The following is a 144,179-nucleotide window of genomic DNA, read 5'->3' on the forward strand; positions in this document are numbered from 1 at the left end:
ATTTGGATGGGTACACCAACTCTATGCAGCCTGTGCATTGTGGTCGATGGAGAAGTTGATCCGCAAATTGCCTTCATCTTCTAATGAAGCATAGTTGTATTTATTTATTTAGCATGTGAACTAGAATTTCAATTGCATGCTCTTGATTTGTCCTACACATTATTGTTGTCAGAAATGCAATGGCAGTCTGCACCCCTGCATAAAATAACCACTGGTCTTATTGATAATTCCCTAAAAGGGAAGTTCAGAGAGCTACAAAAAGATCTGTCCAATAATTTGTGTTGCTGAAATTACAACCATACTCATTTCCATCATTCACAGTATCTTTATGTACCTGACAAGTATGTAGGGTGTTATGGAAGTTCACGTTTTCAATCAATGGAGTGACACTTTATCAAAAAGAAAGAGCATTTCACAACCAACCTTCCCATCATACGCAAACTGCAATCGTCAGCTAAAATACTGAGCTCTAGCTACAGTATCTGAATTAACCAGCTGATGCACGGCTCTATGAAGTTTCAGTTGGAGCAGGTACTCCTGACACTTGCCAAATGGTGCAACAATTTGTTTATTTCTTCTCTCTCTGTATTTCTTTCAAGGCTGCTCCTAATTCATTTAGCTTATTCTATGTTCAAGTCAAAGTGCCAACTGTCACACTGCCCAACCAATGGGCCATTGCACCATACAATGGCTGCAAGCAGCCTATGTGGTTATCTATTACCGCAAAATACCCTGTACTTTTGTAAGATAGTGTGAGTGATTTAAATTGTTCAATTATATATTGGATTGCAAGTATGCTTTTATTCTGTTAATTCCTATGTCACTCATCACAGTAAAAGTTAATGTATGGCCATTTGGAACTACAGCATCTGCTAACTTCTGCATAAACCAGCAACTACATTTTATTTGTTGCACCACATTTCAAGTATTTATGAAACTATTTCAGCTTCCAGTACACAAACTGTAGAAGCAATTGTCTCTGTGTTAGCAAGAAATGTCGCATTGGTATTTTTGCTCTGCCCACCATTTGAGCTTATCCTTTCATTATCCATATTACCTTTAGTGGTAATTCAAATATGCACACTTCTAAGAACTAGTAGGCTGATGGCTTACCCAATTCAGAGAATTGTCATCAGTTTCTACGAATCCCATCTGTACAGTTGATATGTGCAGTCAAAATAACTAACACTGCATCCTTTTGTGCTTTAAGGCCAGAAAACTTATTCTCCTTGTGAAACAAATAGCTATGCAGCTCCACTTTCTTTGAAGTCTCCAATATTCCAAACCCAATGCGCAACTATGAATTCTAATCAAATACCTTTTTCTCGTTATTTACATGATCTGACAACATAACACTATCAAAGGAGTCTATTTAGTTCCTGTAAGTTGTTCGCATTGACAAACTGCTGAAATGTGAGTGCATCTCACTTCAGTGATTACAAAACTTCCCTATTGATCACTGAAATAACTTCTTAAAACACTATGAACATCTTTACTGGAGGGGGCTGCTTAATGATTCAGGTAAAATGGAACGTCTACGTTTGTGCACAAAAAGACTTCCTGATTAGGAAAACAAAGAACAGTGTACTACATGATATATCATATGACATAGGGAAAAAATGTATCTAGCACACAATGTGATACAACTTTGATTTTGCCAAGCAATGAACAGAGCTTAATGATATGGTCTCCATAAGAAAACTATTTTAAAACTCACTGACACACAGTTGTTACAGGCTGAGCACATATCCAGACAGGACAAAGATGTGTTGACATTTGCATGTAGTCTCAACTGGCTACATTCACGTAAATGCCACAATCGAAATTAGGAAACCAAGAAAAAAGTCAATGATCACCTCACAGTTATCACAATCCATACTAAACATACTCCAAACACTGCAGAGTAGGAAAAGCAACTTCGGCCATCATTTGTGTGTCTAATGCAAGAAATACTAAATTAAAATAGAACAAGTTTCTGTACTTGCTGGGACAAGTTTCAAGCTATATTTCAAATGTTTGCCCGTTTTCCAAACTTCACACTATCTCTTTCTAAGGTAATAAAATTTAAATCTTTCCTTGTTCAATGAGTACACATTCCGCCTTTCATTCACATATTTTCAGCCTGAATAAGTCTATGACATATAAAGATACTATTCCTCAAATCAAAGTTCAAAATACATGTTTCATGGATGTAAGATTCACATTGAAATGAATTGCTTATCTGAATGTATCAAGTGAACGCCACCAAAAACAAAATTAAAGAAACCTTTGAAAAATGAGACACAGCTGTATGGACATAAGGGATTTTGTGGCAAGTCACTATTAAATCAAATAACGAGAAAGTGAAAGGAATATGTATGGTGGGTATTTAAAGAAAAACTTGACAATGTTGGGGAGTGAGATGAAGTAGAACTGTGACGAAAAATCATGAGAAAAATGTAGCAAAACCCTGTAGATCTGAATAAGAGAAAGGCACCTGGTGCGGTTGACATTCCCTTGGACTTATGGTTTCTGTAGTGTCAGCTGAAACCAGTAATTTAATTTGAAATGGAGTGGTTGCACACGACAAATTATGTTCTCAGTCACTGTGCCTCTCTCACTGACAAATATTCTTTCCAAAAAACATTATGTGATAAAAGCCTGGGATGTGGCCATATGTGAAAGGTAAAGAGTATTGCCAATTACAGAATAAAAGTTTTTGAAATTATTTGTTACTGAAGAATAGATGGGCATAGCTGAAGAAGGGCAGAGTATATTCAGAGCATTTGTATATCTTAAAGCATTTGACAATGTCGACTGGAATGTATCATTCAGTATTGCTCACCAAACAGGAATCAGTTTTAATAACTACACACATGAAACAGGAGTAGTTCTCTATGGTAATAAGAATCAAGCTAGCGTTCAAGAAGAGGGTATGGCTCCTTATCCCCATACTTACCTAATCTGCACATACAGAAGTAAACCAACACAGCAAGAGAAGTAGTAAACAAATGAGTAACATTTCATGGGGTTAAGGTGAACATGTTGAGATTTTGCCAATGATGTAGTGTTAGTCACAGAAAGAAAAGCAGACCTGCATAAAAACTCCTGAACACAATGGATAGCATAATGGAGGAGGAATTCCACATGACAGTAAACACACACAAAAAAAAATTCTAGTCTGCTGTAGACACAAGGAAAGTAAGACAGCAGTACAGTCACAAGTGATGGAAGAAGCTACAAGGAGAGAGTGTACAAGAACACCAAGAATGGTTTTAATAAGAAGAAAAGCATTCACTACAAAGAATATAAGCCTTGATGCAAGAAAACAAATAATGTAGATCTACATGTGGAGCACTGCAACACATGCCAGTTAAATTTGGACGATATAGGTGAGAAAGGAGAAGGGGCTCGCTGCATTTGAAACACAGTGCTACAGAAGAAGCATGAAAATCAATTGGAGAGAAATGATCCCAAATGAGGAAGTTTTCATTAGAGCAAGCGACAAAAGAAGCCTCATGAAACACAAAACGAAGGGCTCAGCCGATAGGCCATAGACCTCAACATGACAATCTATTGAAAAGAACGTTTGGTGAGCAGCAGTAGATAGAAATTACAAAGTAAGACTCAGACCGGAGTACATTAAACAAATAATGGAGGAAATTAGTTGTTCTTCATACTACAAGCTAAAACGGAAGTCTGACAAGCAAGAAGAATGGGGAGCTCCTACCACACATGTTCACAGCTGCTGACAGATACAGAGAGGGAAAGAGAGAGAGATATATAAGAATAGTGACGTCAAGAGGACACAAAGTTGCAACAGAAACCATGGATCTTGTATGAAAAATCAGCAGTTATATTGCACAAAAAGAGCGTGACACGAAAATGTATACAATTCGTAAATTAAGTAACAGTGCAATGGCTAACATGTGACCAGATGAGAGAGGAAACTCAGATTTAAGATGGTGAAATTAGCAACTGTAAGCAGGGATTTATTAATGCAAAAAAATTGTGATGGCGCGTTTTCTAAACTGCAAGTATCACATACAAAAAAAGGAACTGGATTAATTACTTTTGAATACATTATGGGAGTGACAGATCAATGTGTTATCAAGATTTATTTATTAAAGTGACCAGTTTCAACCACTACTGTTGTCATCTTCAGACCATTTAGTAGAAACCTCTTTCTGCTGGAGAATCACTACTCCAGCAGAAAGAGGTTTCTACACAATGGTCTGAATATGACCACAATAGTGGTCGAAACAGGTCACCTTAATAAATAAATTGTGATTAAAGACTTTTTAATAGTAAATAAAGACACTGGATTACTCCAATTTAAATCCACTACAAGACACCTTAATGTAATTTACATAATGCATCTGCTACATAAATATTAAATGCAGGCAGAAACATGCATCTCAATTTATAAAATGAATATTTTTATACTTGCAGTGGATAAAAGCCACACAAACCTGTTACATACAATCTGCTGATATATATCAGAATAAAGATGACAATGACAGCCTCTGTAATGAAATATAAGAACAGATCCAAAACTGAAATGCACTGATATACACTATGGGTCTCTGTTACATAAATGTAACCTCTTAGGACAATGTGTTCTCAATACCACACACACACACACACACACACACACACACACACACACACACACACACAGAGAGAGAGAGAGAGAGAGAGAGAGAGAGAGAGAGAGAGAGAGAGAGAGAGAGAGAGAGAGAGAGGGGGGGGGGGATGTCTATATTTGGAGGAAGGGGTGGGAGTCAGGTAAAAAAATGTGTACACTGATTTCATTGTTTCCAGATTATATCCCATCCACTCCTTCAAATCTTCCATATACTTTGCTTGTTTGACATAATGGCTCCTACAAGACCTATAATTTTATTTTTTGTTACAATTGGTCACTCAGACTTATCTCCACTTGTTAAAGTACACATTTTAATTTCATGCTATTAGATCCTAACAATACACACTTCCTTGAGTGCAATGAACTAAAGATTATAATAGTCAAAGGTCAGTGGCCTGTGAATATATCTTGACAGTGTTTAAACAGAAGAGAATAAGCAGGAGTTCCAAGATAGCCATTTTTCAGAAATTATAGACATAAGTTTTTATTATATAAATATGTTAAAATTTACACAACAAGCAACAAAAATTTGCTAATGAATAGTGCCGATATATGTTCAAATATTCCACATTAGACACACATCTCTACAAAAACAGTGACGACTGCTTACAAATAAATGTAAATCAGTTCACAACTTAATCACATGTTTTTCAACATTTACAAATTCCACATGTGCATTTTAAACACTTAACAAAATGTACAGAAATCTCAACAATGCATTCCAATTAAGTTTGGAAAATTTATAAGGACCATAAATAAAATTCTGAAAACAAATTAACAGTACATATATGTACACAATGCAACAGTTCTTCATAAGTTAAGAATTACCATCTATGTACACGATTCAGAAGACCCACGAACAGCACATACAAGAATATTTCATAGTAAAATCATCTACGTTGCATCAACATTTATTCCGTTTTTCTGATCAAGCTTATTGCTGTTGGTTTTCACCATGTAAATGAAGAAAGTCAATATCTCCTTCTCTTTAACAGGTATGGATTTAAAGTGCTTCATCAGTGTCTGAAAATAAAAACCAACAAATGCAATAGAACTAAATAATATTATTTCAAAGTATAAAGAATTTAATGGCCTTAAAACAACTGCCACATCCATCAATGACACAAAACATATTAGTGTAATGAAACTATCCAATAAAAGATGCTTTATCAATCAATACAGTTTTACGATGTAGTTCTGCATTGCGACAAACAGTACGCAATATATATATATATATATATTAAAAAAAAAAAAAGGCTCTGAGCACTATGGGACTTAACATATGTGGTCATCAGTCCCCTAGAACTTAGAACTACTTAAACCTAACTAACCTAAGGACATCACACACATTCATGCCCGAGGCAGGATTCGAACCTGTGACCGTAGCAGTCGCGCGGTTCCGGACTGAGCGCCTAGAACCGCGAGAGTATGCAATATCAGACAGTACTAGGCCATATTATTGCACTTGTTATTGAGCTCTTGCCTTTAAAGTATAAACAGAAGAAAGGAAGGAAAACCAATTGTGATTAATATACAATAGAAAGATGTAAAACCACTAAAAACTCTTACAGAAAAGAGAAATAATATTCTGATTCACTAAAGCTCTGACCAGGCATAAAGGCCAGTACCTACCAGTGCCTGATGATGCACTTTTGCCTAGTTATTAGCGCTCTCTCTCTCTCTCTCTAACATTTGAGACTGACAATACCGTGCGTCTGGAGTTACCCAGTTCAAGCACCAGTAGAACACTGGCAAGTCAGTATGTAGATTTTCACAAAATTCTATTTTCATTCCTTGTTGAGTTATTAGTTTTGACAATTCGACTAAGTTTGTTTTATGGTATTATTTGTGCAATTTATTGATTTAATTATTGAGTGGAAGTGTTTTTACAAGCTGAAAATGAAGAAAGCTGGAAGAGAGAGATTTCCTATATGCCACGTGCGTTATATTTACAAACAACTCCCAACATGACACTGACAGCAAGAATGATGCACTGAAAAAGGCAACAATTTGGTGGCAATGCGAACCCATAATCCAAAAATCTTAAATATTTAAAACATGTTGTTGACAATGATGGTGAACTGTTAGCATCTACATGCACGCACATTAGGAAAGAATGCACAAGTCGACATAATCAATAATAATGATATCAAGAAATTTACGACAATGGTAAGTATCCAACACCAGAAAAATTGAGAAAAAAGTTAATTAAAAAATAAATTTTATAGGATCTGGTAGATCTGTGAGACATATTAAACTAAATAGGTTTTAAATACAAGCATCAGAAAGATTGTAGATAATTTTTACCTTACCGCAATGACTTAGTGGCCTAGATAATTAAACTGTTGTGGACAATGAATCCACCATGCACTTCAGGTACATCACCTACATTCTATTTGGATGAACTTTGTTTATCATACCCAAAAACCATTCACTTAAGAACATCTGGCAGAATTTGATCCAAAGTGGGGTCCTTAAGGTACCTGTTTGGAACAAGGCCATGCTAACTGTTGTGCATAGGGGATGAGTTAAGACTAATTTTGTTAAAGTAAGTCAATTAGTTTACAAATGTATCAAAACAAACGAGTTAGAAAATTATACTTCGGAAATAAAATCAGCTGAGTTTAAAAATTGTTTTATACCAGTTTCTTGAATTTACTGGGTAAAGATTCTATCACCACCAACAACGTCACGTATCATTCTGTAGTCATGAAATTAGCTCCAACACAGAAAACATTGTAGGCCGACATAGCCACTTGAGCAGCTGCAAAAAATACTGCCTTTTCAACTGCACACACAAGAGCTGGGGTGTTGGATAAGAAAGATGAACCTCTAGATGTACTGACAAATGAAAGAGGGTACCAAGTAGTACCAATTAATTGCCAGTATAACCAGACTGCTCCTTTGGGTCAATAGAAGAGAGAAGCAGCCAAGAAAAACAACATTCTTAAAATCTTAGATGTTGAGCACTTACTTCACAAGCTAACAATGTAGAAACGCATTTAGCATGGACAAAATCCACATGAAGATTTTGAGGCAGAAGTAGCCTGAGACACTACACCCGAGCCTAAAATCAACCACAATGATGCCTTACAAGTGTAAACGATGAGAGCACCAAAGAAGACAAATGAGGAAAATGAAATGAGGAGGATGACAAGTCAAAACTGAGATGGACAACAGACATTTTATGATTTGCTCAAATTGATGTGCAGAAGTAACATTTATAATTTAATAGAATACTTTAATGTAAACAAAATGTACTGTTACTGTTTAGTGTTTTTCATAACCAAAACCCACAAATATGAAACTGGATTCCATGGGGAACTGGTGTGCTCAGCTACATACACTTCAGAAAACTATGATAGTATTCATAGGAATCAGTCACCTAGTAATCTGGTTTTACTGCAGATCTAGATTTCAGTTACCTTATAGGTAACATCAGTGCATTTAATATGTTGTACAGACCAATTACGCATTTTCATTAGCCTGGTATTTTGCTTGAAATTCCAGCAGTTATATTTATTGCCCAGATACGCATTTTTGTCAGTGATTTACATACATGCCCACCTCTGATAATACCTAACTGCCCATAATTTTACAAACTGTAGACTGCAAGTAAAGAATCAAAGGACAAGGCTTTTACAATGTTTTTAAATTCCAACACTTACATAGCGTAAACTAACATTTCACTGCAAAAAGTTAATTAGTGAACTCCAAATCACACATGTGTGGATTCCTCAGTTAGCAAACTAATCGTGCATAAAAAAGCAATATTCTTCTCTAACAAACAGCAACAAACAACCTGCGACGTGACTAAGTGCCATTTTCGTTGTTTAAAGAACTGTTGTACGACGAGAGTACTTATTTCCATTGTTATCGACAAACCTCTTCCATGTAAATTAAAAGCTAACTGTTTTCTGATGTTAGGTGCCCCACAGAATTTTTGATGCCTGGCAGAAATTCAAGGCACATACATTAGCTTTGTCATGCTGGAAAATCCTTCGAGATATAGAAGAAAGCGATTTTCGAGGTTTCAGTGTCAATGAAATCACTGCACAAATAATGAATCTGGAAAAGGGTTTAAATGAGCTTGAATATGTCTAAGAAGGATCGAATTAGTGGCTGAAGATTGAAGCACGTGAACCTGGCTTCCAGTACATGAGTGACACCAAATTGTGACTGCTGTTTCAAGATACAACAAAGAATGGAACACTGAATGTTAAAGTGGGGATGAAGATAGCGACCTTGTTAGTAATTGTACCTTACTGCAATGTGTTGATGCTCTTCTGGAATATATGGGACAGAAGATGTTTCAGCACATTGAAATTTTTGCTGCAAGGAAAATTAAATGCTATGCAAAAATGTCAACTCCTTTCACACGTAGACCAATATCACAAACTAATTTAAGAAATGAACAGACCTACGGTACCTATGCACAGAACTTTAATAAACTTTCAAACAAAGCATGTGTTTGTAAATAAATATTATTTGCATTTTTCAATTATTCATCCATGTTCTCCCCACATTACACCAATAATCAGGGACATACTGTACAATGATTTTAATCACTCCAGGAACTACTACAAGCAACAGACATGCATGTGGCTACCATGTACACACAACTTAAGGTCTGGCAACAGTGCTGTTACAGCCACCCGCCAGTACACCTTGACCAAAGCTATATTATAACTGAGGATGACAAATTACAAAAATTGTTAACAAACTGCACTACAAGTTAAACATCTATCTCCCAACGTGCCACACTCTTGCATATTTTAAGAATAAGAGATGGAAAATGAAGGTAGGGACATACGAAAGAATGATTTGTAAGAAATAAAATATTTTCTCCCCCACAAGTCAACTTCAGTTGCAATCTTGGGCGATAAATTGAAATTTTAAAAATGAAATGTCTTGTGTTGGACAAAGACGGCCAATTCTGTCAACTGTACAATACACCATATCATAGTCACCATCATTTTGATCTTGACTTAGCCTAGTTTTTCTTCTTTTAAAAATAGTAACAGTATAAGCATGGCACAAGCTGACTGCAGCAGAACAGCAGCTCTCTGCGTGGCAACAAAATGAAATTTGTTTTTGCAACAAGTACTTACATCAGCTAATTGAGCTTTGTTTATGCCTGGCCTCGTTGCCACTTTGTAATGGCGTTTGTACCTTCGTAACGTATTCACCTGCAGCTGAAACAAGTCCACTTCAGGAACATCTGTATCAGTTTCATTTGAGTCATCTTCTGAATCCTTCCTTCGTCTTTGTTTTGTTCGTGCACACTGTATGACAGTCTTATGATAATCACATATGTATATGTGCCTCGCCTGGAAACACGTAAACATTATACATACACTCTCATAACAAACAATGTGGTATTTATTTAGTTACTCAAGCATATTTTGCCATTAAACAGCTTTATGCTAACAGCTGACAGCAACAATATGGAATGGTCTCACTATCAACATGCAATGTGTAATTTCCTGTTAAGTCGATTATAAGAAGTCCTACAACCGACAGCAGACAGCAATTCAAACGAGGGTGGTTGGGGGGGCAGGGGGAGGGAGGGTGAGTGAGCTAGATTGAAAGGGCTAGTAGCTCTTTTGCTAAACTGAGGAGGAAAATAAATAAGCAGAAACGAAACAGAAAAATTACACCGCAACCTTAAATTGCTTATAAGTGCAACATATGCAAAAAGTCTTTTTTAGCATATTAAATTTACTCAGTCATAATTTCCCGGTGTCTCAACCTACATAAATCAAATGTCCAATGCAGTAATTGCAGGTTTACTGTAGAAACACTAGTACCTAATAAATCTTCCAGAAGATACAACAAAATACTAAAAGTGAGGAACATCACGGTGTCGCACCATGTTGCTGATCAAGAATGGTGTGGGATTTGAAAAAAAAAAATCAACACTGAAATTACTACCACAAACAACTGTGTCACTTCTAGTTTGGTGCCAATGCTCCTTAAGGAAGACAGAACACACAATACCAGGACTGTGGAAGGGATTAAGAGGTGATACATCACTTCCCTTTCCCTTCCAAAATTAGACATGGCTGGCACAATCACATAACGGGCCACTACTAGTCACTAAGACATCTGCGGATATGGAGCGTATGATGCCAACAAAGAACATGGAACTCAGATCAATCTGTTATCACAATTCTCCCCCCACACTTTCTTCTTATCCACTATCATTGGCTTTTGTAACTCAGACTGTTACCTTCCAACAAAACCTATGCTAACGATAAGTGTAAACACAAACAATAGGGGGGAAAAAAGGAGGGGGAGGGGGGACAAGAATACCACAGATCAGCCCTTTTACCTTCTACCATAGAGGACTCTGATCACAGCAAACTACATTAACATGCACAGCATAATATTAATACAGTGTGAAGTACCACTGAAATAATAATAAAAAAATCTAAAAATGGGAGGCGATCATACCCAAAGAAGTGGATCAGTCAGACGGCAAACATAACAGCACTCTTCAATAAAGAACCACTCACTTTAATAAGAAATATTACGCATACAAAAAGTTGTGGCGTACATACTCAAATATCTGAGTTTTGAGATACATAGTGTTTACAGTGAATGTTAAATGACTTATCCCTGGTAGTTTGTCAACTAATGAATCGACGTTAATTTACTACTCTTTAAACTGCGAAAAACACTAGTACTTTCTCAGTAGATTATGTGACATCATTAGTCTGATGCAATACGTTGGAACGTCTATGTGATAGATTTCGTACTGTGTTATTTCGTGCGAACCCGGGGCATTCTTTCCTGATGGTATCACTTGTTTTAGAATTTTAAATATGCCACCACCATCCAATGTGTGTTTTACACGTTCAGCACCGTCGGACTCACTTGCTGTGAACGAACGTCAAACTGACGGCGTTTCACTAAAGCTCCGCAATATTATGAATATAACGCATAAAGCTTTGCTTTGTTGGGTGGAGTACTAACGTTTTAATGTTAACGAAATACCGAGTAAAGCAATTAGTGAATAAAAATAGACGTTGAGATTACCACACGGTCTATGTGCAGTTTTAATCTTCTTTGAGTGACGATCTTTTGTATTCGTTTGCTGTATGACGCGTTACCAGCTGGTCGCATACATCTCTCTCCATCATCCACTAGACAGCACACTTGGTCTGGTGGGCCCCTTGAATCTTCTTCGCCAGTGCTGAATCCGTTCATCCTCGCAGAAACATTTGTCTTAACTGCAATTAACACAGATCTAAAAGAAAATGATATTCAGCAAAACAGTACAAAGCACAGTCAAGTTGTCACCGGTGACAACAGATTCAAGTGGCTCTAAGACCAACTACTACGGAAGATTATCGTTTAAAACAAGCATCATTCACTCCATAAAAACTATCTCGGGCTATTATTTTAAACTTACACATTTACTACGACGCTCTGTCTCACTTCGTCCAACTCCAAGCAATGGCGAAAGTTTGTTGTCATGGCTGGAGAGTCAATACACAAGCGTTGTGATTGGATGGTTCAAACAGTCCACGCCCACAATATGCAGTGAATAATTTTGTGAGGATTTCTTCAAACTGGATGAATAGAGACAGAAGAGTTTGAATTTATAGAATACTTACAGTGATATCATACCAATCATACTTCCAATTCTCTTTTATAAAACCATGAAATAGTGAAATAACGTAATTTGAAATGACAACCCTCTACAAAAGAAACCTCCCGCTAGAACTTCTATTCATATTCTGATTGGCGGATGCTGATCTCTTTGATATTGTAAAAGAGACCGTACGATTGGTGTGGTTTTCGCGGCCTATCTAAAATCAGCCAATGAAAAACATCCTGATTCTCCTATGTTGCGTCCATGTACCGCAGAAGTGGCGTGGGGTCGCGATATTCGTAGTAGGCTTTCGTTTGGCGTTTGAAGCTTGTTGAGGTAAGAATTTTATATCTGTTGTGCCTGAGTGTGTCAGAGGAAGAAAAAAATTCTGTGAATCCGTTTCAATATATTGCATATGTTTCTTTTGTTTGATGACCTCTGTTGTGTTTCGTATTAGTTAAACGCTATTTTAGAAATCGGCATTCTGTTATGCTGTACAACCGTCAATGAAATGGCTGCCATAAGCTTAACTTCAATACATCTTGACAAGTGAAATATTTTTTCCCCAATTATTTTCGTCCTTAAAGTCAGTAACGTAGTAAATTTATGCAAAGACACATTGGTAATGATAAAAATCTAATTAGCTTTACTGGAGCCCAGTATCTTGTGTACAAACAGCGCCTCCTGGCGGATTACATGCACGATGGTTTTATTGAGACACTCAAGGCCAAATTATGGAATCCTTTCACGACTTTCATAAATAAGGGAATGTTGTATTTTTTTAGTTCCTTTGGTGTTGTGCGTATGTAGAATACGCATCTTTATGAGCACTTGGTTTTTCGAATGGTTGGAAAAAAAAAGAGGGAAGGTTAAGAGTTAGTTTCATTTTAATTACCGTTTCAGCACAGTGAAACTTCGAAAAATATGTCGTTACGGGTTCATATATAGTGAAGCCTGCTACGTATTGGTCTGTAGAGCGAATATGAAAAATATATAATTGTGTTAGGATATATTTAATTTTTTAAGCAAAATGGCGTGGTTTATTTAAAATGGCGGGAAGGAGAAGTGAAGGTCAAATTATAAGGAAAAACAATTTTTTCTGGGAGATTTTAGTATCTCTTTTTAATGTGTTTGTTTCGTTAAATAACGTACACTGGGACAATATGGTTGGAATTCGCAGCGGTAAAGTTGTTGGGAGCACAGGCGGTTAATCCCCTCTCGCTTTGTAAGGTAAGCACAGTTTGATCAGCCAGTGTAATTAGTGTACGCTGGTTATAAAGCTGTGCGAAAGTAATTGACGTTCCCAAAGGAAGTACTTTTCAGTTACTTCCAAACGAATGTCTTACAGTGTCGTTAAATGTTTGCATTTTTTGTTTACCATTATTGTACAAAGCCCTCATTAAAAGAGAAAGTTTATTGTTTTTGTATTTGATGCAGGACTCTGTATATATGAAAGTTTTGCGTAGTATGTTGAAATAGCCCTGGTACACTATTCTTACATTGGCGACAATGAGTTATAATGAGTACCTGCGATTGCCTGGAAGCATTGATTGTTGGACTGTTTTCGTTGGGTTCTTATGTGTGTGCACACAATGAATATTTTAGACAATCAGTGAAACTTTACGCGAATTTGGCGAAAATGAACGTAGCTAAAGCTGTTTTTTTTAGTCTGAATTCATGTCAAGGCATGGTCTCACATATGCACTTTTAAACTTAAATACAAAATTTGTTACCTTTTTAAAATGCTGCAGCTTCACATTTCAGAAAAAAACGCTATAATTCTACGCTAATCACTTTATATTTTTTGGGTTTTAAGTGCTTAAATAGTCTTCACCAAGTGTCTGTTATGTGAAGACTGTCTCAAAAGCCTATAAACACCCAGCCATGGTTTGCACCTTTAAAGGATATTTAGTGTGTTTGATTTTGTTAGTGCCCTACAATGCTAAAGATAATTTGATGTAACAACCAGAACATCATGTCTTTCCTAGAATAAATATTTGACCAGGTGCAGATGTTACTCTCAATAATGCACATCAGTGAATTGATTTCCTACTAGTTATCAAGAGTTCTGCATGGTCAGATGTCCTTGTATGGTTTGAGATTACAGAAGGGATTGTTTTGATGCATCAGAGAAAGAACTCTCCAAATTTTGTTTCACATATTTTTCCATATGCAATATAGTGAAATTCACACCTGTGTTTGTGACAGTACTGTGCAGAATTTAAATGCTTTATTCATACTGACACTACATGACTGATATTCAGTGTACATGTATTAGGCAGGCCTGAATGGTGTATAAGTTGCCCAGATTCATTTTAAAAGTAAGTTAATGGAATATTTTGGTTTAAAAGTACTTTTTGTTTAAAAAGAAAAAAATGTGCAACATACCATTACCAAGGTGAAGGAAGTTAAATGTCATAGCTGAAAAACTTATTTGTAGTCAAATGAGTTAAACATAACACGGATGTTGTCTCCGTCACCTGGAAATAAAACTTCTGCAGGTAGACTCCGAAGTTGCATTTACTCTGATAGTAACAGGTGACGAATTTTGACAGAATAAAATGGAGTTAAGCATGTTAACACATAGGCCTAGTTTGAAATGTTTTGTTTAAGTTGTTAACAGCATTGTTGGCAGGTGTGGTGGGATTAGCAATGTTTGCTCCATATTGCATGCATCAACTATCAGTGGCTATATCCCTCCAGATCAAAGGAAAAAATTTCTTGCCTGCTTCTGCTAGATGCAGCTGTATAACATTAGTTTATGGCATGTTTCAAGTAGCTGAGTGTACCCTCAGCCAGAGTGATCGACCCTTTGTGGGTTAGCATTCATGTTTTTCTTTCCATTTGTAGATAAGCTTGTAAGTCTTGTTGAAAATAAAAATTGATATAATAAACGGTGTCCACAATGAGACTTCAAAGATCTGAGAGGAAACACAATTTATTGATGAAGAAATACAGGGAACTCATACAGCAGCTCATCAAGTTTCACACACAGGTGGACTGTTCAGTACACTTGAACATGGGCGCCACGGGTAGCGGGAAGAATATCTAGTCTATAATCGATTTTGTGCCATGTGTTGTGGAGCATCTGTTCTGTGACAGTTGATGACAATTCTTATGCGCTGTTTAAAGTCTTGCAGGTCCTGTACTGGTGTTTTCTATACCCGATCTTTCACATAACCTCACAAGAAAAAATTGAGGGGGCTATGTCGGGCGGACGTGGCGGCCAAGGAATTGGACCTCCACGGCCAATCCATTGTTGCGGGAATGTGTCATTTAAAAATTTTCTGGCAGCAAGGCTCCAATGGGGAGGTGCACTGTCTTGTTGAAACATCACATTTGGCTGCAGGTCTATTACCTGTGGCACGGCAAATTGTTCAAACATGTCCAGGTAGATGGCTCCATCCACAGTCGGCTCCTGAAAGAGAAACGGCCCAGCAATGCGATTTATCGTCAAACTACACCACACATTAACTTTCAGACTGTCGAGCATGTGTTACCTAGGTGCATGTGGATTTTCGGACCCCCAGATGCGCACATTGACGCCTGACACGTGAAAAGTTGCCTCGTCAGTAATCATCACGTGTGATAAAAATGTCTCGTCCGTGGCAGTGCGATGTAACATGACACATGTAAATTCTTCTCGCTTTGGTCATTCATCGCGCTTGATTTCTTGCACAACCTGCACTATATATGTGTACAAACGTAATCGCTGATGAAGCACTTTGTGCACTGTTGAACGTTTCATACGAAGTTCTTGTGCTGACTGCTGCACTTGTTCCACATGATGTTCGCTGATCCCAGGCTTACCACCACCATGCTCTTTCGCAACACTCCCAATAAAAAAAAACTGATCACACCACTTCTTTATAGTCTTGAACGATGGGATTGCTTTGTTGTAAACTCGATGAAAGTTTCTTTGCACATGGGTCGCAGATTTTCTCTCTCCATACCACCAGACTACTTGTGCACACTCCTTCATATCCTCCATTTTGGTAAAACAATTGATTGCGGTTCCACTGCGGCTACTTAGTGTATCAAATTTTGCACACTACAAACTTGTTGAGTTGCTGTCTGCCCCTTCAGGATTCACAGGTCCACCATCTGAAATGAGAAAGATATAGGATATTAAAATGTTGGAGTCTAATTGTGGACACCCTGTATAATGAAATTTGTTGATATGAGAGTTGACACTGTAACATAAAACTTTTAAAAAAATGTTATGTTTTGTGAGTGCCTACATACCTGCTTATAAGTGCAATTGGGAACTTTCTTGTCCCAGAATAAACGTTAATCCTATCATCAGGTTCTTACATGTTCGAATTCACATATTTTAATGAAGTTGTCAGACCTTGTCAACAGTAAAAGTTTAAAAATTGGCTTTTTTTAAAAGGGTAACATTGAAGAGTAACTTGTTTCCTTCAGTGGTAATATCGACCTCCTAAATATTGTCAGTGTTTCCATTAATCCATATGCATTTGCCTAAAGAAGATATAGGTCTAATTTATAATCATTGCTTATAGGGGTAACAACGAATTTAAATTCATAGTCAGTCTTGGACAGTCACTGTTAAGTGTTCAGTTTATTGCAGAAGATTTGGATTGAGATTCGTATTTTAACTATAAAGAATGGACACAGTAGGCTATTACATTTATTAGATAGTAAAATTAAAGAATAGTGTCAGTTTGAATAGATAAAATGAAACCATAACTACATAAAAAATTGAACTGCAGTGCCTAGACAGTAATAAAGGTCTCCATTTGCAAGATGGTATGTAGATGTTAATGAAACCTTAGTAGTAAATTTGTTAATGAAAAATATGTACTCTCTAAATTGACTAGGATACAGGATATGGAATAACAAAGAGAAGCTGCAGCTGAATCTCTGGTTTCTTGTTTATTCTCTTTGCAAAGAGAGAAACTAATAACAAATAGACCTTTCAGGTACAAAAAGAAAATTGCTGTGAGCCCTGGTAAAGCTGCTTCAGCTGTTCATGCATTGAACATTGGTCCAAAATCATTCAAAAGGTCATCAAATCAAAATATCTGCACTTCATAAAAAGTTCACATTGTCTGCCAGTACAAATAATACAAACTATCCTCAGCCTAGTTGTTCAAAATCCTTGATGCAATGAAATTGCTAGACACTCTGGAAACTGACTAAAGTGATTTTGATTCTTCTGACAATCCTATTATTGAAGATTTGCATCTCATTGTAGGTTTATATTCTTCAAAAAGTTGATACAAAGGAAAAGGTACTGCTGACACAGTAAAGATGGGTCTGGTACTACAAGGTGTTAAACTGAATTTGTGCAAGAGCAGAACTGTCAAGGAGAGTGAATACTGTTGGCAGAGATAGCAGTAGAAGTGCATTCAGGTGTTAGTAGCTTGTCCGTAATGTGCTGCAGTTGGTAACTGTGCTGTGAATGAGGGGAAGTGATCATGATAGGCAAGTATGTTGATGGGTGAGATGGTGGAACCAATGAGAAATTGGTAATAATAATAATAGCTTTATTCAACATCGAATGGTACACTGCACATGTACAAGGAAACAGTAATGACTAAAGTTATTTGTACAAAACACATTCTTCTGAATACGTCATTAATTTACAACAAAATTACAATAAGATGTTTACTGATTTCTATTCACATAACTTCACAAAGCATTTGTTGTTCTTCATACAAGTATGGTACTCTTCTAATATGTAGAAAGGGTTGTACTAAAAATTTCTTAAGCTGATGTTTCAGTTTAATTGTAGGAAGAGCCATGACTGCACTAGGCAGTGCATTAACTAATTTTATACCTGCATACTGAGGCCCCTTTTCGTAAAGTGCTGTTCTATGGCTGCCAATGTAAAATCTTTTTTTGTTTCTAGTATTGTGCTGGTGGAATTCTGAACAAGTGTTTGGGTGCAGTCTTTTCACAAGCAATATGGCTTTTAGAATGTATGTGTTTATAACAGTTAACACCCCTGTTTTTGGAAACAAGTTGCAACAAGATTCCCTATATTTGGCTCCACAGATTCTCACACCCTGTTTTTGAAGAATGAGTAACTTATCTAGATTAGCTTGGTTGTTGCTGCTGCCCCCCCCCCCCCCCCCCAATTTCAATACTGTAATTCAAGTGGGAGGAGAAAACTGCTTGGTATGAAGTCTTTAGGACTACAGTGTCTTTACAGAACTTGCTAATAGTACTGATTGCATATATATTTTTTGACATCTTAAGTTGCTAGGGAGTCAATATGTGTGTCCCATTGCAGGTTGCTTTGGATTGTTACGCCAAGGAATTTTTTCACGTGATGTGAAGTGTACGAAGTGGCGGTGTGATGGAATATATTGCTCACAATGCTGTCAGATAAAAGAGAATATACTATAAATTTTAAATTCTACCCTTAGATCCTGCAAAACCACCACCTCAGAAATTGTGACCCCACAACCTCTTTGAAATTATCACTGGGCTATGCTACAGCCAGTTTCCCTCCAATCACATTAGTTGGCGTTCCCGGCTCAAAACAAAGAACAACATTTTTAATTTGAATATCCCAAGAAATTGTTGTATTCTGATAAACATATAAGAAATTCTCACAAAAATCGGTAAACAATGTAATAACCAGATAATCGTCACCCGTGCACTATCTGTCAATAATGAAGGTAATAAATCTTATCTTCCTCCAAAACAAATCATTGATTGGTGATTCTGGTTTGCTACTGTATACTACTACCTGATAGGCTATGACTCAACTGAAACAAGTTGCGAGCAGCATGCAGCTGAAGAATTGCAGACACCATAACGCACTTCAATCAGTTTCTTAGTACTGTGTTTGTGTACAAGAGGTGGTAAGTGTTGATGATTTTTAGTTTTTTTATGCTAATTTATTAAAAGTATTTCAATGTACAATAAAACTTCTACTTCAGTGGTATTTATGTAATTGAATCGTCTTTGCATAATCATTAAACGAATTATTCACGTGCATGAACTATTTGATACATAGTTGGCTTTGAAGTAATGAAAGTGCAAGTCTTGGAGGGAAATTTTTGTCAAAAACTGAAGTCTGTCACATGAATTGCTTTTTTATTTTTTAAATAAATTGCTATGTAATAATCAGTGCAATTTTGAAATAGGGTGTTGACACCCTAGTGGAGTTAGAAATGCAGTATTTTCCACATTCATCTTGCTCACCATATCATCCCTACCATGTCTGCTCTAGCATATTTTTTTATTGAACATGCCACCTTTCTCTAAATCTGTTGTCCTGTATTACTGATGCTATACCACATCATTACATCATTCCCTTTGCTGGGCATAGGGTAGTACTTAATTTGAATACACAGCTGAAATCTTTCCTGTCTAAGTAATGGGTGATTTGGACACACATACAAGAATGGTTCAGTATTAACAGGCATATGAACAGCTTAAATAGTCGGAAAGAACTTTGTGGACAGGCTTGTATTCGGAAAGAACTTTGTGGACAGGCTTGTATTTTTGAAATGAGTTAAACATGACCTTAGGAGTGGTGATGGAAAGCAATCCAGCAACTGTTCTATCATCTCCAAACCATAATGTCAGACAAGTGAAGAACCACCTTCTTTCGGGTAATTAACATAAAGACCTAAAATCCTGTCTGTTACAGGCTGTAGTTTACACTCAGTGACATTACATGGTGGGTTTGATCTTTTTTAGGTGATTGAAACCTAACTGTGGTGGTGTTGGTTATTGAATGAAATACACAATTCCTGCACCACACATATGTAAATGGCTTTCAGACATATGGTCAGTCTACAAAAATTATTCCATTCTTTTTTTTTTATTTTCTTATTAATAGTTGACTAAATTTCTTTTGAAGACTGTTTGGAAAGTTTCGTGATGATCAGATTGTAAGTGACCGTGAAGACTTCTGTAGATAATGCTGGTTGTGCGATAGGTTTCATGTGATTGTTTGGAAAGTGGCTGTGCTGCCTATGTTTGGCATTGAAATTTGAACCTATTTTAGTGCATATCACAGATTGTAAACAAATCTTGCTTCTTTTAGTTTATTGGACTTCAGTTTTTCTATTATACTTTCTGTGCTCAGTTTTTCTATTATACTTTCTGTGCTAAAAATATTAGGTTGGTGCATAAGTTTGCTCAGTAGAGGGGTGGCAGCTGCAGAAGCAGCCAGAAATATGCTGTGTGTGGGGATTACATCATTGGACAGAGCATGGCAAGAAAATGTTTCTCATTTTAAGGAAGATAGTTTTAACATTTACTCCATGTTCAGGGAGACCTGTGTGTTTTGATGATGATTGTTTAAACACAATAATCCACATCTTACTAATGAATGGCAAATGTGATGGGCTGTGATCACATGCAACATTTTCATTCGGTGGGAAAGGTTTAAAAATCAGATGTGTGGGCGTCTGTGGGTATCTCGTGCTGTAAAGCAAAATCACAAAAATAAACAGGTGGCCATATGTGCCTTTCTACTTGCTAGTTCATCAGTTGGCTTGTAGAGAACACCGACCATTCTTACCCTGTATGATTACTGATGACGAGAAAGTATCTTTATGCTAAAATAAAGAAAAGGAAGGGATGGCTGAGCCCAGACAAAGCAGCATCAAGCAGCATCTCTATGTTCAAAGACCTGCACCTGGTGCAGCCGTGACAGTGTTGTATACAGTACTACAAATAGCTTCCCTGAGGTGTAACCATCACTGCTGACAGTCATCAACAACTGAGGCAGCTTGCAGATGAAATCAAAGAGAAATGAGGACTGTGTGAAGTGATGCTACTCCACGTTAACACCTGCTCGCTGTCTAGTAGATTGACAAAAAGCGCTGTACAGGAGTTGAGTTGGAAAATCATTCCGACCACCTTATTAACCTGTTAATGTGCTCTGATATTTTTGCAGTTTTCACTCTTTATTGAACGACCTTCAACAAACTTTCTTTCCAGATGAAAATTAGCTCCAAAAGTAGCTTGATGAACTTTTCACCTCAAAACCACATGATTTCTACAGTTACAGAGTCAAAAAGTTACCAAAGCATTGGCATACTGTTGTAAGTAATGGAGAATATATTTTTTACTAAAATCTGTTATGGGTATCTGTTTATTAAACTTATAAAAACTCGCCGAACCTAAGCACCAACCCAATACTTACTGGTATGTGTGCAATAACATTTTTATGTGATTAGTTGTAATAAAACATAAATGAAACTGTATATTTGGTTAGGCTTTACAAGGCTTACCAACCACAAAGTCTTATTCACTCGTCATTAAAGTGATTTCTGTTTAGCTAATGTTTGGCAAGACAGTTTTATGGAAGAAGCTTTTGTCTCTAAAGTAATAGAATTCTTTGAGGAAGCTTGTAGAAAAATGAACAGGCAGAATCGGTAGCAAGGTACATATTTCTGTGTGGTGTAAAGTTAAAGTGACCCACTTCAATAAACTTCAGTCATTCTTATGGAGTGTATGTAAATTTCCTTTCGTTACTGCTGATTAGTTTTGCTCTTTGGTGTAGCAAGACTTAGAGGAGAGGTCCCCAAGGGTTGGATCAAACTTGAAACCATCTGTAGGGTGTAGGTTATGATCACACCCTGTAGCTGTTAGTAATAGTGGTCCTTGTTTGCAAGTACTTTGTGATAAAGTATTTAGAGTGATGTTCTGGCGCCTTGAAAGTAGTGTTAGGCAGTGTAGCAGTACAGCATAATGATGTACAGGTACGTTTGTGTCACATAGGAAGTTGTAGGTTCAAATTAAATTGGGTGCATTCATATTTTTTATTTTAAACCTTTACTGAAATAACTTCAAACATTTTTATTCACTTAATGGTTCAAGTGTAATTTTTTATTTGTAATTGTCGCCATTTTAATAATTGTGTTAGGTTTTTCATGTGCTCTGTGTTCTTCTTTCATGTGTTCTTTTTCCAATTGGAATCATTTTGTTAATTTAATAGCTTTTGTGTATTGTCAAAACTTTAATTTTTTTCAGTTATCTTTTACATTTTGTCCATCTTCTTGCATTCATTATTTTTAGTCCACATTTGGTTTGAATTTTGTTTCGTTTGAAGCCTTTTGTTTAAATCTTCATTTGTAATAATTTTGTCCATAGTGCAACAAGAATGCTTTAAAAATTTGTGTGATTACCACCATCAAAAAAATGTTCATTTTGTAACAAAAATGTTTTTAGCACCTTCACACAGATTATAACTCTGTTTTGTAAGCAACAGACTGGCATTTTCAGATGTTCAAATAATGTCTAAATAAAAATAACTAATACGTGCATGAAGATACCAAATGAAAAAAAATGAGGGAAGAAAATGAGAGCAAATTACGTTGCAAAGGATTAGAAGTAAAAACAATTAAACTTAAATAATTGATTTAGAATAGTGATCAGTCATTTTGATTAAATTCAGGCCACCTGACGTAATTCAAACCCAACCAAATGGGTCAAGGATGAACCTGCTACATCACACTAGGGAAGAGTCAATCTAACATTTGAGACACTGGCATCCTACAAATTTAAGGCTCACAAATGGTGGCCCAGAAAAGGTCACAATTGCTGAAGAATGTGTAGGTGAAAGAAAACCATTTTTGCAGAATTCTGATTTATAAGAACCAAATTTGTTCACCATGTAGGCAATAGAAAAAAAGCTTTAGTGTTTAATTTCACCACTTAATTCATGTCCTTCGTGAATCGAACTAGTGTCTGGCCTGACGAAACAGACAAGTTTAAGGTCGTTTGAAAAAAGGACATGTAACGGATATTTGCTAGTATCAAATTTGTCATACACTGTGAAACTTGGATGCCTCCAGGTCCAGAGTACTTAGCTGCTCACAAGATGGTCGCAAGTGTAGAAGTGTGCAATTCTAACTTGAGAAATATAGTCACATGGTCAAAAAGGGATCTTGGAGAAATATAGATATGTGGTCAGAAAGGGATCTTGTAAGAATTGTAACGCTGAAATAACAACGCTAAAAGAATGAATTGCAAGCTTACAATTTATAGTCAGTGCCTTAAGAAACAATTGAAGCAAAAATCAAGTGAAGTTATAAGTCGAAAGTAATAAATAGTCTGAATAGATGATCGTGAACTTGTAAAAATCAGTGAATCGAAAATGAATAGTTTTTTTTTGCAAAAAATGTCAACAAACACAGATCGTTCGTGGAAAAAATGTAATGTACTATTTCTAACAGACAGTCATGGCAGAAATCTATCCAGGTTGTTCTGTGAGAAAAATTGCAACATAGCAGTGACTAGTGTAATGAAACCACGAGTGGGATGTATAAATGTTGTAGGCACTAACTCTCAGATGAAATTAATGCAAGAAAATGACTTTATTGTCTGTATATTGGGCTCAAATGATGTGGCAAAAAATGAACCAAAGGTTTGCGTGAAAATGCTGCAGAACTGTTTACAAGTTACCAAATGCAGAAACATACTAGTTGCCACACTACCTCATAGGCACAATCTGATTCATAGTTTGTGTGTAAATATAGAAATTCTGAAAACAAACATTAAAATAAGGAAACTGTGTTCTCAATACGCTAAGTGCGATGTACTGGATATAAGCAAGCTGCATTGAAATCTTCACGCAAAACATGGAATGCGTTTGAACTACAAAGGGAAAACATTTGTTTGTGATCGTGTTAGTGAAATAGACACATTTCTAAGGAATAGAACAATCTATCAGCTTCCTGTACATCCTTCCAACAGGGAGGGAAACGAAATGAACAAAAAAGAACAACGAAAATACAACACTGCTGACATTCCTGATTTAAACTAAAGGTATGTGATGCTCTAAATCTGATTCCCAATTACCAAATTGTGGATGCGCCCGATCAAAAAATTTATCACCATGTGCAATCCCTGCATAGTAAGAGTGGTGAAATTAACACATTGTTAACAGGTGAACTAAAAAAAGGTATCAGTGTTATGCATTTCTGAGCACTGGCTTAAACCAGAATTAATCCAGAACATGAAAATAAACAAATTCATTTTGGCTGCTTACTACTGCAGGAAAAATAGCAAGCAGGGTGGGGTAGCAATCTACACAAAGGAAGATGTAGATTTTATTACTCTACTGTACTTAACTAGAACACATGTCGAAAAGGATTATGAAACTGCAGCTATAAAAATTATTCAGTTCAACCTGGTTATTGCTACAGTTTACTGATCTCCAACTGGAAATTTGAACTTTTCGTAAACAAAATGGAGTCATTGCTAAATAAAGTAACTAAAATGGATTGTGAGCTGATAATCTGTGGCGACTTCCATATTTATTTCCTCACAAATGGTGGAAATAAGGAGACCCTTTTGAACCTTGTTACATCCTATAATTTAAAGGCTGAAGTAAACGCCACTACCTGAGTAGCAGAAACTCGTCAAACGGCTCTAGATCAGTTTCTAGTCATGAAGAATTTACACAAAACCAGACTAAAATTTTTCAATGCAGATTTTAGTGACCATCTTGCTCAAATATTAAGCATAAAAGGAAAAGCCAATATTAATAACATGTCTTTCAGAACCGTGTGTAGAAGTTATAATCAGGATAATCTAAAGTACTTCAACAATTTGTTACTTAAAGAAAGACAGTCAGAAGTGTAAAAGATGAACGGCATAAATGAACAATCCAACTCTTTCATTGACACATTAACTCATTTCTTTGAAATTGCATTCCCACGAAAAACATTAACCATGCGGGGGAACTCTAGAACAAACAGCTGGATCACAAGGGAATAAGGGTTTCTTGCCAAAAGAAAAGACAACCTCATGAAATATGCAGCTAAAATTCCTAACCTGAAGTATGCACATATTATAAAAATACTCCAAAATATTAAGAAAAGTAATAAAAGCAGCAAAAAAGCCATAATGATGAATAAGTTTATAATTCAGCTAATAAATCAAAGGCTATGTGAGTGTTCAAAAAAAAATCTGGTGAATAGACAATCTTGCAAAAATATAACACTGTCACATAAAAATAAAAAAGTAACCCCTTAGAAGTAGCCAACACATGTAACAACTTTTTCACAGTTGTTGTTGATAACATTACAATCAAACTGTAAGAGCACCCAGGCAAGTGAATATAAATAACTACAGATCCATCTCAATTTCCTCCTGCATCTCTAAAGTATTAGAAAAAGTTATGTATGACAAACTTATGAAATTTATAAATAAAAACAGCATCCTATGTAATGAAAAACATGGATTCAGAAATGAGAGGTCAACAACTGTTGTTTACGAGTGCATAAATTTCATCCTAATCCTGGTTGCCAAAAATCAGGAATAAGTAGTATTTATTGACTTGTCAAAAGCTTATGACAAGGTGGATCATAAAATTCTGCTATCAAAGCTTGAAAGATACGGTATTAGAGAACTGTCCAACAAATGGATCAGTTCCCTCCTGACTAATCGTAAGCAGGCAGTGTGCATCAAGCATACAAATGTTGAAGTAAAAACTGTATCTGAACACTTACATGACTATAAGCAAACTAAATGTGGTGTACCCCAAGGATCAGTAATGGGACCCCTTCTCTGCCTTCTGTACATAAATCATGTAAACTTAAATGTTGATGAACAGCCAATAAACATGGTCACAAAACAACTTAGCTCCTGGGCACAAAATAATCAGCTTGTAATAAACAATAAAAAAATCATTGCACCGAAATTCCACAATGCTCCTATCAAGGACATGTTTATTTCATTGACGAACCAGTTGGTAAGAGTACTGAAATCAAATTCTTAGAACTTTGGCTGCAGAGCAATGTCAAATGGAATAAGCATATTGAATACCTCAATGCAGAACTGAGCAAAACCGGTTACCTTCTTTGCTCATTAAAATCCTGCTGTAGTGAGGAAACAGTAATGAATGGATATCATGCCTACTTTCATTCTTGTCTTAGGTATGGGGTCACCTTCTGGAGAAACTCTAAAACACCTTGTAACACTTTTAAACTCCATAAAAGGGCCATTAGAATATTGTTTGGGTGCAAGCCTAGATACTCTTGTAAATCTCTGTTTAAGAAATCTGGTATTCCTCCATTACCATGTGTATACATTGTGGAAACCCTTTTGTTCTTTAAAATAAATGTAATAGGTAAGGACTGCAAAAAAGAAAGAAAAAGGTAATATACATTATCACTTTACCAGACAAAACTGTAAATTACATGTAACTCAAATCAGCACAGCTCTGCCAAAAATGTACTTTTCACATGGGAGTTAAACTTTATAGCAAACATGAAAACATAAGCTATTACTGAGGTCAATACCATTGGTAAATCTCTTAAAGTCATATATACAGCAGCACTGCTTTTACTCCATTGAAGAATATTTAAATTTATGAAGAAGGGTTATATAAACACCTATGTATAAAGTGTATTATTGTAACTGTAAATACGTAAGACTTTCAGCTGTTTATTTATAACTTGGCTAATTTCTTAAGTGTAAGCTGCTTTGTAGGCAACAGGACCAATAAATACAAATACACTTTGGTCAGATACAACATTTGTACGCTTTATTTGCCATGATTTAAAGTCTTTAATGTCTAAGACTACACACCATTGCCATCTCTTAAAATTCGCAGATTATTCTCATAAGTTAATTATACTTCAAACTGTGTGTCACAATTTTGTTGCAACACATAAGGGTTGCTCTGTATATACACATTACAGTAGAAAACAGCAACTTGAATTACAATGATATCTTGACCAGTTTCAGCTCCATACATGAATTTTGTGTGGAGTGTCATGACCAGAATTATATATTAATCATGACTCTATAAAAATTTGTTAGACTGGACTGGGAAGAAACCAATGACAGAATTGAATAGCACGTGGCTTACCCAGCATTGTGTAAACACTGTACAAACTTCATGTAGATGCTTCATCTATAGGTTTTGCTGAGTGAGTCTCAAAATATGTGACATAAATTGCCATAGCTTTTGATAGCATTGACTTAGCTTAACCCTCCACCAGCAGCACATTGTGTACGGTACAACAGCCAGGCACGTACTGACTAAATTGTTTGTGCACTTGCAACAAAGGGGCGAGTAGTTGGGGGAAGGGGGTGGTGGCAGGTGCCAGAAGTATTGTCACAACAAATAACTGATATCAGTATTCTAAGAAGCTGACAGTGAACCATAGGCAGTTAAAATTAGCCAGTGGGGTGGTAGATTTACACCACCAAAAGACTGTAGATCTTAGTATTAGGTAAGAATTTAAACTAGATACCTATACCTGCTCCAGAGACAAGGGGTCTTAACAGACGCACAGCATAGTAATATTATAATACTTTGGTTATTACAGACTGAGGTATCAAGAATTCTATGAAAATATCCAGTACAGTAATTGGTGGTGGGGTGAGAGATGTGACTACTTCATATATGCACTTAAGCAACTTATACAGGATGTGGACGGATAGCTTAGAAAATATCAAGGGAACTGTTTCTGATAAATTTAGAGAAATCACAAATGCAGCGGAGGAATTAGCTGTAGTGAACCATTGCACATTCCATGTGTGGATGAAGAGAGTTTAGTTCTGTTTTTGTCACAGGCTAGAATCAGCTAGGGTCTTAGACAGATAATTATTGCAGTTGGAATGAAAATACAAAGTTTTTGAATGGCTGCCAGATTTAGCAGCATGTTGGTTCTTGGTGTATTAAATCACCAATTTTGAGTGATGCTTTTGGCTGTATGGAAATAGCTGTAGGGGCTTTGTTACATATGATTGTAACATGTAAACCAGACGGAATTATATATCCCTTGTCACAAGACATATTTCTAAGATATTTTTTGTGTCATTTCCTTCCTTTTTTTGTGTCCTTTCCTTCCACTTCGAGTAATTGCATAATACCTCAGTTCGAGATGTAACATCTGTTGTTGTTGTAGTTGCGTGTGACAAGTTACTTTTATGCCTTCGTTGTAGCTTTCTTAAGGGTGGTTATCACAACCAACTAATAACACCACAGCGTATATGCTGCAGTGGCACCGTATGCCGCAAATTGTATGTAAGGGTTTAGTTTTCAATATGGCATCAGCTGAGTCACACAGCAATTAATACGGTAGCACAGTTATGTCATAAGAGCTGAATCAAGAGGTAAAAGGGAATGAACACCAAATTTTAGGGCTTGTAATGGATTTTCCACAGGAATAAAATGTGGCAAGAAATAGATATAAAAGAAATCACACTTGAAAATGGTGTCAAAAATCTCATTCTGGAAAATGGTGTTGTCTGTGGTAAAGCAGCAAACAGATGGCTTGCAAATGTATGTACTCCTCCTCAGTATCATATTGTGTTCATTACCATTATTATTGTGAAGGAAACTAATTTTTTACTGCGGTTGCTGTGTTTCCTCCATGCAATCCAATTTCTACAGTGCTTCAACTCTGAACCTGCGATTTTTATAAAACATGTTTTTTTTGTTCTATGCTTGTTATTTATTAACCTAAAAATATTTCCTGTTGTGAAATACCTCATTTTATAAAATTGTATATGAATGGGAGGAAACCCTGAAGTTAGATCAAAGTATCAATTATAATTTAAAAACTGAAACCGAATTTGTGTGTTAAAATAAAGCATCAACAGTCAAATTATGCTACTCAGTATTGGATGAAGACTAGAAGATCAGAATTAAACTTTTAATATCGTGAAAAGCAGCATCAATGCAGTGACATGACTGAAACCTTGGTGTCAACCTAAACAAATGTAGTTTCTTGTCACATGCATAAACATTGCTTTACTCTTTAAAAAAATTATTACTCTTGGTATATACTGCAACCCCCCTACATATAGCTCATGTATGGGTTGTGAGGATAAGACCAGAATAATTACTGTAGGCACAGAGGTGTTCAAACAAATCATTGTTGCTGCACTCCATATGTGAATGGAACAGGAAGAAACCCTAATAACTGGTAAAATCGGGTGTACTCTCTGCCCTGCACCTCATGGTGGTTTGCAGAATATAGATGTAGATTTAGATGATTCAGGTATAGGTAGCCGTATCATTGATTTTGTTGACAGGAGCCGCAAGAGTACTTCTCTAGTTATGTAGGCCTAGCATCATAGAATTTTTAACTTTCACATTAACTTAAGTTGTATCAAATTTCTTTAGCATCCTAATTTGGGGGAATCGTTTTTACAGATTGGTTGCACGGTACTATCATTGAGGATATTTTGCTCTAGGGATAACACTAGTTGATATCTAGTATAGAAGTTACCTATGAGTAATATATGCCCCCTTATTTAGAAATATTTGTGACAGTTAACTGCAAGCTGCTTTTGCAATAATCTGGTATTGCCATGTGTTTAAGATCTTCCAAGTAAATTTTAATGTTGTATGTATATCCTTCTTCAGTAGAGTATTTTCTGTATCTGTGTGTGTGTGTGTGTGTGTGTGTGTGTGTGTGTGTGTGTGTGTGTGTGTGTGTGTGTGTGTTTTTTTTGGTCTGTGTGTGTGTGTGTGTGTGTGTGTGTGTGTGTGTGTGTGTGTGTGTGTGTGTGGTTTTTTTTTTTTTTTGGGATTACATTGATGGGATAGAAATTTGAGGGTTAGGTGTTCGTCAGTCTGTTTTTTCTACTAGATAACTCACTTTGGAACCACTGGTGCAACATTTTTCTGGTGAGATAACTTGCCCCAAGTAAGTCACTTTCTTTAAAAATTTTGTTGTACACAAGCAGAAAAGGCATCAAATGGGGACCTTGTTTTTAGACTAGACTTTAATGTGAATGCAAATGACTGCTCGGTCCTATGTATGCCATGCATATTCCACAATTCAGATTTCAACTTCTTTCTCTTTAGTTAACAAATGTCATCCTCTGCTTCCATTAGCTGTAGTAAACCAGCTAGTGCCCCTCTTCATTCGGCTTTTCATCTGTGACCTTACAGGCACTAAAGAAATGAAACTAAACTGAAATTTTCTGAATGAATCTGCTGCCCTGCATGGGTTAAAATACCCTTTCAGATTGCCCACTGCTACACAGCGTAGGCTGTGTAGTCTTTCTCAGTGTTTCTTTACACTTTTGTGTGTGAACTGTGCCATCTCAAATTTGTGACCCGTTACTAGAATGCTGGACCCCTATGTTGCTCTGAACAGAAAGGTATCTTACAGAGAATCAGACTCCCATCTGATTCTATCAAAATTAACCTGTTATAGTACTAACAGCAGCAAACATAAACCACCTTATGTCAACCACAAACGACATTGCAATTAAAATAAATAAAAAAAGCTTAAGTGCTGAACTTCATTGTTTGTGAGGCTATGCTCCGTGATCAATCAATTTCAAACTTTCAAAACATGTAGGTAATATGTGCCTACCATGGTGCTGTGACATACATAAACATGTCCATGCAGTGACAAGATGACAATTTAATACCATGTCAACTGCATGTGATGGGCATGTTGCGTTACTAGTATATAGCGTTCTGAGATCATTGGTGAAAGTCATGTATGACTGATGTGCCAAGCAAAGAGTTAGTGTTCTAATTTTATTTAGATGCAGGGATGTTGCAACTTGTCCAGAGGTAAGTGCTCATACATATTAATGACAGCACTATGACAATATTATGAACACGATAGGTGACTGCTTTTCATAATGTTGTTATGCCAATCTGGACTTCCCATTGCTGGATTTGGCAGCAAAATTAGACAGCTGAGATGTGCCCTATTAATGAATTATATTCATGTAAAAGGGTTACATAAAAATGTTGTATTGGCTGTTGACTCATTTGCACTCTAGTCTTATTAAAATGACTAATGAAATTGTATGACAGTGCTTTATCGAGGAATTGTACTAGAAGTAGAAATTCATTTGCTTTCTGCTTGCTTTCATAAATGAGCAAACAGTAAAAAAGATAATTTAGAGATGCTACAAATGTGAACTTCTTGCTTAACATTTGTTGTGACTTACTGACATGAAATGAAACAAGGTTACTGTTTGCAGTCACATATTTATTTCCACAGGGTTAAACCTCCATCTGGTGGGTTTATGTGGGCTTATACAGTATATATGTTTGGGTGTAGACGTCAGGGTAACGTGTGGCAGCAGTGCCTCCAGTGGTCACGGACTCTGTCAACGTCTTATACAGAATTGCCCTTTGTAAACACTGAAGGGAGAAGAGGTAGTGTAATACTTCAGTTTGGCCAAATTTAATCACAGATTTATGTTAACCATTTCCCACTCTTGTATGTTGTGATTTCTTACTGCTATCTGTGACAAACTACAGAACATTGTGCACGAAGTTATCTCCAGTTTGTTTCCAAACAATATAGTAAACTTAGACTGTGCACATATTTGGACTTTACCTCTATAGGCTGCATTACTCCAAAAGTTTGCTTAAAATTATAATGTCTGATGGTTCAGTTGTATCAAAGTTTATAGCAGTACAGTTTCCAAGTGATATTTTACATTTTTGTTGTTTTCTGACTAGTGCTATTTGTAATATTTAAAAAAAGAAAGTGTCTAGTGAGGAGATACGTCAAGCATTCACAGCTACTGTAATTGGAAGTTCAGGAGCTACTGAAAGGGAGGGTATGTTACCACAAGTGCAGAATTTTAGTGAGTAGCTAGTTTGCAGTACATGAAAAGAATTGCATACAGTTTTGTGTTTAATGATTTTGATGAAATGCAGAAAGTGATGGCAAATCATAAGCCTCCCTATCAAGTCTATTCTGAAAGCTTACTTAATTCATCCTTGGTCTGTGCTACTGCCATTAGTTGTTCCTTAAGTTCATTGGTATCTCCAGTCCATTTCATTATTGCTTCTGTGGTAATTTTATTGTGTGTACTGAGGTTTATAATACCCATGTCAGCATTTATAGTGTGTACACATTGTGTGATTCTCACTTAATGTACCAGTTTCTCAAATATCCATAAGTGTCAACCTCTATATCCAGACATTTTGAATGAGGCCAGTTTCAACTCGCACAGCAAAAAGTTGTGCTTAAAGTGGGTTACTCGCACATAAATTCTTTGTTGTAATACACAAATGCTAACAAGTGGGTTAACTAAATATCAAACGAAACATAAACCATATATTTCAATGAATTTTTTATAGTTCTGACTTATTTTTGAAACAGAAATAACAATGAAATCATTCAGGCTATGCTATACCTTAGGTTGCTTAATTGTTTGAACATTCTTCCAAATGAAGGTTTGAATAATAGTGCTGTCAGGGTTAGATATATTTGTGGATTAATTGTTGGAAAAAACCTAAAATGTAGAAATAGAAAGCAGTTTGCCAAATTCTTCATAACCACAGACAAAAAGTTTATGCTTCCAAATAAAATATTAAGTAGAGCATGCTGTCATTTCTAGGCAACATATATTTTCAAACTTGCCAACATACTAAACTGTGATTATAAAGGTAAATGTGATGATTGCTCATTTGTTATGGTAAATCGACCATATCTTTGTAACATGAAAATTGCCAGTTAACATTAATTTAGTTGCTGTTGTGGTCTTCAGTCCAGTTTGTTTGATGCAGCTCTCTTTGCTATTCTATTCTGTGCAAGCATATTCATCTCAGAGTAACTACTGTAATACTGTAACCTACATCCTTTTGAATATGTTTAATGTATTCATGCCTCGTTCTCCCTTTTTTTTTTTTTTTTTTTTAACCCTCTGCACTTCCCTCCAGTACTGACTTGATGTTCCCTTGATGCTGCAGAATGTGTCCTACCAACAGATCCCATCTTCTAGTAAAGTTGTGCCACAAATTTTTTCTTCTCCCAACTGCATGCAGTACCTCCTCATTAGTTGTGTGATATACCCATTTAACCTTCCCCAATTCTATTCAATACACCTCATTTATTATGTGATCTACCATCTTATCTTCAGCATTCTTCTGTAGCACCACATTTTGAAAGCTTCAACAAAACCTATCTACTACTTTGTGTCTCATTTCCTGATCTATTTCCCTCAGCATCACCTAAGTTAAGTCGACTACATTCCATTATCCTCATTTTGCTTTTTTTGGTGTTCCTTACATCCTCCTTTCAAGACATGGTCCATTCTGTTCAGCTGCTCTTCAGGTCCTATGCTGTCTCCAACAGAATTACATTGTCATTGGCAAACGTCAAAGCTTCTATTTCTTCTCCATGGGTTTTAATTCCTACTACAAATTTTTCTTTTTTTTCCTTTGCTGTTTGCTCCATATACAGATTGAACAACATCAGAGATTGGTAACAACCCTGTCTCACACCCTTCCCAACCACTGCTTCCCATTGACCTGTTATAACTTCCATCTGGTTTTTGTACAAATTGTAAATAGCCTTTTGCTCCATGTATTTTACCCTTGCCACCTTCAAAATTTGAGTGGGAGTATTCCAGTCCACATTGTCAAAAACTTTCTCTGAGTCTGCAGATGCTGGGAACATAGGTTTGCATTTTCTTAACGTACCTTCTATGGTAAGTTGTAGGCTCAGTATTGCCTCGCGTTCTATGGAATCCAAACCAATTTTCCCAGAGTTCGGCTTCTACAATTTTTCCATTCGCTTGTAAAGAATTTTGTGTTAATATTTTGCATCCGTGACTTATTAAACTGATTTTTTGGTAATTTTTACGCGTGTCAAAACTTGGTTTCTTTGGGTTTGGAATTATTATATTCTTCTTGAAGGCTGTGGGGTATTTTGCATGACTAATAAATATTGCTCACCAGATGGTACACTTTTGTCTGGGCTGGCTCTCCCAAGGCTATCAGTAGTTCTAATGGGATGTTGTCTACTCCCAGGGAATTGTTTCAACTTAGGTCTTCCATTGCTCTGTCAAACTCACCACTGCAGTATCATGTCTCCCATGTCATCTTCCATTTCCATAATATTGCCCTCAACTACAATTAATTTAGTAATAGGGCCTAATTTTATACGTTAAACAGAAACCATGAGAGAATTTTTACAGATCCAGCTGCTGAGCTATTTATTGAAAGTGAACGATAGTAGCATACAGCCTTCATAACGCTATATATGGTCAATAAAATAAAATTTCAAATCGCATGCAACTTAATCAGTGAGCAACAGCTATTTATATGTGAATGTTTATATGTGACATATGTAGCCACTGATTACTTATGTGGTGTCAATAGAAATAATTCCACCATTTATGTGGAATGTTAGCACACTATTCAATCTTTCCCAAGCCATGTAGTCTCTCTTTCATAGTTATTTTTACTTTTCACATACACATGTGATAATTGTCTACTGTGCGAAAGAAATAAAAGCTTGAGGTTTGTAATAATGAATAGGAAGACACAGGTGTCAAGTCATAGGTTAAATTTCCATTAAAAATGAGCATTGGTTGTTTTTCATAAATGCTGTATGCTTGTCCCTATTGCATCATGAAACACAAGGGTATGTACTTAACATATGAGGGCCGAAAAGTCACTATCCGTCATAACGTAATTGAATTCAAAACAATCTGTTTGGATTCTGAAATAACTTACTACTAAATTGAATCTACAGGATTGTTTGACATTCTTTCGTGATTTGTTTTTGATTGTTGTTGACAAATTGCCAAACAACCTGGGACCCTTGTAGAGTGTTGTTTTGTCATTTTTTGATGGCCCACTTGACATGTGGTAATCCACTGCAAATCCAATTTCCTCAATGTTCCTGTAAGTTGTAGATAGCCTTCCTTGTAAATGGAATAGTGTTAAAATTATTGTTACTCATTTATTGTTAAATTATAACCACATTTTAAGGCAAAAACACTTTTCTTCATTAAAAAGTTCCTCACAACTGGCTAGTATCAACAGTGAACACTGGAAGAAGTGATTGATTTAATAGCAGCACACTTCGTTGTTTGTAAATAATTAACTATAAAAAACATCACTGCACTCCAGTGTTAGTTTTAGTTAACTCTCTCTCTCTCTCTCTCTCTCTCTCTCTCTCTCTCTCTCTCTCTCTGCCCCCCCCCCCCCTCCCTCTCCCTCTCCCTCTGAATGATTATGGGAATTCACAAGTCAAATTGTATAACAAAAGTTGTGTGCAAATCATTTAATCCAGTTTCTCCCACCAGCCAAATACTTCCACCATTACACAGCTCATCCTGGTACAGTTGTGAAATAGTGATTTTTACTGTGTACAGTTATGTTCTAGTTTAGTGCAAACATTTTTATTTGCTATTGTGTGGCATTTTAGCAAAACAAATTTTGTATACTAATTTAAATTATTTGAACTGTTCAGGCTAATCAGTGTAAATTGTTGACATGGATACAGTCAGAGTGAACTGGTTATTTATTCAGTCTCCAAACTGGTTGTTAATATGAGGGTACTCTGACGTATTATATCCAAATGTGGGCAAAAAATTGTGTAGTTACAGCATACAAAATACTCTTAAGAACAGAGTACTTCTTGGAGTAACTTATCACTAGTTTTGTGCTTCTTATTACATTTTGAACAAAAAGTCTGTTTGTAATTGGTATACCTCAAATAAAGTTGTTCATTCACATCCATAGCTACCCTGATATAGAATATTTTCTAATATAGTACCAAAAAATGAGGTTGTGCAATATACAAGGCTCCATATCTGTATCTGTGAAGTTTGACATTTTTCTAAAAGGGTAGTCTGGGTTGGCTCTTTGGAAGGCTGCACTGTCATGCATTTTACCAATCAGTTAATGCTAATTGACTTTCTAGTCTGTTCTTTCTTCAGTTTCTCACCCCTTTTTAGTAGCACTGACTAATGCCCATTCTTGGTGTATCTTTCAATAACTGGCTACAATGTTCAGCTGCCTGGGTTTTATCTTACATTTTATTACTCAAGCTTCTGTCATGCAAATTTTCAAGCATGACAGCTAGGTCTCAGACTGGAGCTGATCAATTTATTTTCTTGTTTCTCGTTTTACATGAAGTTCCGGTCCAATGAAAGACAGATAACGATATTATTCCCTTTAAACCCATAAATCGTCATAACATAAACATGTATGCACCTGTTTGTTCTTGCAAAGCATTTATTAGCCGTTTTGTTAACGATTCTGTTACATGCCCACTTGAATCCTATGGAAAGATTGAATGGCTAGTCAGTTTTGCTGGTAACAGGGCTTGTAGGTGACATAGGTGGGATATCTGTATTCTTTTTTGCTGAGATTTGTTTGTGGTGAAATAGTCACTGAATTGAAAGTTATACAGCAATTTAATGTGAAAAATAAGTTACACTGAGGTTTGAAGTGCACAGTAAACTACATGTCTTTTCCCTGTCTGAACCTTTTCTTCTCTTCATTAATTTTGCCTGCATTAAAGTTATGGGCAGTTACAATGATTCTCTCTCTCTCTCTCTCTCTCTCTCTCTCTCTCATGGTCTTGACATCTAGCCTTGTAGGCCTAGAAACAAGTGTTGTGTGGTTTAATGTTGTAATAGTATCGTAATGATTATTTAACATTCCAGTGCTATTCCAGCTTCTGAGATTTAGTGGCAAAGGAAAATTGTGAACAATTATTTTTCACATTGTTTGCTAAGGACACTAGTAGAAAAACTATCATTTTCCTGAAATACTGAAACTCACTCATCTCATCGATTTGCGTAATAAGTTTGACTTTATAAATGGCGAAAGCGTCTATTCATTTTACGCGGTAGTTATTTAACACAATTTTTTTAAAAAAAAAGTCACGAGCAACAAGGGCGCTGGAGTAAAAGAATGATGCTTGGTAAGGAAAACCGGATTCCAACTAACTTCCAGAAGTTAATTGAATTGATGCTACATTAATAAAACTGGTTTTAGTTTTAAGGTGGCTTGATGGAATGTGCTTAGAGTTTTGTATACATGTAACGTGTAGCCGTGGTTCGTAATTTTAAGGTAATATCGTGAATCCGTACGTCGCGTTATCATTTTTATTCCAGTTTTACTAACGTTCGGAACGTGATAAGAAAGTTGATGTGAACTGAAGTGTAAAACTAATAATTTTCTCTAAGTAGACCACTTGAGCTACTGTGTAAGAAAAGACGTCAAGCAGCTATGAACTGAAATGAGCTATGAACATAATTATTTTGTAGGAAATGTGTCTAAGCCTTGTAAACGTTAATACTGCTTAAGGTAGTGATTGGTTAACTTGAACTTCGCGTTTTGTTTATCCAGAGAAGTTTTCGCAGAAATTCTACCTCTTAGCAATGACAACGTGCATCTGCCTGTTATCGCCGCCTATTTCCATCGGCAAAGAAGTCGCCATTATTAAGACTAATCGTTCTTCTTGCACTCTCCTTCCAACAAAAAGGTTCACAGTGTATCATGTTTATGTAAAATGTTTCTTCGTTAAATTAAGGAAGTGTGTGTGTGTGTGTGTGTGTGTGTGTGTGTGTGTGTGTGTGTGTGTAGGTGTAGTCAAAGGACCGAAGCGCTTGGCGGCCGATACGGGTGAGAAGGGGTTGCATACACGTTGAGAACGGTACACAGCAGCTACCCTGCTAGACCGCGAATTGCGCTATGCTCGTGTCCTCCCCTCCACATCTCCCTTTTATGCATGTAAAGACCGAACCGGCGTCCGGGTTGCTGTGCTGTCGGCCGGCTCGGCACGGCCCGGCTACCCCCAGGCAAGCCTCAGCCCTGGGAATGCGTTCGCCTCTCCGTCCGTCTTATTGACCGAGCAGCCGCACTCGTCACGGCACGGCTATGCCGGTTTGCGCGGGGCGAAGCGGGGTTTCCTAATTCCGGTCCGATCCGCTGCGTTGTGGAGGGCGCACGGCGCTGCCGATCGTCGTCCGTAGACTCGGATGCCGTATTCGGCGTTGCCACGTCGAAGCTTATTAACTTAGAAGAATTTTTTTGCCACCCCTTCTTTCCCCTCCATTCTAATGTTTCGTGCTTTCCAGTGCGCTCCCGCGCCAATTTATGCGCTCTTCCTCTGTGCAGGTGGCGGTCCTGTATTGATTTTTAAGACGCCTCGCGCAGCTTTAGCCATTACTATTGGCTTTCCTCAGACTTGGAAGCAGCGGACTGAGCAGAAATAATTTTCCCCCCTTCCGTTTAATTCGTCAATGCGCACTTTTTTGTGTGGTTTGTTACTACAGGATGCCGGCTCTTAGTGTATTAAGTAATCTAGAATGTAGACGTTATCGAAAATGTATGAAGTGTGAATTTTGCGAAAAGATACTGATCATTTGCTCGTATATGTTCTCCTCAAATTGGAAACAGCATCCGTCGCGATATAAAATTTGAATATACATGGGTGGTAGACTGATCATTAGTATATCTTTCTGTTGCTTGAATGCAGTCTCATGACACAACACTTCGATTACATGGGATAGTGTGCACGGCCGGTCAGATAGTGTACGTCATCACAGGTCTTTGCTGGCGTCGAAGCGTATTACCCGATGTAATTTCTGTAGGTTTTGTTTAAACTGCTGAAGTTGCCGCACACTACATGACGCGATCTTATGGTTATCATACATCCTTTCTTCGCTGATGCTTGCCCCGTTGTAGCGTCTTGAAGACACCGCCACTGTCGTAAGACTGACCTTCGGTCTCCTCCGGGGGTGTTTGGTCGGTTGTCAGCGGAGTGGTGAAGAGGGCGGAGACGGCAGGCGCGGATCACGCCCCTCCCCGCTCTTGGAGCCAACCGCCCCACCTGCCCCGCGCGCCCGGGCCTCTTCTTTGTTGGCCGTCGGCGCCGCCACCGCTACCGCTTGGCAACGTCGCCCCCACGTTGGAGGCGCGCGCGCAAGAGAGAGAAAGCAAGTCCGCGCCGAGCTGCGTTCGGCCCCCTCCCGTACCACCCCGCCCCCTCTACTCCTCCACACACTTGCGCCGGTGTCCGGGAACCCCGCGCACCTCTCTTGTGCGCCACAGGCCCGGCCCCTGGACCCCTCAAGCTCTTGGGGCAATACCGCGCGGTAGTAGTGAAGCCATGTCCGAGCACCACCGTGGTGCCTGGGGATCGCGCGACGACGCGGCGGCAGTGTGGTGGCCAGGCGCACTCGAGTACCAGCACCATCAGCATCTGCTGCAACAGCAGCTGCAAGCCGCGGCGCAGCAACAGCAGGCCCAGCAGCAGCAGGATGTCGCTCGCAGCACGGCTGCGGCCGCCGCGGCCGCACAGCACCAACTCTTCTCTTACAAGATGGCCAGTAGCTTCCAGAACCCTACGACGACCACCGCAAGTGTGTCGTCGCCAGTGGCCTCCTGCGTACGCGGGCCTACTGCCCCCTATGATTACAGTAGCGGAGGTGGCCGGACGGAAGCCGCTGCTGCGGCTTCTCTCGTGGGTGGCGCTGCCCAGTGGTGGTACTCTAGTGGCATGGGCAATCCTATGCATGGAATTTCCACACCCACTCCGCCCACTTTGGTACGTACCCTAATAGAATCCATTTTTCTTTCAGTCCATCCCCGCCTCGTCTAACAGCGCCAATTACTAGCACTTTCTCGCTTTGCGATTAAAAGAATGCCAGACGACGACGCTATGTGCGTTTCTCCGATCACAAGAATTTGGAATGGTAACCGCCTAAAGAATTCTCCCGCACAACCTTAACTCTGGCCTTTGGCGGGAAGCGTAGCGTCGCTACGTCATGTCACCCACGTGCTACCAGGGCGCCTTCGCTTTTTTCTCTGCCGTCGTGGGGAGCAGGTGGCGGTCTTAAGGTGCGCCGTGATGGCCACTTCGGCGAGAGGAGTGGGAGACGGAGAAGGGGAGGTAGTGGCCTCTGCCAGAGTACTCCTCACATGGCGACCTTCTTCTTAGAACAGTCTTAGGCGATATAATAGAAGTACGAATTTCTATAACTGTATGCCAACAAGAATTGATTCATTGTTAAAAATTTCTTTAGGAACACGTACTACAGATTTATTTCAATTTTCAAAGTGAATGTCCTAACATACTGGGAAGTTATCTCAAATGTTTCAGTATTTTCGAGAATAACTTTACAGTTACAAAAAAATATTTACCTGCTGGTTCGTTTGAATTGTGCCAATTCGTTCCCCATACACTGAAGTGGATTGTAGCGCTCTGTATGAAACTTTGTTTACAGAGCAATATTTTTAAATTGCTGTGATGATGCTGGAGGAGTGACATGGACTAACTTCCCGTGACTTGAAATAAATCGTAAAGACGTAAATGCAATCCAAGGAACGTAATTGGTTGGTGTTTCATTATTTAGTATAAAGCGGCGTGAAAATTACGCTCACGGTGCCGAGTGTCGCTTCCGTTTTGATAAAAGATGGATTGCAGCACATTTTCATCGCATAGCTACCGATGTTCTTGCTTCCGAAGCCTGCGCGGTTCTACCTCTTTTCGGGTTCGCTCCGTGCAGTGTGTACGGACACCTATCACGTGACTGAACGTGTAATAGAAAATACTTGGAAACTGTTTATTGAGCATGCCCTGCCAATAAATTGCCAGCCAATACTAAAACTTACGGTAGACTTGACCGTTTCCTTACGAGCATATTGCGCATGTGTGGCCATATCAAGTCATTACGTAGTTCGATAGAAGCAACTGCAAGGAACCGTGATGCACTTGCAGACTACTTGGCTTCTCATCTTAATCATATATACCAGGGAAGACAGAGAATTGCTCTTTTTGTTGAGACCATATTTTTATTGCCACAATGGATTAGTTAACTACATAATTCACGTACAAGCTATCTTCAACATTTTATATACCTCTATGTACATTTTTGTGGCTGGTCCTGCATGTTGAGCTAGTAAAATTATGGTGCATGTTTTAAGATAAAAAGTTCTGATTACCGCCTTTGACCGTATACTCAGTTCGTTGATTCATCAAAAAGTTCTGAGCATGATGTGGAAGCAATGATCTACATCTGCCCATACTCCGCAAGCCACTGATACAGTGCATGGCAGAGTGCGTTCCACTATTATCGATAGTCTTTCCTACTCAGTTCGCGTAGTGAACGAGGGAAAAATGACGGTATTCACCAGCACGTGTCCTATTATACTACGATGGCAACATAGTGGTCTGTTTTCCTTCCTTTTTTTTTCAGAACAGGTCCACTAAATTTATCCTACAAGGTTTCCCAAGAATTAAGTGAATATGAGTAATTCCTTCTTTCGTCAGTTAAAAATTCATTATTTTTGTGTATAGCGCGAAAAATTGTTTGAAGGAAATACAGAGAAGTGTGAAAAAATTTTCCGTTCATATTAAACCAATCGCGCTCACTACAGGACGTCGAGCTGTTTGTTTTCTTAAATCGAATACGTGAACAATTTACGAATGGCATTCACGCACCCGGCCCGATTAGCGATTTGTTCAAACCACAGATATGATTTCCTACAAGGGCAGTTGACGAAATAGTTCAAATTGGTAGGTCCCCAATGTCGAAGCACACACACCTTCCATTACACAGGAACCAGGATTTTTTCAACCTTTTCTCAAGAAGAAATGAGCCTATCAGCGAGTGCGCGGATGCGCGCTCGCGTTTGTGTGTGTGTGTGTGTGTGTGTGTGTGTGTGTGTGTGTGTGTGTGTTTCGTATCTAGAGGCACCCATTTCGAAAAAAACATGTGCAGTGAAGGCGGATGGATGTTTCCAAGGGACAAACACCAGCGCTCCTCAAACTCACTTGGGCGTTTTGCACTGGGTGGGCTAAGTGTCATAGCTGTGATCTGTGTTTGTCAGTATGATTGATGAGAGGGGCTTTTGAGTGCTTAGCCAAGCAATTTGTTCCATTTTCTGCCTTATATTTGGACAGCTGGCGGTCGTCAGAATATCGGGCAGAAAAATAAAATCAACAACTCGGCAGAAACTCACAAGCGCGCCAGTAATCATCTTCAAGCGTATTTTACCGCGTTGTACCATCGGTACAGTATGCATGTATAGACAATCTCAAAAGTTAGTTACTGGCTACTATAAAAATGGTCACCATGGCTAACCTGTTAAGAGCTGCTGTACAAAGGTTACTCATAAATTCAGTTACGAGCGAAATACTGGAGCAACCACACCCATCAAACCAATTATCTTTGTGTATGGGAGACGTAAGCACCCAACTATTAGGCATTTTCATGCTCATTGGTTTGAATTAGTGACACCACAGGTGTCTTCAGTCATGCAGTACATTAGTCATTAGATCTACAGTGTACACTGAGAGGGGTTCTGTGTCCGCTTCAAAAAGTGCCGTATCAAAAGTGATGGGGCGCACTGAAGAGTAATGCTTTAGAATTTCTGGTGTGAAAATTTTTAATTCCTATTTACGTAATTATTTTTCAACATACTCACCCTGGCGACGAATAAATTTCTTCAAACGACAGACCGGTTTATTGATACCGTCACTGCAGAATGTTTAACTTTGTTGACGGAGCCACTATCTCGCCTCTGCTTGTACCGCTTCGTCACTACCAAAGTGAAGGTGTTCTTAGGTTTTGAAAACAGGCGAAAATCGGATAGACGTCGGATTGTTGCAAATGTCGCAGCGCTCGTGTGGTCTTCCATTGTCATGCTGAAGCAGACTGCTCCACTACGTGGACGATCTTATCGTACACGAAACTAGAGTACAGCACGCTGTCTGACACATTGTTAATGTTGCAAATGGCTGTTATGCGCCACAATTGGGAGCCCTGTAGCAGCAGAGGATTGCAAATATGCCGAAATAATAGACATGTAGAGTGGTAATAAACCTTATTTTACTTCAAAAGCTTCTAGAGATTTAACATTAATCCCGGGGGCGACCTCTTAGACAGGGCATGAAAACATTGTAAGAGTTCTGCAATGGATCACAGATAAAGCAGCATTTTAGTCATCAGGGGTAGTAGAAGTTTTGAAAACTGTTTCTCACCTCCCACTCACTTCGCATATGACAAGGTTAAAATCTGTTTTGAAACTTCTCCAGTGCAATCCATATTGGCCATTTTGTAGGAATAGTAAACAAATATCGTATTGTGTATTAAGATTTCCATATATCACTTCACGTACGCTAAAGCTTTTCCCTTAAGGCAAGACTACGGAAGCAAAGACAGGGTCTTAAAAATAGACCGTAACATATTATGCACAATGTGAGATAACCTGTAGCACCGAACTGACAACCGTCATTGGTGTCTCCAAGTAACTACGCGATGTTGACTGCTTTAATTACTAGCTTTTGCTGAATGATATTTTTTTCTGTACCTGTTGGCTATTTTGTCACGTACGTGGAAGGCGTGCATTTTAAACTACACGAATTTATCTTCTATGGACTACTCATTATCGTAACCGTAACAGAACTTTATCGCACCGTATTAACTACCACAGAGCAATCTGACTCACCATCATGTAATGTAAAACTAATATGTTGATACGAATTGGAACTACACTTAGTCAGTGTTCGTTGGAAATAACATGGTATAGCAAGTTAAGGAAATTTTTATGTAACAATGCAGACTTGTGGAAGCAGGAAATCTTAGGCAACTGGAAATAGTAAAGTGTTGCAAACGAATAATACGGAATTCCGCTTGGTAATGTAGTGTACTGCTAGAACACTTTCACAGGCGCAGATTACTATGAAAAATATATGGTATGTACTACAGTTATCTGCGGTATTGAAATATGTTTATACTGCGTAGAGCACGAAATTTTAGTCGCTCACGTGATGCAAGAACAAAATAAATTGTATATGACATATTATTAGGTAAAAGATCTTCCCATTAGGTGATAAAATTACTCGCAATTTTCACGGAACGCCATTGCAGTGTTGTGCAAAATATAGTACATGGAATCACATTTAAGTGGTGCCAATTCTGTGCTTATATTTCGCAGTTCGGGTAATAGTTCGCCACGCCATTCAACGAATGAATCCCACTCTTACACAGTCAAACTCAGTTCACTTGATCACCACCAAAAAGTAAATCAGCCTGAATTGCCTGTAGTGTTGAGTCACAGCTACTTTAGCCTGTTACGGAACACTTCGTTCCACATTTATTGTTTCTTTTACACTTTGGTTAGGGATGCAGGCAAAAATTGTCTAGTGGCCAGAGCAGTGCCTTTGTTTGACAGTAGACACATCACTCAATCAAATGTATCATCGATGGATGTTGTATAAAGGCTTGTACTGGCTAGTCAACAAGTTTTTAAGGTGTATTCTGTTTGAAACTAAGAAACATGGCGTATGGGACAGTTACAGAATACCACAAACTATTTGTTTTGATAATGTGAAGGAAGCTTTGTTTTTTCTTGCCAATCTTAGCTGTTAGATGACGGCGATCGAAACCACTTCAGTTAACATGAGTGAGCGTAAGGTAAACGTAGCGCCTAGTGCTATAATCAGGAATTTTACACTGTTTCACCCGCTTTCGTCTCATCTAGAGTGAAATTGCTTATTACGGGTACCACATGGAACAGCTTGTTACAGTACAATTAGCTATTACTTCTTTGCAGCGGGCGGTGAACATGTCTTTGAAAGAAGTCACAACAGTAATTTGTTTCAGGAATGATTGCGTCTTTGACATAGATGACGTGGAACAAAACACTCATAGAACTATCGGTTACCGAAATTTACTTCAGGTATAATAACTCATTAATGTGGTTTCGAAAAGTCTGTTTCCAGTTACTTTGTCACTTACGTCTAAATTCTATGCGTATGGGTAGAGGAGTTGAAGGAGTTGTAACTTACTACTCGCAGAGTTCTTAACCACTCATTTAACTAACGACATTCAGGACCTACCAGCCAGCCGAAGTGTCAAGTGTAAGAACTCAGCTCTGACGTACAACGAGAACATCAGTTGCGAAAAACAAAGGATCGAAATTGTTACCACTCAAATGGGATGATTTTGTATCGATCAATCAATACACCTAACCAGCGAGAGATTAAACACGAGTGAATAGATCATTCAATTATGATCGTTACAAGCTTCACTGTCACTTATTTGTAGATGACCCGTAATGGCCGACAGATTTGGCAGTGGAGGGAACCGGAGTTGTTTCGACAACCTTGATGGAAACGGGTGTATCAGACTACTTCGTCGTATGTTTTAGGATCGATTTGCACATGATCCACCAAGCCGTTTTAAAACAATGCTTGGAAGTAATCAAGTTTGTCGAAGTTGGATCAGTAGCAAGCAGCTCCAATTTTTGCCGCAGTGAAAACCCGCTTGACAATTGAGAACGTGAACTCGGCAAATAATCAAAGGAAGTTACCGTCCTCTGCTGCAGCTTTAGCACTACAGGAAGCTTTATTTTACCGTCCTGTCTGCTGTTGATGGTGACAGTTGTTTGAGCGATTCAGTGGACCGAAGAGAATGTAATGTTGTTAATAAAAGAACCTTTACGTCGTAGTTGCTTCTGGGGCCCAAAAGATACACAGCAAAAAGCCCAAACAAAAGAAAGTGATGGGTAGAAAACTGCCAAAATATTCAAAGGACTAACCGGGCACTTGCGAATCGATGAAAAAAATTAAATGCTTACGTCAGACTGACATTGGCACAAGTTGTATTTCTATTAAAAATCAAAAGCGCAATAAATTTCTTTGAAATTAAACGAATATGTGTCTTTTATGCCCGTTAAAATTTAAACAATACGGAAGACCTGATAATTCTCGATGCTTTCATTCATGGTAGCTGTACATGACTGATGCCTCAGTCGTTTATGTATAGTTTGGGTTGGGGCACGCTACTGCCCTCCGACTAATTATCACATTTTAGGAATAACTTATGTGATAGGTCGTATGTTGTATCTCACATCTCTTTAATTATATTTTATTGACATTATAATCGTTAAACCTATTTTTTTAATTATTGATGTGCTTCGCATGTATATACATAAGTAATTAGCTGCGAGATAGCACCTATTGGAATGCGAAACAGTCACCAACGTAAATTTTTCCAGTTGCCAATAACAAAGTGTAAATACAAATCTTTTCTTTAGATTGGTTGTTAAGTAGCGTTTCGCATTAATGAGAAGCCATCAGTGATAAGCATCAACAAACATACATGCAGCTGAGTGAATTTCACTCATACGTACAAAGTCAGACGCGTAAATTCCTTTTCCATATTTCGTAAAAAACAGTGCGCTCGTTACACGAATCGATATCTCGGAATATGAGTTTTGCTCAGTGTTACGTACTCAGTACCGAAAAACAACGCAACCTTCGTAAGCGATACCCGTTATTTATCTCCCACCATATGTTAAATTGTCTTTCTCATTAGCATAACCGCTATTTCAGATCATGCAAATGCTAGTTCACTTGTGTCCGCTCCAGCATAAACCAGGCGTAAGGTGAACAATGGGTGCGCATAGGACCGTATTACTCAGCCAGCCTTAATATTAATGCAATGTTGCTGAAGAATTCGACGCGTAGGTCTCTACCAACAAGATGGCGCACCATTACACCACACGGATAACTAATCCTGCGTATGTTGATCTAATATTTCCCAACGGATGGATCGGTTTATTTGTTTTGTGGAATGGACAAGGATCGTGTGTAAAATAAATATAATCAGTGATCTAAAGGATCGAATGCAAAAAGGTGTTTTCCATTCCCGTGAAATTTGTGTGCGGGCTTTACATGCTACCATTAATCATTGGTCTCTAGTTGTTAAACTTGGAGAAAAGTTGAGCCTACAGTATAATTTACGTAATCGTGGCAACTTTAATTCAAATGATCATATCTACCATTTGAGTGATGATATTATTTTGAACCATTCTGTATGTACCGTACCTTACGAAAATGATAGCATTGTCTGTATAGTCCATAAGTATCGATAATGCTATCGATAACTTTTTAAGACAGGTAAAGTGCTTTAGGAGTTCCTTGAGGAACGCGACTGGGAGGTGCCATGTGTCACTACCAAGCTTGCATAAGTTAAAGAACAAACAGTTATTTGAACATCAGCCCATCATCTGTTCCAATGCACTCTTGTACTTTGCCTAGGCTGTTGTCCATCAACGGACAGAAGGGATCATGAACAGCCTCTAGTTCACACCTCGAAAACTTGTTGCAGTCTTAGAGGTAGGCGACGCAATTGAGATCTTCCGTTTGCAGTAGGGGATTCTGTGGCTCTCGTAATTTTTGCAAGCACTGTGAAAGAGCTTCACATTTTGACCTCAGAATGTTGCCGAACGTGTTGACTTCCTCGGTCTTAGTATTATTATCAGTGATAGTGAAAGGAATTTTTTAAAAATTCAACAACGGCAATATTGTCAACATCAGCAGAGAATTTTAGGATTGTGAAACGCAAAGAATTTCCGTTTATGCCAAATGTCAGCTACTGAAAAATCTGCAACTGCCAACTTCCCTGAAATGCATATGCCCTCGTTAAGAAAAATCGCGTAAAGATCCTAAAGTTGCGTCATTGTTTAAAATCGGTAGGGTCTAATTTTCCATTTATCAGCCATTAATGAGGTGAATCTACGTGGATGGTTTTGGTGAGGTCTTAATTATTCAACATTGCAGGAATAAAGTTGTGGAGATATGGTAGGAAAAACTGACGAAGTGCTAGAAACAATGGACGCGGGAGACTAATTCCTGGTTCCTGCTGCCAAGGAGTGAAGATGTTATCGTAACGATAGTGGTAATTGCGTATTTAATTTTCCTCGTCAGGCCTCAGATATGCCTGCACGTGTAGTAGCTCGAAAGCTTTCTTCCGTTAACATTTGGTCTAAGGAGGAATGGGGAAACGTTAGATAAATAGCATATGTAGCAATTTTCAGAACTAAGTACCCGTTACAAGTTTTCCGTTGTTAGTTTGGCACACGAAAGCAGCATATTTGCGTTACTAATATTTGTTTTTCACTTTGTATACTGTAACCGCGGTTCTACAGACAGAAGTCTTACGTTGTGACAAAGTTCTTACACTTCAGTTCATTTGCGGCTACTTTAATTTGCAGATAGTTTGTTTTTGGTTGCAGCCACCGCAGCAGCAAAACAAAAAGATGCCCCGTGGGAAAGCTGATGCTAAACCTAGAGGCCGGATGACGGCTTACGCTTGCTTCGTACAGACATGCCGCGAAGAGCACAAGAAGAAACATCCGGATGAAAATGTGATATTTGCAGAATTCTCAAAGAAATGTGCAGAGAGGTGGAAGGTAAGTTTTCAATTTATGCCATGGAAATTATTCATTTCATGCAGAACAGCGGTATGATACAACGTAAATAGTGTATTGTTGTATCCTGGTTGTTAATGTCATGAGACGGGATCACATTAAAGGCTTTAGCGTGCCTTTTGGATGATTGAGTTTAATCGAAATTGCTTATATCTGCAATCGCATTCACAACGTAGCATCACTTGTAAGGCGAATAGATATACGAAACAAGCTTCGCTGCAAGCAAGAGAGAAAGGAATTTGGTATCGTATCGCAGCATCAGCGTAGCATGCGAGCATTATTATCCCGGCTTTCAAACTGAAGGCAAACGGGTTTTCGGCAGGAGCGTCCAGTCGCGTAGCTCTCTCTTTGAGCAACGTTGCCAACTCGGAGCACAGAAGCAGAAGTAACGAAAATAATTGAAAACGTTTGGATTTTTCCGACAGTTGTGTTGAGATGCACTGAGAATGTTGCGTACGAAACACGATTTGCGTTTCCGAGTGTACTAAATATAAATTTAGAACTCGCTTTTTTTACATCGTTCGGGAATCTGAAACTATATGAAGTAATAAAAAATGTGATCTTGCAATTTTATTCATTATGCAGTTCCAAAATCATGTTGGAAGCTCATCTTGTTCCCTGTAGTTATAAGCAGTACGTTGTCATATGCAGTGCTATTTTGCCGTAACTTGCCCCTGCCTTCGCGGTTGCAAAGCTCCACTGGCGCTATTTGCCGCAGCAGCTGTATTGATGTTTCCATTGGTTACTGTTTGCTCCGGGAAATCTCTGCGATGCAGGAGTAAGCCCCCCTTTGCCCGTTAGCGCGTCTGGTCGATACGGTTTCCCGCGTTCGTTATCATTGCGCGTCACCGTTTCGCGACCTCCCCGCCTTTGAATTTAATATTAGAAGGAAATGCCATGAAGATTCAGAATTTTGAGGTCTACTTATGACAATACCATCACAGTCTTCAGCGTCTATCAGTAAATTACGAACAAAAATATTTCAGCATTGCATAAGGGGAGAAAAAAATGCTGTAATTAAGTTTCTGCAACAATAGCTTTTTCTTACATGGATTGCTGAGAATGAATGTGTATCTCTTTCATACAAATTACTTCAAAGTGTATGTTATACAAAGAATCCACTTGATGACTAAATTTCATCAGTAATTCAGTTTGTATTCACGTGGATAATTTGTCTGTTGTTAAAGCATATTAACAAGTTCAGTGGTTATTTAGTGTACTTTGCTGTTGACTCATTCAATAGCTTGATGCCAAAAGTCTGCCTTTGCATTCACCAATGGTATTAAGATAAAGTAGTTGCAGCATATGATGTTGATGGGAGTAAATGTAGCTGTCATTTGTTTATGATTACATTTGTTGCCTTATTTCTTTAATTTTTGTTTGTTCAAATTGCCCTAGGGTATTAAAGTTTTCTTTTGGCGCCTGGTGTATCATATTTATAGAACAAACTTTATTCCCAGCAAGATTTTACATAGTCTTTCATCTTGCCAACTAGATTACAACTGTGGGAACGAATTTGTTGGACAAAAAATATGGTTAATTTTGGTATTGAAGATAACACATAACTGGTGGCAAAGTACTATAGTTAATTTTGTATAGAGTTTCGAGGCGGATAGTAAACAGTCACTCATTTTCAAGACTCCATCTGCTAAATATCCTATTTTACTATGATTGAGCTTTTTAAAAAAGAAGCTGGTGCTTTTTTGACACAATGATAAATTTGTGTGGTGTAACTACAAAGCCAAATGTAAAATACTGCTGCAAACCAACAGATTCTCCTTGACTATAGAAATAAATGAAAGTGAATAAAATATTGAAAACAATAAATTACCATAAAAATTTGGTTCACCATGTTTTCATGCCAGAATATTGAAGAGAAAAGGGCAGTGCAGTAATATGATCATGAAAACTGTCAGAGTGTTCAGTTGGTTTAAAATTCCATCGATTTTTCTGCCTAGCCAAGCGTCAGAATCACAGTAATACTGTCTTAAACAGTTTCCATGTAATTATGTAAATTTAATCTTCTGTACCTTGTAAAAAAAATTTTCTTACAGACCATGGTTGATAAGGAAAAGAAACGTTTTCATGAAATGGCAGAAAAAGATAAGGAACGTTATGATGCTGAAATGGAAACCTACACACCCCCTAAAGGAGAAAAGGCGCATGGCAGGAAGAGGAAACATGCCAAGGACCCAAATGCACCAAAAAGGGCATTGTATGTAATAGTATCCTATAGTAACCTGCATTTATTATGTAAATTATTACTTTAAATATTGACAAGTATTCTCTCTCTCTCTCTCTCTCTCTCTCTCTCTCTCTCTCTCTCTCTCTCTCTCTCTCTCTCATCTCTCTCTCTCCCCCCCCCCCTCTCCCCCCCTCCTCCCTTTGTGTGTGTGTGTGTGTGTGTGTGTGTGTGTGTGTGTGTGTGTGTTTCATATATATATCTTTCAAGTAGTGTTTACTGTGGGATGTGGATAATAGCATCAATATAGTGCACCATGCAACAACCATAGTTCTTATCCACAGATCGGCATTCTTCTGGTTTTGCCATGATGAGCGCAGTAAAGTAAAGGCACAGAATCCAGAATTTGGTGTTGGGGACATTGCTAAGGAGCTGGGCCGGAGATGGTCAGAAGTCGATCCGGAGCTGAAAGCCAAGTATGAAGCAATGGCAAAGAAAGACAAAGCACGATATGATAGGGTAAGTGTTTCGAAACCGGATTCATTATATTTTGTACTGAGTAATTATATCAGAATTTAATTTCATGCTTACTTTTTATAGAGAAATATTTCCAGGAATATTCATTGTATTTCTGTTTTATAGGAAATGACAGCATATAAGAAAAGGCCAAAGCAAGGAGGGCAGGGAGCTGCAACAGTGAAGAAAGGAAGTGAAGATGAAGACGAAGATGAGGATGAGGATGATGATGTTGAAGATGGTGACGAATAGTTTGGCTCCAGTATTTCATTGCCATGTCATCTTTATTAAGGAACTTTTGAAAGGACATCATATCTCATAAATTCATCCGTACCCTTTACCAGTTTTTCACTCACCATAATTTGAGTTCAAAGAATGAAAGTGAGTTTTCAGGAAGAGCATACTTCAGGATGCAGGAGAAGTGAGCGAGCGTGTGTGTGTGTGTGTGTGTGTGTGTGTGTGTGTGTAAATAAATTTTTCAGTAACAGTAACTCACAAATATTTTAATTTGTCTTAATGCAGCAAAATTACTTAATGTGAACTTTACCAGTGAGTCACTGATGCATTTCTGCAGGTTTTGTTTGGTAAGTGTTTCAGAAATGCATCACACTGCTCAAATGTCCTCCCATTTTAGTTACATCACCTGTATGTGTTTCTGATTCTGTTAAAATACTGGCCACCACCAAAGTTCTTTCTATTGAATTTCAAGAATGACCTGCAACACATACCTCTTTACAGTCTTTCACCATCTGTGCAGTGGTTTTGTGCCATTTCAGATCAGGGTTTTACTGCCTCTTTGTTAATGTGTGAAAAAAAATATGTAGTTAGTCTTTGGTGTGTGCCAGTGTGTTGTCATTGTAATCTAGAGTATTTCTGAAGTTGCAGATGATCTTAGCCAATTCTTTGCAACTTGAAGGACTTCCCCCTTCTCTCAAAAACTTACGTAAGGGTTTAAAATAGTTGCGTCGTGTTTTCTCTTGTCATGATTGGGAGTGCTGTTGTGTGTTCTCTTAAGCCATCAGTGTGTGCAAACAAGCGGACAATATTTTTCAGTGTTTTGAACTCTATGGCATAGCCAAAAGAGTGCAAATCTTAAAACTTCTTCATATTAATGAAGAAGTCATTGTATTAAGACGGTTTTAATAGCCTGTTCTCTTTTTGAGGAAGAGGTTTCATTTGATGGAACTAGCAGTAAAGAAGAGAATTTTTTCAGGTTCTGTTTCCATGTCTCTAAGTGTAACATTCCCAAATTGAAAATCAGGAAAATTTGTACTTTGTGACATGGGTATTCAAATACAAATAGCAGTACCTCTGATTTTGTGTGTACAACTGTATTAAAAATTGTCAAAATATTTTTATTGATTTGGAGATTTAATGAAAACCTGACTTAGAGTTCGAAAAGAACAAGAGTTGCGGTTATTTTTAGGAAATTTCAAATAGAGAAAGGCACTGTTTGTTTTGTATCTAATAGTAATTAATAAACTTTTAAGAAAAGTGATTGTCAACTTTAATTCCATTGCTTTACAAAAGGCAAGAAATAAATCTGGCAGACATTGTTTTTATTGGACCGTTGATTTGCCCACAGTAACATGTTAATGAGAGAAATTTGTTTCCTAAGAAAGACTGATTATGCAGTGTTATTAGTTATATTAACTTCACTGGCATTTGAACACAAAGTAATTTATATTCACTAGTGTTGGCACCAGCAGTGCTGCTTGCGTGTTGTGGATGTAACTGTGGCTCGTGTAGATGTTATCCACAGGAAACTGAGAGTTCAAGAGATTTGTTTTTGTCAATTCACTGAGATTGATTTTAGTAAAAATTTAGCCACAGCTGTAGTTATGTTATTGTCTGTGTAGTTCCATATTTTAGGATTGACATTAGAATGTAATAATAACTTGTTAAATGAATTTTTGAAGAGCCCTTTTAATTTCTATTTTTTCCTCAAGGCTTAAGTGAAGTGTTAAATGTTGTCAAAAAATTCACCTCCAAATCGTTCCCAAACACAAGTCACTAAACTTCAATATTGATGCAGATGTGAATAGCCTGACAACTTGTAAAATAAACTGCAGTAATGAAGTGACACTTTGAGACCTAAGCATGTTCATAAAAATTCTCATTTGCAGAGTTGTCATTGTGAAAGGCATATTGTCCTAAATCAGCTACTCACTCCTAACTTGGCTTGTCACAGTTTGTGTGTTCAGGTTTTACTGCTTTCTGCCTCTTAATTGATGCTGCTCGCTGCTACCATATACTTACAGCTGTCATCCGTCCACTTGATCCCAACTTTTGCACAGTGGAAAAAAAGCTGTGCAATAGCTTGTTTAGAATGGGGTATTACAGAAGTCCTAGCATGTTAAAAACTTATTTCTGCTGTCTTTTGGCAACTGGAATGTTGCTCCTTTTTTATGGTAAATGATGAATTTGATAGAAATAACATACGGTGTCTACTGATAAACATGACTAATTATTTTCCATGTTGTCTGCCTACAATTAGTTTGGGGTATATAATTACTTTTTGATCCTATCAGATACCTTGGGGTTTCTGAAGAGATCATTGCTTCTTTACTTGCTTGCAGGGTGTATACGACCTGGGAAAAACCTGGGAATTTTTCATTGTTTTAATTACCAGTTAAATTTTTGTGATTTTGACTGGTAAGAACCAATACTCTAACGAAGGATATTACTGTATCCCGCTTCTGCAGAATAATACTGCAGCAACAAAATATGAAGGAAAGGGGGGGGGGGGGAACAAACTAAAACCGAAAACGCCATATACAACAAAACACAGTGCTCATACAAGCGTCTGCCAACCAAAGTGTGTCAAAGGCTCTAGGAAGAATTTGCAGTGCTTCCTAACAACAAATTGCACCCGAAGAGCGTGGCGTGACAGCTGTTTACATTAAATTCATTTGAGCAATTCCGGGCAGGCTGTTGTACATATACAGTTGAGTCGCTTATGAGTAGTACCTTCTCCCGCTTCTGGCTACAGATGTGTGGTTGGGCGCCACTATCTAAATTTCTACTGTTCAGAAATATCGTAGATCTGGGGCTGATGCACAGAGCAGTCTGATTTGTAGTGGGGAGGTGGGCAGTCTCCACATGACCTGTGTTTACATTTAGTGATTTTGCTGTTTCCTCTTCGTTTATTGCTCACATTAAATGTAAACAAAATGGATTTCTGTGACCTGGAGCTACCAAATTAATTAAAAGATGTTCGCATAATTACGGAAGGCTAAAATATGTTGTTAGTTCCAGGTTTTATTTCCAGCTTTCCGACAGTCAAGCATTAATCGCCTTGCAGAACAGTGAAGTTATTTTTGTCGGTTTGCTAAAGAGATTTGGCTTTTATTAATCTTTTTGCGCAGAGGCAGTCAATTTATTTGAAACGAAGTGTTTAATTTCACACTATTGGCTAGTTTCAACTGTTCGCTGCATTTCAAGTGCACATTTTCAGTCTTCTAGCTCGCATGGCATTATGCCATAATAAAGAACAAAACATGAGATTATACAGTACTAGTACTCAAGAAAATTTACGTCCGAATCTGAGCATAACGATTGTGCACTTTAAGCCAAATTATGCATTTTAGTATGGTTCACGAAATTCCGATGCTCTTGAAGTATCCTTTGACGTGTTGTTTCTTTCATGACATAATGCAAGATCTTTTAACGTTTTACATGTACGAACATGCGAGCTTCTTGCATCATAATAACTGCGCAGGCGCAGTGACGCCTGTTATCTGGCACTCTCTGGCAACTGCTGAAAAGAACAAATTTCCAACAGGTCACGGGAAAATATTGCGTATGGTGGTTTGAAAAGTGCTACTTTCAAAGTAAATTTCCTTTTACGCAAAATGAACTACCATATGTGCGAGAATGTACGATGATTTTCTTAAATCACAGAGCGTTTGACTCTCATTCAAAAATCAACTCTTTGAGGACGACCATCTAGAAGAATTTTGAGCCCAGAGGATCAAACATTTACATCGTTATTAAAAATTTAACTGGCACATTTGTGTGATGTATCTTAAAGTGTAACATACACAAAAAGATCCACATTATATGTGGAAGCAGCATTTGGAAGCTTAGCTCCTCTTGCAGCTTATTAATCTTAAAGACCAATATTATTTGTGAAAGCTTTGTTTTTCTTGTAGCAACACTGTGTATATTAATTTAAACCATTAACTTTTCTTTTTTGTATGTTCACACTACTTAAGAGTGATCTTGCTATTGGTTGACTACATCACGTGTCCTATGCTGTCATCAGCTGGCGAGATCACGTGACATGAGCTATGACTGGCTTACAAAAGCACATCACAATCTCGATTTCATTGCTTCGGAAAGTAATGTGCAGTGTTTGGTGGAATTTGAATTTATACCTCCGTAACACGAAAAATGGAGCATACATGTTGTTGCGCATCAAAGATCTTTCCAAAATGTTTTTTCCCTCCCTGGGTTTCGTTTTCTAAAGCGCCAGCAAATTCTACATCCGTGTAGAAAATCATAAACATCCTAAGGATTGATCAGTTTTACAGTGCCGAGGAAAAGTATACTGTCACTTAAAACAGAGCAAGTGTATTTTCAACCGGGAAATCCGGGGATTTTTTTTTCCTTGTCCATGTATACACCCTGTACTTGACAACAAGTGCTTAAAGAATTTTGTGGTAACTTTTGTCAGTGTTCTCACCTTTGCTTAAGACATTTTGTCATTCCTTTAGTTCATTCTCTTGTGTGGTAGCTTCCCCACTGTGCTCTTACTCGGACTAAATTTCTGCCAAGCGAATGTAGTAATATCCACTTCATTCATTCTGTGTGGTTTAGGTTTGTTTTCTCTGTTGCTTGTTAGTTTTCCCTCCTGCTTGAGGTGGTTTCTACTCCGTCAGTTGTATCATTGTGTATGGAAATCACACTGCTACAGTGTTAACAATGCACTTGTGGATTTAGGAGTTGACTATGACATACTTAGTACATTAGAAGTTTGTCGTATATAATGCTTTCTTTTTCAGATCCGTTTTGAAGAATAAAAATTACATGTTCTTCAACATAGTCATGAACACTTACAAATTATTGGCCAGTATATTAACTGTTTAAACAAATGCACTATATGTACAGTTTAACTTGGCACCTTACACGGGTGAATGGAAATGTTTCCTGCCGTGCAGTCACTACATAACAAAACGTGTACCTGTGCTGCCTCGAAATATTTGAGGTACCAATTGTTTAAGATATTCCATACAGTTGAACCTGTAATATTGTTGGTAAAAATACCATTATATTGCCAGTCACTGCTACTGTGAACAATATTGTTTGCTGTGTAACTTTGGCACCAGGTGGAGCCTAGAATGTACTGGCAGACTTCGATTTTTATGTTGCCAGAACCCCAGACTGAAATGAAATGCCATATTATATTTAACTTACAGTAGTGTATGATTTCACAAAATAAAAATCAGCAATAAACATCAAATAAAGGAGTGTGCAAAACCAGTTTCAAAATAAGCTGCTTTGTGCTACTAGTGTATTTAATGCATTGATAGTGTTGAGGGGATGTTTTCTGTTTCTGTTCTTCAGTGTTGGCATTGAGATTCTGCAATCTAAAACTATATTTCATTGAGCATTGTATTAGTTGTTAAATTAGAAATCACTTATTATATCTAGCAAGGGTACCATCCGTGTCAATCATGAACTGTGATGAGTCATTGGTATGTTGTAGAGTGACCTGTCCTGAGTACGTGGCAAGTGGCTTTTTACATGCAACAGCCCCTAGTTCCTGAGAAAATTGATGTTTGTTTTATATGGATCTTGTAAAATTTTAATGTTGGTAGTGTTCTGACCAAGTGAGTCTAATGCAGCAGCTAACATGTAGGCTTGCCGTACTGGTGGCACAGGTTCAGATCCAGGCGCTGTAATTTATTTTCTTTTTTCTTCCATATAGAGTATTGTTAAATAGTATGTCATGCTAAGTTCAAAAATAATAATTTTTGCCGTAGTAGTTCAATTAATAGATTGGTCTTCAAACTTTCTTCGGATGTGTATTCATTTTGTTGCACAATAGATCAAGGAATTGCCTCTTTTGCTACTGCAAGTATTACTGTACTCAAGTAAAATTCTGGATGACATTTGTTTTTGGAGGAGCCTTAACACACATTCGAATATACTATGCACATTTAATGGAAACTGTCTCTTCAAGTGTGTAGATTTTTCAGAAGCAGTACTAAAACACAGCTGATTTGAATTTGAAAAGATTGTTCGTTCTTTGGTCAGTTTCATTGCGAACTAGGGATGGCTTAACATTCCTGTGTAAGCAAGTGCACTAAATGGATGCTGAATTAAAGAATATATTTTTAAGAAATCTTCCCTGGAAGACCTTTGTCTTAAGCAAGTTGGTAACATCTGAATTTTTTGTGACCATTTTAACCTGCCCATAAAAATAAACATTGCAAGCTGGGTAAACTGGCGTATATTGGGGTGGTATTACTTCAATGATTTTTCATTACATGCCATACTGACAGGCATGAAAAACACTACATGCAAAAAATATTATATAATCATTGTGTAATTATCTATTTAATCAAAGTTAAGCACTTCAACCAATTTTTTGAGAAGGGGTATGTTATTGGTGTTACTTCGTGTGCAAACAATGAAGTGTTGATTGTTAATTGCACTAGCTTCAATTGTTTCCTGCGCAACCTGGAAAACACAACATTGAATGTGAGCGAATGATGTATTCCTGCTCTTGCAGCGCTTATTGTTGTACCCTGAATCGTTCCTCTTTCAATCACACCTGTTTTTAGGATCTTCCTGCAATTTTCATTATCAGCTGTATGGAGTAAACATGCTGTTAAGCCCTGAAGAAGCAGTGAAAGCTGTTGCTTTAGTGGAAGATGGCTGCAGCATGCATTACATTGCAGAAGTATTGAAGACTACACCTCCCATGATTTCCAGAATGTAGGCAACGGAGAAACTGCAGGCTTGGCAAGATCAGGAACAGGCCGTAGAAGACCAACATCGGAGCAAGATGACCGCTTCTTGCCACTAAAAGTTCTCCAGAACCGTCACACCACCGTTACTGAAGTGTGAAATTGGCTCGCCTAATTTAGAGGAGTAATGGTAGCGAGAGAACCATTCAAAGACTGGAAGAAGCCAAGCTTTAGTCTGGAAGACCTGCTACAGGTCTGGAACTCACCAGAGAGCATTACACAGCTTGACTACGTTTTGCAATGGAACACCTTGGCTGGACAGTACAACATTGGGCTCAAGTGTTCACTGATGAGTTGCAATTTGGCCTCCGATCACCCGACAGAGGAAAGAGGGGTATGGAGAAGGCCAGGAGAAAGGTATTAATCTTACTGCTCATTGGTATGTGGAAGAAATCCTTCTGGAGCATGTTATGCATTTCAATCCATTTATTCGTTGTGGTTTTACACTAATGCATGCCCACATGTTGTGAGAATTATGCAAGAGTTCTTGGATGAAACAGGGATTCATGCTATGGGTTGGCCTGCACAAAGCCCTGATTTGAATACTATTGAGTATGTTTGGGACCGGCTGAGGAGAAGAGTCCATCAGCACTTTAGAGAGACCCTACAGGACTTGCGGAATGCCCTTCTGGAAGAATGGAACATGATCATCAACAGGACATTACCGCATCGATCAGGAGTATGTCTGAAAGGTTGAATGCTGTCAGTGGTGTAATAGGTGGCAATACACGCTTTTTGAAGAGTCAGATGTCTGCAAAGTAAAGTGTGAAGTGTAGAACATCAAAACAGACGTGCAGTACCCTTGAGGTTATTCAAAATTTCCTTGAAGTGTGCATCTCTTGCTTAATTTGTTAAATTTGTATATAATCTTCTTTCTTTTTTCATTGTTGGACCTGTCGATGGGACCGTGCCACAATATTCCATCAAAGATAGTGGATTGGTCTGTTTATTTAATAGTAGTCTGTATGACAGAATTCAAACACAAGTACGCAGGAATCATTTGAACTGGTATTGTCATTGTGGTAGTCCTGAAAGTTAGCTGCTGTTGCGCTTGGCTAACTTGATCGAAACGTGGCGAACATTACTGGAACAGGTGATGTGTGTAAAACTGCAACATCAATTTTCTAGGAAATTAGGGACCAGCACATGAAAAACAGCCAGATACTAAGGACAGGTCCCTCCACAACATACAGAAAGCCCATCTCGCATGGAATAAGGATCTCAGCAAGTCCGCTAGAGGGCGTGCATGGCTGGTGGCAAGTAGATTGGGTGACTGCCACCTCGCACGCTGAACCTCCCACATGGTGCGGGATCCGGCACAGAAGTTAGCTGGCCGGCTTGACACATGAACATTAGGGCGCATGTGCCAGCCGAACTGCAATCTTTCTCAAATGATTGTAAAGAAATTATTTGGTAAAAGAAATTAGGTTTTTCATACACCTTATAGCTCCATTCATGGGCTTCATGATGAACTATCATTTCATTAATGGTAATATTTATTGTGATATTTTGGATTAAGTAAACTACTGCAAGAAGGTCGGGAAGCATGCAGTGTGAAAAATAGTTGTAATGAATTTGCACCTGGTGCATGTTAGCTCATATGTTGCTTTGTATCAAATGTAGCTAGCATATTGAATTGTTCTTTAAACTTCGAAGGTTGTTGCTGTCTTACCGATATGAAGAAAATTGATTGTATATAAAGAGCTTTGTCCTGTACTCGTGCACCAGCAAAACAGCCAGAATAAAATCATTACAAAAATTCCTAATATCTCGTATATGGTTTCAGATATCAAAACAAGACATTGGCAAATGTTAACATGCAAAGAGGAAAGTATTTAGTCATACGATTAATCTGCAAAACTTATGTATACACTGCAATATTCAAGTGACTGCGGATTGTTTCAATAAAATTGTATAATATTTTAGTGTCATCAGTAGCTGTTGAAACAAGAACACACATGTGAGGAAGTTTTACTTTATTTTCGTACTGATAATAGGCATATTCTTAAACTATTGGCATGTCTTTTCATAGGTCGCTGTTTTATTATTCTGTCGCAATTTCAACTGCATTAGAATGTTAGTGACATGAATATTTGCAAACGCTGCTGGATTTTGAAGCAGATTTGAACGTGGTAACGAGAGATCTTAGGTAGTACTCATAACGTCTCTCTGAAGAAGTTGTAAGGTAATAAGAAATCTGAAGAAAATTAATCTATGTTTCTGTTGAAATTTTAAGGGGGCAAAAGAATTTCATTTCTGTATCTGATTTGAGAAATATGAAAACATTTAAATATGTGAAATCCAGTCAACTACCTATCAAGGTCCAACAGACAGCAGACTACCAATATTTTTGACAAGTTGAAAGAGGTTTGCGTCAAAAAGCACAATCCTTCATTCTGTATAGAGATAGAAAAGGGGAAAAAAGGTATGCTACATACTGTTAGTAGTTTCCGTACTACTTAATTATTGAGATACAGAAATAAAGTCCATTGCCCGTTTCAGTCCACATCATTTGTTATTAAAAATACATTGGGGTATAGGATTTTGCCGAGATTTCAACAAAAGTTGTCATTTATTTTTTCTTGTACTTATCACTTTTTTCTTCAGGGATGTTATCAGTGGAAAGTTGTGAGCAATACGTTAAGTTCCCTTGTTACTGCGTTCAAATCTGCTTCTTTCGCTAAAACACAGCAGAGTTTGTAAATCTATGTCATTAACATTCTAACGCAGTTGAAATTGCGACAGAATCATAAAACAGCAACTGATGGTAAGACAAGTCCACAGTTTATGAAAATACCAAGTATTGGTATGAAAACAATCTAAAACTTCCGCACATACGTTGTTCCAAATCTGCAGTAATTCTTGTTTCAACAGCTATTGGTGGTACTTCATCAGTTCATTGAAAAATTTGTAGTTGCTTGACTGCTTTGGTAAATATGGAAGTTTTGCATATAATTTGTATGATGAAATACTCTCCTCTTTGTGTGATAACATTTGCCAAAATCTTTTTTTGATATGTGAAACCATTTACGAAATAAGAGGAATTTTGTGAACACTTTATTCTGGCTGCTTGCTTGTGAATTATTACTCATGACAAATGTGATGCAGTTAGTAAAGTGGAGGAATAAAATTTAATTTTCATCAGGTTACCTTCCATTCGGAAAGTGGGTGCATTCAGCGACTGTTCTGGCTTATAAATTAGTGTTCAGCAATCAGTTGTCCTTTTTTAGATTTTATTGTGCAAATCCAGATTTTGGTTAGTGGTTAGCCATTCTCAATGCACTATTTCCTATTTTCAGTGCATGTCCCCGTTGTTTGCGTATCAGTCACATTTCTTGGAATACTACTGCCGAACAACGGACTTAAATCCATCGAGAATAGAAAATCGTGCGTTGAGAATGGCTAGCCACTAGCTGAAATCTGGATTTGTGTAATAAAATCCAAAATAGGATGACTGATTGCTGCACTCTATAATTTATAAAACAATGTAATTTGTTGTTCCTTCACATTATTTAACACAACTGGTTGTCCTACTGATTGCAGTACTTTTTCATTTCTCCTGAAGTGGTAGGTCAGTTCATAAGATTTTTGAAGTATCGCTCTTAAGCACAATTATATACTCTTCAGAATGCTACATCACAGTTTTGTTCGTAAGTGTCTTGTTAGTAGTGGCCACAGTACTGTACAAAGTTGTACCTAGCCCAGAAACAAAATAGCTTTTGAATTCTCAAACTTGAAGAAGAGTACCCTAGTTTGTGTTTTATAGCTGGAGGTCTCTCGATGGAGAGAAATTGGTGAGGTACAAACATTCGCTGAGGACCATACCTGCAAAAATTACTATTGGTTTGGTTCAACATGCAACTGGATAAATGTAATAAAGTGGCGTGACTGATGTATTCATCTGCATATACATAGGTACTTCGCTAGCCACCAGTTGTAGTGTGTGGTGGAGGGTACCCTGTACAATCTGTGATATACAGAGCAGTGTGGTAGTGTAGTGGTTAAAATAGTTCTGACAAGCTGAAGGTTGAGAGTTTGAAATCCTAGTAGTTGCTTTTCAAATATTTATCAGTATTTTTTTTTTCCCCCCAGTGGCCTGCTTGCTTTCTCACATACTTTGTGCACATGGTATTTCTAGTAGGGCTAAAAGTTCGTCATCATGTTTGCATCTGTTGTTAATTTGAATAAACCTCTATTCTGCAAACTTTGAATGCAGAAAAAGCACACACTAATATTATTGTAACCACATAAAAAAGGCTCATGCTGATGTGAGTGAGCACTACTGGATGAGACATGCAAAATTACTCAAGTAGATTTTCATTTTAGTAATGAAGTATCTTCAGTTGTTTTATGTTGGCTGTTCTCTCTGTAGAGTTTCTCTCTCTTCTGGCTTTCCTCTTGGAAAATTGGGATTATGAAAAGTTGTTACAAATTCGGTTGCATAATGTGCAAAGCCATATGCCAAAATCAGTGTGGGTTTAATATAATTAACTACTAGTATGACAAATATTCTTCAGAGGAGTATGAAATTGCAGGAGACATGGGATGTTGTTAACTGCCTGATTTGAGAAACAAATTCTGTCCTCATAGACAGTTTTACTTAATTTTATTTACTGGTCCGTCAATGTGTGCCTTGGAACCAGTTTATTATTATCCCATTCCTTATTAGATTGAGGATGTAGCCAAAAGTTCCTAAAATTTTAATCTTGCTCATTAATGGTTCGGAATACATGGGATTACGTGTTGGTGTGTCTCCAGATAATGCTACTTGAATCAAAATAGCACGTTGGCTATGAACTGAATGGTTAATGGCCATATTTATGAGAGATGGTTGGATTGGCTGGTGTGAAAGAGATGCTTTTATATGTAAAGTTTCGTTATAAACTTGTGAAAACTACTACAGAAACATAGCAAGCCTATAGACACACAGATTTAGGGCACACAGTCTTAAAACTTGTGTAGGTTTTTCAAAAACAGGTGAACAGGGCTGCTGTGTTTGTTAGTTGGTATCATACCAGAATATGTTCAGAAAGCAAGTGATCTGATTGTGCAAGACTGATACTGTCACAATACCTCTCCAACATTGTACAAATTCTGTTGTGTTGTCAGAATAATCTATATGACTAGGACTGTGGTTAAGTTTGAGTAACAACTGCTTTGAGACCATCAGAAGCAACATAGTGTGGAACTAAACATACTACGTAAAAATGCTTTGAACTTTGTAATGTTTGTCACTAGTGACAAAAGCTAGCCAAAAACCCTATGACTTTGGAACAAGCAGCAATTGTCATAACAGATGGGATCCTTATTTCAGAATTGCTTGCAGCATTTATTTTATTTGTTGGAGAGAAGCAAGAATTTAGGTAATTGTAGAACAAATCTAGAGTATGTGCTGTCATGTTGTTATAATATTTAAATCTGCCTATTACATTTAAGAGTGGGCAGGTTTTGCTCCTCTTCTCCCCCCCCCCCCCCCCCCCCCTCCTATCCCCTTCATATTGGTGACACAACTTTCTCATTAAAATATGTGGCAGAAAGAAATGCAGTTTCTGACTGTTGGTACTGCTGTATTGTGTTGCCATTGTTGTTTCGAAATAAACCTCCATTGTTTGAGCAGTTGTAAATTACTCAGTTCTAATAATAGTCTCATCTGTATGAGGTTTCTCACAGATTAAGAGGTGTCTGCTATAATAAATGAAGGTGATGAAAGTGATCCAGAAGAAAATAAAATTGTGATGTAAGATAGTGACACAGCAGTTGAAAATGAATCAGGTTTATGGAGTTCATCCCCTGGTGAACATCATGCAGCTGCTTCCAGCACCATTGTTACAGCAAAATGCAGGCATATGGATTAGGATGTTACCAGATTGCACACAACTGGTATGTTCTAAAAATGGAGGTGTACTCAGGGATGGATGGACGACCTGCTGAGGAACGGAGTGCAAAGGCAGTTGTTAGACCCCTAGTGAATCCGCTGGAAGGAAGTGGAAGAATATAACAGATCGTTATTATACATCCATAGCCCTAGTCGAGGAGCTTTACAATGATAAGTTAACATTGCTGGGAACATGAAGAGCAAGAGAAAACGCGTACCAGAACAGCTAAAGACGACACGGGGTCGAGAGCTGTATTCCTCTAAGTTCTTATTCACAGATCCGAAAACAGGCAACGCACTAGTTACCATGGTTGCAAACATCTTCAAACTGAAGCCTTAAGAATCTCTTTCCACACAGCACAGTAACAAGGTGGAAGAGTCGACATGGAAAAAAAGACAAACATTAATCTCTACTACAATGAAACCAAAGGAGGCATGTAAAACGAGGTAAGAGGTGGCCATTATCTCTGGTTTTCACCTTGATAGATTCGATGCGCAAGTCGCCGAAGTGGCATCAAATCGAAAAACTTGCACCCGGCGAACGGTCTACCCAATGGGAGGCCATAGTCACACGTCGTTTACATTTACCTTAATAGCTATTGCTTGTCTCGATAGTGGAACAATTTTTATGATAAACAACCCAAATTGGAATAAGAATCAGAATAATGTAAGAAGGCTGTATCTGCTAGAATCAGGTAAACAGTGCATTAGGCCAGCTGTGGAAGAGAACAAAGAATATCATGGGTTTACAAAAGTCTATCATCTCTGCAATGGAAAGTGTTCTAGATGGTGCCCAGCATTACTGCAACTGTTCAAGCTGTTGAATTTTATTCAAGAGGAAGATGTCACAAATGTTTGAAGAGTGAAAACTCTAAAGAGGAAAAAGACAATATGACAAAAGTGTCTATAGTTTGTTACAGATGTTCTGAGTATGTATGTTCCATTCATTCTGCAAAAATAATCATATGCTCCAAAGGTTGTGAAAGTGAGCAGGAAGAAAAAAACTCAATTGTAATTTCTGAGTTCGATCTTTTTTGATTTCTTAATATGTCTGATGTATATGAAAGTGTTAGTTTCATGATAAAAATATAATAATCTCATTCATTACTTTATTGTATTTGTATGTTTTAATGTTCCTGATAAGTATAGAAAGTGTGTTGCAACCTAGTAAAGAAATTATTATTTCCGAATGAAATGTTAATCAAATAGGCACCCTAGCTGCAAACAGGCATTGATGTACTTCATTGGGGACATGTTTAAAATTTGTGCCCCAACCAGGACTCGAACCCAGGATCTGCTGCTTACATACACTCTGAGCCACCGAGGGCACAGAGGATAGTGCACCTGCAGGGACTTACCCCTTGCACGCTCCCTGTGAGAGCCACATTCCCAACATGTCCACACCACTACATTCGTAGTGCGCCTGATGTTTGCCCATCATGGCATCTACGGTAACTGTTCTTTTGGGAACAGATACTACTCTCATATATATAACTCCTAGTTCATTAATTGATCAAAACAAAACAAAAGTGATGTTAAAAAGTGTATGGAATCTGAGGGCAATTTTTGCCTTCCTCCCTGACATCCATGTGACAGATCCGAGCTTAGTGGTGATAGGATTAATGTTTTTCATAAATTTACAGAAAGAAATGGCTTTGATGTTTTTCTGGGGTCTGTATTTGATACAGCAGATACACAAGTACACACTGCACACGTATAGCAGAATCAGTTTAATTTGAAATATCTGTATCTTGTGATTGTAAAATTCATCATTTTTATGAATAATGCACATCATCTTGTTTCTAATTACATATTGCATGCGAAATTCCTGTTTTCATATCAAATATAACTTCTTAATTATTGATTCTGAAGGCTGCTTAAATTATGAAACAATATTTAATTTTTTAAGGCAAAAATGAAAAATACTCTTCATTAGGACTATAACCATTGGTATATACCTATAGTCTCACACAAACCAGAGTGCTAAGTGTTAATGAAACAGGAAAACAAATAATTTTCACAGCATTGTGCACACCACACAAATGCTGCATTTTTACATTTGCCACTGTACCATTACAATGTGAACCTAACAGAACTGTTCTGGAGCGAAGTTAAGGAATTTGTCGTGAGTAATAACAAGGATGTTAATCTGCTATAACTAACGCATGCAGCTTTCTCACATGTCACTGCTGAATATTGGCAAGATATTAAAGGCCCCACCGTAAAAGAGGGGGGGGGGGGGGGGGGAGAAATGCAGTGCCTGGGGGTGGCTTTGTGCATTCTGTTGTTGACTGGTTATCAATAAAGCAGATGACAATTCCAGAACTGAAATGTATTTCTCAGATTGAGGTAATTAAGGAGCCGAGAGATTACCAGACAACTGACTGTAATTAATACCTCCAGTGGCTTCAGTATTTAGGAATACGGTGGAATACCTACAGTAAACCTTTGCATCACACACAGCTTGCTCAGAAAAATTACCGTGTTTGTTACAAATGTTCATCACTCCTATTTGTAATTAGAATACTGTTTTAGGTGAGAACAGAGCATTTTACGCTAACAATCTGGTCACCTGCGTGTGCTAGCGCTGGAGTTTTGCCGTACATTATTTCATTCTCTTTAAAAAATTAAATTACCTTCGAAGCTATATTATTTCTCTGCTCGTCTCTTTCTATGTATGAACTGAAACTGCTCAAATCATTTCAGGTTAGCTGGACTGGCTGGGTGGCCAGTGCTGTCAAAGTTGAATGTGCTGGTAAATCAGTTGTCCCGCATTATTGCTCAGTCTGTGTGTGAAACACACCCTTATTATCATGCTTGACCATACTGGACAACAGCTTTGCTTCATATCCATGTGAAAAAAAATCCAGTGAGATCCAAGCAAAGGTGAAAGAATATACGGTGTAATGTTTACATAAGATTTGTCATGAAACTGTATAGTCTTGGGTATATTCTTAATGGCGTTTCATTCCACCAAGAGACAATATTTGATGAGATTTCAATACTAGTTCAGTTAACTGATGTGCTACAGTACTAATTCAGAAAAAGCTTTCCCATCTCACTCCTGGTAAAGTTTGAGTTGTTGGACCAGATAACGAACAGTAGTAAAAAAACAAAAGCAAAGCTCTGTGAGTAGCAGTGTGGTGGTTCACCAGCAAACATGTGGTGCTTGTAGCATGGTTACGACTTAAGTAACCATGAAGTGGACCTCTTGGTAATTTGAATAAACCAGACATCTACATCTATACTCTGCAAACCACTGTGAGGTGCATGGCAGAGTGTAAGTTCCATTGTACCAGTCACTAAGGTTTCTTTCTGCTCCATTCCCGTATGGAATGTGGGAAGAATGATTGTTTTGACTACCTCTGTGTGTGCAGTAATTATACTAATCATATCTTCACGATACCTGTGTGAGCGATACTTACGGGGTTGCAGTAGGTACCTAGAGTAATGATTAAAAGCTGGTTCTTGAAAGGTTGTTAATAGACCTTCTCAGGAAGTTCATCTGTCTTAAAAGAGTTTGCCATTTCAGGTTCTTCAGTATCTTTGTGACATTCTCCCATGCATTAAACAAACCTCTGACCATTTGTACTGTCCTTCTCTGTATACGTTCGCCTTCTCTGTATACGTTCGCCTTCTCTGTATACGTTCGCCTTCTCTGTATACGTTCGCCTTCTCTGTATACGTTCGCCTTCTCTGTATACGTTCGCCTTCTCTGTATACGTTCGCCTTCTCTGTATACGTTCGCCTTCTCTGTATACGTTCGCCTTCTCTGTATACGTTCGCCTTCTCTGTATACGTTCGCCTTCTCTGTATACGTTCGCCTTCTCTGTATACGTTCGCCTTCTCTGTATACGTTCGCCTTCTCTGTATACGTTCGCCTTCTCTGTATACGTTCGCCTTCTCTGTATACGTTCGCCTTCTCTGTATACGTTCGCCTTCTCTGTATACGTTCGCCTTCTCTGTATACGTTCGCCTTCTCTGTATACGTTCGCCTTCTCTGTATACGTTCGCCTTCTCTGTATACGTTCGCCTTCTCTGTATACGTTCGCCTTCTCTGTATACGTTCGCCTTCTCTGTATACGTTCGCCTTCTCTGTATACGTTCGCCTTCTCTGTATACGTTCGCCTTCTCTGTATACGTTCGCCTTCTCTGTATACGTTCGCCTTCTCTGTATACGTTCGCCTTCTCTGTATACGTTCGCCTTCTCTGTATACGTTCGCCTTCTCTGTATACGTTCGCCTTCTCTGTATACGTTCGCCTTCTCTGTATACGTTCGCCTTCTCTGTATACGTTCGCCTTCTCTGTATACGTTCGCCTTCTCTGTATACGTTCGCCTTCTCTGTATACGTTCGCCTTCTCTGTATACGTTCGCCTTCTCTGTATACGTTCGCCTTCTCTGTATACGTTCGCCTTCTCTGTATACGTTCAGTATCCCCTGTTAGTCCTATCTGGTAAGGGTCCCACACACTTGAGCAATATTTGAGGATGGGTCGCGCAAATGATTGTAAGCAATCACTTTTGTAGACTGATTTGTCATATGATACTTTTTTGTAAAGTGCAATACTTTTTACATTTCTGAACATTTCCTGTTGAAATCGTAATACGATCTGACTGAATATTTGTGCAGCTTCTCTCATATAGTACTTACTATATGCATCATCTGCAAAAAGCCCGATTTTTACTATTAATGTTCTCTGCAAGGTCATCAAATGTACATCATGAACATTAATGGTCCCAACACAATTGCCTGGAGCACACCTGAAGTTACTTCTACATCTGACTTATATTCTCCATCCAAGGTAACATACTGCAGCCTTCCTACCAAAACGTCCTCAATCCAATCAAAAATTTCACTTGATAACCCACATGATTGTACTTTTGACAATAAACATAGGTGTGGTACTGATCATTTGCTTTTTGGAAATAAAGGAACACTGCACGTACCTGGTTACCTTGATCCAAAGCTTTCGGTATGTCATGTGAGAAAAGTGCAAGTTGGGTTTCATGAGATCGATGTTTTTGAAAACCATGCTGGTTGGCTCAGAGGTGGTCAGTCTGTTAAAGATACCTCATTATGTTTGAGGTCAGAATATGTTCTGTCTGTGTACAACAAATCGATGTCGAGGATATTTGACAGTAGTTCTGTGGATCACTTCTACTACCCTTCTTGTAGGTGAATAAGACCTGTACCTTTTTCCAGGAACTAGACACGATTTTTTGTTTGAGGGATCTAAGGTACATTATAGTTAGAAGAGGGGTGTGACTCAGCTGTGCCTTCAGTAATTTTCCCAATTAATTGTCGCATGATTAAAGTCTCCACCAATGATAAAGTGTGATTGGGAATTGTACTACTGAACTGAGATTTTCTTCAAAGTTTTTGGTTACATCAGGAGATGAGTCTGGTAGGCAATAGGATCCAGTTATCAATTTCGCCAACTCCTGATAATTAATCTTGCCGCCCAATAAATCTCTTCATGCAGCCTCAATTTCTGTCTCGGTGAATCCAAGTTATTTGTCTACTGTGACAAATACACGACCTCCATTTCCCATGTGCCTATCCTTTCGATATATGCTACAATTTTCACCAAGAATCTCACTTCCATCAATTTCAGGTTTCAACTAGCTGACTTCAAATGACTGTAAAGCTGTCTTGCAACATGTACTGGTTTAAAGTGTGCTAAATTTGTGTGTGTTGTTTTCAAGAGGAATGTTGGGTATTACCTTTGTAGTGACGTAACAAGACTGTTACGCCACACGGTAGTAGCCGATTGAAAGGCACGCGTACACACACGCCGACGGGCGTCAAGTCTGGAACAGGATAACTATTGAATGGTAGCAAGAAAAGTACGTAGCTGCTTTATACTTAACTTTACTGATCCTTGTGATACATCTCTCTTGACTATACAAATGCGACTCGTAAGATACATGCACTGTTACAATTGGTGCCTTGCTAGGTCGTAGCCATGGACTTAGCAGAAGGCGATTCTAACTGTCTCTCGGCAAATGAGAGGAAGGCTTCGTCCGTATTGTTGCTAGCAATGTCGTCCGTACAACTGGGCGAGTGCTTGTTCGTATCACGAGACCTGCCTTGTGGTGGCGCTAGGTCTGCGATCACACAGTGGCGACACGCGGGTCCGACATGTACTAAATGGACCGCGGCCGATTTAAGCTACCACCTAGCAAGTGTGGTGTCTGGCGGTGACACCACAACCTTCACATGTAACTTAGTGGATGTGATATGTTAAAATGAATTGGCCTAGGTAGCCTCACTTCACTTAGTCCTCTGAGTACGTGTGTTCACTTGTACTGATTGGAAGAGAATCCATAAAATGTTTAACAAGGTACTTACTAATAGCTAGTTTTGGAGTTGAATTTCCTTATTTATGCATTTGTGAGGAGCATACACACACAAGTCTGTAAATTTTTGTTTCTTCTCCAGTGTATCTGTCTTGAGACAAGTTTCAACAGGAGGCCCTCCATTGTCTGGAGCACCTTCCTCCATCTGTTGCATGCTCATCCTCTTCTGTCACCCATCATTCCCACTCCAATTATCTTCTCATTCCTTCTATTTTTCCTGCTACAGTTTTTTTTTTTTTTTTTTGTAGACAATTCCTATGCAGTATATATGTCACAGCTCAAAGATATTTTCCTCTTTGTGATCACTTCAAATCTTCTTTCTTTTCTCCTGTTTTCTTCATTCCTAAGTATGTTACAACATAACATTGAGCAAATCTTCTCAGCTCCATTGAAATTCTTCTACCACCAATCGCACACGCATAAACTGAAATTGGCCTTTACTCAGAAACAAGCAACTTCTACATTGTTTTCTTGTACTTTGAACACCCCGTCACAAAGATCATGGTAGCAAAAGTCTTGGACACTGATGTTTCATTGTCTGTACACCCCAAATTCAGTGTTGGGCCACGTAAGTATCCTCATTCCAACAGCTTTTGTAAGATGTTCAGCGATTTCCATGTGTTGCAATCAAAGTTGTCTGATGGTAAGCTTAATGCTGCCTTTGCCCCTATTTGGACATTATTTTGGCTCCCCAGTTTTTCTTGGCTGATGTATTTAGTGCAGATGTTGACTTCAAAAAGCTGTCCCTAGACTTCAGCCTAAGTCTTGGTGGAGTAAGTCCATGCTGTAGCTGTAACTCATTTTCTTAGACTTTCATCATCCTTTTGGCTACTTTCCGCGTGTTACGAGGAGTGCTACCTGCCATACAGTAACATGAAACAGGGTTTTGTTTTGAGCATTCAGTAATTAGCTTTGCAATTTCGTTAAAGGCTACATCTATTTTCTTGTGGGCAGATTCATTACACACTGGGCAGACATATTCACCAGCTGAGAAACAGTGCTACAGCAGAAGTTTGGCCTATCCAGGTACTGTCAAACAAGTGGTGAGATGACACCTTATACTTGGTCCCAGGGCAGTGCTATTGTTGAAAGAGTAATCTAAGATAACCAAAGGTTTTTGCATATAGTACAGTCTCCAGCTCAATGTGTTCCAAAATCACTTTTTCTTCTCTGTCTGATGGGTGGAAAGAGGAACTGAGTTTTTTCTGGATTTGATGTCAGGTGGTTCTTCTCATACTAGTCAGAAAATGTTCTTGGAGCTCTCACCAGCATACATGTAACTGTTGTTTGGATTTGGTTTAGGCTGATCATTTGTGTGAATGTTGAGCACCAGTGACTACTCTCTCTCCCATGGGGTAGATCACTTATTTGGATCCTCAAACAGCTGTATGTTCCCTCAAGTTAAACATAGAATCTTCAGTTGTACAGTGACATAACAGTTATTCTAGTGGAACCATAATCCTGGGTCAGCGTGTAGATGTTGCAAATCAAACACATCCTAAATGTGTCGCATCTGTGTGAATAATGGGCACCACAACTTCTTTGATATTATTCTCATCCAATAAAGTGATATTTTCTTGTGCAGTAGACAAACCCTATCCATGTGTCCATTAAGAGATGTGGCATCATAACAAATATTTCCTTTTCTTTTGATCGTTAGTATTTTTTAACATCACTCAAAGCATCTCTTATTGTTGTGACAGCTTTTATTTTCTTTCTCAGTGTGAACTGTGTGTCAACATTGGTGAAAAATTTGTCAAAGAAAGCTTGTGATTTGTATAGTCTAATTCTGGAATATGCAGATTAGCTCATTTACTACTCTTATACCTAAAGGCTCCTCTTCGTTGTCTGTCTTGTCACAGTATGGTAAAAAATTATAAAGAAAGCCATTTGAACTTGCAGAATACTGAATTTTATATCCAAACATGATAAGAAAGTCTATCAAGACTTTCCCCTTTGAAACATCTTACCTGAATCTTTGTCATAATATACCGTAATTTCATCAGTTGAGAGCTCTGAATGAAATACACCAAATTCCTTAAGTATTTCAAAGTACTTCTGTCTGCACTTCTATCTGTTTTGAAGTTATCATTCAGATGAAAAAATTTCTTTGGTGTCAGAAGTCTGTTCCCAGTACATAGTTCCGTGGGTGAAGCTTACGATACCCACAAAGTAGTAATATGCCAGTAAGAGAGTTCAGTTCTTCTGTGTGATTGGAAGATTTCTTTTGTTGGCAAGCACATGCTTTGATTTGTTTTAGAATAGTATTCACTAGTTTTTCAGAAAGAATTCCTCAACACCTGAGGCACTATATTATTTACTAGACAGTCTGCAATAGAATTTTAATTGCTCTTACCTACTTCATAAGTATTTAAGTGTGTAGATTTGGATTTATACCACTTAATTTATGTTCATTGTGAATATGCACAACTTTGCACTCAACATCCTGATACTTTTCTTGCCTAACATCTCGAGTAACACCGAGCGAGGTGACGCAGTGCTTAGACACTGGACTCTCATTCGGGAGGATGATGGTTCAATCCCGCATCCGGCCATCCTGATTAAGGTTTTCCGTAAATCGCTCCAGGCAAATGCCAGGATGGTCCCTTTGAAAGGGCACGGCCGACTTCCTTCCCTAATCGAATGAGACTGATGACCTCGCTGTCTGGTCTCCTCCAAAACAACCCCCAAATCTCGAGTAACATTAGTTTCACCCCAGTTTATTACTGAGTTCTAAAATACGTCCTACATCTTGTACAGTAGTCATTGTTCAGTGCATTGTCTTTGCTCTCTGCAAGTATACGTTGGCTAGAACAATCATCAATTCTAAATCATCAGCCTTCATCACTCACTACATAGCTCTCCACTTATGCTAGAACTTCAAATACTAAGTCTATGCATCATATTTTTATCCTATTGAAATTGTAAAATGTGAAAGGGAATAGGCCACTCTACTACATAACATGGGATAAAATATCTTAAAATTGAAAGAAAGCAGATCTCAACGTTAATAAATATAAAATGTAATGTACGTGTACATAAACAGACGTAATCACTGCGTAGACATTTAGTCTTCATCATACAGCTTAGATTTCACAAAGTTCTGTGAATGTAGTGTGTAGATCAATTTGTTTAGTGTTGAGCAAGAAGAGCATCACAACTGAAGTGTGTTATACCGTGTGCTTAGTTCCATTGTATAGCCTTTGTGTATGATAATTAGCAGTCAACTGGAGAGAAAACATCATATTAATCAAACTATGATCCCATATTTTGAAGAGTTTTCTGGTGAATTTTTAAAACTAATTGATAGTGCTCAAAATAATTAACTGTTTTACTGATATAAAAGTATAAGAAAAGCCAAAAAAGTTAACTTTGCATGTTGTTAACATCTGATTATCAACATTTTAGAAATAACAGGAGTAAAATAATCCACAATGGTTTACATACATTTGTACTATAAAGGTTTGTTTTTACTACTTCAGTCAGCAGTCTGTGATCCCAACCTTTTTTATTCATCATTTATAAGATTACTGCCATGCTTCCTTCTTGTCGCTCCTTACATGTTATTTCATCTTGTTTGCTTTGGATGGCCAGTGGCCATTAACCACAGCTCAGTCAGCTGAAGATATTTATGGGCAATCAGTGGCCTGTAGAGTGCTTCTGCAGAGTCTATCAGCAGTGGAGAAGATAGTGTGATTCAGGGGATCTCTCACGTCTTGCTTGTTTAGTCTATGCACTCTGCTGTTGGGGCATATTTCAGCATACCCGACGCAGGGGATCCACACTCATTGCAGGGTGAGTGGTGAGTTATTCTGTGATTGCATTGCTTGAGGTGGAGATTCAATGTGGAGGCTGACTGTGTAGTCTTGCCTACTCACTCTGGGCAGGCATGATGGCGGGGAAGGGAGGGGGGGGGGGGGGGGGCGGCTATTGGGCCAACAAGTGTCCCCATCTTTGTTTGCTGACAATTTTTTTATCTAAGTCGCTTCCACTGTCATGGACCCTGCAGAACGCTGTCTACAGGGTGCAAACTACTGGACATAATCTTGGGCTTTCTCCCATGGCTTTCAGTTTTCAGTGGCAAAGTCGTGTGTCATGCATTTCCGCCGTTGCCGTACAGTCCATCCCCATCCGGACCTGTTCCTCGATGGCCAATCTCTTGGGTCTGGTTTTCGATATCCGGTTGATATCGCACCCTCATTTTCGGCAGCCGAAGAGGACGTGCTGGTTACTTCTCAGTGTTCTTAGATATCTGTGCAGTACCACCTGGGGTGCAGACGATTATTCTCCTGCGATTGTACAAAGCGATGGTCCAGTCTCATTTAGACTACAGGAGTCGTCCTGTCTATGGTTCTGCGTCACCTTCGACATTGCAGATACTAGACCCCATCCACCATTGTGGGGTACGACTTGCGACTGGTGCCTTCCGGACTAACCTCGTGATTAGCCTTCTCACAGAGGTGGGGATTACGTAGCTTTGAGTTTTGTGCCAACAACAGCTGATATCTTATGCACTCCACATTCGCTGCACCACAAAGCACCCTAATTATGGTCGTCTTTATCCAGACACGTATATAGCAACCTCCAGCAGCGGTGGCCATAATGTGGGTTTTCCATAGCTGCCCGCATTCACGCACTCTTTTCTGAGCTCCAGCACTTCCCTTTACTACCTCTTTTCTCCGCTCACGCACGTACCCCTCCGTGGTGTGTCCCTCGGCCACAGCTCTGTCTTAATCTCCATCAATTCAAAGGATTCTGTCCCTCCGGAGGCCCTTCGCCACCAATTCTACTATCTCCTCAGTTCATTCCAGGGTTCAGAAGTGATTTATACTGATCGCTCCATGGTTGCTGGTCACACTGGTTATGCTTACACCTATGCGAGACACATGGAACTTCGTTCCTTGCTATGGCTGTAGTGTTTTTACTGCAGAATTGATAGGCATCTTGCACACACTGGACCATGTCTGCTTCTGCTCAGGACTGTCCTTCACTATCTGTAGTGATTCCTTGAACGGTTTGCAAGCTATCAGCCAGTGCTTCCCTCGCCACCCGTTGGTCATAGCTATCAAGGACTCCCTTTCTCTCCTTGATCAACGTGGATGCTCAGTGGTTTTCATTTGGATCCCAGGCCATGTTGGGATCCCTGGCAATGAACTTGTCAATCGACTGGCTAAATTGGCTACTAATGGGCCATCTCTTGCTGTTGGAATTCTGGAAATAGGCCTTCGCTCAGCGTTACATCGTCAGGTTTTGGAACTTTGGAATGCAGAATGGCTCACTCTTTCTTTGCCGAACAAGCGCAGGGTGATAAAGGATTCTACAACTGTGGCGGTCCTCCTTACAGGCCTCTCGTAAAGCCTCTGTCATCCTTTGCTGGCTCTGCATCGGCCATACTTAGCTGACTCTCTCTGTCGTTGTGTATCACTGTTGGCTATGGTTCACCTCTTACTGGACTGTCCCGACTTAGCTGCCCTGCGATGGACTTTTAGCTTTCCTGACTCGCTACCCCGGCTTTAGCTGACAACGCCACCATGCACTATGCAGTGTCGCTTTTTGCATTGAGGATGACCATGGAATGCTCTGCTGCTGCCTGTGCTGTTAACTTCTCGTGTATGCCAAAGGGTAGATGCCCATCCCCATAGGGTATCGGGACTCCCGGCAATGGCCATCCTGCGGCTGGGTGGCGCCCGTGGGGAGGGCTCCTGGTCAGTGGGGAGATGACATGTGTTGAAGCGTAGTCCATCATCTCTTGGGTGATGAAACACCAGCAGTCTCTAAGCAATCACGAGCTCAATTCAATGCACAGAAGTACAACCCAAAATCGTTCACATCCATGGGAGGAACGTCAGGCTAAGGAAGGCAGCGGATCTTATTTGCCCTGGTACCTTGTATGTTCAAGAGCTGATCAGGAATCTTTCATGACGATGAGGCCTCAGTTTTTTGTTGAGCATTTAGATAAGTTTGGGGAGGTGGAGGGCTTGTCCAAAATGAGATCTGGGTCAGTCTTGATCAAAACAGCATCCTCTGCACAGTCACGGATGTTACTAGCTTGTGACAAGCTGGAAGATGTTTCTGTAACTATCACGCCCCTTAAGAGCTTAAATGTGATCCAGGATATTGTATTTCACATGGACCTTTTTATGCAGTCTGATGATGAGCTGCGTGCCAATTTAATCAGTGAGGTGTAAATTTCGTGTGGCGTGTCCACTGGGGTCTGAGAGATAATCAGGTCGCCACCGGTGCCTTCATCTTGGCCTTCGAGGATGACACATTGCCCAAGAAGGTCAAGGTGATGATCTACCACTGTGATGTACAGCCCTAAATCCCTCCCCTGATGCAATGCTTTAAGTGCTGGAAGTTCGGCCATATGTCTTCCTGCTGTACTTCCAGCATCACGTGTCAAGATTGTGGACGCCAATCACATCCCAATACTCCATGTGCCCCGCCTCCCATCTGTGTCAACTGCAGAGAGTACTATTTGTCTTGCTCGCCAGGCTGCAGCATTCTCCAGAAAGAAAGGAAAGTCTTGGAGTACAAGACCCTAGACCGACTGACTTACACTGAGGCTAAGAGAAAATTTGAACGCCTGCATCATGTGGCTATGACCTCCTCCTTACCCTTTTGCATCCTGTATGTATGAAATCGTCTTACGCCGCCAACACCAGTCATCTCTCAGAGCCAGAAGGCTACACCTGCCTCCTTGATGGTGTGGGGAATTTCCCTCCCTGTTGCTCTCGCACCACCTACTTCGGGAGCAACACCCCCACCCCCGCCAACCATCGAGGATGTCCGTCCCCACGTCTAAACTGGAGAAGAGTAAGTCTTCTTCGGCTCCTCTCGCCAGGAAGGGATTCCTTGGGTCACTCCCTTCCCAGGTTTCTGCTGGTGGGAAAGATGTCATCTGCCAGTGGCTGAAGAGCTAAAAAGGAACTGGTTGTAGGGCTTCACACTCATCCTCAGTCCTGAAGGCAGTCAGTGGAGTTCTCCTAGCCAGGGAAACCCAAGGAGCAGTCAGAGAAATCCTAAAAGAAGACCTGTAAGACCAAGGAAATTGCGGTGGCTCCACACCACCGCTACCTACAAGCTCTGCGTCTGAGGATGGGGTGGAAATTCTGGCGTCCACTGAGGACCTAGATCTCACCAAACCCACAAGACACAATGGATATAGACTGCTCAGGCAATAAGTCAGTGGCAGCAGGTGACTCCGAGGCGTAAACCGCCTCGTTGAATGTTCCGTGCCTTCTCAGTCTCTCAATCGTCATCCTCCAGTGGAATTGCGGTGGTTTTTTCCACCACCTGGCTGAGCTACGGCAACTGTTAAGCTTTACACCTGCTATCTGCATTGCCCTCCAGGAAACCTGGTTCCTGGCAATGTGGAACCCTGCCCTCCGTGGCTACAAGGGATATTACAGGAACCATAGCGACTATAAGAGAGTCAGGTGGAGTTTGCATTTATGTCCTAAACTCAGTCTGTAGTGATCATGTTCCCCTTAAAACTCTCTTGAAGCTGTGGTTGTCAGAATGACAACAGGGCAGGAAATAACTGTCTGCAATATATATCTTCCTCCAGATGGTGCAGTACCTCTGAATGTATTAGCTGCACTGATTGATCAACTCCCTAAACCTTTCCTAGTTTTGGGAGATTTTAACGCCCATAACCCCCTTGTGGGGTGGCACCGTTATTACTGACAGAGGCAGAGATGTCGAAACTCTACTGTCTCAGTTCGACCTGTGCCTCTGAAATACTGGGACCGCCGCCACACATTTCAGTGTGGCTCATGGTAGTTAACTCTACCATTGATTTAGCAATTTGCAGCCCAGGTGTTCTCCCATCTATCCACTGGAGAGCACATGACGACCTGTGTGGTAGTGACCACTTACCCATCTTCCTTTCACTGCCTTGGCTTCAGGCCCACAGACGGCTGCCCAGGTGGGCTTTAAACAAGGCGGATTGGGAAACTTTCACCTCTGCTGTCACCGTTGAATCTTCCCCACACGGTATCATCAATGTGATGGTTAAGCAGGTGACTACAACAATTGTTTCTGTGGCAGAAAATTCGATTCCTCGCTCTTAAGGGTGGCCCTGGCATAAGTCGGTCCCTTGGTGGTCACCGGAAATCGCGGAAGCAATTAAGGAGTGCCAGCGAGCTCTACAGCAGCATAAGTGGCACCCTTCCCTGGAGCACCTCATAACCTTTAAACGCTTCTGTTCCCACGTTCACCAACTTATCAAATGATGGAAGCTGGAGTGTTGAGAGAGATACGTCTTGACCATTGGGTGCCAGACCCCAAAAGGTCGTCACGGTGTTACCATAAATGGCGTATTACCTACCAATGCAAACGCGATTCCAGAGCGCTTTGCTCAAGCATCTGCGTTGGAAAATTATCCCTAGCCTTTCGTACTCTCAAATGGCGACTGGAGGGGAAAGTCCACTCATTCACTTCAATCTATAACGCCCTATTTACAGAGTGGGAGCTCCTCAGTGCCCTTGCACATTGTCCCAACACAGCTCCTGGGCCAGATTGGATCCATATCCAGATGATTAAACATCTCTCATCTGACTACAAGCGACATATCCTCATCGTCTTCAACCAGATCTGGTGCGATGGTGCCTTTCCATTGCAATGGCCGGAGAACACCATTATTCCAGTGCTGAAACCCGGTAAAAACCCACATGATGTGGGTAGCTATTGGCCCATCAGCCTAACCAACATTCTTTGTAAGCTGCTGGAACATATGGTGTGTCGGCAATTGGGTTGGGTCTTGGAGTCACGTGGCCTACTGGCTCCATGTCAGGGTGGCTTCCGCCAGGGGCATTCTACCACTGATAATCTTGTGTCCCTCGAATCTGCCATCTGAACAGCCTCTGCCAGGTGCCAACACGTGGTTGCCATCTTTCTTGTCTTACATAAAGCATATGACACGACCTGGTGACATCGTATCCTTGCCACATGGTATGAGTCGGGTCTCCGGGGTGACCAAGTTGGTGCCTCCCATAGTTCCATCCATATCCAGTAGAATGGAGTCCTACATGGCTCTGTATTGAGTGTCTCTCTATTGTGGCCATTAAAAGTCTAGCAGAAGCTGTTGGGCCCGCCGTCTCACCTTCTCTGTATGCAGACGGCTTCTGAATTTCGTTCTGCTGCTCCAGTACTGGTGTTGCTGTGAATCGTCTACAGGGAGCCATCCCCATGGCTTGTAGTTTTCCACCATGAAGACGTGTGTCAAGCATTTCTGTCAGCACCATACTTTTCATCTGGAACCAGCTCTTCACCTTAATAACAATCCACTCACTGTAGTGGAGACATATCGATTCTTAGGTCTGGTTATCGACACTCATTTGACTTAGCTTCCTCATCTTCGTCAGATTAAACGGAAGTTGGCAGCACCTCAGTGCCCTCCGCTGCCTGAGCAACACCAGCTGGGGTGCAGATCACTCTTTGCCGCTGCAGCTGTACAGAGCCCTTGTTCAATCCCACCTTTACTATGGAAGTGTGATTTATGAGTGTACTCGACCCATTGCGGAGTTCGACTAGCGACAGGAGCTTTTAGAAAGAGCCTGGTGACCCGCGTACTGGTGGAAGCTGGAGTCCCTCCATTGAAAATCAGACGTGCACAACTGCTCGCCAGTTACGTTGCACGTGTTCATAGCTCTCCTGAACATCCCAATTACCGTCTTCTTTTACCAACCACGGCAGTTCACTTCCCACATAGGTGGCCCAGGTCAGGGCTAACAATAGTGGTTCGCGTGTGATTTTGTCTGAACTGGAGTCCTTCTCTTCACCACCTCTCCTCGAGGTCCATTCACGTACACCTCTGTGGTGTAGCTGTAGGCCAAAGCTTCGCCTGGACCTTTCGCATGGCCGTAAGGACTCCGTTAAACCTGCACCTCTCCGCTGTCACTTCCTCTTGATTCTTGAAGTGGTTTACACAGATGGCTCAATGGCTGATGGTAATGTTGGCTTCGCCTTTGTCCACGGAGGCCATATTGAACAGCATTCCTTGCCTGATGGCTGCAGTGTATTCACTGCAGAGCTGGTGGCCATATCTTGTGCACTTCAGTATATCCACTCATGCCCCGAGGAATTGCTTCTTCTGTGTACTGACTCCTTGAGCAGCTGTTGACCAGTGTTACCCTCCTTTGGTGGCATCCATCCAGGAGGCCATCTATGCCCTGGAACAGTCCCATCGTTCAGTGGTGTTTGTGTGGACCCCAGGACACGTCGGCATCCCAGGCAACGAACTTGCCAAGAGGCTACGCGGAAACAGCTTCTGGAGATGGGCATCTGTGAACCTGACCTGCGTTCCGACTTACGGGTTTGGGAGACGGAATGGCATAACAGTACGCACAACAAACTGTGTGTCATTAAGGGGACTATGAATGTGTGGAAGTCTTCCATGCGAGCCCCTCGCAGGGAATCAGTTGTCCTCTGCCGGCTCCACACTGGCCACGTTTGGGCTACCCACAGTTACCTCTGGCACCGTGAAGACCCGCCTCAGTGTCTGTGCGGTGCCCGGTTGACAGTGGCCCATATTCTGGTGCATTGTCCCACTTTGACTGCCCAGTGACGAAATCTTGGGTTACCGGACTCATAGCCGCTCGTTTTATCTGTCAACACCTCATTGGCTGATTCAGTTTTACGCTTTATTAATGAGGGTGGGTTTTATCTTTTGATATAAGTTTTAGCACGTCCTTTGTCCCTCTGTGTCATCCACTCTAGTGCTCTAGGGTGGAGGTTTTAACGTGTTGCAGAGCGGCTGGCTTTTCCTTTTTATTCTCGTGGTCAGCCAGCTGCTGTAATCTGCTTTCCTGTTTTATTCTCTTCTGTTTCTAGCATTTCTCTGTTGTTTTTTCTTGTCTTATTTTGCTCCTTTTAGTGTTCATTGCCTTTCCTTCATTCTTGTTTTTTCTCCTTTCTTTCCGTTTTGTTTTATGTGTCTCGTCTGTTTTATTCTCACACTTGTGGCATTGTTTTATTAGGAACAAGGGACCAATGACCTCCTAGTTTGGTCCCTTCCCCCTCTTTTAAACCAACCAACCACGGGATGCGTGATCATGATTGTAGACATCAGAACATGCACATTATTGTGGAGCATCTGCATCCCTTAATGCTTCAGTTTTTCCACATTGGCAGTATATTTTCCATTAGTTAACTGTCAGTGTTAAAAGGCCAGAATCATACTACAGTTGTTCAAGAAACTTGGTGGTGAGTTCACGTTATTATGGTCACCAAATTTGCCTGATCTTGAAGTCAGTGCAACACATTTACACATTTGAGATACTATTAGGCACCAGCTCTGTTCGCACAAACCACAGGCCTGTATTTTATGAGAATTGTGACAGAACTTGTCACATCTATGCCACGCAGAGTTGTCTATTGGAGTCCAGAAATGGACCAACATGCTTTTATTACGGGTGCTTATGTTTTTGCTTATAAGATACAATTTGAATAAACTATTGTCTTAGACATGTTGAAGAGATTTCAGTGACGATGAAGACAAAGCATACACTCCTGCTACTTCGTTAGTGCTTAAGTCATTCTGTATGCTATCAAATCCTGATCATATTACTAGATTTTCCATATATTTTTTCGATTTCCTGTTTTATCTTATTTTGGACAGTTTTCTTCATTGTACAAGCTTTTGATGTGTCCTTTCTCACACATTTAATAGTTTTTCCATGTGTATTTTGGGGGCGAAGGGATTTGCCATTTCTGCAGTGCTCACTTTTCTTAAAACATCTTCCTCATTATCTCTTCCATTCTGATTTAGCCTGGTTGTCCACATCTTGTTAATTTAATTCCTAAACCACCTATATTGCTGCTTATGTACTTCAGTCATAACTTTTACATTAATCCCCCCCTCTACCCCAGCACCAACTCAGTTGAGCTGAACACTCTGTTAACATGAACAAAAATATCTCTCTCTCTCTCTCTCTCTCTCTCTCTCTCTCTCTCTCTCTCTCTCTCTCTCTCTCTCTGATATGCCAACACACTGCCCATTTATACTCTTACTTTGTGTACACAATACTACTGCCATCGGTGATGGGAAGTATGAGGGTAAGTCAATTATTATCTGCAAAGTAGTTATAAAATTTTATTGTAATCAAATAGGAAACTTACAAGAACATGATTTTTTGACATAGCCTCCTTGTGTTTCAACACACTTGGTCCATCATTGTACCAGCTTCCTGATGCCTCATAAAAGGTTCTCTGTTGAGCTGCAAGCGAGGAATGGACCACTTCTTTCACTGCTTCACTGTTTGAGTGGACCAAACAAATGATAGTCAGAAGGAGCAAGATCGGGACTATATAGAGGATGATCCAGTTCTTCAAATTTGAGTGTCTGGAGTGTTTCAGCAGTGTGGGCAGCAGTATGCGGGCGGGCATTGTCATGCAACAACACAATACCTTTTGACAGTAATCCTCGGCATTTGCTTCGAATTGCAGGCTTTACCCTGGCAATAACTATCTCGCTGTAACGTACACTGTTTATTGTTGTGCCCCTTTCCCCATAATGTTCCAGTACTGGACATTGTGTGTCCCAAAAAACTGTAAGCATCGGTTTTCCTGCAGATGGTTGGGTCTTGAACTTTTTCTTGCGCAGCGAATGTGGATGTTCCCATTCTATACTCCGCTGTTTACTCTCCGGCTCTTAATGATGGATCCATGTTTCATCACCAGTAATGATCCTGTCTAAGGAGTTGTCCCCTTCGTTACCATAGTGATCCAAATGTTTTTTTTGCAGATGTCCAAGCGCATTTGTTTGCAACTGTGTGAGTTGTTTTGGGACCCATCTTGCACAAACTTTATGAAACCCAAGTCTGCTGTGGATGATTTCATAGGCAGAACCATGACTAATTTGCAGACAGTATGCCACTTTGTCAATAGTTAATCGTGCGTAACACTTGTACAACCATTTCGGAATTTTTCAATCCATTCGTAGACACTCCGTTGTGGCAAAACACTGTTCCCGTACAGTACCGAAGGTCTTCGATGAATTTTGGCCCCTGACATGCCTCCCGACCACCAAAAAAAAAAAAAAAAACCAGATCACTGAACATTGCTCTTCTTTGGTGCAAGGAGACAGTGGAGCAACCATGATTAACAGCACGGCAGCGATAACGAAATTAACGTAGCAGCTTGAAAATTGCAAAGATATAACAACAAATAAACAAAGCATGCATCATCAATGTAAAACAACAGTACTACCAAAATAAACAAAAATACAACTACATTGCGGATAATAATTGACTTACCCTGGTGTATAAAGGGACAGTGTGTTGGCGGAGCTTTCATTTGTATCCACGTGATTGTTGTGAAGAGGTTTCCGACATGATTATGGTCACAGTACAGGAATTTAACGGACTTTAACCATGGAATGGTAGTTGGAGCTACACATATGGGACATTCCATTTCAGAAATCATTAGGGAATTAACACATTCTGCAATCAATGGGGTCAAAAGTGTGCCAAGAATACTGAATTTGTCATTGTTCATCACGGCCAATGCAGTGGCCAACAGCCTTGGCTTAACGACCGAGAGCAGTGGTGTTTGCATAGAGTTGTCAGTGCTAACAGACAAGGCTGGAATAACCATAGAAATCAATATGGGACATACAGCACATATATCCATTAGGACAACGCTGAGAAATTTGCTGTTAATGGCAATGGCAGCAAACATCTAATGCAAGTGCAGCGTAATATTGCGTACAGTGCCTCTTCTTGGCTTGTGACCATGTCAGTTGGACTCTCTAGACGACTGGAACTGTGGCCTGTTCAGGCGATTTCTGATTTCAGTCGGTAAGAGCTGATGGTAGGGTTAGTGTGGCACAAAGCCATTGAACCAAGTAGTCAACTAGGTACTGTAAAAGCTGGTGGTCACTTCATAGCGGTGTGGGCTGTGTTTACATTTTACGTGCAGTGGATTGGGTCCTCTGGATGTTAAGCTGCTTTGAGACAATTTGCAGCCATTTGTGGATGTCATGTTCCCAAATAATGATAGAATTTTTGTGGGTGACAATGCGCCATGTCATCGGGCCACAATTGTTCGCCATTGGTTTGCGGAACATTCTAGACAGTTTGAATGAATGGTTTGGCCATCCAGATCACCAGACATGAATATTGTCAAACATTTATGGGACATACTTCAGAGGTCAGTTAGTGCACAAAACCCTGCACCAACAACTTGTTGAGTCCGCACCGTGTCGAGTTGCTGTGCTACGCAGGGAAAAAGGTGGTCTGATGCAATAGTAGGTCACCTCAGTGTATAGTGCCTCATAGGACTTTGTCATATTGATAAACATTGAGTTGAAGTGTGGTTTTATCCATGTTCAGGTAATGCAAATGTGGTTATGAAGTTGTAATTACAATAAATATTTTGATTGCAATTTACTTGAGTTGTCATTCAGTTGGTGTAGGTTGAGCTTACTAAATGCAATACTAACAGTACATATAATGAAGACGAAATCGCAGATCTGGGAATGTTCACCAAGTACCCTGGAAAATGAAAGGAAAAGGAGATTGTATTTGTTTACAATACTTAGTATGGAAATGCAATGGGCATGATTCAGTTAGAAGGAACATTAAAAATTTGAAGTTGAGCACTAGTTAGTTACTGCTGTCACCGTGATAATGATATGCCAACCTTCAAACAGATGAGACTTCTCTGATCTTGATATCCCCAGTTTCTCTCTGAGATGTTGTACTACTTCATTCATCATTGACTTAATTGAGCACACTGAAAGTGTGAACCTCCTGTTGTCATATAATGGTACATTGTTGCTGTAAAGTTTCACCAACTCAACATGAGTTGTTGCAGTGTTGCTCTCCTGCACAGAAAACAATTACTGGGCGATAATATACTCCGTGAGCTGTGCTATTATGTCTTCCCTAGAAGCATGCTGCGGTATTTTCATTGTGTAAAGGACGCAGATGTGCACTTCCGATCAAGCTAAACGAAGGTGGTTAAAACTTTGATGATACCTCATAGTGTAAAAGTCTCTATTCCACAAATTTTCAGCGTACTACAATCAAGAGGGTGTGGGGTATTTTCAGCTGTTTCGTAGTGTTGCACAGGAAATACAATAGTATTCGTTTTTTTCCATCTACATCAGTATGCACATGCAAACATTGTCATAACCTGTGTATTGTGGTTGGAATTAGTATGCGTGTTTGACTTGCAGCTCCATATGGTCTTTACGTAAAGAGAAAAGTATGACAAAATCAGTGAACTAAATATCATCTCTGATATGGATATGATGATTTCATTAAGAGCTGAATAAACTACATTTATTTTGTTGACCACATAGCAAAAACTTTCTCAGTGTTTTTAATTCAGAATCTGGAACAAAAAAATCATTGGCTAATACAGCAGAAGAGCAAATACTTTGTTCAATGAAATACATATTATTTCTGAAGATGACATAAATGGGGATTTACTTTGTGCAAATAAATTGTATCTATATTAACATATAACAGATAAACAAAGTATAATGATCATATCAGAGTAATGACTGTGCGCGACTTTTGTGTACACAGCAAGTAAAACAACTGTACCCGTATTCAGTGTGTGGCTTTAGGGTGTAGTTTTTACACTATCAAGATGTTGATTTGTGAACTTTTGTCAGTGTGTGCAGTACCATTCAACACTTCTTGAGATGCTTTGAGACTCAAAAATTTGCCTATTTATTCCTTGAGGAAAGTGAGAAAAGTTCTCACGCCTTGTTCCACTGTAATGTTCATACGGATACTCCTGAGTAACTGCTGTGGAGCAACATGTGACAATACAACTGACTTAGCCACAGTTTCAGAAACACGTTTAATGCACTTCAGAGGTATATCAAAGTCACCAATAAAACTACTATGACTGGAAAAAAATAAATAAATGTTGAAAAGAGAGAGCCACAAGTAACAGGAGAAAGTGTAATCAATGAAGAAACAAGTGTCAAGAAATGTGATCAATAAATAAATGTAAAGGTAGAACAATTAGAGAGCAGAGGATTGTCATGTGATCCATAGTAAATCAAAATGGGGTAATGTATAGGCTGCACACAAACCAATTAAAACAAACAAATGCACACAAATGGCTCTGTGCACTATGGGACTTAACATCTGAGGTCATCAGTCCCCTATAACTTAGAACTACTAAAACCTAACCAACCTAAGGACATCACACACATCCATGCCCGATGCAGGATTCGAACCTGCAACCGTAGCAGTCTCGCAGTTCCAGGCTGAAGCACCTAGAACCGCTCAGCCACACCGGGCGGCACGGGCGCTCTCTCTCTCTCTCTCTCTCTCTCTCTCTCTCTCTCTCTCTCTCTCTCTCTCTCTCTCTCTCTGGAGAGCATAGAATAAAGAGCACAATAATTAGGGGTGGAGACTGGGTAATAGGAACAGAAAAGTAGGCACAATGAAAATTTGGAGAAGCTTTATAGTTTCCCAGAAGAAATTAGACAATTAAAAGTAACAGTGCATACAAATAAATGAAATTCAATACTTGCTTGCTTCCTAAAAAAGCAAGAGAAGATTAATTTGAACACTAACCCCTTCCTGCTGGATGGAACTTAAAAGTCCTATCAATACTCTGCAGGGGGGAAAAAAGCATGGAGTTGAATTTATGCACTGGAATCCTGTTGGAATGTCTGTGTACCACTGTTGTAGTGCAGGAAACTCTTTGTGATGGAGAGGGGGGAAAAGTGTCGTACCATTGTGTTAGTTTTGTCATAAAGAGTTTACATGCCTGCTGATGTGAAGTGACACTGTGTATTTTGGTGTTTATAATCTGGTTTCGTATTGTTAATGTTAACAAGTGTTAACACTGCAACAAGTAAATAACCCAGTTGGGTATGATGAATGTTATCTTGACAGGATTAGAAGGTCCAACTTGTGCTTTGTACATGAGTTAAAACAAATATATGTATTACAATTTGTAGAGGGCTGTGATAATGTTGAATAGAATAGTTTTCCATTAATAGGGAATTAGTATCAACTGCAGGAATAGGATAAGCCAGTCTCTTTCTAGGAAGGAGATTGTATTAGATGCCTCAGGCAGAATGATGTATGACTGCAAAATTAGGAAATGTCTGAGGCATGATCACTCATTTTCACCCCATTTATTTAATTCATATATTACTGAGAGAAGTGAAACAATCCACAAGAGAGTTGGTTATCAAGGACAGAAAAATCAATGTGTTAAAATTTGCTGATGCTGTAGGTGTTGCCAAAAGAGAACAAGAATCGAGTTGAGGACTTAACGAAACGAAATGTGCTATGTGATGGCTACAATACACCCGTAAATGAAAGGAATGTTATGTGGGGGTTTGCAACTGTTGGAAGGTTAAATGTTAAAACTTGGCCAAGAAGGATTTTGCTATTCAGGGAGTCAGATGGATATGGAAGCTGCAAGAAATGCACAGTAATTAAAGATGGCCAGGAAAAGAAATGGCTGGTTTCTTCCAAAAATATCAACCTTAAGACAAAAGATCATGGAAGGCTATGTTTGGTGTGTAGCTGCCTATTGATGTGAACTGTGGTCACTGGAAAGAGTAGAAATGAAACAATGAGTGTGTTACAGGAGGCTCTTGTGTATCAGATGGTTTGATTAAGGAATGATGTCAGCCAAAGGCAAAGATTCCAAATAAAGGATGCAGTGAGCCTGAGATGGAATGATGGTAGATGTGCTATTCGTTGCTGAGAAGTGTAATTGAATAGGTTGTGGAAGGAAACAATCACAAGGGCAAGGCTAGATATGAGTGTATTGTCAGTGCACAATTTTTGGGCTTAGTGTCCATTGTCCTTGTGGATCAGAACAGCATGTCTCCAACAAGTGCTTTCCTTCCTAACTGTCACAGCTGATGTATTTGCCTGCTTCTTAATATAACTTGGTAGTGGCTTAACCCTAGCATTACCAACGTATTTTTTGTTACATGTAATACCAACGGGGGGGCCTCAAAGGCCCATAAAGAATACCACAATTTATTTTATCATAAATAAAGTTTATTTACTTCTGATACCTCTAATAACAATTCAAAATGCTTAGACATTGTTTTTGTATACTGGATAATAAAAGATGTTATTATAATAGGAATAAAATGAACAAATCACGAGATTCAGTTTATATATTTTTTGGAATAATGTTTCAAAATAGTGTTTTCTTATAAAAACGACTTTTTTAATTCGATACACTACATGAAGCAAACAAAATTTACTGTCTCATTCTGCAACGCATTTTTCACACAACACTGTCTTCCTGCAGTGTTTCCCACAGACGTGTTTGTGGCACTGAGAGCAGGTAACAGTTGACTTTCCCAGCTTGTTGTACTTGATCTTTTTAGATGCAGCTTCTTGCCAGCATAGGTGGCACCGTCCACGTGTTCCTGGTTCTGCTGTTGAGGATGATGGTTCTACAGAGCAGCTGAGCTTCCGTTGTGTGATGCTTTCCATTGCCATTATTACTGGCTTCTGAAGTCCATACAAATTTTGTGCCCGTTTATCTACTTGAGATCTTATTAGTTCGAGACCTAAGTTAGTGATAAAAACTCTTCTGCGGTTTAGCAAATTCTTTTTCCAATTCGGAAAGTTGAGGAGGAAGAGTGAATATGCATTTATTGCTGCTATGTCAATGAGTGTGTAGAAGAGGGACAAAGGCCATCTTCTTGTTCCTCTCTTTGTGCTGTAGTGTCTTGCCATCTGGTCTATGGTGTCCACGCCTCCCTTTGTAGAATTATAAAAAAGATTTATGTTAGTCTTTTTTGAGTCTTCATTCAACACCCCTTCTGAGTGATAAGTTGAAAGCATCAACAGCAGTCGTTTTGGCTTCTCGCGGACTAGCGTTGATGCAAGAGTAACTGGTGGCCTCTGTGTCTGAGGGTCAGTATAAGCAAAGATGGAAGAGTGTAAACTGCGGCCAGTTGTAGTCTTCAGCTCTTCAGGTATGTGTCGTCTGTTAGACTGTTGGGTGCCAACAAGTGTGAGGTGAAAATCATTCCATAGAGTCTCAGCAAGCTCCACTGAAGTATAGTACCGATCTGTGGTAACATTACGGCCTGATTTTTCAATAGGTTTTATTAGTCTCTTTACAATTTCCATCGGTCCATTTGAATGCTGTGTATTTCCTGACTTGCCTGTATAGATGTCCATGCTGATCACATATCTAGTCTCAGAATCGGACAGCATTCGAATTAGAATGCCGTATTTGCCAGGTTTTTCTTTTAGAAACACCTTGAATGGACAGCGACCACGGAACAAAGACAACATCTCGTCCACTGTTGTATGTAGACCAGGAATGAAATACAATGGAAGTGAAGAATTGAAGCTTTCAAAAATTTCTCTCGTTGGAGCAAACTTGTCAGTCTGGCGACGAATTTCTCGTGTTCTTATCATCAAACCTCAATATTTTAGTCAATTCGAAAAATCTAGTCCGACTCATTGATCCATAGTACACTTGTCGGCCCTGAAGCAAAGACCATAAATCTTGGACAGGTATGTTATTGTCATGATTTGAACCCATGATTAGCAAGAGTCCTATATAACAAAATAACTCATCTTCATCTGTGTGCTGAATACCTAGTCGAGAAGCCTCTTCATTTGAGTGTAGTTTTATTAGATTCATAATTTGAGGTGTAAAAAAGAGCTCTATAGCCTCTTTCGGAGACGCAATTCTTCCTTGTTGTCCTAGCCCCATTCTTTCTCGCACTATATTTTGTACAGAACGCCGATATTGTCGAGATGGCTTCGTAATATACTCTCGTCCACTTTTTGCAATGAATTTATCACATTCCGTATCATTATCATTTGGTGGATTGGCTTCAACCTCATCTTCATTCTCAGACGATGAATCAGTTCTAATTTCTTCCACATCATCATCCACTTCACTTTCCTCTAAATCTGATTCGTTCAAAACTTCTTCTAGCACTCTTTCAATGGAACTATCACGTAAACGATGTCTACTCATGTTGCTGGTTCAACAGCAGCAGAAACACTGAAAATAACAATGGTCCGCTTCATAATAATATGTCTGAAGGCAACAATGCCAAAATTCGTTTCATGGTAAGAATTTGAAACGAGAGACTCAACCTCGTAAATCTTTCCTTGCTATTACCAACGGGTGGGCTTCTAAGGCCCACAGAGAATTAAATCAAGTAAATGAATTTTAATTACATTTTTATTCCGAAATTCTGTAATGACTCAATAGTACATTCAATAACGAACAATTACCTTTGCTTTCAAGTTCATATATCAAAGGGTGTGGATACAACATAGAAAAACTGAGTCAGTGGGCCTACGAGCCCCCCCCCCCCCCCCTTTTGGTAATGCTAGGGTTAAACTGGCTTGTTGTTTTTGGTCATCTTCAGTTTGAAGACTTATTTGTTGCAGCTTTTCACACTACTGTGACCCTGTGCAAGTCTGTTCATCTCTTAATAACCTCTGGAACCCACATACACTTGAACCCGCTTACAGTACTCATCCACCGGGTTTCTTTTCTACAATTTTTACACCCCTCCCCCAGTTATTTTCTCCTTTACCAGTTTGACAATTCCTTGTCTCAGAATTTGTGCCCTATCAACCAGTCCCTTTATTTGGTCATGTTGTGCCATACATTTATTTTTTCCACAATTCAGGTCAATGCCTCTTCATTACTTTTACTCTATCTACCCATCTAATCTTCAGCAGTCATCTGCAGTGATGTTCTTTTCATGTCTGAACTGCTTATTGTCATCGTTGCACATCCATAGAAGGCTAGATTCCAGACAAATACCTTCAGAATGGGCTTCCTAATTTTAATAGACTTGTCTTTTTCAGAAATGCTTTTGTTGCTATTGCCAGTCTGTATATTATATCCCCTCTACTCCGGCTATTGTCAGTTATTTTGCTCGTAAATAGTGAAACTTGTGCACTACTTTGTGTCTTATTTTCTAATTTAATTCTTTCAGCATTTAATTCAGCTAAATTCCATTACCGTCGATTTACTTTTCTTGGTTTTCATCTTATAGTCTCTATTCAGGCCATTATCCATGCTGAACAATTGATTTTTCACGTCCTTTGCTCTGACAGGAGTACAGTGTCAGCAAGGAACTTCAGGGTTTTTATTTCTTGTCCCTGAACGTTAATTCCCTCTCCAGATTTATCCTTGATTTCTTTTACTGCTTGCTCAGTGTACACAACTTCAGAAAGGCTTCCACCTTGTACCTCACAACCTTCTCTGGCACTGCTTCCCATTTAGTTACATTCTTACAACTGCAGTCTAGTTTCTGTACAAATTGTAAATAACCTTTCATTCTCTTTTATTTTATCTGTGCTTTCCTCGAAAATTTCAATGTGTATGCCACTCAACATTGTGAAATGTATTAGGTCTAACAATGAATAAGAAAAGAGGAATGTGGCTGATGCTGTCTGAACAGCATAGTGAACGCATTATTGTAGGCAAGACAGACGCAAAGCCAACAATCACGACAATATTAAAAATTTATATGTATAGCCCTGCAGATTATGAAGAGATTGAAAGACTATATGATGAGGTAAAATAAATATTCAGACAAATAGCAAAATGAAAACTCAATTCTGATGGTTTCAATAGTAGGAAAGGTAAGACAAGGAAAAATAGGATAACATGGATGGGGGTGGGGAGGAGGAATGGAGAAGGAAGCCACCTTGTAGAATTTTTGCACAGAGCATAGTTTTATCAGTGTTAACTCATGGTTTAAACATCATAAAAGAAGTTTGTATATGCGGAAGGGACCTGGAGACACTGGAATGTTTCAGACTGATCGTATAGTGGTAAGATGGAAATATTAGAACCAGCTTTTAAACTGTAAGACATACCCAATGATAGATATGGACTCTGACCATAATTTATGAGCTAGGTAACTTTGGATATGAGACCTGAATAAGCTGAAATAACAAGAGTTTATTGGGACTATTAAACAATGATCGACTGAAACAGTGGTGAGGGGAGCAATACATGAGAGATGAAGTAATGAAAGCATGAGAGGATCAAATAGGCAAAAAGACAAAGCTAGCTATGATATGGTAAGGTTAATCTTTTTTAAAAAGTTTACAGCCCTGAAACTGACTTTAACCTTGTTAATGTTCATAATCTTGGTGTAAGAAATGTAATGCTAAAAATACATGGTCCAATCTTCTTAATGTGACCAACTGTCAAAAGCCTGAATAGCCCTCTTTTGCAGTGCAGAAAGTGTCAGTGAGCTGCTTGAAGGTGCTGCCAACAGGGATGTGGAGCTATGCCGATTCCAATGCTGTGGCTCTCTGCAGGTCCGGGGGTTAGAATAGGCCTGCGGTATTCCTGCCTGTCATAAGAGGTGGCTAAAAGGAGTCTCACATGTTTCGGCCTTTATGCAGTGGTCCCCTGTAGGGTTTGACCTCCGCACTACCAAATTTTTCCGAAGAGCGAGCCAATTGGGGAAGGTGCCTTACATAGTGCATCATGTCCATCATGCATTGAGATCTTTAGCCCGCTTTCTCGTCGTCGCACTGCAGTCCCGCTCACTCGCCATCTCTTGGGTGAGAATACATTCCTGGGTGCAGTTTCCACCATCCACTATGCTGTGTTGCTTTCTGCGCCAACGACGACCATGGAGTTATTTGCACCTGATATCCAGCACGGTAGCCAGTCCATTGTGATGGGGTCGCCATGTACCCTGATGGTTGTAGCCCTCTGACAATACAGGGATCGCTTTAATGCAAACACGTATGACCCCAAATCGTTTCCCTCTCTGGGTACACCATGGGAGGAACGAAAGGCTAAGAATCGCAGCGAAGCTTATTCGCCCTGCTACCTAGTATATACAAGAGTTGATGGGGAAACCTTATTCTTATGCCACCACTACGACAACAGTGATAGCCCCATCAGTTCAGCGAATTCCAGTGGGCTCCCCAAGCCATAAGGCTACACCTGCCCCCTTGACCATGGTGACCACTACTCTCCCTGTTGCTCCTGTGCCACCTACTTCGGGAGCAACACCCCCCCACCCCCCCACCCCCCCCACTCCACCCACCCACCCATTGGGGACGTCCATCCCCACATGTAAGGCAGAGAAGCGTCCAACTTCTTCAGCTCCTCTTGCTCTGAAGGGGTTCCTTGGGTCCCTCCCAGTCCTGGAGACTGAATTAGTGAAGCCCTCCCAGCTACTGAAACCCAAGGAGCAGCAAGAAAAGTCCAAGAAGAAGACCCCTAAGACCAAGGAGCTTGCGGTGGCACCCACCCCACCGCAGCCTACAAGCTCTGCATCTGAGGATGGGGCGGAGATTCTGGCATCCGCTGAGGACCTAGATCTCGTGAGACCCTCAGACACCATGGAAGTTGATGGCACGGGTACTCAGTCAGTGGCAGCAGGTGATCCAGTAGCGTAAACTACCTCCTCGGTCCCTTCACGTCTTTTTCGGCTGCGGACAATGTCATCTTCCAGTGGAATTGCAGTGGTTTTTTCCATCACCTTGCTGAGCTGCAACAACTTCTCAGCCTTCACCCTTTCTTCTGCATTGCTCTCCAGGAAACCTGGTTTCCGGCGCTGGGACCCCTTCCCTCTATAGCTATCGGGATTATTATAAGAATCGGATAGCTTATGAGAGGGTATCTAGTGGAGTCTGTGTCTACGCCCTTTACTCTCTTTATCGCGAGTGTGTCCCTCTTCAAACACCTTTAGAGGCTGTCGCTGTTCGGGTGTGGGTGCCTCGAGCTGTTACTGTTTGCAGTCTCTTATCTTCCACCGGATGGTGATGTCCTGCAGCTTGTATTGGCTGTGCTGATAGCCCAATTGCTGCCGCCTTTTCTTTTATTGGGCGACTTTAATGCCCATAACCCTTTATGGGTTGGATTGATGGCAACAGGCCGAGGCACTGTTGTTGAGCAAGTGTTGGCACAGCTCGACCTTTATCTTTTAAATAATGGTGCCTCCACACATATCAGTGTGGCACATGGCACATACTCAGCCATCGACCTATCGGTCTGCAGCCCTGGACATGGCGTGTGCATGACGACCTGAGCAGTAGCGACCACTTTCCGATCTTTCTGTCACTGATCCAGCGTCACTCATGTGGGCGCCTCCCCAGAATGAGGCTGACTGGGACTCATTCGTCTCCATTGCCATTCTTGAGCCTCTTTCTCATCGTGCCATTGATGTGGTGGTTCACACAATCACTACCAGCATCATTTCTGCCACGGAATCTGCAATTCCCTGTTCTTCCAGGTCCCCTCGGCGGAGGACTGTGCCTTGGTGGGCACCGGAGATCGCTGAGGTAGAGATCACAGGTGGGTCCTCCAGCGTCATAAGTGGCACGCATCATTGGAACACATTAATTTTAAACAACTCCGTGCCCGAGCCCAATGTCTTATTCGCCGACAGAAGCAGGAGTGTTGGGAACAGTAGGTCTCCACCATTGGCACTTGTACCTCTCCATCACAGGTTTGGTGCAAGATTAGGTGACTCTGTGAGTATCTGACACCTGTCAGCGTACCTGAGTATCTGACACCTGTCAGCGTACCTGGGCTTTCCCTGAATGGAGCAGTCAGTACTGAATCAGTCACTATTTTAAACTCTTAGCAGAGCATTATGCTCAGAGTTCTGCTTCTACAAATTACCCACTGGCCTTTCGCTCCCTGAAAGAGCGATTGGAAAGTGTGAGCCTTTCATTCCATACACGCCACCCCGAATCGTACAGTGCTCCATTCAGTGAGCGGGAATTCCACAGTGCCCTAGCTGCTTGCCCTGATACAGCTTCCAGGCCGGATTGCATCCACTATCAGATGCTCAAACCCCACTTTGTGGACTGCCAACGACACCTCCTCGACCTTTTCAAATGTATCTGGGTTGAGGGTAGGTCCCCCTCTTAATGGTGGGAAAGCATTATCATCCCAGTGTTGAAGCCAGGCAAGAACCCCCTGGAGGTGGACAGCTACCACCCCATTAGCCTCACCAATGTTATGTGCAAATTCCTCGAATGCATGGTGAGCCGGAGGTTGAGTTGGCTACTTGATTCTCATGGCCTTCTGGCTCCGTCCTAGGGTGGGTTCCGTAAGGGCCGCTCTGCCATCAATAATCTGGTCTGCCTGGAGTCCGCCATTCGCATGGCATTTGCCCATTGTCAGCATCTGGTTGTCATCTTTTTTGACATGTGGAAGGCGTATGATACGACGTGGCATCATCACATCCTCACCACCCTTAATGGGTGGGGTGTTAGGGGCCCGCTCCCGATTTTTATTCAAAATTTTCTGTTGCTTCGCTCCTTCCGTGTGCAATTTGGTCCCTCTCATAGTTCCTCCCAAGTCCAGGAGAATCAGGTCCCACAAGGCTTTGTCTTGAGTGTATGTCTCTTTTTAGTTGCTATCAATGGGCTAGCTGCAGCTGTGGGAATGTCCGTATCAGCTTCTTTGTATGCTGATGACTTTTGACTGTACTATAGGTCTCGTGGCATTGCAGTTGCTGAACGGTGGCTACAGGGTGCTATCCACAGGGCGCAGTCTTGGGCCGTCGCGCACAGCTTCCAGTTCTCGGCTGCCAAGACCTGTGTCATGCATTTCTGCCGGCATCGCACTGTTCACCCTGAGCCACGTCTTTATCTTGACGGTGAACCTCTTGCCGTGGTGGAGACACATCGGTTTTTGGGCTTGCTTTTTGATACCGAGTTGACTTGGCTCCCTCATATTCAGCAGCTTAAACAAACATTGCAGCGCCATCTTAACGCTCTTTGTTGCTTGAGTCACACCAGCTGGGGTGCCAATCGGTCTACCCTTCTACAATTGTATCAGGTGTTGATTCAATCCTGTCTTGATTATGGGAGCCTGGCTTATTGTTTGGCATCGCCTTCCGCATTGCTGTTGCTTGACCCCATACTTCACTGCAGTATTCAACTTGCAGCTGGAGCTTTCCGCACAAGCTCTGTAAACAGCCTACTTGTGGAGGCTGGTGTTCCTCCATTGCGGATCTGGCACCAACAACTACTGGCCACTGCACATGTTTGTAGCTTGCCCGGGCATCAAAATTACCATCTCCTGTTCCCCAACTCGGTCGTCCATCTTCCAGAACAGCGGTGCCAGTCAGGATGTACAATCGCGGTTCGCATCCAGGCTCTTCTCTCTGGACTTGAGTTTTTTCCTCTCCCACCTCTTTTCCGGGCCCATATATGTATATCCCCTGTGGTGTGTGCCCGGCCCATGCCTTCGGCTGGATTTGGCACAGGACCTGAAGGACACAGTCCCTCCTGAGGACCTCCACTGCCGCTTTCTCCATCCTTGCCATGTGTCATGGCTCTGACGTGGTCTATAGTGATGGTTCGATGGTTGCTGGTCAAGTTGGTTATGCTCTTGCTCTTGAGGATCATTCTGAACAACGCTCATTACCTCCTGGCTGCAGTGTTTTCACTCCCGAGCTGGTCGCCATCTCTCGCATCCTAGAGTATATCCTCTCCCGCTCAGGTAAATCCTTCGTTATCTGTAGTGGCTCCCTGAGCAGTTTATGAGCTATCGACCAGTGTTTTCCTCGCTCTTGTCTGGTGATGTCTGCCCAGGAGTCCATCCATACTCTTGCCCGTTGCTGCCGCTCCGTTGTTTTTTTTGTGGACCCCGGGTCATTTCGGCATCCCGGGTAATGAAAGTGTTGACACGCTGGCCAAACTGGCTGTAGGTCCACCAGCTTTGGAGATTGGCCTTTCGGAGTGTGATCATTCAGTTTTGCAGCAGAAGGTCCTTGGTACCTGGGATGATGAATGGCGCACCCTGTCTTCACCCAACAAACTACGGATCATTAAGGAGACTACCAGTGTGTGGTGCTCCTCCTTGCAAGCCTCTCGCAAGGACTCTGTTGTACTCTGCCACCTGCGCATTGGCACCTGCATGACACGTGGTTATTTATTGCGCCTTGAGGACCCACCTCTGTGTCGGTGTGGTTCAGCATTGACAGTGGCCCACATTTTGTTGGACTGTCCAGTTTTAACTGCACTCAGACAGTCTTTTGCGCTGCGTGATATACTCCCTGCACTTTTAATGGATGACACTGCCATGGCAGACTTAGTTTTGAGTTTTATTCATGCAGGGGGCTTTTATTGCTTGATCTGAGGGTTTGTCTCTTTCTTTTGTGTTGAGTCTGGCCTTTGGCCTACGGTTTTAGATTGGGCTTTTTAGTGTGTCTGTTGGTGGTTGGGTTTTCCTTTTTTTGTTTCCATGGTCGGCCAACCCCTGTAACACTCTCGTGTGTTTTTAATTCCTCTTTCCTGGTCTTTGTCTATGTCGTTCTTGTTCTGTGTCATCCCTGTCATCTCTGTTGCTTGTTTTTGTTCCTTGTGGGTGTTTCATGGTCGTGGAAAAACGGACCGATGGCCTTTATAGTCTGGTCCCTTCAACCCTCATAACCCAACCAATGCTGTGGTCAGATGTGCTAGGTTTCTTGGTTGAGGATTCATGGCATGAGCAGCGTGATCGAGGTAATCCCAGAAATTCTCACTTCAGTTTAAATCCTGGGAGTTTGATGGCCAGGGATTACAGTAAAATCCTACTGGTACTCTTTGAACCACACATGTACACTGCTGTCTGTATGACACACTGCATTATCCTGCTAGTAGACACCATTGTGCCAAGGAAAAGACAGACTACATGTTGGGGTGGACATAGTGTCCAAGGAAAGATGCACAGCTGTGTTGGTCCATTGAGCCTTCCAGCATGACGAGATCACCCAGGGAATGCTTTGAAAATGTTCCCCAGACCATAACATTCCCTCCCGAAGCCTGGGACATTTCAACAACTGTTGCAGCACTGTAGATGCCAACAGCCGTCTTCGTGATGGAGCATGAAACATGATTCATCTGAGAAGGCCACCTGTCGCCATTCAGTGAACATTCAGTTGCAGTGTTGGCACCCAAGTTCCAGCCTTCGCGCCAGTAACAGCATTCAGCATGTGTGCATGGCAAGCTGCCTATGGCAGGCACACACATGCACCAATGTTCATGGAATGGCCCTGAGGAGACCTGTTAGTAGCCCTGTAGTTCAACTGTGTGGTCAGTTGCATGTCTATTTGCCTGTACACATCTCTGCAGTCATAGATCACCCCAATGGTCTACAGAGCCCCACAGTTGCCTCAGCACCAGTTTTTGACTGCGCCGTTTTGCCATATGCGGTACACTTTAACTGCAGAGGCCCAAAAACAGTTTTACAAACTTAGGTGCTTCAGAAATGCTTTCACCCTTGGCCCAAAAGCCATTAATTATGCCCTTTGGAATATCAGATAAATTGCTCTGTTTCTGCATTATGACAATGAGTGCACTGTGTTCCGCTTCCCCTTGACATACTTTGTATACCCTCCATTGCTAGTGCTGCCACCTGCTGTCAGAGTGGTTATTGCACATTGAAGTTGAACATAGATGATGGTCACATTAATGTGAATGGTCCATGTATGTAACGAATGCTGCCTGACTTAATGGTATGAAAAATACTATCTAATTTTTGCATTGGATTGTATAACCCACTGCCTCACCTGGTTTTAATGCGCAGTATCAAGATGCCCAAGCACACACGTGATAAAGCTAATTATTTCTGACACGTGCATGATATTAATCTGCTACATAATGGTACAGCATTATGGTTACAAGTACAGTAACCATAACTGAAGTGCCAGAGAAATTGGTATGTTGTTGTTGTTGTTGTTGTTGTTGTTGTTGTGGTCTTCAGTCCTGAGACTGGTTTGATGCAGCTCTCCATGCTACTCTATCCTGTGCAAGCTTCTTCATCTCCCAGTACCTACTGCAACCTACATCCTTCTGAATCTGCTTAGTGTATTCATCTCTTGGTCTCCCTCTACGATTTTTACCCTCCACGCTGCCCTCCAATGCTAAATTTGTGATCCCTTGATGCCTCAAAACATGTCCTACCAACCGATCCCTTCTTCTAGTCAAGTTGTGCCACAAACTTCTCTTCTCCTCAATCCTATTCAATACCTCCTCATTAGTTACGTGATCTACCCACCTTATCTTCAGCATTCTTCTGTAGCACCATATTTCGAAAGCTTCTATTCTCTTCTTGTCCAAACTGGTTATCGTCCATGTTTCACTTCCATACATGGCTACACTCCATACAAACACTTTCAGAAACAACTTCCTGACACTTAAATCTATACTCGATGTTAACAAATTTCTCTTCTTCAGAAACGATTTCCTTGCCATTGCCAGTCTACATTTTATATTCTCTCTACTTCGACCATCATCAGTTATTTTACTCCCTAAATAGCAAAACTCCTTTACTACTTTAAGTGTCTCATTTCCTAATCTAATCCCCTCAGCATCACCCGATTTAATTTGACTACATTCCATTATCCTCGTTTTGCTTTTGTTGATGTTCATTTTATATCCTCCTTTCAAGACACTGTCCATTCCGTTCAACTGCTCTTCCAAGTCCTTTGCTGTCTCTGACAGAATTACAGTGTCATCGGTGAACCTCAAAGTTTTTATTTCTTCTCCATGGATTTTAATACCTACTCCGAATTTTTCTTTTGTTTCCTTTACTGCTCAATATACAGATTGAATAACATCGGGGAGAGGCTACAACCCTGTCTCACTCCCTTCCCAACCACTGCTTCCCTTTCATGCCCCTCGACTCTTATAACTGCCATCTGGTTTCTGTACAAATTGTAAATAGCCTTTCGCTCCCTGTATTTTACCCCTGCCACCTTCAGAATTTGAAAGAGAGTATTCCAGTTAACGTTGTCAAAAGCTTTCTCTAAGTCTACAAATGCTAGAAACGTAGGTTTGCCTTTTCTTAATCTTTCTTCTAAGATAAGTCGTAAGGTTAGTATTGCCTCACGTGTTCCAACATTTCTACGGAATCCAAACTGATCTTCCCCGAGGTCCACTTCTACCAGTTTTTCCATTCGTCTGTAAAGAATTTGCGTTAGTATTTTGCAGCTGTGACTTATTAAACTGAGAGTTCGGTAATTTTCACATCTGTCAACACCTGCTTTCTTTGGGATTGGAATTATTATATTCTTCTTGAAGTCTGAGGGTATTTCGCCTGTCTCATACATCTTGCTCACCAGATGGTAGAGTTTTGTCATGACTGGCTCTCCCAAGGCCATCAGTAGTTCTAATGGAATATTGTCTACTCCCGGGGCCTTGTTTCGACTCAGGTCTTTCAGTGCTCTGTCAAACTCTTCACGCAGTATCTTATCTCCCATTTCGTCTTCATCTACATCCTCTTCCATTTCCATAATATTGTCCTCAAGTACATCGCCCCTGTATAAACCCTCTATATACTCCTTCCACCTTTCTGCTTTCCCTTCTTTGCTTAGAACTGGGTTGCCATCCGAGCTCTTGATATTCATACAAGTGGTTCTCTTCTCTCCAAAGGTCTCTTTAATTTTCCTGTAGGCAGTATCTATCTTACCCCTAGTGAGACAAGCCTCTACATCCTTACGTTTGTCCTCTAGCCATCCCTGCTTAGCCATTTTGCACTTCCTGTCGATCTCATTTTTGAGACGTTTGTATTCCTTTTTGCCTGCTTCATTTACTGCATTTTTATATTTTCTCCTTTTATCAGTTAAATTCAATATTTCTTCTGTTACCCAAGGATTTCTATTAGCCCTCGTCTTTTTACTTACTTGATCCTCTGCTGCCTTCACTACTTCTTCCCTCGGAGCTACCCATTCTTCTTCTACTGTATTTCTTTCCCCCATTCCTGTCAATTGTTCCCGTATGCTCTCCCTGAAACTCTCTACAACCTCTGGTTCTTTCAGTTTATCCAGGTCCCATCTCCTTAAATTCCCGCCTTTCTGCAGTTTCTTCAGTTTCAATCTGCAGTTCATAACCAATAGATTGTGGTCAAAATCCACATCTGCCTCTGGAAATGTCTTACAATTTAAAACCTGGTTCCTAAATCTCTGTCTTACCATTATGTAATCTATCTGATACCTTTTAGTATCTCCAGGATTCTTCCAGGTATACAACCTTCTTTCATGATTCTTGAACCAAGTGTTAGCTATGATTAAGTTATGCTCTGTGCAAAATTCTACAAGGCGGCTTCCTCTTTCATTTCTTCTCCCCAATCCATATTCACCTACTATGTTTCCTTCTCTCCCTTTTCCTACTGACGAATTCCAGTCACCCATGACTATTAAATTTTCGTCTCCCTTCACTACCTGAATAATTTCTTTTATCTCGTCATACATTTCATCAATTTCTTCATCATCTGCAGAGCTAGTTGGCATATAAACTTGTACTACTGTAGTAGGCATGGGCTTTGTGTCTATCTTGGCCACAATAATGCGTTCACTATGCTGTTTGTAGCAGCTAACCCGCACTCCTATTTTTTTATTCATTATTAAACCTACTCCTGCATTACCCCTATTTGATTTTGTATTTATAACCCTGTAATCACCTGACCAAAAGTCTTGTTCCTCCTGCCACCGAACTTCACTAATTCCCACTATATCTAACTTTAACCTATCCATTTCCATTTTTAAATTTTCTAACCTACCTGCCCGATTAAGGGATCTGACATTCCACGCTCCGATCCGTAGAATGCCAGTTTTCTTTCTCCTGATAACGACGTCCTCTTGAGTAGTCCCCGCCTGGAGATCCGAATGGGGGACTATTTTACCTACGGAATATTTTACCCAAGAGGACGCCATTATCATTTAATCATACAGTAAAGCTGCATGTCCTCGGGAAAAATTACAGCTGTAGTTTCCCCTTGCTTTCAGCCGTTCGCAGTACCAGCACAGCAAGGCCGTTTTGGTTAATGTTACAAGGCCAGATCAGTCAATTATCCAGACTGTTGCCCCTGCAACTACTGAAAAGGCCGCTGCCCCTCTTCAGGAACCACATGTTTGTCTGACCTCTCAACAGATACCCCTCCGTTGTGGTTGCATCTACGGTACGACCATCTGTATCGCTGAGGCACGCAAGCCTCCCCACCAACGGCAAGTTCCATGGTTCATGGGGGGAGGGAAACTGGTATATGCGTGCATATAGAAATACAGAGATATGTAAACAGGTAGTATACGAGGCTGTGATAGGCAACACCTGTATAAGACGAGAAGGATGTGGCGCAGTTGTTAGATCAGTTACTGCTGCTACAATAGCAGGTTATCAAAACTTAAGTGAGTTTGGACGTGATGTTCTTGTCGGTGCACAAGTGATGGGACACAGCATCTCCGAGGTAGCGATGAAGTGGGGATTTTCCCATACAGCCATTTCACAAGTGTACCGTGAATATCAGGAATGCAGTAAAACATCAAATCTCGGACATCACTGTGGCTGGAAATAGATCCTGCAAGAATATGACCAATGACAACTGAAGAGAATCATTCAATGTGACAGAAGTGCAACCCATCCGCAAATTGCTGCAGATTTCGATGCTGAGCCATCAACAAGTGTCAGCATGCGAACCATTTAACGAAACATCATCAACATGGGCTTTTGGAGCTGAAGGCCCACTCATGTACCCTTGACGACTGCACTACACAAAGCTTTATGCCTTGCTTGGGCTCGTGAACACAGACATTGAACTGTTGAGGACTGGAAATATGTTGCGTGATCAGACAAGTCTCGTGTCAAATTGTATCGAGTGGGTGGGTGTGTACGGGTATGGAGACAACCTCATGAATCCATGGACCTTGCATGTCGGCAGGGTACTGTTCAAGCTGGTGGAGGCACTGTAATGGTGTGGGTTGTGTGCAGTTGGGGTGAAACAGGACCCCTGATACATCTAGATATGACTGACAGGTGACACATACATAAGCATCCTGTTTGATTACCAGCATCCATACATGTCATTGTGCATTATGATGGACTTTGGCAAAAAATGAAATGATCGTATGGCATTGTTGGCCAGGAGGCCCCATCCATGGAAGTTCGGCCACAGAGTACGAGTCTTATTGCAGTCAACGCTACGTTGGGCGACTCATGTGCCAGTGATGAGGATTAGGATGAAATGATGCTAACACAACACCCAGTCCACGAGTGGAGAAAATCTCCAACCCGGCCAGGAATCGACCCGGGCCCCCCATGGGAGGCAAGCATGTTACCACTCAGCTAAGCAGACAGACAATTCCAGCAGGACAGTGCAACACCCCATACATCCAGGATTGCTACAGAGTGGCTCCAGAAACACTCTTCTGAGTTTAAACACTTCCGCTGACCATGAAATTCCCTAGACATGTACATTATTGAGCATAGCTGGGATGCCTTGCAACATGCTGTTCAGAAAAGATCTCCACCCGCTGTACTCTTGAAGATTTATGGACAGCCCTACAGGATACATGGTGTCAATTCCCTCCAGCACTACTTCAGACGTTAGCCGAATCCATGCCATGTTGTGTTGCAGCACTTCTACGTGCTCACATGGGCCCTACACAATATTAGGCAGGTGTACCAGTTTCTCTGGCTCTTCAGTGTATGTTGGTTTAATGTTATTCAATTGGATGTTACAACTGACTACATACCTTCCTCACGTCATTAACATATTTTCTTTATATATTATATATATTCTTCATAATTCTTGCCATTAGTGATAGAATAACTCATAAATATTTTAAATTTCAAATTCAGTTTAAAATGAAGGTACGTCTTGGTTCTTATATGTAATTCCACGTGAACCCCAGGTTTTTCTCATTGTCAGTTTACGCCATGGTTGCTGCAGTGCATGGGGTCACTGCCCCCTATATGTGCAGACTTCTATTCAACCTGTTTGTGTGTGGTGTGTTTTCTCATACTCTAAATAATTTTGTCTTGATGTATGATAGCATAGTAACCTTTGTAAAACATCAGGTCACTTCTTAATAGACATTAACAGTGTTGTGTTCGACAGTCTGTCAGATGAAAGTCTCTTCTGTTTCTCCTCTTATTTATGAGAAAATAGAAAATTTGCATAGCATGGCATGTAGTCACAATCTTCATAGGAAGTTCGTATTGCAGCTTGATATTTGTGCCTTTCGAGAGTATCTATTCACATTTCAGCAATTTGATACTTTTCACAAGGAAATATCTCTGCTGTCGGCTAAAGGGTATGGAATTTAGTAGCTTTTGCTTCTCTAATGTAACAATCATGATTTCTACTTTTTGAAAATTTCTCCTAAGTTGCTAAAGCCTCTTGTGAAATGGGATGAACTTACAGATAACTTTATTCTTTCTGTTCTGGTATGTCATTAACTAATTCTTACCATGTTGTTATTAATATAATAGAGGGAAACATTCCACGTGGGAAAAATTGATCAAAAAACAAAGATGATGTGACTTACCAAACGAAAGCGCTGGCAGGTCGAAAGACACACAAACAAACACAAACATACACACAAAATTCAAGCTTTCGCAACAAACTGTTGCCTCATCAGGAAAGAGGGAAGGAGAGGGAAAGACGAAAGGATGTGGGTTTTAAGGGAGAGGGTAAGGAGTCATTCCAATCCCGGGAGCGGAAAGACTTACCTTAGGGGGAAAAAAGGACGGGTATACACTCGCGCGCACACACACACACACACACACACACACACACACACACACACACACACACACACACACACACACATATATACAGACACAAGCAGACATATTTAAAGACCAATATGTCATGTCTGCTTGTGTCTGACAGCAAATGCTAACACTGAAGCTTGCATTAGACAACAAGCACCTCTTTCCTTTGCCATGAGAAAGCCAGAGCTACTGCCATTCACCCCCCCCCCCCCCCCCCCCACACACACACACACACACAAATGTGAACCTCTAGGTAAGTATTATTTTTACATATATCAGCTTACATATTTCTCATGTATATCTCTCAGAATAAAGTAACATTAAAACTAAGTATTTTGAAAAGGAATTATTTCTAAAAAATTACAAGCTATCAATATAATAGAAGGAAACATTCCACGTGGGAAAAATTATATATAAAAACAAAGATGAAGTGACTTACTGAACGAAAGCGCTGGCAGGTCGATAGACACACAAACATACACACAAAATTCAAGCTTTCGCAACAAACTGTTGCCTCATCAGGAAAGAGGGAAGGAGAGGGGAAAACGAAAGGAAGTGGGTTTTAAGGGAGAGGGTAAGGAGTCATTCCAATCCCGGGAGCGGAAAGGGAAAAACGGAAGGTATACACTCGCACACACGCACATATCCATCCACACATACATACACAAGCAGGTAGAAATGACTAAATGAAAAAGCTTTCTCCTCATTTAGATGATCACACGGCAAGAGTCTGCACATTTTATGTTGTGTAAATCGGCTATTATCAAATTTTGTTGCTATTATGCACTGACAGGCAAAAAAAAAGAAAAACATACAATGCTTCAATTTCTTAAAAAAAAGTTACAGTATTGTTTTTTAAATTCTAGTCATTTTTAACACACTATTTTACAATAAAATATTATGGTATGGTTCCCTCTAGATGTCTTACAATGCAAAAGAGCTTGTTACAAAGAATTAAGCCATAGAATAAGTAATACGAATGGATTCACACTTCAACAAAATTTTGAGGAATCTCATTATGGTAATGCAGCTCCGCTTTCGTTTTCTATACTTCACTTCATGAACCTCTTTTCACATCTTCACAAACATGTATTACCTCCTTGTGCACCAATCGCAGCCTCCAACTTTTCAGGCGTGCTCACCAATTGATACTGCAATGTCCTCTTGAGGAATCATCTCCCATTTTTCAGGAGCACCTCCTATAGGTTCTGCATAGTGCTGAGCCCTTCTAGCTGTTCCCCTAAATGCTTAATAAGATTCAAATTGGGGATTCAAGCAGGCCAAGCCATAGAGTGAACCTCTGCTGCATGTGCATTGTCATGCATTAGTGTAAAACCATCACCAATATATTAAGCAAGAGGTACAACAAGCTCCAAAAGGATTTCCTGCTGATACCGATGTGCTGTAAGGCTCATATGTCCTATGATGACCAAATGCATTCCATGCAGTCATTTTGATTCCTGCCCACACCATCACTCCTGAAAGGCATTTTGAAGGAAAATTGTGTGATGAGTGGCTCCGCCAGATCCTCTCTCTAACATTAAGTGAAAGCAGGTCAAATTGTGGTTCATTTATGAACAACAATTGCTGTTATTGTTGTACTCTCCATCCACACTATTCCCTTGCAAAACAGAGTTGTGCTATGATCTCTGGTGAAATCTGGGTCTGTGGCAATTCTTCTGGACTGAAGACTGGCTTCTTCCAGTCTGCTTCTGATGACTGTGTCACTAACCATGACCCCTCAAATTTAGTGGAGTCAGTTTTGTGTTTCAGCAGCAGTGGTGTGACGATTGTGGAGAACTTGAAGTTGTAAGAAGTGGTCATGTCTTTCTGATGTTGCTCTTCTTGGTCTTGACCTTGATTTTCTTGCATAGCCTGCAGTTTCCCTGTACGTTTTTAATGTTCTGGACATTGAGGAAGGTGTAGGGTGACCAGATGCAATTGTTTAAGAAGGAGGACAAACAGCTTCAAAAAGGAGGACAAAGGAATAAAAAAGAGGACACATCAAACGGGTCAACTGCAGATGAGAATACCACCCGTCAGCTTTGGACAAGTCATGTGACTGCCTTGAATTACTGGTAAAACCAGTAGTTAATTGTTACTGGTGGTCGGGTAGTGATTCCCAGAGCAATATTTTTTTTTTTTATTTTAAATTAAAAACATTGATTGTGGTGACAGTGTGGCACCAATTGTTTTTATATTTACGCGTAGTTTTAAGATTTAACAAAGACAGCTGCCTAAACGCCACTCCTCATTTGTTACTTTCCTCGGACTTGTCCAAAGGTGACGGGTGGTATCCCTCATCTGTAGTATTCTCCATCAAACCTATTTTCAATTTCAATAAATGAGTATATTATTTATAGACATAACATATGTACATTCCTTAACAATTATTGATACTTCTCGGAGGAACCAATGTTTTGCAGAAGTTTAGGTTTACTTAACAGATAATTGTAAAATGACACTTATGAAAATTCTTTTAAATTACATTGGAACATCAACAGACCTGCCACTGATTCAAGGTTTAATCTGTTCCTCTCATCAGTCCACTGTGTAGTAATTAGAGAAAATATTCTTTCGGCATTAGCATTATGTCCTGAAATACTGAAAAAGTATTCAGCAAGTTTCAGCAACTCTGAGTGACAGTCAACTGACATACTGTCACAAAAAAACTTTGCACATTTTTTACTGCAAGATAAAGTCCTAAATTCTGGATCATCATTATTCCTTTTTATAAATTGTCTGAAATTGCAGAACTGATCAAAACATTTTGCGTCTTCAATTTCAAAGGCTTTACATTTCTCCTGCAAATACACAAGGCTTTTCTCAACATCACTGTAGCAAAAATCATTTTTAAGTGACATCCATCTAAAACATGAGAAGTCCTTAAACATACGGAGCCACTATTTAAAATCTTCATGGCATGATTGATAAAATAAAATAGTTTCCTCAATAAAAAGTTTGACTTCTTTCTCGAAGCCTTCTCTGTTGCAATTTTCAGGATCTACTTTGACCTTAAGGCAAATGAATTTTTCACTTAATCGGTCTTCAAGCACCTTGCATACTGACTCTAAAATTTCAATGACGTCAACCACAGAGTTGTCCTCCTTTTCTAATTCCAGAATACTCATACTGAACAAAGACATCACATAATGCAAATACCATAAGTAAGCTTTACTCAACCTGTTCTCAAAAAATTGAAACAAAATCTTTGGTGGTTCGCTTTGAGAGAGAAAGTAAGCTTTAAGAGCAGCATACATTTCCAGTACCCTTTCAATGGCTGGAAAAAGAGACAGCCCCCCAGTCTTCACATGAGACAGGACTTGATTGTAATTAACTTCAACAAATTCATTAATTGTATTACGCTCAACTTTGCGAAAAAGCTGGACACTGTAAAAATCTGCCCGGACCCCGGTCAAAGAGCCAAAAAGGAGGACATGTCCGGATTAATCCGGACGTCTGGTCACCCTAGGAAGGTGTAGTTCTCAATACCTCTGCAAAATAATTCATACTGTGACCACCTTGCACAAAGACAACACTTTACAGCATCTTCAAAGCTTAATGTTATATTCATTCTTAAAAGTTGATTACAATAATCACAGGAAAATCCTGTAAACTGGTGTCTTGTGCCCACGGCACTGGCATGTACACCATGTAACAGGCATTGACTGAGCATAAGACAATTTGTGGCATGATAAATTGCACTGCTTGCATCCTTACTAGTCATACATAGTCTTCTCCAGTACTACCTTTGACCTAAGACAAGCCTGCAGCCTACACAAATCACACTTTGAGATTCTTATGACAATCAGTTCTCCCTATCATGTTAATGTGCAAGAATAGAAGAGGGCCACTAAAATTGTGAATTCACTCACCACACTCATTCCATTGAAGTCACCACACTCATTCCATTGAAGCTGGAAACCATAACTAGCGATTACATCACAGCTCGAACATCCTATCCACAATTGGCAGCCAACGAAGTTAGAAAAACTTCTGACACCAGAATGTTGAGTTGTCAGAACCCAGTTCTTCATCGAGTACCGGTTGTCGACATTGCAATGACCACTTCTGACACCACAATGTAGAAGGACAGAATGTGATTTCTATGATGATGGGTGAATCGGCTGTTGGTAAATCAGGATTGAGTGGTTTTTCCCCACATGGACGTGGTCTGCAGAGGCATTGGTGACTGGATACAAATGGCGGACCATTCGTAAAACATCTCTGGTTAAGAAAGTCCTTTATTCATGACAGGAAAAAAGATGGGATTGTAACTGGAGGAAATGTAGTTGTCCTCTGTGCTGTATCCAACTGTCTGTTGTGTGCTGGCACCAGTGGTCTACCTGCTGATGGCAGCGGATGTCCGCACTGCCACAGGGACCTAACCCAAGGTGGCACGCCATTGGCCTGGGTGATAAAGGCAGCCGCTTACTGTTCAGCCACAGCACATAACCCACCAGGTAGGCATTGTTTAAACTTCAGCACCCGGCATGACCAGAGACAATGGTGTGCTCATGCTGGAAAGGTAGATGGCTCACCAGGCAGGTGGCTGTTAGTATAAGGTAGTCAGCCAGCAGTGTGGAGGCACTAAATTGACAGCATGCAGTCATTACTGGAAGTGGAAACGTGCGGCTACTAATGGCACAGTACGTCTGTGGCGGCTGGCAGCTTCATTTCAAACTACAAGTAGTCCTCTTCTCATGGTCATCAGCCAACATAGTTTGCATTTCCCTGCATGTCACACACCTATGTACTGCTGTGTGCAATGAACACATGAGGTAGAGGTCTGATTTGGGTTATATACAGCGCATCCCAAAAAGTACTTCACAACTTCTGTGCCATAGAAATCAACTTGTAATTAACTTACAGGGGAAAGAAAGTAAAGTTTGTCTGATGAACCAATTCAAATAGATTTTTTCTGGTTCTAAGTGTGCTTCCCTCATCAATATTCTAGCCCATCCAGATCCATTCTAACATATCAACATAAACTGTCTCAATAGCTGCAGTTATTCCAGCCTTCAAATGCATCATCTTTTGGCTTGTCACCTGGTTTGATGTCATGTAATCATTGCAGTCTGCATGGAAATGGATGAAAATGTTTTTGGGACACAGTGCACTGTTGTATGAGGGATTTGCCATTCTTTCAATGCCTTACAAACTTGGTGAATTCTGGAAAACGTGTCGCACACTCTCCGTATCTTCATCACTTCTCCTTGCCTACCTACTTGGACCTTCCAATCCACACTATCTGTTTCCATGAAGTTCTTGTGCCATATTCTTATAGACGATTGGGAGGATGGTGGTTTGCCATTGTGAGTCCTGAAATTTCTCTGAACTTTGAAGTCTGATTTCATTTTAGTATACCAAACCACACACCGTGCCTTTTACTGTGCAGACTTCAGTCTTTGACTCATTTATGGTGTTCGTACTACCCTGCAACAGGAAATTTCTTTTTTAATATGTTGCCCTTGTTACCTGGGAAGGCAAAACATTCACTCGTTACCTTATATAAAAAAACTTTTTGAGTTGGTGTATCAGACAGTTTATCTTTTTCTCTAAGTTTTACAAGTTGAGTTATATGACATTGAAGTTGTATAGTACCTTTTTGGGCATCCTGTATATGTAAGCTGACTGGTCAGTGTTTCTCAAACGGAAGCACTACTACCCCAAAAACCATATTGATATTTAGCAGCCAGGCCTTGTCATTGGGCGTCGACGACTTTATTTGACCCGGGTTTCCTGTCTCATCAGCTCCTCTAGAAGACCTGCAGGAGCTGTAACTAGGCTTTCAGGGACGCTGAATAGCATATCACTGTTGGTATCGGCAAACTCGTACAAATAACTGGATGTAACTCTTTGTAGGGATATGAAATGGAATGATCACATAGGTTCAGTTGTGGGTAAAGCACGTGGTAGACTTTGGTCTATTGGTAGAATACTGGGAAAGTGCAATCAGTCTATAAAGGAGATTGCGTACAAATCACTCATGTGACGGTTCTGGAATAGTACTCAAATGTGTGGGACCTGTACCAAATAGGACTAACAGGGGATATTAAATGTATACAGAGAAGGGCAGTACAAATGCTCACAGGATTGTTTAATCCATGGGAATGTGTCACTGAGGAACTGAACTTACTCGAAGATAGACTTAATCTATCCTGAGAAAGCCTATTAACAAAGTTTCAAGAACTGGCTTTAAATGATTACTCTAGGAATATGTTACAACCCCTATGTATCGCTTGCAGAATAATTACTGCACATACAGGGGCACTCAAACAATCATTCTTACTGTGCTCCATACATGAATGGAATAGGAAGAAACCCAAATAACTTGTACAATGGGACGTATCTTCTGCCATGCACCTCATGGTTGTTTGCAGAGTTAGATGTAAATGTATTCTGCAATGTCAGCTTATTGAGTGAGTGCTTTTGTTTCTGAGTATGCTGTCCTACTCAGTAGCATCTGCTCTTCTGGCTGATGGGTGTTTCTCCCTCTGACACTGGCCTGCTGATAAATGCTGTAACACTTCTTTACCCCTGCAAAGCTTGTGTGCAACTAAATGGCCATTGCAGTACTCTAGACTTTTATTGAATAACTCTCACATAAGTGCAGGAGAATACTGTCAGTTGGTTTGACTAGGAAGCACTTGAATACAAAGCCTGTTTTCACTGTTCTCATATGTCATCAGTTCATTCACTGAAAACGCAAGAGTTGATTGAATAGCGAGCGATGACAGCACTGCATGAAGCAGAGACAAGTCTGTGTGCTAGTCAAATGTTGGTGGTATATAACAACTAAGTCCAAATCAAAGTCCAGTAGAAAATGTTGTAATACAGGGTCATCGTCAATAGAAACATGGGAGAGCTTGCTGTGAACATATGCTGGTTGCAACAAGTGAGGCCATGATAGACTGCTACAGCTGTTAATTCTGCCACGAGTCTCTTATGACATGACCTGGTACTGCAAGATGTATAATTGCATTCTGCAAATAATGACCTCGCTAGATGTATGCATAATTATATTGATAGAGCCATCAATATGTCTGGTGGAATTACAAGAACTTCCACATACAAGTGACAGCATTTTTCGTACAATCAACACTTCTTACTTATTCACCTACAGTCACAATCATACGGACACATACACCACACCTCCACTGAATAAAAGCAGTTATCAGTAAAATATAAGATGTGTACAGCAGCACTTCCCCAAAATATTCTTAAGATTTTCATTAATGTGATTTGCAGTCTCATCTTATAGTAATGTGGAATTATGTTTCACTGATCATCTTTCATCTTAAGTGCTACGGTGCTTATATTTCCAAAGAGTGTACTACACTGATATTGGATTTTTTATATCATGATGCTTTTTTCCAAGATAAAGAAAACAATTGTTACTATTTGAGAAACCCTTGTAGATACTGATGCTCACACTTGATTGGTCCCTTTCAGGTAAGAAATAATGCTGGCAGAGGCTGAATGATGGAGGATGTCATGAGCTATCAGTGATTTGTGGGGAAGTGACTTAAATTCTAGTATGAGAAGGAAATTTGGTAACAAGAACAGCAGAGAAATGGAGAAAGAATTTGATGTGTTCACCAGGCTTTATTTTATGTGCAAGGTTAAAAACATTCTTTCAATGCAAACTAAGTAATGCAACATACATGGTGAGACAAATAAGAAGAACTAAGTCAGATTGTTCCAGTGCTGCCCGATGAGGCTTCGGCAGCATTACAGGTGGCCTGTTCATTATTGCTGTTGCACGTGATAGTGAGTAGTTAAGTAGATAAATATGGGAGGCTGATATGTATGATTAATGACTACCGGTTAATGCTGGAACTGAGTTTAGGATGACGACTGACATTCTTGTGGTAAACACAAGTGCTAGGAAGGGGCAACAAATGGAGCAGCAGATTGAGATCAATTAAAGATCAGAAATTTGCCTTGTGGGAGTTTATTTTATTGATATGTTCAGATAGTTGGACCAATAAGGACTGGTTCCATTCAGAAGAGACTTGGCTTTCTGAATAATTTGCAGAGTAAGTAGCAAATTTTCAGAAAATATATCAATGAAAGCAATCAATTCTTGACAGTATAATATAATGTAATTCAACAGAGAAAAAAATCTACCCACCAAGCAGCAGCAGAACACGCACATAAAAGGTGGTCATCATTAGGCAAGCTTTTGAAGCCAGTGGCTCCTCCTTCAGGCAGAATAATGACTTCCTTCTCATTCAACCCTTCTGCCTGGAGGAGAAGCCATGGCTCCGAAAGCTTGCCTAATTATAACCTTCTTTTATGTGTGTGTTCTGCTGCAGCTGCTTGGTGATGAAATTTTGAGAAATGATACTTTGGCCATGTTAGAATGTCAACAGTGGTTTGGATTCAGGTTCTGTTGAATCATTTTTAGATTTATGTAAATGTTTATTGTAAAAAATAAGTTCTAATATTTATTGGGTATTAGTGAAGCAAATGTGATGTAATCTTTATCATCTATTGCTGTATAAAGGTCTCCAGACTCATCTATGCAATCTTTGTTTCACGCATTGTGATGCTCGTGGATGTTTTGTAATGTCCTTTACCAACCTGTTACACTATCTCTGCTTGAAAACTTCTTGGGCATAGTAATGGATTATATTGTCTATATTTCTCAGTATTGCCATGGGAAAACTGCTCATCATCTTCAAGTGTGACTGTGACTAACTATGGTGGTTCGCCATTTTATACGCTGGTTCACTAGAAAAATGCAGGCTCCAGGAGTAGGGTCATACGGTCATCACAGGGGATGCTGACATCTAGAGGGTATCTTTGCTTATCTCTTGGAATTCAGCAAAGTACTTTCTTGATCCACTGACCATCCATTTGCATGTCCAGAAATCGTGCCTACCTCCAAATTATTGTCATAATTATGCAAACAAGATGATTCACGCATGTTCCATAAGACACATTCCCTTTTTGTTTATCCTGTTGAAGGAAATGAAAATTTGTTCAAGAGTTGGTGAGAATTTTTATGGTGATGTCGAATCTTGCATGACTTGTCTTCCAGTACTTATCACCCTGTAGAAGTTTAATAGGCACTAAAGCATTCACATTTATTCTTCAGTTTACTAACATAGGCTAACTCGGTGCTTTTCTTCACTATGTATATTAGTACAGATTATATTGAAACTTAGAAGCTTTCTTAAAATCTGAGAATCCTGGACAAAGTGGTAATTTATATTCATTGCACCATCTTATGTCATTCATGTGTGTGCAAATGGTGTATTGTGCTACATCGATTTCTAAAACCCACTTTCTCTTTTGCTCGATTAATTTCCATTTTTTTCAGTTGGTGGTAACTTTAATGAACACCTTGTACACCATGGAGAGGAAGTTGTAGGTGTATAGTTTGTGTTAAAATGTTCTTTCTCCATTTTGGCACGCATAAACTTGTGCCATTGTTTCAGTTTTGGGAAATGTCTTTATCAGCAGATTTCCTGTGAACAATTTTCCAAATTTCTTTTGCAATGCTTTTCCTTCAATGTGAAACTGTGCCTTTCTTTTCTTCATACATAGAATGGCTTCGTACACTTTACCTTGTATTGCTTCTAGAATGTCGTTATTGTTCATCATTAACTACACGTGTTTCTGATTTATCTTGTGAAGCTATAAATTAAAGAAATCATTGCATAAGAGGATCATTTCTCTCTTTACCTAGTTACTGTATCATCTGAAACTGATGAAATGGGTTTTCTACCTAAAGCAAGGTTTTTTCTGTGTTCTGGATAATCTTATTATTTTCAGATGGTCCTCTAATCAAAATCTCATTATACTGCAAATCCAATAGTCCAGGGTTCACTTTCCAGTAAGTCCAAAGATTTTTGTTAACACATACAGCTTTTTTCACCTCTGAGAAACACCAAGTTGTAATTTGGTTCAGAGACCAATTAAACTTTAGGTCCCTTTATAACTGGCTGATTAAGTCCATTCAGAGGTTGGAGGAAGGCAGTTGCATACGACCTCTAATAGAACCATGCCTAGCAAAGTCGTTAAATATTTAAATAAGCCTTTGGTTTGGGAGGACAGCTTTTAATAAAACCTTCATTTGAATTTTCTCCCACCACTGCTACTGCCTGGTAAAAGTCCTGATTTTTTTTGTTCCACTTTTAGTAACCATGCTAGATCCCATTTGAAGTTTTTAATGTCAGCCAAGCTATTTTAGTTTCCTGAAGTTCTGCAGTTAATTTTCACTATAGAAATGGTGGTAGAGGCAGATGAGTTTATAAGGTGCATATTATTACATAAAGGGATGTAAATCATAAATAACATTGTATTGCTTCTAATAAAAATGCATTTAAAGATTAGAATGATTTTGTAAAGTGAGAGTTTATATCTGGCACCAAGTGAGACATAAGGAACTCATAGTGTAAATATAACGTTAATTAATTTCAAATGAAAGTTTAAAAAATTGTATCGTTATGACTTTGGTTAGTGCGTTGGAAGTGTCTCGTGTGCTGTTGCGCTTTAAAAACGATGAACTTCAGACAGTGAGCAAAGTCCATTACTTTCTTTACTGTCACTAAAACTAAAATGCATTTTTGGGAATAATTCTGTTCTTTGTCCGCACTCATTATGTTTTCAATTTTGAAGGAAGTAGGCATTCGTGTATGAATATAAGGATGACGTGAGGTAAGGCCAATGTTCTGCTTCATTGTCCAGGGACTTGAGATTCATGTATAAGTTATGATGCACTAGGTGAATGAATTAACAGAGACAGTAGATCTACTGTATTAGTCCTTACGTAACTATACTGTTCTCACAAATTTATTAGTGTAATCTGTTGATTTGTGTTCCAAGATTAAGTATTTTTCTATTAGAAACTCGTGTTGCACATTTTATTGTACCATTGCTTCAAAGAGGTGCACTGGAATGAAATTTATAGGGAAAAAATGCCATTATCAAATTTAACATCTCTCATGGCAAATTTATCATTTGAAAATAGCTTTCCCAGTAAACTAATTTTAAATGTCATTAAAAAGCCATGTGAAAACTATGGGTCACTAATGAGATTAGAGCAGGCCTTCTCAAACAAAGTTTTGTGTCACCATTTTTGGAGGGGTTCATATAATGATCTGGAGAAAAAGCTTCATATTTTTATTTCCTTCAGTTTTGACAATTGTGTCAACATGATTTCTTGTTCAATAAAAGATGATTTGTTACTCATTCAGTACTATACAGCCATTGATTATAGTTTTCATATTTTATTACAAACAATCTGTTATGGTAAATGTTCAGATTTGTTCATTTTGTAAAAACCAGCCTGCAGCATTCAAAACATCAAAATTGCGCTCTTGCAGATATTCTTAATGTAGTGGATATTGTGATAAGCTTTGAGAAGTTTGTGAAAAATGAGAGTTGATTTAATAACATCTGTCAAGAATCTTAATGAGAAACATTTTACTGGCCTCAGTCAGTGTGTGCAAGTAGTTCAACACACTCCATCTTGAAGTCAGTTAAATAAAGAATTACATATAATTTGTTTGATGAGTAAGACATATGTTATATATTTCTAAAGTTCAGATTAAGATAGTGAGAAAAGCATGCCAGATTTTCAATGCTTTTATACATTTACACACAGATCAGGGGAAAAGTTAAAGCAGAAGTATGAAACACCATAAAAAAAGAAACAAGAAAATAATAGTACCAGCAAAGGTAATAGAGGCTTATAGTGATCTATACATGGAGCATAACTCTTGTATAATGTGCAATACAGAATGTTGAAGTCCTGGGGCATTTCATTGTAAGTTAACATGCAAACAAAAGCGGCTATGTGACACATGACATTATAACTTTGTTATTAAAATAATTCTACATTAATACAAATCTGAAATAGCAATCATTTTATGAAAAAGTTATACTACATTGATCAGGGCACCCACTGTGCAATACTTTCAGAGCAGCTTGCAATCTCGGAGAATGTGGAGATCACTGAACAAAACTTATTTCTCACAGTTCAGAGGCACTACTCACAGGATAGCGTGTAGTTACCTCATCAGTTCAAAAATTTCAAGACTGGGCTTAATAAAAAAGTAGAGAACAGTGAAGATGGTAGTTTTAATGCTTCAGGTGTTCTACATACCGGTAGTCTCCACCTACTGGAATACAACACACAGGATATTCATATAACATTGTGATTGACAGAGAAGTTCTACTTTTGGGTGTTGTGCAACTCGTGAGTCACATGACTTGTATGTTGGTTATGTCGTTTAAGCGTTGAGCCATCATGTTAATTTCTGCACTTTGTCATTTAGTGGTACATTTATTTCGATAACACCAAGTCTTGTCGTGTCTTTGTCTAGCTTTGCATGCACTTTTCTCTTCTTCAAAACATTCTGGAGAATGTCTTCAACACTTGTTGCTGCATAGCAATTTGTGACACAATAATACTGAGATACATGCACATTCACTGCTTAAAACTGCCTGCTCACAACTGACTGGTAGAATGCACACTTGTTGTTTAGTTAGCTCAAGCTTCCACTGCAATTACAGCACTGATGCCATTTATACACCAGGAATAAAATAAGTCTTGGAATTTTTTGGATGGATGGTGTTCGTAATTGACTGATTAATGTAAGTAGCAATAGTTGACATATAAAAGTAAAATGTGCAAATTATTGTCCTCTGTAAATCTATTCTTCATCTACTATTGCAGTTATTGCTCATATAAAAGTCAAATTTTCAGCATATGTCAGTAATTAACAACTGTATTAGGACATATGTGGAGAAAAGCAACAGTTGTCAGTATTTGCAATGAACTGCCATAATACTTCTTACATTTCAGGGCTATAATTGTAGGTGTTACACACATGAATGTTTATATTACCTGGATGTTGGTGTAGCTGTAGCAAAAATAACTTTGGCATGTGCAGTACAACCATCTCGTGCAGCAGTGGATGGGAGAATAAAATGGCTGGCCCATCTGTTCATCTCTTGGCTTAACTTGAGGATTTTATGCCCATAATGGTGTGCTGTTCAGCACAGTACCACTGTTTCCATCAGTGTGTGATTGCTGCCCAACAATCCACAGCCAAGAACAAAGAATGCTACTTCATGAATGTATCTTAAATTAATTTAAGTGTAGAATTTGACAACCTCTGAAAAACGTCAATATTGTAAACATTTTACTTACTGTTTTTTGTAAGCTATAAAATCATCATAGCAGTAGATTTTCTAATGATCCCTTACACTTAGGTTACAAGTCATAGGATAGTGATGTACGCATACACAGATGATGGTAGTGTTGCATGAGCAAGGTATAAAAGGGAAGTGCATTGGTGGAACTGTCATTTGTTCTCAAATGATTCATGTGAAAAGGTTTACAACATGATTACGGCACAGTGAGAATTAACATACTTTGAAAGTGAAATTGTAGCATGGGACATTCCATTTCGGAAATTGTTTGGGAATTCAATATTCTGAGTTCCACCGTGCGAAGAGTGTGCCGAGAATATCAAATTGCAGATGTTACCTCTTACCGTGGGCCAACGCAGTGGCCAACGACCTTCATTTTAACGATAGAGATCAGCACCATTCGCATAGAGTTGTCAGTGCGAGCAACAAGTAACACTGCATGAAATAACCACAGAAATCTATGTTGGATGTACGGCAAACATATCTGTTAGGACAGTGCAGCGAAAGTTGGTGCTAATGGGTTATGGCAGCATACAAACAACGTGAGTGCCTTTGCTAACAGCATGACATAGCCTGCACTGCCTCTCCTGGGCTCTTCACCAAATTGATTGGACCCTAGACAACTGTAAAACGATGGCCTGTTCATATGAGTCCTGATTTTAGTTGGTAAGAGCTGATGGCAGGATTCAAGTGTAGCACAGATCTCGCAAAGCCTTGGATCCTAGTTATCAACAAGGCACTTTGCAATTTGGTGGTGGCTCCATAATGGTGTGGGCTGTGGTTATATAGGACGTACTGTGTGCTCTGGTCCAAATGAACCAGTCATTGACTGGAAGTGATTATGTTCTGCTACGTGGAGACCATTTGCAGTCATTTATGAGCTTCATGTTTCCAAACAATGATGGAATTTTTATGGATGACAATGCGCCATGTCACCAGTCCACAATTAATTTGAAGAACATTCTGGACAATTAATGATTTGACCACCAATATTGCCTGACATGAACCCCATTGAACATTTATGGGATATAATTGAGAGATCAGTTCATGCACAACATTCTGCACAGGCAACACTTTCACAATTACAGACGGCTATGGCTCAATATTTCTACAGTGGACTTCCAATGACTTTGAGTCCAGGCCTCATCGAGTTAGTGCACTACACTGGGCAAAACGAGGCCCGACTCAATATTAGGAGGTATCCCATGACTTTCATCCCGTCAGTGTATAACTGCAATTACAAGCTGTACATGATGTCTCAAGTTAAAGTGAACAACCTGTAAACATATTTTATAATATATTGCAATTCATGTGACTATGGCAGTTTAGAATCAAAGTTTGTAAAATTCAGTGAGCTGCACCACATGATGAATGCAGTGTACAACATAAAATACACATGTATTTTAGGTTACGCTGGCTGTTCACCAATTTGGGTCTTAATTTTTATAAGTGGCCATGTGTAGTAGCACCTAATGATGTGAACAAAGCTATTTTGAAGACTCGCTGTCTTGCTCTAGCAATTCTTTCTTGTATGCTTGAAAACTTGATGTTCACATGGACAAAGGACATGTCTTCTTGTCAGTATCAATGAAAATTTCCAACATCCAGGAAGAAAAGCACAAGAGTAAAATGTGGGTATTAGAAGCAGCTAATTAATTGCTGAAGCAGTCATTTTTTAAATAAAAATTATATGAGACAACCTGTGTGACAGCTAAAACGTTTCATATAGGCAACTCTGCACCATCATACTGATTTTGTCCAAAACTGGAATAGGTGCTCCTCAGAACAGTAGTAAAAATGCTGTTTGTATTGTTAAACATTTTTTGCTATAAAAGCACTGTTGCTGTGGGAACATAAAAACCTACCTCTAATATCCAAGAGAAAGAAAAAAAAATCAAATTTTCTGTCTGATTACAAGCCTTGAGAACTGAGGTTTCCTTCCCAATATTTTGCAGTTTTTGCTAAATGAAATACAAACTGTAGAGGTACTGTAGCTATGGTAAAACACACGAGAATATTCAGCAGAGAATAAATTTGAGGCTCTGTCAGCATGAGTGGACATCCTCCCAGTTTATATGCAAAAAAAAATTACAAAATGTTGTTCTCTCCTTTCTTTTGTGAAGTAATAACATGTAATTTTGAAATAGTATCAGTATGGAAAAAAGTGTGTCCATGTTAACACCACACAACATAAATATTGTAAACAATAGAGTTATGCTATGGGACATGTGTGCAGACTAACTTATCTATCACACTATCCATTATGCCATTTTCAAGATCGAAACAACTGTGTACAGCTTCCTTTGACAGATGGAATTTAGTTAGAAATTCTGTGTTGATGTTCGCTTTGAAATAATAGCCTCTATGTCTCACTTCTGCTAATTCTTTTTCATTCTGACCAATATCTTAACTGCCCAATTTTAAAGTTATTCTCTGGATAATCTCTCTTGCCCCACTTGAAATCGTGGGGTAGATTATCCATGGTGTGTCTTCCAGATAGGCATTATTTTGCACCTACAAGAAGTTTATTCTGTGAGTAGAGGTTAACTGGCTGTCTCCCCAACTTTGTACAACCAGACATATGGAAACACCCATCATGCTTCAACAACCATGCTGGTGGACTAGCTTTTACATTATATAGGTCTTATTCCATGGATCTCATGGTGAGTGGTGTCTTGGATATGGAAAAATGTAAGGATTTACTTTTAAAGGCCAAACAATAAGAGAAGTGAAGCAATTTAATTACAGTACTAATTATAATTATACAGAATGCAAAACATTAAATTTAAATATTTTCTGTGGGAATTATCGCCAAGGGACTAGAAAGAGATGCCTAGTAGAAAATTCTTTAATTCAATCTTATACTTCACTGCATTAGCTATGTGACATTAAATGTGCTCTGGTAGGTTGTTGAACACATCTACCCATGTATCTGAATCTTTTATCTACTAAAGTTGACCTCTTGAGCTATTTGTAGAGGTTGATTTTGGTCCTAGTGCTATATTCATGCTTTCCGCTATTCTTTTTTTATGAAAAGAGACGTGTTGAAGGGGTCTCTGTAATGTGTTCTTGAATGAACACCACATGTAATTCATATAACATGCTTCTGTATTCAGAAATACTATTCCTATAAATTGAATTTCCCCAGAAGCTGGGTCCATAATCCATTCCTGAATGGAAATACGAAGACTAAACTAATTTCTTCATTTTCAACTCTCCTTGAGCAGTAACCTTATTTGCTGCAAAAATAGCTGGCCAAGGCACCTCATTAATCGGGCAATTGAGGGTGCAGTTTACCAGTAGTCCCAAAAATTTTAACACTATCTACCTCTTGTATTTTATTTTTTGGGGAAACACTTTTTGTAGCTTGTGATGTTCTGTGAGAAGCACTGAATAGTGTGTATTCCTTTTCATCAAAGATCAGTGATACTTCATTTGCCTTGAACCAGCTATCTATTGATGTTTTCAAATACTAGCTGACTGTTTAGTAATGGGACTAATACTATTTTTATTCTGGTATTGATATCATCTACAAAAAAAAAAAAAAAAAAAAAATGTAAATTTTGCATCTTCTGAGTCTCAAAGTGGAAGATCATTTGTAACTGATGTACAAAACTTAAGGGCGAAAGTAACTTTCATGTGATGTGTCACTGCCAAGTAGTACAACTCAATAAAACATGGAGCATACTTAGAAAGAACTGCTGCAATTTAGTACAGAAGGTAACTGAAAGAAGTATGCAGTGATATCAACAGATACAACACTTTTATTCAAAGACAATTATTACTCTGCAGTCATTGCGATTCCTGATGGTCCCTTGGATATTGCGAACTGTGGGACAAGGTTCTTAATAGGGCGGTGTGATCACCACCAATGGCAATGTATTCTCTGAAACATGCTCCCGTGCTGGCCACATCACTAGTCAGGAGTTTTCATGGTAGGGCATTCCATTCCTCCACCAGCACAATTGATAACTCCTAGATGTTCACTGGTGCAATATGCCTGCCCAATCCATCCCGCATGTGCTTGATGAGATTTCCAAGAACTTGTTCCACCTGTGCTGTTGACACAGCCATGCACTGTTATGCATAAAAATGAAGTCGGAGCCAAACACATGCCTGAAAAGACACACATGAGGAAGGAGTACAGTATCAGAATAATTTTGACCATTTTATATATGTCACAGTAAACCTAGACAGCTGTTTGATAGGTTTGACTTCTGGTGGAAGACCTGCAGATACTACAACATACAAAACATGTTAGTTCACGTCAGTAAAACACTTTAATAATGAATACTTAATTTCCAAAGCATCAAATTAGAACCATATAGAAACAATGACAGCTGTTCATTACTTCGAATAGTACTGAATGCCAGTCCAATATCAACAGTGCATTTAACTATGAACTTTGGTAGACAGTTCTAATTAATGACTCTAGCTTGCAGCCGGTTCTGAACTACAATGCTGCTGCTATGATAGTGGGCTGTCAGAGCGGGGCAAGCAGCACTGCACTCTGACGTAACTCTAGCGACGGCTGATGGCAGATCCCTGTCTGCACTCTTGTATCTGCCATGAAAGTGACCAGGTACACTGGTCACAGGGTACATGCCCTTATCCAGGAACACACAGGCTGTGGTGGGGATGATAGCAGGCAGAACTCCATGGATGTCATGACGGCTGTCCGGAGGTAGTGCCTTCGTGGACATCGACTTAGGCTGGTGGGAATGGCGGAAGTGCAAAGTTGATCTAAAACAGCATCACTCTGTACAGCAGCAACCAGAACAGATGAGAGGTGGAGATGATTGCTGTGGTGGACCCCTAGGGGTTTTCTTGGTCTGTAGGTAAAAATCATGCAGCGGACTTACTGACATGGGTTCCCCCAGCTGATTCTGTTGATGCTGGTGCAGTATAGAGAAACTAGAATGACGTACAACAAATGACCCAATACTCGTGCGATGACAGTGGAGTCCCAATGCTATTTCTTGCCAAAAACTTTGAGGAAAACTTCATCCTGCATTTGAAGCTTTGTTTGACAAGGCAAAACAAAATGTTTCCATGATGGCTGCAGTAGATGCAACAGGGTATGGTGACAACAACCATGTAATAATACTGCCAGTGAGTTCCCTTTGCATGGAGGAGCAGTATGGGGGAAAGAAAAACTTTAAGGATTGCTCTTGTGTGAGGGAGGAACAGTGTTTCTCCATGTGACTTCAGAACATTTGAATCAACTATTCAGCTTCACTGTTAATTAGGGTGAAAAGGAGCAGTAGTGACATGATGTATGCCAGCACCAAACTGTTCAAAATCAGCTGACGTGAACTGTGGTCTGCTGTTCAAAACAGAGACCATAGGAAAACCTTTGAGACCAAAAATTAGAGGACAAAGCTGCTACAATACTTTCAGTAGTGGTGGATGTCATGGGAACTACAAATGGAAATTTTCTGTACACTTCAGCCACCAACAATCAACGTGTGTTCCAGAATGAACCCATGAAATCAATATGCAAGCACTGTCACAGTCCAAACAGACTTAGCTACTAAAAAAGCTTAGTGACAGGGTTTGACTAGTGATTCACACAAGCACTGCAATGAGAGATCATTTCCTGAATTTCTATATCCATCCCTGCCAAGTATCGCGATGTCGGGCGAGTTGCTTTGTGCAAACCATGCACCAGTAGCCTCCTCTATGTAACAGAGGCATTCCCCGCTTTCTTTGCTGCAGGCGTGTACTACGTCTATCTCCCCACCACGCTCTGCTTCTGTTGGATGGTCTTTCACGTGCAGTCCCTGCTCAGCTCTGGTATGCGATTTAGGACCTAAGTTTTCTGTTTCACTTCCAGCGCTCTCTACTCTGTACACCTTTCCATTAATAAATACACGGTCCCCTTGTTGGGTTTGACCTGCTTCCACTTTTCCAAAATTTTCATTAGTGCAGATCGTGCAGGGAAGGTCACCTGTTGTGGTGTCTGTCTGACATTTGTGCCCCTGCACTCTTCCTTTCCAATAATGTAGTACACCCAAAGCCCAGCACTGTGGCCATCCTATTCACAGGGGGGTGGGGGAGGGTCGTCAAGTGCCTGCAGGTAGTAGCCCCCTGACCACACAGGGATCTCACTGTTGATACCTGAGCTGAAACCCCTACATGTATGCCAAGAAGTATACGGCCATTGGACTGGGGCATGGGGCTCTGAGGAATGTATTACTGGCCAGGTAGCTGTTGCTGGGGATGGGTGGTGCCAATGGGGAGAGCCCCCATTTGGGGGATTGTATATGAAGTGGATGAAGCTTTTACCTGCTGGTGGTCATATGGCCCCAGCAGTGTCTTCAGAAGGAAAGAATTCATTCAGCACAGAAAAACACAACCCAAAACTGGCTACACTGTGGGAGGAACGTTGGCCTAAGCAAGAAGCAGGGAAGTACCCCCCCCCCCCCCCCCCCCAATTCCTTGTTTTGTACAAGGACAGACGACTATACTTTGTTGGCCACAATGCCTCTGTTCTTTGTAGAGACTACAGAGGACAAAGTTGGGGAAGTTGTAACCGTCTCCAAAATGAATAGTGCGTCAGTTTTGATTAAAACAGCATCCCCTGCCAATTCACAAGTGTTGCTTTCTTGTGACAAGCTGGGTAACATTCCAGTGACTGTCACTCCCTATAATAGTCTAAACATGGTTCAAGACATCATTTTCTACTGTGACCTCCTCTTGCAGTATGCCAACTTGGAGCAATGGGGTGTACACATTCTCCGTCATGCCCATAGAGAGCCAAAAGGCTGATATAATTGCTCTTGGGATCTTCATCAGGCTACACTATCTTTCAGAGACAAAAAACTACAGGAACATAAACTCTGGACAGACTGAGACGCCAAGAAAAAGTATGAGCATCTATGTCCTGCATGCATGACAATGCCATACACTACAGCTATGATGACATCACCCTCACTGCCAAAAGCACTCTCCCCCATTATGCATCCTACAGCGATCTCTCAGGGCCGTTTGACCACACCTGCCCATCTGATAGTCGGGGCTCTCCTCCTGTTAGTACTCCCACACTCACTTTGGGAGCAATGCCTACCCACCCACTGGGGAAACCAATTCCCATCACCCAGCAGGAGGCGCATCACCCTCATCCAGCTTCTCATGCTAGGAAGAGGTCCTTCAAGATATTCCTCTTCAAGGTTTATGCCAATCTGCAACTGGATACCAACCAGCAGCTGAATGGGCCACAGGCTGCTGGTCATGCGGCTTCACATTCTTGTTCAGTCCCTGAAACTAATTCAAGGAAGTCATTCAAACACACCGAGGAGAAGAAAGACAAAAAAAGTCTTCCAAGATAATGAAATTCAGATGGTCCTCACCCCACCAGATCCCACATGTTCTGCTTCTGTGGCTGCAGCAACGATCCTGGTGGCCCTTGAGACTCCATTGCATCACACATTTCTCAGACCCTGTGTGTGTGTTGGTAACATCACGTCTCAGCTAGTGGCAGCAGGTGACCCTGGTCCTTTCACACCCTCACAGTATAGTGACAGCATGATTCTATGGTGAAATTACATTTTTTACCCTTTTTTTCCACAATGTGACTGAGCTACGATGTCTTGTAGGCTCCTCCCCTGTGTGTGTGTGTGTGTGTGTGTGTGTGTGTGTGTGTGTGTTGATAACATCACATCTCAGTTAGTGGCAGCAGGTGACCCTGGTCCTTTCACACCCTCATAGTATAGTGACAGCATGATTCTATGGTGAAATTACATTTCTTTACCTTTTTTTTCCACAATGTGACTGAGCTACGATGTCTTGTAGGCTCCTCCCCTGCTTTCTGCACTGCCCTTCAGGAATCTTGGTTTCTAGCATTGCAAACCCATGCCCTTCGTGGCTACTGGGGGTATTTTAAGGGCTGCAAGTCGGGTAGAGCTTGCACATATATATAGCAGACTTGTGCCTCTTGATACAACTTTGGAGGCTGTGGCTGTAATGTTTATCACCCTCCATATGCGGGAGTGTCTCAGAACGTATTCTCTACATTGGTTTCTCAATTCCTCCCACCCTTCTTAGTCTTGACCGACTTCAGTGCCCATAACCTGTTGTCCCATGGAACCATGATTACTTGCTGCAGTAAAGACATCAAAAATGTATTGGCAGATCTCAATCTCTTTCTCACTTCAGTGTGGTACGTGGAACTTACTCAGCCATTGACCTTTCTGTTTGCAACCCTGGTCGTCTCCTATCCATCCACTGGAAGTCCCATGATGACCTGTGTGGTAGCAACCACTTACCAATCTTCCTATCTCTCCCTCAACATCACTCCCCTGAGCGCATGCCTAGATGGGCTCTCCGCAATGCTGACAGGGATGTTTCACATCCACTGTCGTTCTGAGCTCCCTGCTTCATGGAGCCATTTATGCGGCTGTCCAGAGTGCAACAGCAGCCATTCTATCGGCAGCCAACTAGGCAATTCCCTATTTTTTGGGATCCCCCTGTCAGAAGATAGTACCTCAGTGGACCTTGCAAAACGCCAAGGCCATTATAGATCGCAGGGAGACTCTCCAATGCCATAAGCTGCATCCATTATTTGAGTACCTCATTGCCTATAAAGGACTCTGTACCTGGGTCTGCCACTTAACTTTCAACCATTGGACCACATGTGCCTGCTTCGCGGGTCTGGGCAAAGATCAGACGTCTCTATGGATACCAGTCCTATGCAGATGTACTTGGTATTTCTTGAATGGTGCTGTTTTGACTGGCCCAGATGCTGTAGCCAAACATTTTGCTACTATGCTCGAACCTCTGGCTCTGAGAATTATCAACCTGCTTTTCACATCCTTAAACATTGGATAGAGTGATTGCTCTTACCTTTCACTACACACCATCTGGAGCCCTATAATGCTCCATTCAGTAAGTGGGGATTCTTGAGTGCCCTAGCCCTTAGCGCTGATACAGCCCCAGGGCCAGCCCGCATCCACACTCAAATGCTCAAACACTTATCAGTGGACTGTCAGCATCATCTCCTTACCATCTTCAACTGTATCTGGAGCGAGGCTTCCATCTCAAATTAGTCTCACCGGTATTATCTCTAAGTAGCTCAAATGCATGGTGAGCAGGTGGCTGTTTTGGCTCCTTGAGTCTCAGTGCCTTCTGGCTCCATCCCAGAGCGGTTTGCACCAAATGTCAATACCCTGTTGCTGTCTTCTTCAGCCTACAAAAAGCTTATTACATCACATGGCAACACCAAATCCTCGCTACCTTACATGAGAGGGGTCTCTGGGGGCCACTTCCGATTTTTGTCCAGAACTTCTTGTTGCACTGTGCATTCTGGGTTCAAGTTGGTGCTTCCCACAGTATCACAACCCCTTCTCCCACCCCATATCCAAGAGAATGGAGTCTCACAGGGCTCTTTATTAAGTGTGTCTCTCTTTCTAATGGCCATCAATGGTGTAGCAGCAGCTGTGGGGTCTTCAGGATCACCCTGTAATTTTTCCTCCTATCTACGTAATTCTGTAGCTCTCAATTCGTTCAAGCAATCAATCATTCATGATAGGAAACACAGTCATAGCTCAGTCACTCAAAATGATTCTGAAATTTTACTTGTTAGAATGAAATCAGGCGATGATTCTTCTTCTCTGCAGGCTCGTGCTTTGCGGCAGTCTGCTAATCTGTACAAATAAAATGCCTCGTAATTTTTGGGAACGTTGTATAATCAGTCGGGAAACCTCATATCAAGCGGATATTTGGCTTTGATAAAGTTTAACCTTCCGAAGAAGTAATCGAGCTCTTGGATTATTAAATGCAGGTTCGTATCCAGTCTTTCGGAAGTTCCCTTCTGATTAACAACTATGCAATATATCGATAAATATCATTAATTCTCAAATTTCAAATACACACCTTTTATTTGAAGGAGCAATCTATATATATTTCCTTTTAATCGTACAGTTCGTATCAGTTATCTTATGTGATAAATCTCAATAATCAGATTACAGTTCTTCCAAACAAAGCTCAGGCTAATCGCTTTTTTATTAACCACCAGAGAGAGTACTACAAAGAATACTTATGCGCTCAAGGCATAGCTATTGTATGAACTACTTTTCGCATGGATTCTGCGAGTATGGAGATAGAAAATTAGTAAACATCATTCAAGGGTAGAATTGTATCTGAATAATTCATCAAATATAAAGAGATATTACAATTGCCCCTCGCAGCGAGCAAAGTTAATGATAATACACTTTGCGAGCTAACAGAAAAAATTTGTTGGGTTGTTTATTCAAAAGAGGAATATTGTGAATTAGTAGAATTTTACTATAGAGAGTATGGGTAACATGTTAAGACAATAAGTTACGAGAATACCTAAGCTGTAGCTTTTATATGTACCGGGGTAGACCCGCATCCCGAGTACATAACCAGGGAAGATGTAGATTGGTGTAATTACGAAAAAGGTCTACCCATTTGAGAACTGGCCTTCACAGGGAAAACCCGGAAGAATAGACCCCAGCTCAGGTATTAAAGAAGATAGTAAAGCCTAAATCCAGTAATTTCGAAATATATAGAAGCTCTGTAGATTAGATCAAAGGAAAAGTGCCTCATAGCCAAAAAACAAAATTTACAATATTGCTCCAAAAAAAAATTTTCAAAATTCTTCTTTCGACGATGTAGCCGGCGATCTCGTTGTGAAGTCGATGGAACAGGAACACTGGATACGGACACCGGGTAGGCGACATACAGCATTTGGTGGAGGCGGCACGGAGGACAGGCGATGGCTTATGGTACAGGATAGAAGCTGGTAACGTGCCGTAGAAACGGGAAGATGATCTCAGGAACAGATGGTCAGGGACGTGAACATGAAACAGGTTTAAAGTGGAATAAGAAAAGGTTCTGACTGAATAAATCCCTGGAAGAGAGTGGATTAAGGCAACGAAGTCCATATTTCATCGTTGAACTCAAAATCGGAGTGGATTCTTATATTCTTCCATCTGTACTAGACTGGAACATCCATCAGTTCTGACAATCGTGAATTTTTTTTGTAGTCCTCAATACCAAAGTTGTTTTGTATTACAACTGCTGATTGTCCAAAACATTGCCAAATAGACTGTGGGCATTTAAATTTTGTTGTAGCTCATATCGAATGTATTCCTCTCAAAAAAAATTTTAATCTAATCTTCGTTTTGTTATAGTGCAGGTGGAAGTAAAGCATTGAATCTGTCTGAGGTTTGCTTTCAATTACAAAATTATGGATAAAATTTAAGTTTACACCTGATGAAAAATTTTAAACATAGGCATATGACACTGACTCCAGAAAAGGAATAATTTGAAAAATTTTCATTATTCTTATAATTAATTGATTTATAGATCCACTTGCAAATAAATATCATTAATGATGACGTATGTTCATTTAACAAATCATCCACTCACAGAATCTTCTTCATCCTCTCATGAACATTTATGGAAATATTATTATTATTCTGGATTTACAATGTGAGTACATTTTTCCAGCACCTATTCTAGATTACAGTAAGTCACTAATTATTGTTCACCACTCTTCTCTATTTGTCCATAAATCTTCAGGTATGTTGTTCTTCCTCATTGCTGACTGAACTCCCTGTATCCATGTATCAGGTGGTCGTCCCCTTTTTCTTCTTCCAATTGGTACTCAGTCGATTATGCATTTTGGTAGCCTTTCCTGTTCCATTCGTCTGATGTGTCCATACCATTTAAGTTGTTTGTGCTCGATGAAATCAATAATTGAATTTTTACATTTCATCTTGTCTGTGATTACTTCATTTCTTATTCTTTCTCGTCTTGATATTCTTGCTGAACGTCTCCAGAAATCCATTTCTGTGGCTAATAATTTTGATTTCAGTTGCCATTTTGTTGTCCACACTTCTGAACCATATGTAATAATGCTCCTAACTATTGTTTTAAAAATCCTTATTTTGTTATCAGTTGTTATGTGTTTGTCCCAGAGAATTCCATTCAATAAAAAGATTGTCGTCTTTCCAGAATTTAGTCTTGATCTAATTTCTTTGTCCTGTTTCCCGTCATTTGTAATTTTCACACCTAAATATTTATATTCCTTAGTAGCTGTTATTGTTCCCATCCCTTCTTCTAATATTAAGTCTCCATTCACTCCACCAATTACCATGTATTTTGTTTTATTCATGTTTACATTTAGACCTGATTTTTTATATTCTTGAATCAATTTTCTGATCATATACTCTATGTCCTCATAGTCTTGGGCTATAATCAGTTGGTCATCTGCAAATTGTAACGAGTATATTGTTCTATCATTTATTGGTATTCCCATAGCGTGACATTTTTTCTTCCAATTCTGTAAAGTTACTTCTGTATATATTTTATACAATGTAGGTGAGATGCTACATCCTTGACGTAATCCTTTTGTGACTTGGAATCCATGTGATAGATATTTACCAATTTTTGTTTTTGAAATAGAATTTTTATATAAATTTTGAATTGCTTTAATTATTCTTGGATTTATTCCTATTGATATTAAAGCTTTCCATAAACTGCATAAAGGCACACTATCATAGGCTTTTTCTATATCTATGAATACTAAATGTATAGGTTGTGCCCGAACCATTTTTTTTTTCAATAATTTGTTGTAGGCAAAAAATATGATCAATTGTTGATCTTCCAGCTCTAAAACCTGCTTGTTCTTCAGCCTCCTTTTCTTTGTATTCTTGTTCTAACAAATATTTAATAATTCTTCCATATAATCTACTGAAGGTATTGGTCACTGTTATTCCCCTATAATTTTTACACTCATCTTTCGCTCCTTTTTTATGTATCACTGAAATATATCCTACTTTCAAATCATTTGGGACATCTTCCCCATTTAAACATCTTTCGAAAAGGTTTCTTAACAATTCCATTAATTTCTTTGTTCCTAATTTTAATAATTCTGCAGGAATACCTCCAATGCCTGTAGCCCTTCCATTCTTTAAAGATTTTATTGCAGTTTTTACTGTCTCTATTTCCAAACGGATGTAATTCTCTGCTTGTAGATCTATCATTTCATTATATTCAGGGTTTCCCAACTAATCTTCCCTGTTTTCTGTTAATAAACTTTTAAAATATTTTTCCCAAGAGTCATGAGTAATATATTTAATATGTGTTGTTTCTTTGGAATTCCTTCTTAAATTTTTTATAGTTTTCCATGCTTCTGTGTTCTTTATGGAAATATATTTCAACAATTATGTCCATAATATGAAACACACAAACTGCTATTCTTAAAATGTTAATTAAAATTCTTAAATTAATTCTCTGGGTAAAGAAGGCATAATGAAAAATCTAAAAATTATAATAATTTTCTCTTGCGCAACCAGAGAGTTTCTTCAATTGTTTGCAACAGTGACATTATCAACTGTTGCTTCATTTCACAGTTCATTTGTTTTCTTGCGCGAACAGCGCACATCATACTCACAGCGTATTTACCTACATATCCCACACTGTTCAAGTTTCACACGCAATTCTCACATAAGTGCCGTGTCTTGAGGAAATGTAGATGAACTTTCATTGTATATCACTGTGGCTTCTGCTCATAGTCCACACTTACAAACACTAGTAATTAAGAAATTCTTCTACCTATCTTAAAATTTTTGTGCTAAACTATCACAGGAGTAATCTCACGGTCTCTTACCCTATCACAGGAGTAATCTCACTGTCTCTTAACCTACCACAGGAGTAATCTCACTGTCTCTTAACCTCTAGACAACATAAACTTCTTGATATTTATATACACATTTGACTCATTGTCAAATTCCACTCTAAATTCTTCTCCATATCACAGATCTATAATCCTTCAAAAAATTTCTTAATATCATTATGCGGGGATAATCCCTTTATTCTTTTCGATTTGGGATATGCCAACAAGTATGATCCAGGATTTGGTATATTTACAATAACATATGGTCCGGTATAAATAAGATTCCATTTCTTTATGTTCTTCATCAGTTTCGAGGAATGGATGTGTCGCCTCAATAAAACCTTTTCTACAAGATGAAACGTCTGAATCCGGTGAATCAGTTTATCATATGTCAATTTCCGTTGTATTGCCTTTTTAGTTAAATTGACAAGTGCGAGTCGAATCTTTTCCTCCCATTTTAAATTCTGGTCTTCATACTTTGGCAGATGGTTTATCCAGAAGTTCTTTTCAATCTGACTAAACATAAGCTCTGTTGGAGTAAAGTTAGTTGAAGTATGTGTCAGATTATTAAATATTTGTTCAAATTCTGACAAATAATCAGCCCATGATGCTTGTTTACTGTGACAGTATGTACGCATAAATTGGTTTAATTCTCGGAAAACTCGTTCTATTGGACTACCTTGTGGATGGTAACATGATGTCAAAATTTGTCGAATACCAAGTTGTGTCAATGTTTGCTTCCATTTAAATCCAGTAAAAATTCTGGCATTATCTGTAATTATGGATTTCGGTAAACCTACATGCGGAAGATAGTCACGCACCAATCTCACTACAACAGCTCTGGCAGTAGCACACTTTAATGGACATAGTTTTACATATTTTGTAAACACGTCAAAGAATCCAACAATGAATTGGACTACTCCTCTTGATCGTGGGAAAGGGCCGCAGATATCACACGAAATTAACGCTCTTGGCTCTCGTGGAATAATTGAATGCAGAACATGCTTACTACCTCTATTATCCGGTTTTGCCTTTTGACAGAGTAAACAGTTTTGTATTGTTTGGTGCACTTTTCTCCGAATATTCGGAAAATAACAGTATGCTCCTATTTTATTGGCACATTTAATTACACTAAAATGTCCCCATGATAAGTGGGTAAACCAAATTAATTTTTCCTCATATTCCTTCGGGATACATACACACCACCATGGATTGTTGTCCTTCCCACATCTGAAGAATAATACTCCATTTACTAATTTATAATGATCTAAACTAGCCCTTGAATTTTGTTGTTCCTTTAGCTGAATTATCTTCTTCCATCGAGGGTCTTTTCGTTGTAAATTTCCCATATCTCTACAAAGATGTACATAATAAGTCTTGTAGATACTGTCCTGCAACAGTAATACTGGAAAATCCGAAGTATTTACTGATTCTATTTCCGGTGTTAAACCTTCTAGGGATCTTGACAGTGCATCCGCAATAATATTTTCTTTGCCAGACACATGAATAATTTTGGTTCAAATGGCTCTGAGCACTATGGGACTTAACTTCTAAGGTCATCAGTCCCCTAGAACTTAGAACTACTTAAACCTAACTAACCTAAGGACATCACACACATCCATGCCCGAGGCAGGATTCGAACCTGCGACCGTAGCGGTCGCGCGGTTCCAGACTGTAGCGCCTTTAACCGCTTGGCCACCCCGGCCGGCATGAATAATTTTAAATTGGTACTGTTGTAGTGTCATTGTTCAACGTGACAGTCTAGGATGTAATAATTTACATGTTTGCAAAAAGGTTAGTGATTGATGGTCACAATACACAATCGTTTTCGAACCATATAAATAATAGTTAAACTTCTTGAATGCCCAGATAACCGCAAGTGCTTCAAGTTCTGTGGTCGTATAGGCTCTTTCACAGGGCGAGAACACTCGACTAGCAAATGCTATCGGACAGAATGTTGGTACCCCTTTTATTTTCCTTATTTGGAAGAGACAAGCACCTAATCCAACATCTGATGGATCCGTGGACAGACAGAACTCACAATTCATATCAGGGTGATATAATAAGGATGCGTTAACGAGTTGGTCTTTAATGTCTCGAAAAGCTAGTTCACATTCTTCAGTCCATTGCCATGGCACATCCTTCCGTAGAAGCCGGTTTAATGCCTCAGAATTCATGGCTTGAGTCTTTATGAAACGACGGAAGAACGATGCCATACCTATAAATCCCTTCAGCTGTCTTTTATTCCGTGGTGATGGAAAATTTTGAATTGCACTTATCTTCTTCTCGGTAGGCAGGATACCTTTCGCATCTATCATATGTCCTAAGAACTTAATTTGTGGTAAAGCAAAATGAGACTTTTGTAAGTTTACTGTAATTCTGGTTTTCTTGAAAACAGCAAAAATCCTTTCGAAAATATGCAAATGCTCTTCCCATGTTTTCGTGGCTATTAATAAGTCGTCAACAAACACAGTTATACGACTATGCAATTCTGGTCCAAGAACATAATCCAACGCTGAAATAAATATTCCGGCACTAATATTAAGTCCGAATGGGACAACTCTAAATTGGTAACTTCTCCCAGCATAGATAAATGCGGTATATTTCCTAGATTCTTCATCCATTTGGACCTGCCAGTACGAACTTCTCAAATCAGCACTAGTTAAGTACGAAACATCCTGGAAATTTTGAATTAATTCATCTATATTTTCCGGATGAGTTCTTACAGGTACTATTATTTTATTAATCTCTCTCGCATCCAGAACTAATCTAACGTTACCTCCAGGTTTTGGGACGACTAAGAGCGGAGAACAATATGGACTAGTTGATGGCTCAATCAAGTTCCATTCTAACATTCTATTTATCTCCCTTTGAACGGATTGTTTTAAACGCCAGGGGATCGGATAGTGTGTGTAACAGTAAGTCTGATGTGGCTTCACTTGTAGGTGACAAATATACCCTTTAATAATTCCTGGCTTCTCATCAAAAATCTCTTCATATGCCTCTAACAAATAATAAAGCTGCTGCCTTTGTTCTCCGGTAAGCTGATTTGATTCACTAGCTTTTGTCATTGTTGTTTGGTTAAAGTCCTCCTGTTGTATCAAATCCTTTGAAAGCTCCTTCCAACGACCGTTTGTAGTGTCAATTAATTGAATTATGGCACCGCGACAATATTTCTCATGCACCGTTTCCTTTCTATTTAAATCCAGTGCTATCTCTTCTCCATTTAATCTAAATTTAACTATTCCTTCCAAAAAATCAATCTGACAATCATACTCCCAATACCAAGAATACAGTCCACTAATAACTTCTCCACTACAAGGAACGTGCATTTTATTGCTACATTTTCCATTTTCATCTCTAATTGTGTTTGTATTTTGACATTGGGAGAGCATGCTCCAACAGCTCCGATGATTTTGCAGTTCTGTACTGGCAAAATTGGTATCTTCTTCTTCCTAATAATTCTCCGAAAAAGAGAGCCTGAGATGACATTGGCGGAAGCGGCGGTGTCCAATATCACATTCGTTGGAACTTCCTCTATTTCAACAAATACTTCCGATACCGGAACACTCGATCTGTCATTATGACACGTTATTAAATCCTTTGTTAACTCTTCAGTCAACAGCTCACCATCATTATATCTTAACAATTGTAATTTTACTGTTTCGCCCCTAATAGATCCCCTGGCCCCCGGAGTAGACAACATTCCATTGGAACTACTGACGGCCTTGGGAGAGCCAGTCCTGACAAAACTCTACCATCTGGTGAGCAAGATGTATGAAACAGGCGAAATACCCTCAGACTTCAAGAAGAATATAATAATTCCAATCCCAAAGAAAGTAGGTGTTGACAGATGTGAAAATTACCGAACAATCAGTTTAATAAGCCACAGCTGCAAAGTACTAACACGAATTCTTTACAGACGAATGGAAAAACTAGTAGAAGCTGACCTTGGGGAAGATCAGTTTGGATTCCGTAGAAATACTGGAACACGTGAGGCAATACTGACCTTACGACTTATCTTAGAAGAAAGATTAAGGAAAGGTAAACCTACATTTCTAGCATTTGTAGACTTAGAGAAAGCTTTTGACAACGTTGACTGGAATACTCTCTTTCAAATTCTAAAGGTGGCAGGGGTAAAATACAGGGAGTGAAAGGCTATTTACAACTTGTACAGAAACCAGGTGGCAGTTATAAGAGTTGAGGGACATGAAAGGGAAGCAGTGGTTGGGAAGGGAGTAAGACAGGGTTGTAGCCTCTCCCCGATGTTATTCAATCTCTATATTGAGCAAGCAGTAAAGGAAACAAAAGAAAAATTTGGAGTAGGAATTAAAATCCAAAGAGAAGAAATAAAAACTTTGAGGTCCGCCGATGACATTGTAATTCTGTCAGAGACAGCAAAGGACTTGGAAGAGCAGTTGAACGTAATGGATGGTGTCTTGAAGGGAGGATATAAGATGAACATCAACAAAAGCAAAACGAGGATAATGGAATGTAGTCGAGTTAAGTCGGGTGATGCTGAGGGTATTAGATTAGGAAATGAGACACTTAAAGTAGTAAAGGAGTTTTGCTATTTGGGGAGCAAAATAACTGATGATGGGCGAAGTAGAGAGGATATAAAATGTAGACTGGCAATGGCAAGGAAAGCGTTTCTGAAGAAGAGAAATTTGTTAACATCGAGTATAGATTTAAGTGTCAGGAAGTTATTCATGAAAGTATTTGTATGGAGTGTAGCCATCCATGTATGGTAGTGAAACATGGACGGTAAATAGTTTGGACAAGAAGAGAATAGAAGCTTTTGAAATGTGGTGCTACAGAAGAATGCTGAAGATTAGATGGGTAGATCACATAACTAATGAGGAAGTATTGAATAAGATTGGGGAGAAGAGAAGTTTGTGGCACAACTTGACCAGAAGAAGGGATCGGTTGGTAGGACATGTTCTGAGGCATGAAGGGATCACCAATTTAGTATTTGAGGGCAGCGTGGAGGGTAAAAATCATAGGGGGAGACCAAGAGATGAATACACTAAGCAGATTCAGAAGGATGTAGGTTGCAGTAGGTACTGGGAGATGAAGAAGCTTGCACAGGATAGAGTAGCATGGAGAGTTGCATCAAACCAGTCTCAGGACTGAAGACCACAACAACAACAAGATCCCCTGACCGCTCCTCCGGGGCACGATGCGGTCACGTTTAGTTTTACTGATTGTTGGTCCGATTGGTATTTGTCTCTTCAGCTACTTCAGTGATTATCGGTTGTTGTGGTGAATTCTGACTATATTGCCTTGCTTGATTCGTGTAATTATTGTTGTTGTTTTGCTGGTGTTGGTAGAACTGTCCTGTGTTGCGATACATTGGATTATATCGATTAAAATTCCTATTGTTCCTAAAATAGCCCCTCGCTGCACCATTACTAAAGTTTCCATTATGGTAACAATTATTGTTTGCATTTTGTCCATTTCTAAGTCTCCTCGGAGAGTGTAGTTGGTTATGATTATTGTTACTGCTACCATTACTGCCATTCCCACTCGAGTTGCAGCTCGGATTCGCTTCTATTGCTCTTCTTTGATATGACATTTCTCTTGCCCTTTTATTGTCCTCCTCAATTACATCAATACGATCAAGCGTAGTCATAAATGAGTCTATATCCTTATCATTTATATATAACAGCTGATTCCTTATACTGGTGGGTAGTCTGGACTTGTGTATTCTAAGTATATCCGTCAAAGGAATCGGTACATACCCAATACAAAGATTTATTAATGTATGTCTCAAAATATCTCTTTAGAGATCCTCTAGAAAATGAGAAAGGCTCAGGATATAATACTTCCTGCCTAAGTCTTTCTTGTATTCCAGCAGACCAATATTTTGCTAGAAAAGCCTGCTCAAATTCTTTGTAACATTTACACGAAGATGTTTGTTCGGATGCCCACAATGCTCCTGTTCCTTGTATATATCCAGATACAAAACTAATCTTTTGCCATTCTGTCCAAGATCGTGGAAATAGACCTCTGAAACTTCTAATAAAGGCTACAGGATGAACATTCTTTTTGTCAGGGTTAAAGATTTGAAATTGTCTCTGTTTAATCATCTTCTCCTCAACGGTACTACGATTCCAAAAATCATCCTGTTCGTACTTTTCCCTGTGGCTATCCGTTATATCGAATCTAACTTGTGACGTTCCAGTTCTGTGTACATCGGATCTTGACGTGGACGGAATGTCACGCGCAGATTGAGGATGTTGTTTCCTACTTCTCGCTGTTTCTAAATCCTCCTGCGAGAGATTTAGTGATCTTTCGATATTTTCTTTCCAACGCGAGAATTCTTCGCCAAGTTGTTCTCGAACTTCCTTTAACCCTTTGTTGAAAAAATTCTCCTCGGAACACTCTGAAATTGACTGTAAAGCTACTTTCACAGTTTCTTCTATGGTTTCCGAAGGAAAATTTTGCCGCTCTAATGTCATTTCTGAAAACTTTCCCGCAAGTACATTCATTCTATGTTCCACTGTCTCCTGTTTTTCATTCACTTCGTCAAATTGCTTCTTTAGATTATCTTGGGATTCTATAATTTCTGGTATCATAGCTACGGAACACTGTATGTCCTCTTGAGCTTGTATTACTTGAGGAAACAGTTCTACTTGTTTTTGTATCGTGTCAATTTTGACGGATACATATTCGGTTAGTTCCGCTTTTAATTTACTATTGTTTTCTTGGCATTGTTGGCGGACCTGCTCAATTCGAGCAATAAGATTCTGTTCGGTCCTTTCTGCCTGTTCCTTTATTTCCTGTGTCTGGGTATTTAATCTCTGATCTAATTCGGTAAAGGTTGCTCTTAACTGATTTTGTAATTCTGTTTGATTTTCGGCTAGTTGATTTTGGAGTTCATTTTGTATAACGGATATGTCTCGTTTTACCTCCGCTTGGCCTTCGGCTAATAGAGACAACTGTTGCATAATAACAACTAATGTGTCAACAACAGTCTGATCAGCTGTTGTATGAATGTTTTCTGAACCTGCGGGATTATTTATATTGCTACCGCTAGCCACAACAGTCTCAGAATTGCTATCCGTGGCCTCTGCTTCTGTGCAAACAGCTGAAGGCTGTTGCACGTCTCGTTGCTGATTCAATGACATTTTAAATGCCGCTCTAGTCAATACCATTAAATAACTGTCAATATCAGGTTCCAGTCACTAAATACAGTTTCAAATTTACTGTCGTAGACACACTTAACTTTCAAATTACTTCACAGATGGTATAAAGTTCAATGTTCAGATACGAAAATCACACAATATACAGTTCTACAATCTAACTACTATCTGGAAAAAAGTTCTTTCTAAATTGATTTCAAACTATTTTAACTACAGGATAAAAAAATTAGATTTCTCTGGCCTTGTTCTGTAGTCTCGGTGTTGTCCAATAGTTGAAATCGTTTCTTGGTATCAGCAATCTTTTACTATGGGCACCGAATCTCTCTTCAGATTAGTTACCGCTCGTTCTCGTTGGTTTTCATGAAACAAAAAATACATATATTATATAACAATCCAAGAGAGTCCTGTCACACTGGCGCCACTGTAATTTTTTCCTTCTTTTCTACGTAATTCTGTAGCTCTCAATTCGTTCGAGCAATCAATCATTCATGATAGGAAACACAGTCATAGCTCAGTCACTCAAAATGATTCTGAAATTTTACTTGTTAGAATGAAATCAGGCGATGATTCTTCTTCTCTGCAGGCTCGTGCTTTGCGGCAGTCTGCTAATCTGTACAAATAAAATGCCTCGTAATTTTTGGGAACGTTGTATAATCAGTCGGGAAACCTCATATCAAGCGGATATTTGGCTTTGATAAAGTTTAACCTTCCGAAGAAGTAATGGAGCTCTTGGATTATTAAATGCAGGTTCGTATCCAGTCTTTCGGAAGTTCCCTTCTGATTAACAACTACGCAATATATCGATAAATATCATTAATTCTCAAATTTCAAATACACACCTTTTATTTGAAGGAGCAATCTATATATATTTCCTTTTAATCGTACAGTTCGTATCAGTTATCTTCTGTGATAAATCTCAATAATCAGATTACAGTTCTTCCAAATCAAGCTCAGGCTAATCGGCACGAAGACAATCTCGGAAGCCCCCTTTCTCTCTCTCTCTCTCTCTCTCTCTCTCTCTCTCTCTCTCTCTCTCTCTCTCTCTCTCTTTTTTTTTTTTTTAAAAAAAATAACCACCAGAGAGAGTTCTACAAATAATACTTATGCGCTCATGGCATAGCTATTGTATGAACTACTTTTCGCATGGATTCTGCGAGTATGAAGATGGGAAATTAGTAAACGTCATTCAAGGGTAGAATTGTATCTGAATAATTCATTGAATATAAAGAGATATTACAACCCTGCCTGTATGCTGACAGTTTCTGCTTTTGCTATTGCTGATATAGTGTATGTATCACTGAACAGTGACTGTAGAGTGCCATTTGTAAGGCACAGTCTTGAGCCTTCATCTACAGCTTCCAGTTTACAGCCCCCAAGACTCACATCATGCACTTCTGTCGCCATTGTGCCATTCATCGACAATGATAACTTTACCTCGATGACCAATTTCTCAGTGTGATGGATACTTAACACATTTTGGCACAAGTCTCCAATGCCTTGCTGACGTGGCTTCCCCATCTTCGCCAACTTAAGCAAAGGTGCCAGCTGTACCTTAATACCCTTCACTACCACAGTAACACCAGCTGGGGTGCAGACTGCATTACCCGTCTGCAGCTTTACAAAGCCCAGATCCTGTCCGTCTTGATTATGGGAGTCTGGCACATGGTTTGGCATCGCCTTCAGCATTGCCATCACTAGACCCGATACACCAGTATTGGGTCCCACTTGCAACAGGAACCTTTTGAACCAGCTGTGTGAACAGTGTGCTTGTGGAGACTGGGCTCCCTCCACTACAGATCACCTACTCAGTTATGCTGTACACCTTCACACTTACCCCAAGCATCCAAATTACCGTGTCTTTCTCTCTTGTATGGAGATCCACCTCTAACAACAGAGACCTAGAACTGGTGTCTCAGGTAACAACTCCTACAAAAGCTACTGGCAACATATAAGTTTCCAAGGGTAATTAAGATTCTGACATGGTCCTTTGTAAGCCAATGTTTATTCAAGCAAACAACTTGGATATTTGCTGTTAGGAAGAATTCATTAAAGTTAATGGCCGTATTTTGATTTTAACATACTCCTTCTCACTACTAGTCATCAGGAAGCTGAATATCATTTGCATTAATAAGTTTATTTAATTAATGCTCAATAATGCCTCAAATTACCTATGATTCATTCTTGTAAGCTTGAATTTCTTGTGCATTTTACTTGGATTTTGCTGTTATGAGGGAACTGAAAAATTTTGAAACGTTGCTTTTAGGATCCCATACATTCTTGAATAGAGCTAGAACTATCTTTCATAGGACCATGACATGATATTTTTAAGGAAATATAATATATTGCTTATGTTATTAAAACAATTTTTATAGGTAGACTTTCAACAGATAAAAATGATATATCATTCATAATTACTTGTAGCCATAATCTACAGCTTAAGTATTTGCTTGGTACATTTTCAAGAGGTTGTTTCATGTTATATACTATAATGATGTGCAAAGAATCAGTTTATGAAATAACAACATAATTCATATTTAAATGTAGTTGCTTCCTGACTATTTATGCATGAGTTCATATGACAGAAATCAAGTTTGTGATTCTTCAATTTGTATTTGTAATGTATCTGTTGACTGAACAGTCCACAATGTACTGCCGGTTCATAGTGCCCAAAGGGTCCGCCCCTGGTAGCTGAGTGGTCAGTGTAACAGAATGTCAGTCCTGAGGGCCCAGGTTCAATTCCCAGCTGGGTCAGGGATTTTCTCTGTGCAGGGACTGGATGTTGTGTTGTCCTAATCATCATTTAATCCCCATCAATACGCAAGTCGCCGAAGTAGCGTCAAATCAAAAACCTGGCACCCAGCGAACGGTCTGCCCGACGGTGCCGAAAGGGATGAATACTTTAGTGATTAGAAATGTCACTATCATCATGTATGTAATTATTTCATCCATCCTGGTTGCCAGATCATTGTGTTTGCTGAGTGTTTTCTTAAGTAGACCCAGAGCTGGATCCAAGCTTGCAGAGATTACAGCCGCATTCCCAGATGATGAGATTGTTCCTTGTGCAAATTTCAGTGGTCTCTCTGATGACAGTATCCCCGTATTTCAAAGTCTGTGCTAAATTTGTGCTACATTCATACTCCATTCATGATTGTTGGACAAACAGTGCCCTGTGATAACCAACTTGTTGCGTACATTATTCAAGTGTGCCACTGGTGTTATCAGCATGATCTTTGAAGATGCACACTATTTGTCCAATATATGTATTGCACACTGACATGGAATCTGATGCACACCAGCCTTCCAGTAACTGAAATCATCTTTAACACTCCCCAATAATGCCCATGTTTTGTTGGGTGGAAAAGACAGTTTTTACTCGGTGCTTTTTAGTATGCATCCCATTTTTCTTGCTATTGTGCCAGTATATAGTATAAAGGTAGTGGCTACCTCTTCCTGCATGACTTCGTCCTCACCTTAGGTCGTACTGTAGTGGTGGGTTGCAGATTGTGTATCATCTGTCATTCCGAGTAACCATTTTTTTGGTGCACAGTTCTGAGTTGTTACATTTCCTGGGGCAGACACTCTGCATCCGAGATGGTGTGCACGCTGTGTGCTAGTGTTTTTAGTACCCCATTTGTCTCCACAGGGTAGTGGCAGCTGTCTGCGTGTAAATACAGGCCTGTGTGCAGTTTCTTCTGATACACACCATGACCCAGGTGCCACCAACTTTTCTCATGACCATGATGACCAGGTCTCATCTCTTTGGTCTTAATAATAAATTTGATATTGAGGCATATATAGTTCAGATGTGCGAGGAAGTCAGGGGTTTGTCTCTTCCATGGAGCCAGATGATGAATTTGTGATCCCCATGACAGAAAAAGGAAGTTGCATTCCATACAGATGATGTGAGGACTTCTTCCTCCAAGTGCTCTGTATGCAGATTAGTGATTGCAGGCGAGAGTGGGCTGCCCGTTGCAGCTCCGTTCATAGTATTCTCCATTATATAGAAAATACTTGAAGGTCAGGACATGCCTGGAAAGGTCAGTGGTCTTCCTGTCAAATTTCTGATTGATGGGTTCTAGTGAGTCTCATAGAGGCACCACAAAATCCACGGAACTGCAGATGTGATCCCTTAGTGTTTCTGACAGATTTTGCCAGCAAATATGTGGGAGTCCTGATGTTGCTGACAATGGGTGTAAAGGCAGCCTATCATTGTGGACCTTAGTCTTGGCAGTATAGATTCTTGTGGTAACAGTTTCTTGATTACCCCCACCCCCCTTGGTAAATCTGAGTCCTTGAGTAGTGCCCTAGTCTTGTTCTCCACTGTCTTGGAGGGGTCAGTGTCGATCTTCGTGTAGGAGTCATCATCTAGCAGGGTCTGCATCTTCTCAGTGTAATCTCTGTGGGAGAGAACAACAGTAGTATTGACTTTGTCAGCAGGTAAGACAACAATCTCACAGCACTCCCTCAGGTCTCTCATGATCACCCTCTCTCTGTCGGTAATGTTTGACTTCATAGGCTTGGTTCTCATCACAGCACAAGTCTTATTATATACTTCTTGGGCTGCTTCATGTGTTAGTCATGCTGCAACCTGTTCAACTGCACTGACAATGTCCATGACTGATGTGAACTTACGGGTAAGAGTAAGGTTAAGCCCCACTTCAGAACTGGAACTGCTTCACCACTCAGTGCATATTGGCCATATTAATGACAGTTTTGCATGTGGCCTCTAGTGATTGATTGTCAATGAGAGACAAAAATTTTGATGTTTGATGTCCAGTGGTATCGCCTACCTTTTAAGATAACACCACCAACCCAGTCCCAGGTCCAGTAGTTAGAAAGATTGGTCATTTGTAAATGTAGTTTAAACTGTCACTGGGAGTTGTACTCAAGGTCCCGGTAGGTGAAGTATACTGTCTCACATAACAAGTCAAGGCTGCCCTGCTTCTTGATTCTCCTGGCTGATACTGAATCAGTATGGAGTGTGGCGTTAGCGAAGTTCAGTACAACAAGTTTGGCATGGAATCTCTTAAAGAATGCAAGAGAACTCAACAAACATAATCTTTGGTGATACAGCTCCTCAAATTTCTTCATGCTGTGATACATCTCCTCCCTGTAAAAGTGTATGGTGCACTTTTTCAGTTTCTCCCAACATATTTGTTGATTGAACAGTTCACAGGTGCACTGCCAGTTCGTAGTGTCCAACTGGTGCAATATTTCGGTGTTCACACATGTTGCCATTGTCAGGTATACTGACAAATTGAGCTCCTGGGGGTGCTTAGCCAACTTATCTCTCTTTTCTTCATCAGCCATTCCACATACGGTCTGTGCCTGAGGGTGTGCATTAGTGCAGAAGAGGCCTGGTGTCAGCATCTGCAATACAGGTGTAGTTACTCCATCCACCCTTGCCATCAGATCATTGTGTTTGCTGAGTGTCTTCTTAAGTAGACCCGGAGCTGGTTCCCAAGCCTTACTGGTATTGTAGCTGTGTCCCAGTTCATGAGAATGTCCCTGGTGCGAATTTTGATGTCCTTTCTAATGATGCTCTCCCATTGTTTTGAAGTCTGTTTTGAGCTCCTGGTTCATTCATATTCCATCGCATCATTCTCAAACAGTGCTCTGCAACTGCCAACTTGTTGAAGTACATTAATCAAGTATGCCACTGTTCTCAGCACTGATCTTCAATGGTGCGCACAGTT

The 144,179-nt window shown here is 39.7% G+C and overlaps 3 protein-coding genes and 1 long non-coding RNA gene across 7 annotated transcripts in view; 2 read left to right on the top strand and 2 right to left on the bottom strand.

Annotated features, from left to right (window-relative positions):
• The window catches only part of LOC124804784 (histone deacetylase complex subunit SAP30 homolog), a 16,769-nt gene extending 4,561 nt beyond the window's left edge, over nt 1-12,208 (bottom strand). For 3 of the 4 annotated variants that reach the window (XM_047265112.1, XM_047265110.1, XM_047265111.1), the window contains exons 1-4: nt 12,045-12,208; nt 11,669-11,879; nt 9,739-9,957; nt 5,456-5,650 (exon numbers count right to left, since the gene is read on the bottom strand). In XM_047265112.1, the coding sequence (XP_047121068.1) occupies nt 5,522-5,650; nt 9,739-9,957; nt 11,669-11,879; nt 12,045-12,109 (624 nt within the window). In that variant the 5' untranslated portion in view covers nt 12,110-12,208 and the 3' untranslated portion in view covers nt 5,456-5,521. The remainder of the gene's footprint in view (nt 1-5,455; nt 5,651-9,738; nt 9,958-11,668; nt 11,880-12,044) is intronic. The other variant, XM_047265113.1, reaches the window with a different exon arrangement.
• Nucleotides 12,209-29,648: 17,440 nt separating this feature from the next.
• LOC124804786 lies at nt 29,649-52,340 on the top strand. Its single transcript, XR_007017372.1, has 2 exons — nt 29,649-29,699; nt 51,273-52,340. It is a non-coding gene; the product is annotated as an uncharacterized LOC124804786 (long non-coding RNA).
• Nucleotides 38,956-52,340, top strand: LOC124804783 (high mobility group-T protein-like). Its single transcript, XM_047265109.1, has 5 exons — nt 38,956-39,469; nt 47,950-48,126; nt 50,199-50,359; nt 50,671-50,845; nt 50,969-52,340. The coding sequence occupies exons 1-5, from the start codon at nt 39,032-39,034 to the stop codon at nt 51,092-51,094; spliced, it is 1,077 nt and encodes a 358-aa protein (XP_047121065.1). The 5' UTR covers nt 38,956-39,031; the 3' UTR covers nt 51,095-52,340.
• Nucleotides 52,341-57,406: 5,066 nt separating this feature from the next.
• Nucleotides 57,407-90,010, bottom strand: LOC124805533. Its single transcript, XM_047266102.1, has 3 exons — nt 89,445-90,010; nt 67,287-68,112; nt 57,407-57,529 (listed from the first exon to the last, which is right to left on the bottom strand). The coding sequence occupies exons 1-3, from the start codon at nt 90,008-90,010 to the stop codon at nt 57,407-57,409; spliced, it is 1,515 nt and encodes a 504-aa protein (XP_047122058.1).
• Between the last annotated feature and the right edge of the window lie 54,169 nt (nt 90,011-144,179).

The sequence above is a fragment of the Schistocerca piceifrons genome, chromosome 7, assembly GCF_021461385.2.
Source record: "Schistocerca piceifrons isolate TAMUIC-IGC-003096 chromosome 7, iqSchPice1.1, whole genome shotgun sequence".
NCBI lineage: Eukaryota > Metazoa > Arthropoda > Insecta > Orthoptera > Acrididae > Schistocerca > Schistocerca piceifrons.

Bases quoted from the DNA above. Each gene is read 5' to 3' on its own strand.
- LOC124804783 (XM_047265109.1), top strand. From the start codon at position 39,032: ATGTCCGAGCACCACCGTGGTGCCTGGGGATCGCGCGACGACGCGGCG. The intron at 48,127-50,198 runs GTAAGTTTTCAA...ATTTTCTTACAG, and splicing joins AATGTGCAGAGAGGTGGAAG to ACCATGGTTGATAAGGAAAA. The intron at 50,360-50,670 runs GTATGTAATAGT...TCTTATCCACAG, and splicing joins AATGCACCAAAAAGGGCATT to ATCGGCATTCTTCTGGTTTT.
- LOC124805533 (XM_047266102.1), bottom strand. From the start codon at position 90,010: ATGAGTAGACATCGTTTACGTGATAGTTCCATTGAAAGAGTGCTAGAA. The intron at 68,113-89,444 runs GTTTGATGATAA...GAACGTATACAG, and splicing joins GAATTGACTAAAATATTGAG to AGAAGGCGAACGTATACAGA. The intron at 57,530-67,286 runs GTACAAATGGTC...TGTGTTTTCCAG, and splicing joins AACGTATACAGAGAAGGACA to GTTGCGCAGGAAACAATTGA.